Raw genomic sequence first — 144,179 nt, forward strand, 5'->3', positions numbered from 1 at the left:
CTACATCCTTCTGTCGATTTCACAGTCTCTTATTATGTATCGCCCCTGCGTTCCTTGGCGGCTACATTTAGTGCCTTTATAGCAGTGGGGTAAAAACTGTTTTTAAGTCTGTTTGTCCTTGTCCTTGTAGATCTGTACCGTCTGCCTGACGGTAACAGTTCAAACAGGGAGTGTCCGGGGTGGGAAATGTCCTTTATAATACTCTGGTTTAATGGTTCAATCGTTCAAAGGTACGTTATTTGTCACACATGTAACTCCACAGTGAAATACTTTTTGCATAGTTTACCCGTGCAGGCGCTGCCATTTTTGCCAAAGTCCATTCAAAGTCCGGTCGGTCCACGCGTCCGATGTACTGAGAGGTTCCCACGAACCGACGTCCCTCTCCTCTGGACCCGCCGACCAACAAGCCTTGGGCGGGCTCCGACAAGCCTTTGAGTGGGTTCCCGGTCCTGTCGACCGACGGAATTGACATTGACAGGTCAATATTGAATTCCCTTGTGCAAGCTATCATTCCAGGATTTGTAGACACAAGGAACTGCAGATGCTGGAATTTTGAGCGGGGAAAACAAAGTGTTGGAGGAACTCAGCGGGTCAGGCAGGCAACATCTGTGGAGGGAATGGACAGACGATGTTTCGGGTCAGGACCACTGCTTCAGATTGATTTTATTTCAAGATTTGCACTTGGTTATCTTGTGGAATGGAAAATTACGATTGACATTTAAAAAAACATTTAAAACTTGCTTGTTTTACTGCAATTACGTTTTTATTGAAGAATTTAGTCATTGCTTTAGGGAACAATGAAAGTAATTTGTCCACACTCACCCAGCAACGAGAAAGGGAACTGAAACCATTTATTTTATTGACGGAAGACACAGAAAGCTGGAGTAACTCAGCGGGTCAGGCAGCATTTCTGGAGAAAAGGAACAGGTGACTCTTCAGGTCGAGACCCTTCTTCAGACTGAGAGTCAGGGGAGGGAAGAAACGAGAGGTATGAAAGGTACACAGAAGAAATGAATGAAAGATATGCAAAAAGCAACGGTGGATCAAGGAAAGGTGGAGCCCACAATGATCCATTGTTGGCTGTGGCGAAGGTGATAACGAGTGATACAAACGGAAACTCAGCATGAGTTCGATTCAGGCATAAATACTGGTAAAGACACGGGAGGAATTGTCCTGTTCTCTGAATATTGCTTTGGGAACTTTTGCCATGAATCCATATAGCTACATTTTTATAGCAAATCTAACAGGAGGTCATGAAGAGAGAGACACGTAGGTCTTGTGCATATTTCTACTTGGAAATAAATCAATGGTACATGGGTGTGGAAAGGTTAACAACCAGAAATATTTCTCTGTATATTTGTTTATTATAGGTTTTACAGAGTAAAATGTTGACATATCTGTTGTGCTGCTGCAAGTATTTCATTGTTTTGTTTCAGGGCTTATGACAATAAAACACTCTTGACTCTCAAGCCTTTCTTACCATTTGCCTCTTTCACTAACCTGTTGAACCTAAGTACCTCTTATATGGTTGCAAGAAGATTAAAGGATATTGCACCAAAATGGAGGTGCTGTCCAAATTCAAGTTGTTTTTATTATTTAAGGACATAGTTGTCTTTACTTCAATTGGAGATTCTTTGACCCTAAAAGTACAGAAAGTGCTGGAGTAACTCTGGGGGTTAGGCAGCATCTCTGGAGGACATGGATAGCTAACCATTTGGGTCAAGACTCTTCTTCTGATTAATTGTAGTAGGGGAGAGAAAGCTGGAAGAGAGGTGGGGGCAGGACAAAGCCAGACAAGTGTCAAATTCTGTTTAATAACACTTTTATTAAGTGGATGGGATATTGCACCAAAATGGAGGTGTTGTCCAAATTCAAGTTTGATAGACAAGTGAGAGGTGGATACCGGTGAGGGGGTGTCTCATTGGCTGATGGGTGCACAAAGGTTAGAGATGAAAGGAAGACAAAAGGCTGTGAGATAAGGAGAGTAGTTGCACCAGAAGAAGGGGTATAGGTGGAAGGGGAAGAGGGTGGATTTTTGGGAGAAGCAGGTGCGCATTAAGGTGGGGCACAAGGAAGTGGGGAAGGGGAGTAGGGTTTGTAGGGAGGCGGGGAGGTTGTTGCTTGGTTAACTAAAATTGGAGAATTCAATGTTCATACTGTTGAATTATAAGCTTCAGACTTTTAAACTTTTACTGCTTTTAGAGATGCAGCGCGGAAACAGGCCCTTCGGCCTACCTGCGATTACCACGTACACTAGCACTATACTACACACAAAGGACGATTTACAATTTAACAATTTTACCAAAGCCAATTAACCTATATACCTGTATGTCTTTGGAGTGTGGGAGAAAACCGGAGCTCCCGGAGAAAATCCACGTGGTCACAGGGAGAACATACAAACTCTGTGCAGACAGCACCCGTAGACAGGATCGAACCCGGGTGCCTGGCGCTGTAAGGCAGCATCTCTACCGCTGCGCCACCGTGCCGCCACGGCCGCAGTTACCCAAGTGGAATATGAGGTGCTGTTTCTCCAGTTTGCATGTGGTCTCACTCTGGCAATGGAGGAGGACCCTGTTTCAAATGATGGTTTTAAATGTCAAAAGATGCCTTACAAAGGAATATCGTTTCCCTCTGGCTCCTGACCTGAAGAATCCATTATTAATTGGATTTGTTCAGTTTTTAAGAACTCAGCAAAAAAATGAACGTGTTCGATAATTCATTTGTTTCAATCTCTCATCCCTTGTAATTATACTTTGAAACAAAATCCACGGAGCTCCCATTCACTCAGTCCCAAGATTAATTTATTTGCTTTCCTCAACTGTGAGGGAGCTGAAATGCCATTTTCAGAACTATTGTTCCTTGATAAATGGATGTTAAATTACATTTATTGTCAGGGGCTCTGGGATTATCACAAGTGCTCAGTCATTCGTGGTTCCATCAATTCTTCCCTGCAAACTTTAAATCCCAGATAAGCTTCATATTTTGCAACTCTTCTCACATCTGCTTGTCAACACCCCTCTCACCTGTATCCACCTATCACTTGTCAGACTTTGTCCTGCTCGCACCTGTCTTCCAGCTTTCTCTTTCCACCACCCCAATCAGTCTGAAGAAAGGTCCCAACCCAAAACATCATCAATTCATGTTCTCCAGTGATGCTGAATGATCCAAAATGCTGGAGTAACTCAGCGGCAGAGGCAGCATCTATGGAGAGAAAGAATGGGTGATGTTTCCGGTTGAGACCCTTCTTCAGACTGAATTGAGTCTGAAGAAGGGTCTGGACCCGCAACATCACCCATTCTTTCTCTCCAGAGATGCTGCCTGTCCTGCTGAGTTACTCCAGTATTTTGTGTCCATCTTCGATTTAAACTAACATCTGCAGTTCTTTCCTACACATGCTGAATGATCCGCTGAGTTACTCCAGCAGTTTGTGTCTTTTTGTAAACCAGCATCTGCAGTTCCTTGTGTCACAACTTTAAAGTCCTTTTGCATGGATGGAGGGAATTCAGATCGTTGTGTTAGGGCAATTGTTTGTTTTCCATAATAATTGTCAAGAATAGCATTTGTTCCCACATCCTCGCTTGCCCTTCATTTGGTGGATAACCGAGACCATTATGTAACACATATAAGAGTTGACCACATGACTGTAAATTAGTTTTCAAATACACCTGGAAACAGGCTCTTCAACCCTCCAAGTGCATGCTGACCATTGATCATAAGATTCACACTAGTTTTATGCTATCCCACATGCATCCACTCCCTTCAAAATTAGGGGCAATATACACAGGCCAATTATCCTGCAAAAACACACGTCTTTGTGGTGTGGGATAAACCGGAGCAAATAAATGTGTAAATTCCACACATATAATACCTGAGGTCAGGATCGAACTTGGGTCGCTGACATTGAGGCAACAGTTCTACCAGTTGTGCCACTCTATAGAATTGAAGTTACATATTGGCCACTCGGCGTTGAGTCAGTAGAATCCCCTTCTGAAAATACATCAGGACATTAGGGTGGCACAGTGGTGCAGCAGTAGAGTTGCTGCCTCACAGCGACAGTGCACGGATTTGATTGTGACTACGGGTGCTGTCTGTACGGAGTTTGTATGTTCTTCGTGTGACCACGTGGCTTTTCTCTGGTTGCTCCGGTTTCCTCCCAGGTTCCAAAGGCTTTCAGGCTTCTGTAAATTGTCCCTCGTCCATCCAATAGAACTAGTGAATGGGGATCGCTGGCCAGTGCTGACTCAGTGGGCTGAAGGGCCTGTTTCCATGCTGTATCTCTAAAAATAAACAGATTTTTTCCCCAGGAGTATTTGTCAGCATTGCAGAAGTCATTTCTTTTTAAAATTCCAGAATCTGTTAATTTCCTTAATTAAATGTAATTTTCAATATCACTTCAGTTAGGTTTGAACTCCATTTACTGAATTGCTAGTCCAGCCTTTGGATTTGTGAATCTGGTAACCCAACCATGTGCCATGGAAATGCTTTAAACCAAAGTAGTCCCATTTCCCACTGGCCTTTTCTGAAAGGCTTTCAAAATTTTCTCTTTTCAAATTTTCACCCTTTACCTTTCAAACTTTCACTGAGTCAGATTATTTTTTTTTAACCAGCCAGACTGTGCTTTCTGGATCATAAATCATTCAGTGAAAAATGTCCTGATCTCTCCCCTTGCATTCTTACTTCAATATTCTAAAATATTGCCCTCTGACTACCAGTCCTGCTGCCTCCAGACACACTTCCTCATTATGCTTTGCACCAAAACTCCTCATCATTTTCAAGATTGAAGAATTAAGTACCCAAAATATGAAAACATCTAAAAATGTAATTAAAACATTAAAACTTAAAAAAGAAAATCAATGGGAATAATTCAATTCACTACTGTGGTTCCTTTGCGTCAGACTAGAACATACAGTAACTTCATTGTTATCAGCAGACCCACACAATATTTTTCCAGTATTTTGAAAGATCATCCTTGACAGTATGCAAGAAAAGAATGTTTATCTCTTTAGAAATAGCTGGACGCATGCAAATCCTGTAAATGCTGCTAATATCTAACAAACACAGAAGCAACGCATTAAATAAAAATAAAATTTGCTGGGAATACTCCGCAAATCCAGCATGATAAGTAAAAATAAACAACTTTTTAGATCAATGACCTTTCACCTGAAAGTTTATTCAAACTTTCATTGTTCAGGTGAGGGGATTGTAGGGTGCATAGGAGAAAGATAAGGTCTCGATCTTTGAATCTTACGTTGAGCTTCATTGAGATGTTGTTCAAGTCTGAGATCTGGAAGGTAGGTAAAGGTAGACACAAAATGCTGGAGTAACTCAGCGGGACAGCCCTTTTCTCCAGAGATGCTGCCTGTCCCGCTGAGTTACTCCAGCATTTTGTGTCTACCATCGATTCAAACCAGCATCTGCAGTTCTTTCCCACACAGGTAGTTCAAGGTGACCCCCAATGATCATGAAAGAATAGACTGCAGAAAGAATAGACTGAAGGTAGACACAAGAAGATGGAGTAACTCAGCGGGTCAGGCAGCATCTCTGGAGAAAAGGAATAGGTGACGTTTCTGGTCAAGACCCTTCTACAGACTCGAGTGGGATCAAGCGTGGTAGTAAACCCAGAGAGCAGGAGGGATCACAGAAGGGGTGCAGCGAGAGAGAATGTTGCAGAACTCTCGTCGGAGAGAGGAGGAGAACTTCTTCAAAGTAGGCATATCTTGAGGAGATTTCGGAGTGGAGCAGACAAAATGTGTAGGAAGGAACCGCAGAAGGAGGGGGGGGAGAGGAGAGAGGGGGGGAGAGGAGAGGGGGGGGGGGGGAGAGGAGAGAGGGGGGGAGAGGAGAGAGGGGGGGATGAGGAGAGAGGGGGGGAGAGGAGAGAGGGTGAGGAGAGGAGAGAGGGGGGGAGGAGAGGAGGGGGGAGAGGAAAGGAGGGGGGGGAGAGGAGAGGAGGGGGGGGTGAGGAGGGGGGGGAGGAGGGGGGGGGAGGAGGGGGGGGGGAGAAGAGGGGGGGAGAAGAGGGGGGGGAGAGGAGAGGGGGGAGAGGAGAGGAGGGGCGAGAGGAGAGGAGGGGAGAGGAGAGGAGGGGGGAGAGGAGAGGGGGGAGAGGAGAGGAGGGGGGGAGATGAGGGGGAGAGGAGGGGGGAGAGGACGAGGGGAAGGAGAGGGGAGGGGGGGAGAGGAGGGGGGGGAGAGGAGGGGGGGAGAGGAGGGGGGGGAGAGGAGGGGGAGAGGAGAGGGAGGAGGGGGAGAGGAGAGGAGGGGGGAGAGGAGGGGGGGGGAGAGGCTGAGGGGGGGGAGAGCAGAGGGGGGGAGAGGAGGGAGGGGGGAGAGGAGAGGAGGGGGGATGAGGAGAGAGGGGGGAGGAGAGGAGAGGGGGGGAGGAGAGGAGCGGGGAGTGGAGGGAGAGGAGAGGGGGGGGAGAGGAGAGGGGGTGGAGAGAGAGGAGAGGGGGGAGAGGAGAGGGGGGGGAGGAGAGGGGGGGGGAGAAGAGGGGGGGGGAGAAGAGAGGGGGGGAGGAGAGGGGGGGGAGGAGAGGGGGGGAGAGGAGAGGGGGGGAAGAGGAGAGGGGGGAGAGGAGAGGGGGGGAAGAGGAGAGGGGGGAGAGGAGGAGGGGGGGAGAGGAGAGGGGGAGAGGAGAGGGGGGAGAGGAGAGAGGAGGGGGGGAGAGGAGAGAGGAGGGGGGGAGAGGAGAGTGGGGGAGGAGGGGGGGGGAGAGAGGAGAGGAGAGGAGAGGAGAGGAGAGGAGAGGAGAGGAGAGGGAGGGGGGGGGGAGAGGAGAGGGAGGGGGGGAGAGGAGAGGGAGGGGGGGAGAGGAGAGGGAGGGGGGGGGGGGAGAGGAGAGGGAGGGGGGGGGGGGGGGGGGGGGGGAGGAGAGGGAGGGGGGGGGGGGAGAGGGAGTGCCTTTTTACTTCAACCCAAACCCAAACAACCATTTGCAGGCAGTGCTTTTTTACCTCTAACCATATTTTCATTTTCAAACCAAATTAAGGGTACTCACAGTGCTGTAGACATTTGTCAATGTCATTCAGAGCTCTGATTGAGGCACACCACTTGCAGAGACTGATTGAGGCACACCACTTCCTGGTTTTATAGTCCATCGGGGGCAGCAGAGAGAATGGGGAATTTTGTAAAATCATTAATATCTCTGTCATTTTTCACCAACTGGAAAAATCCTCGGCACACATGCGGCGGAGGGGGGCTCTGAGTGAGGTGGCCAAAAATGACGGCCGTAGGTGGCGGCGTACTCTCGGAAACCGCAGCACAGAAAGCCAAAACCGGTCAAGAACAGACTTTTAGTAATAGAAGATATATATATACACACATACTGTATATACACATACATCTACATATACACATTAAAAAAACTTTACAATATGGTGTCATGGGTTGTATAGTTATATATGTGTGTATATATATATATATATATATATATATACATACACATATACACATATATAACTATACACCCATGACACCATATTGTAAAGTATATATATAACTATATGTTATAACTGTATATGTTATTAAATAGTTACGTATATAAAACTATATATGTGTGTGTATATGTGTACACACATATATATTCAATTCAATTCAATTCAATTCAATTCAACTTTAATGTCATTGCACAAATACTGAGTATGGGTACAACGAAATGCAGTTTTGCGTCAGTCCGTAGTAGTGCAATATAGAAATTTAAAAAAAAGAGGATACAGAACAATAAAAAATGCAGAATAATTAAACAATGGGGACGGAGGGACCGGAGGAATCTATCGGCGGGACTCCGAGTTCAGCAATGCGACCGTATGATTGTAGAAGCTGTTCCTCATCCTACTGGTACGAGACCTGAGGCTCCTGTACCGCCTCCCTGATGGGAGGAGGGCAAACAGTCCATGGTTGGGGTGGGAGGGGTCTTTAATGATCTTCCCAGCTCGTTTCAGACACCGTTTTTGGTAGAGGGCATCCATGGCAGGGAGCGGGGCGCCGATGATGTGCTGCGCGGTTTTCACCACCCGTTGTAGTGCCTTCCTGTCCGCAACAGTGCAGCTGCTGTACCATACCGTGAAGCAGGCGGTCAGGATGCTCTCGATGGTACACCTGTAGAAGTTGGTCAGGATCTGGGGGGACAGGTGGGCTTTCTTGAGCCTCCTCAGGAAGTAAAGGCGCTGCTGTGCCTTTTTGATCAGCTTGAGGTGTTGAGGGACCAGGACAAATCCTCCGAGATGTGTACCCCGAGGAATTTGTAGCTGGAGACACGCTCCACCTCAGTCCCGTTTATGTGGATGGGGGGTATGTCTGCCCCCTCTGACCTTCCTGAAGTCGACAATAAGTTCCTTCGTCTTCTTGGAGTTGAGGACGAGGTTATTATTGGCACACCAGGTTGTCAGGTGCTGGACCTCCTCTCGGTAGGCTGACTCATCGTTGTCACTGATCAGTCCTACCACCGTGGTGTCGTCAGCAAACTTAATGATGGCGTTGGATCCGTACTTAGGGATGCAGTCGTGGGTGAAGAGGGAGTAGAGGAGAGGGCTGAGCACACAGCCCTGTGGCAGGCCGGTGTTCAGTGTTATAGTGGTGGAGGTGAGGTTGTTGACCCTAACAGACTGTGGTCTGTTGGTGAGGAAATCCAGTGTCCAGTTGCAGAGGGAGGTGGAGATGCCAAGCCCGCTGAGTTTGGTGATCAAGCTGGCGGGGATGACAGTGTTGAAAGCGGAGCTGAAATCAATGAACAGCAACCTGATGTAGGAGTTGTTGTTGTCCAGGTGGGTCAGGGCAGAGTGTAGGGCCGCCGATATGGCGTCCTCTGTAGACCTGTTGGCCCGGTAGGCAAACTGATGGGGGTCCAGTGTGGGGGGGAGGCTGGCTTTGAGGTGAGCCAAGATCAGCCGCTCAAAGCACTTAGCAATATATATATGTGTGTGTGTGTGTGTGTGTATATATATCTATATGTTGTTATTTTGTGTATATATATAGTTATATTGTAAAGACAGGGATAAAGCAATATATCTAACTGTTGTCCTGCTGCAAGTAAGAATTACATTTGTTCAGTTTTGGGACATTTGACATTTGACAATAAAACACTCTTGATTCTTGGCAATATTATTGCACTGAGGGAGCAATGCCAGCATCTGCAGGTCCTACCGACACTTTCGAAGGAGGAGCGTGTGGACCAAAGATAGTAGAGGAGCTCCTCTGGTATCTTTGGTGTGGACTACATTGCCCAGGGGGCATAATTCCTCCTACATTTCCCAGCGGGTCATGTGGCGGTGTTGGACTACATTACCCAGGAGGCCTGGCGCAGCCTACATTTCCCAGCAGGCCGTGCCGCGTTATATTAGAGGGGAGGCTGCGCGGATCGGGACTACATTACCCATGAGGCGGCGGGCTGCGTTACCCAGGGGGCGGCGGGGGGCGGGTGTCGCCCGGGCGAGGGAGGCGGAGGGGCGGCGCCGGGCGGAGGCGAGAGTCGCTGCGGCCGGGCCCAGCCCCAGCCAAGCCCAGCGCGGCCCGATGGATGCGGCGGTGGGTGGCGGCGGCGGCGGCGGCGGCGGCGGCGGCGGAGGAGGAGGGCGCTGCCTGACTCCCTCGGCCCGGGAGTTGCTCCGCACGCTGGGCAGCTGCAGCAAACACTCCTCGCATCTCCGGCAGAACCTGCGGGAGACCAAGAAATACTTCAAGGAGCTGCGGCAGCCGCACTGCTTCAGCCCGGGGCCGCCGTGTGCCGAGCCGGCTGGACAGGACAGCGGGCCCGCCGAGGAGGCCGCCGACATCGGCATCAGCTTGCTGGAAGGTGAGGGGCCGGGGGGGGGGGGGGGGGGGGGGGGGTGGACGGTGTGGGGAGAGGGGGGGGTGGGATGTAGGGGGTGGGGGACGAAGAGGGGGCGGGGGGGGGAGGGTGGGGGAGAGAGGGGGGGTGGCGGTGGGCTGGGGGAGAGAGGGGGTGGGGGGGAGGGGGGGGGGTGCCGAGGGGAGGGGGCGGGGGTGGGGGGGGGGGGCTGAGGAGAGGGGGTGGGGGGGGGGGGGGGGAGAGGGTTGGGGAGGGGAGGGGGGGGCGGGGAGAGCTGAGGTGAGGGGGGGGGGGGCCGGGGGGAGGGGGGGGGGTGGAGAGTGGGGGGGGGGGGGGGGGGGGGGGGGGGGGGGGGGGGGGGGGGGGGGGGGGGGGGGGGGGGGGGGGGGGGGGGGGGGGGGGGGGGGGGGGGGGGGGGGGGGGGGGGGGGGGGGGGGGGGGGTGGGGGGGGGGGGGGGGGGGGGGGGGGGGGGGGGGGGGGGGGGGGGGGGGTGGGGGGGGGGGGGGGCGGGGGGGGGGGGGGGGGGGGGGGGGGGGGGGGGGTGGGGGGGGGGGGGGGGGTGGGGGGGGGGGGGGGGGAGGGGGGTGGGGGGGGGGGGGGGGGGGGGGGGGGGGGGGGGGGGGGGTGGGGGGAGAGGGGGGGTGGTGTGGTGTGGGGAGAGGGGGTGGGTGGTGTGGGGAGAGGGGGGGGGGGTGGTGTGGGGAGAGGGGGGTGGGTGGTTGGTGGGGGGAGAGGGGGTGGGTGGTGGGGGGAGAGAGGGGGGGTGGGTTGTGTGGGGAGAGAGGGGGGGGTGGGGTGGTGTGGGGAGAGGTGGGGTGGGTGGTGTGGGGAAAGAGGGGGGAGAGGGGGGGTGGGGGTGGGTGGGGAGAGGTGGGGTGTGGGTGGGGAGAGGTGGGGTGTGGGTGGGTGGGGAGAAAGAAATGAGGTGGGGTGATGGTGGTGAGGTGGGTGGACTGAGGTGGCAGGGTGGGTTGGGGAAATTGGGGATTGAGGTGAGGGAGGAGGTTGTAGACCATTGGAGTGGGTAGGATGTGGGGAGGGGAGATGAGGCATGTAGTTTGGAGATGGCAGGCAGTGGGACTTGGGTTGGGGAGTAGGGGTTGGTTGTAGGGGTGGTATCCGATGGGTATGTTGGGGTGGAAGTTGGTGGGGTTGGGTGGTACGTCTCGCTGTGTGATGAGAGGAGATTTGGGGGGTGGTTAGAGTATATGGTTGTGAGGATATGGGATGTGGGGGTCGATGGTGGGCTGAGTTGTGGAGGTGGGATGTGGGTCGGCGGTGGACTGGGGAAGGTTGGTTGAGGTTGTGGGCGTGGAAGCTGGTGGGGTTGGATTGGATGTGGGGCTTGGGATGAGGAGTGTGTTAGGCGGGGTGGGATGGGGTGGTTGGTTGAATGAGTGGTAGTGAGAGTTGGGAACTCTGGCTGGGGGATATGGGGATAGGTGGTTGAATGGGAGTAGATGGTTGAGTTGAGCGTGTGTGGGATGTGGGGCTTGGTGTGTGTAAGTGTGGGGGAGGATGGGTGGGATGGAAGGGGGATGTTGGGTGGAGGGTGTAGTGGGATGAGGTGAAGGGGTGAGAGGTATTAAGGTCCTCAGTGTTGGGGCTTCACCCTGGCATCACCACCACCAGCTATCTCTCCTTTGGGTACCACAGCCTGCCTCACCTGGCTTTGACTTTTGCAGATAAAGGTGGGCATGAATTCGAGTCACTGTCCGAGATATGCCCAGGTTTGACAGTGCTGGGCCTGTACTCACTGGAGTTTAGAAAAATGAGCGGGGTCCTCATTGAAATGTACAGAATAATGAAAGATTTGGATATAGTGACTATGGAGAGGATGTTTCCATGAGCGGAAGAGTCTAGGACCAGAGGTCATAGCCTCAGAATTAAAGGGCGTTCTTTTAGGAAGGAGATGAGGAGCAATTTCTTTGTCAGATGGTGGTGAATCTGTGGAATTCTTTGCCACTGAAGGCTATGGAGTCCAAGTCAGTGGATATATTTAAGACAGCAATAGATAGATTCTTGCTTAGTAAACACTGTACATTTCATTTAGCTTTGACAAGGAGGAAATAGTTAAAAATACTGCATAAAATCTTATGTAAGAAGCTGGGTCTTGTTTTGCACGAGTCTATTAAATCTGTTTTTTATTTTAATTTATTAAAAAAAAATTAACTTCTAGACCTTGTTTGCATGACATCAGGTAGAGGCTTTTGCAAAGGTAGGCTAGTATTAGTTAACCATGATGTGGGGTTTAAGAGACATGCTCGGGCAACAGAGAATTATGCATTTGTTTACTACAAAAAGTGTTGAGATTGGTTAGAGGACGGTGCATCACACTGTGTAAGAAGGAACTGCAGATGCTGGTTTAAACCGAAGATAGACACAAAAAGCTCAAGTACTCCGAATGTAAAGTCTCCCAGTATATGTGTAGTTTGTTTCTGTTGCACAAGTAGTGTAGGGAAACCACTAGCCAGCAATTCCTAAAGTGCTGGAGGAACTGTGGAAGGAAATGGACAGATAACAATTTGTGTTGGGACCCTTCAGGCGATCTTCAGGCTGCCTCCATGGTCGTCCTCATCTCTCTTGTCAGTGATTTACCATTTGCTTTCTTCAAAACCAGTCCATTCTACACTTCAGGGTAGCACAGCGGTGGAGTTCCTGCCTTACAGAGCAAGAGACCCGGGTTCAATCCTGTTTGTGGCTGCTGTCTGTACAGAGTTTATACGTTTTCCCCTTGACCTCATAGGTTTTTCTCTGGGTGCTCCTGTTTCCTCCTGCAACTCTAATTTGTAGGTCAATTGGTTTTGGTAAAAACAGTAAGTTGTCCTTAGAGTATAGGAGAGTGCTCGTGTATGGGGATCGCTAGTCTGCGTGGACTCTGGGCTGATGGGCCGGTTTCTGCGCTCTATCTCTAAAGTTAAATTCTCCAGTGTTGGGTCCAATGCCTTTTACATACATTTGATGGTGCTGGCAGTTTGTCATTGGGGATGGTAGTCATATCTTTTGCATTTGGACAAAGATATCTGAAAGTATTGGACAGGAATGATTGCAACTGCTGGAAGTTAAATATTAATGAGCTTGTTCTGATAGTAAATGATAAGCAATTCAATGGCTAGTCTTGAAAATTGATAAATAATTGCACAGAGTGTTAGGAAAGATTTGACCTCTGTAAATCAGGAATAAGTGAGTCGGATACCTTCTATATTTCAAATGAGTCAGTCGAACTGTGGCAATAGAGGCTGCCATTGAAATATTACCATATCGGGAGGGGGGGACTTCATTGAATCATGCCGAATAGTGAAAGGCCTGGGTAGAGTGAATGTGGAGAGGATGTTTCTGCTAGAGGATGAGTCCAGGACCAGAGACCACAGCCTCAGAATAAAAGGACGTACCTTTAGAAAGGAGATGAGGAGGAATTTCTTTAGTCAGAGGGTGGTGAATCTGGAATTCATTGCCACAGACGGCTGTCGAGGCCAAGTCAATTGGATATTTTTAAGGTGAAGTTTGACAGATTTTTGATCAATCAGGGGGTCGGGGGTTATGGGGAGAACGCAGGATAATCGGGGTTGAGAGGGAACGATAGATCAGCCATGATGGGATGGCGGAGTAGGCTTGTTGGGCCGAATGGCCTAATTCTGCTCTTAGAACTTGCTAACTTTTGTCTACCTTGCCAGTCCCATCTCCAATGAGCACTGAAGAACTTTCGAGAAATGATTTCCCTTCACAAAACCTTGCTAACTGTCTAATCACTTTGTGCTTTCATCTACGTGAATTCTCTCCACGATGTGCAGGCATGTAAACACCCGTATGTCGCGGAGAACAGTGAAATTTCACATTTAAATAAAGACACCAGCCTCATCTTTCAATGTGGTCTTGTAACATTGCTAAGTCGTCCACTCGCCAAAGCATAAAATTCGGTGTCAAATTATTATTTTTGCCACTTTAAGCAAAAACTGTTGGCCTATTTATCGCCAATGAAGCAGGGAATGCGCCCTGACTTTAGCAGCAGGTTGCTCTTTCTTCACTTGGAAGATCTGTCTGCTTTGTCAGCACTGCATGTTTGTTTTGCATTTGCTTTCTTATTTTTTTAAAAAGTAGCTAATAATCAAGCTTTTTTGTTATTCGACTCGTGAAAGGACAACTAAACAATTATTGTGCATGCTCAGTCTTGTCGGCCTAGGATATTTGGACAAGAAGTCTTCCAGGAACGGTAGTAGCTGAGGTTAAGATTGGTGGGTCAAGTTGATGGTTCCGGAACAGCATTTACATTGCTAAATGCTAGTGTATTCTTAGACACACCAAGTCTTGCCAAATCATGCTTCAATATTTTTGTTGTTGAATACTTAGTTAAAATGCAGCGCAGCGCCAAAAGTGCACTCGGAAAAGCTGAAAGCCGTAATGTGCTACAGTAACTCAGTGGACGGACTACGCAGCATCCCCGGAGAACATGGATAGGTGATGCTTCGGGTTGTGACCCCCATACTGATTGCAGGAGACATGGGGAAGAAAGCTGGAAAAAGGGATGAGCAGAACAAAGCATGGCTGACAATAGGTGAACACAGTTTGTTCAGGGGGTTTGTTGACAAGCAGATTGTTTGGCACAATTGTTAGGAAAAGCTAACCTTGGAGAACTGGAGTGGTGAAATAAAGCATGTAAGAAAGAACTGCAGATGCTGGTTTAAATCGAAGGTAGACACAAAATGCTGGAGTAACTCGGCGGGTGAGACAGCATCTCTAGAGAGAAGGAGTGGGCGACGTTTCGGGTCGAGACCCTTCAGACAAATAAACCAACCTTGTGTTGAGATAATATCCAATGCATTCTAACATTATGAGAGATTTCGAAGCCAAGTATATCTCAAAATTTGGCATGCTTTTAGTTGAATTTATTTTATGTTTTATTAACCCAACTTGTATTTAGCATCTTGCATTATTCTGATTTCATTTCTTTATGTGATTCATTTTAAGAGATGCAAATTGGTCACTTCATAAAATGGGATGGCTAGTTTTGCTGAAATCCGTTTGTTTTTTTGTCATGCGTATCTTGCTTGGTTCTGGGTGGGTTCCTAGGATCGGGAGTGAGAATGGAACCAGTGCTGAAAGTGGACTTTTTAACAATTAAGGCAAAGATTGGTTTCTGCCAGCAATGCAAAGAATCTTTGAGAACTCAGGAACTTGCTGTTTTTGGCTAATGTAGTGGGTAAAATGATCAAATCAGTGTGCTTCTGGGCCCAGTAGTACATTGTCTCGGACTGGTGTTGGGTGAACTGGGGAGAAGAGTATAGCCACCAAATGGTGATGTGCGGCAGAAGTGCACCCTTGCTGGCACATTAAAGGTGCAGCATCATTAGGATCTATAAGTAGTAGTTCCATGAGTTTGTCGAGTTTGGACAACTATGTCCCTCAAATATGTGCCTACATAACATCTCCGATTATAGATTTGAAAAATTCTCTTTTAAGGGGCCTTCTCTTCTATTTCTACTTTCCACTTTTTCTTTTTTCTTTTCTTTTTTTTAATATTTATATACACACTTCACGTTTTTCTACTCTCTACCATCTATTTTTCCACTTTCCCCCCCTTTCTATTGTTTTCTTTTTCTTGTCTTGCTTACTTCCTTCTCATAACATAAAACTAGAGGTTGTACGTGGAATGGATTACGGTATGACATAGTTGGCACCTAAAATTAGGTGCCACTGTATTGTTTTGTACTGTATTAATTTCTAATAAAATAAACATAAAAAATAAAAAATAAATAAATATGTGCCTACATAGGATAGAAGCTGGTATCAACCTGCTACAGCCTTCCCAGTCTAAAGACTTGTCTTTGATAATGAAGTCAATGGTGCTTGCTGGCCATTGAGCTTAATGCCATAGGGGGAAAAATGTGCCGCTAAGAGTTGTGTAGGAAACGAATAGAACAACTTTGGTTCTCCAAAAGAGTGGTCTGCTGGATCTCATTCATGATGGGGACAATTAAAGAAAATCTGCTTTTGTTTTGTTCCCCTTGAGCACTTGTGGGAACCTGTGATTTGAGAGCCATTTTGATATTGGTTTATTATTGTCGTCGCCACTGGAAGTGTGAAAAATGTTTTGCATGATATCCAGGCAAATCGCACTAGATGTGGATACATCAGGTAGTGCAAAATAATGCTTAGTGTAGCATCAGCTCACACAGTGCCCTCCATAATGTTTGGGACAAAGACCCATCATTTATTTATTTGCCTCTGTACTCCACAATTTGAGATTTGTAATAGAAAAAAAATCACATGTGGTTAAACTGCACATTGTCAGATTTTATTAAAGGCCATTGTTATACGTTTTTCACTATGTAGAAATTACAGATGTGTTAAAACATAGTTCTCCCCCCCACCCCCACTTAGTCTTTCCATCACCTTTGGAAACTTTTATGCTGTTTATCAACATGGGGATAAAAGTTGTGCCAATGAAAGTCAAAGAAGCCATTATGAGACTGAGAAACAAGAATAAACTGTTAGAGACATCAACCAAACCTTAGGCTTACCAAAATCAACTGTTTGGAACATCATTAAGAAGAATGAGCACTAGTGAGCTTACTAATCGCAAAGGGACTGGCAGGCAGGCCAAGGAAGACCTCCACAGCTGATGACAGAGGAATTCTCTCATTAATAAAGAAAAATCCCGTATAGTAGAAACACAGCTGTAATTTCTTCATGGTGAAACCAAAATGTATAAAAATGGCCTTTATTAAAATCTGACATTGTGCACTATAACCACATGTGATTTTATTTTTTTCCTATTACAAATCTCAAATTGTGGAGTACAGAGGCAAAAAATAAATGATGGTTCTTTGTCCCAAACATTATGGAGGGCACTGTACATCTCTCGCAGCTTGTAGACCCAGAGGAGATAGATCTTGATTTAAAATTAACAACAACAAAAAATCTTGAGCACTTCAAATCATTCTTCAGGGAATGATTTGAAAGACAGTGTTACTTAAAACATTTGAGTAATTAATAGCTGATCTTTAGCTTCTGCACCAATTTCCTGCACTGACACTGAGAGCAATAGATTTTTGGATGTTAAGTGAAACAATCCTGATAATATTGAGCCAATAACCTTCCAATACCCTCAGTAAAGAGTAGGAAAGATTTTTGCCTTTTATGCAAGAAGAAATTAATTTGCATCTCGGTCTTGAATGACACTGGAAATTTATGGGAGTAAGAAGTTGAGGTGTCTCCAGAACCTTGATGACTTTATCCTCGGGGTTTGAAAGAAGTGGCTCTGCAGATATTGGGTGCATGGGCTGCCATCTTCCAAAACTGCCAGTGTTCAATAGTTCTGACAGATTATGAAGCCACATTTGCCACCCCTGTGCTTTGAGGGGGAGAGGCAAATTGAAACTAAAAGCTAATTCATGCGCTATTTGTAGTGGGAAAACTTACTGGGGAATTGGTGAAGTGGAGTTCAGCATTGGGTAGAGTTAATACAGATTTATGAATGGAGAAATCATGTTTGACTAATCTTAAGTTTTGAGAATGTATCGAGCAGAATAGGTGTTGGAAGGAGCTGCAGATGCTGGTTTTCACCGAAGATAGACACAATGTTGGAGTAACTCAGCGGGACAGGCAGCATCTCTGGATAGATGGAATTGGTAACATTTTGGGTTGAGGTCATTCTTCAGACCTTTGGAATATGGATGAGGCCTTGGAGATGAGCCTTGACATGAAGTTGTTTAACTAAATATTAAAACACCAATGTTGGCGAGAAATAAACTGGCAGGGATTGAAGATTGGTTAGTTTATTTTATTATTGTCACGTACAGAGGTACAGTGAAAAGCTTTTTCATGCTATCCGGTCTGAGAAAAGGCCACGTATGAATCCAATCTAGTCATCCACAATGTACAAATCAAGAATAAAGGGAACAACATTCAGTGCAATGATTTAACGTGATGTCTCCCCTGAAGAGGTGCAGAAATTTGAAAACTCGTACCTCCACCTGCACACAAATTTCCAGTCGAGGCCTCGGCTCGATGTAATTGTAGTTGGATTGTTTTATTGCAGGAGTGTTTGAATACATTGTGAAAGCTGCCATAACATTAGCATAATATCTTGCTTTCACTGCACTTCACTTTCAGGTGAGGTGCATCCGAGGACACCTTGACCCCAGTGGAGCGCAGACTCCATTCAGCCTCTCACCACATAAAGAGAATCTCATGCTGACTCATAAAAGGAATAACATGTTAACACATTTATTCTGTCCATTCCCAGTTCAATTTTCATGAAACTTGTGTCCCCCTCATAACTCGCATCAGTCACCCAGCTGACAGTCGTTGAGAAACATGGAGATGAGGCTTAATCCCTCAACCAAATGACTGATCATTTTTTAATAGCTGAGGCCCATCCAAATGAGTGGTTGCACAGTCTCTGTGGGGCCCATGGATCTATTTTCATGCTGCCTCCATCATTACCACCAATTCCAACAATACCCCAAATAATCCATTAGTTATTTCTATCAATTAACCAAAGTTATTATTATTATTTGTTTATTATTGTTACGTGTACCAAGGTACAGTGAAAAGCTTCTTGATTGCATGCTATGCGGTCAGTGAAAAGACAATACATGATTACAATCAAGCCGCCCACAGTGTGTAGATACAGGAAAAGGGCATTTATAAACTTGAGAGATGTAAACAGGGCAGATGAAGTTGTTCCCCCCCCCCCCCCGATCCCATGGAAGAAATATCAAACATTGTTTAATGAATTATCACCCCTTTTATTGAAACTGCATTGCTCGGCAAAACAGCATCTACCCTGCTCAGAACCAATTATTTTCATTTCTCAATCATACCACCTAATTTCACCAAAACATTAGTTATTACAGACCACGCTACTTTCTTTCCTCAACAAATAAAAACGATTCTAGGAATCCGTTTGATAGGCATTCCATGACCACAATTAATATTCTTCCCTTATTTGTCATTTGATATTGATATGATGATCTCCATCTTATCAGGTTGCACATGTTACAATCCAACCAGTTAGAGAGCTTTTCTGCATCTGGAGGTGCTACTTGCCTCTATAGAAATAATGTTTTTACGAAAATATAGATTATTTATTATGGGTTAGTTATTTTGAGTGCTCATGTTTCAAGTTAAAGAAATTAATATGCAAAATTGCATATTGAGGTAGTTTCCTCAATTTAATTTATCTTTTCCACACATGCCTCACGACAGTAATTACTTCCATCTTATTGTATTATCCAAAGTATGAGAGATATTTTATGACTAGCCAGATCGCTTTTATTAATTTAAAGTATATTTCAAGGTCTCACATGGAACCAACCTATTACGCTTGACATTGCAGCCTTCTAAAAGAATAGCTTTGTTTACTGGTGCTGCGTTATTCTGAATACGAGTGTCTAACTTGAGGAAGCACGTGTATGGTGTCGGGCAAACTCTGGTTCCACCATCGGGCAGGTCATTCCGTCTCCACTGTTTTCTGTGGAGGCAGTTTGCTCAACAGCTTTCGTCGTTCATCCCCCCCACTCCCCACATCCCCTGGTGCTTCGCAAATACAGGAGATGCAACAATTATTCCCATGCCTCCCTCTCTTCCATTCAGGGAACCCAGCAGCTCCTTCCAGATGAGACATAGGTTGAAATGCGCTTCTCTCCACCTCACCTGCAGCATTTCATGCTCCTGATGTTACCTTCCTACCTTGCTGAGACCAAGCATAGACTAGGCGACTGTTTTATCAACCACTTGTGCTCTGTTTACCAAGGCCGACTGCAGATCCTGGTTGCTAGACTTTTCAAATTCCTTTCACACTCCCATGCTGTCGGTTCTCTCCTCAACCTCATCCATTGCCAAAATAAGGCCGCAAGGGGGAAGGAAGAACAACTTGTATTCCTCAAAGCTCGCGTCCCAGTGGTATGAACATTTGAATCCTCCAATTTCAACTAATATCCCTCCCTCCACCCCAACTTTTTCCCTGCAGTTCTCTCCTAATTGAAGATGACATTCCAATCCTAATTGAAGATAACACTTTTTAAAATTAAATAAATAAAATTAATGTGGTTTGGGGGAGGATAGAGATGCTGTGCATAATTGCTCTGGGGCGATATTTAACTTTGGTTGCACACAACTGGTTATGCTCCCATATACTTGGTTGTGTTGGAGAGCCCATACTTCCATCTCAATTTACCACCATCTGGGCCTGGGTAATATATCTGAGTGCCACTGGCTCCCAGTTCATGGACATTAGTTCACAGAACAGGTTAGTGAATTTAAGGGTAATTTGCAAGTAATATCTGTTTAATTTCTCTTTTGATTTTCTAGGTCCTTTATGCTGCATTTCATTCCCATGTCATGAAGAGGACTACCTCCAAGCAACAGTGGGCTGCTATCCCTGCATAATGATCCTAGGTCAGAATTGCTGGGCCAAGTGTCATGTACTGAACAGTCTTTTGGGCGAAAGGCTCTTACCCGTTGTCAAGGGCAGCAATGATAGTAAGTGTAAAAGGCGACGGCTGAAATTCATCCACGGTAAAAGGACAAGTGTCAGTTTGGCTTTGCCTGGACATTATGTATTGGTCCACCATCTTGCGGCACACCAGGGAAAATGGGACACCATTCCGGAGGAGGACCTAGAAATCCAAGATAGTGAAGATCCTGCACATCGTGCGGCACATCTGGAAGTAACGTTACACCATCCGTTATTGCAGGTAATATGATGATCATTAATGTGGAATTTTATCTTAAGTTAGTTTGTGGGGAAGCAAGGATAAGGAATTTTGTCTACTTTTGTTATTTAAAGAATTGAGATTCATTTTCCAATTTAAATGATAAAATCTAAATGTCAGGGGTTTTAGGGAGAAGGCAGGAGAATGGGGTTGAGAGAAGGATAGATCGGCCATGATTGAATGGCCAAATGGCCTAATTCTGCTCCTATCATTTATGAACGTAGTGATTTTCATTTTCGATAGCGCATATTACTATATTGTGTTCTTAATGTCTGCACTGCTAATTATGTTGTAGTTATGGATTAACACAGATTCTGACTGCTGCATGTTTGTCAGTTGTATTACCAATATGACTGTCAGTTATTGTATAATCAATGACCAGACATGATATAACAGCAGGCTTTCCTGTAAAGATGTTATTTGGGATTAGGATAGATGTAATATAACAAAAGTCATCATCTAAGACGATGAACAATGAAGGATGTTAAACCTTTAATATTATGTATATATTTTTAATCAATCATTATGGGTTCTAAGGAGGCAATGTATCTAATAACGTTTATATATTAAGTTAAATTGATTAAATAAAAACTCTAACTAGTTTCTATACGTTGTGCGTTCAGTTAAGGAAAAGCTCAGCTTGAGTATAATTGGCACGTTTCAGTAACCGGAAAACTCTGTTTGCAATTTTGCTATTAATTTCTTTTAAAGTTTAAGCTGTAAATCTGTGCACTGGCATTGAGAAATATGAAGGTCTAATTCATGATTAGATCATCATGAAGAAAATGATATCCCAAGAAGATACCAGTGCATTGGACAGGTGGCAAATGAAAAATAAACAAGATGAGAGGTGATAAAGACAGATTGTAAATTTTGGTAAGAAAGACATGCTGGAATTGTAGTGTAGATAACTTAGATCAAGGCCTTGAGGTTAATCGCATTAGGAAGGGCAACAGTGTACAAGAGTAAACAATGGCATTGTTGCTGGATGAGCTGGATTTATTGGTTAGAATTTTCTTTTGAAACAACATTGGGAGGGTGCATGGGGTGGAAGAAACTGGCCTTTAGCTTAGATCACCAGCTGTGGGACAAAGTAGTTAGGAGAAAGATATAAATATTTTTTCATGAGGATGGTGGGGATTTGGAACTAGCTGTGTGAAAGGTTGGCTGAAGTGGAAACGTGCATGAAATAGGGAAATTAATAATAGAAGTTTTGTAACTTATAAAACTATGAACCAAATCTGGAAAGTTGGATTTGGCTGGAGACTTTGGCTTGCACAGACATGAGCTTGAATAGTGTTCTTCTGTAATTCTAAAGTTTTACTTTTGAAACATGATGGTAATTGATCAAAGTTTTAAATGTGGGTTCACAAATTTCACATGGGACTGCCACAAAGAGAAAGTCATTTGAGGCTTGTTTTTTTTTGTATGTTTTCATCTTTTTTTAATTGAGCCCAAGGTTAGATACCAGGGCTTAACACTGCACAATTACATTTGTCACATGAAAAAATGCATTCATATGTGGCAGTGTAAAATGCAAGCTTGTTTGCTGAATCGGTACTGCTTTACGTGTGTGTGTGTGTGTGTGTGTGTGTGTGTGTGTGTGTACATTTCTTCTGAGGTTTTCAGCAAATGCAGAATATCTTTTTCAGTGATATACATTTGCAAAGTTGGAAAAATTCCAGTATGTTTCTTGAATGAGTGTATTATGAAAGAGTGCCAACTATACTTTGTTGCCAGATTTTAAATTTACAATCTCCTGGATAAATGATTCTATGCTATAGCTGAAGATAGACACAATGCTGGAGTAACTCAGCATGTCAGACAGCATCTCTGGAGAAGGCCCATTCTTAGTCACATGTGTGACCAAAAATATGAAAAATTGTGGAGTACATCTCTTCTAATTATGAAAGCATTGCTGGTATATTGTTTTGTATTGTATATATGATTCTTTTTTTCGGTTTATCAAGTGACATTTTTTAATGTTACTAGTCTGTCATACGGGAGGTCTGGTCCCCCAACGCAATATCCCATCACTTTCCATGTTTGTTTAATGTCAGAGGTCAAATATGACTGGTCATGTGTGTGACATCACATGGAAGAAGTTTACAAACTGTATGAATTAAAAAAAAGAAGAAAAAAAAGCTAGAGTTGGAATAGGTGACATTTCTGGTTGACACCCTCCTTAAGTTGTCTGCTCCAAAGCTATAGCTTCTGTGTCATTCGGTTTGTGATGGGTAGCCATGTTGTTGATGTAAAAGTAAATGTGCCCCGGTTGCCATTCAAGGCTTGAGGGAAGAATTGGTGAGGAGGCTGAGTGATTTGTCTGCAATATTCCATTTGCAACACGGCAACCTGGGTTGGCAGTGTCTTCATTTCATCTTCATAAACAGGAGGTACATTTCTTAATGCTTAAGAAATGAGCTGTGCTGTGGTGCTGAGCATTTTGGCCTCGAATGCATGTTTTTTTTAAACAATTAAACAATAAACTATTCTCAAGCCCTGTCTCATAATAGTGCTCTGAAGCAAGTACCAGTATCGTGGAATTAAAATGAATGAAGCCCTCTGATTATACCCTGGCTTGAATGTTGTATTTGTATATGATATAGTGCAACAGAACCAGAGCATAGAAACTTTGGGATTTTGTTAATGTGTTGCTCAATTATGAAGATTGGTGGGTGTGGGGGGAGGGGGTGGAGGGGGTGGGGGTGGAGGGGTGGGGGGGGGGGGAGGGGGAGGGGGAGGGGGGGGGAGGGGGGGGAGGTGGTGGAGAGGTGGTGGAGAGGTGGTGGAGAGGTGGTGGAGAGGTGGTGGAGAGGTGGTGGAGAGGTGGTGGAGAGGTGGTGGAGAGGTGGTGGAGAGGTGGTGGAGAGGTGGTGGAGAGGTGGTGGAGAGGGGGTGGAGAGGGGGTGGAGTGCTAGTACAGAATAGAGCTAGAATTAGTCATTTTGTTTTGAGGGGGTTTAAAGGGGGAAAAATACACTTTTAAATAATGCTTAAAGTCAACCTTTTACCATTTCAATACATTTAAACACTGGCTAATCTGTCTTTGTGGTATTGAACCAGTGTAAAAAGATGCAGCATTGTCTTCCCAGGCAGTTCTGACTGGAGTTGCATGCTCTCAAGTTTAATTTCACTGGTGTTTCTTTCATTCCCATTTTTCTCACATATTAAAAAGCTGCCAAAACGAGTTAATCCATGTTAATGTCATCCTGATTGTTTAATTTAGTTTTAATCAAATTTAAAATGTGCTAAAATGTCCAGATGACATCAGTTGCTTTTATTGGAATAACTAGCCATTCATTTTCAATTCCTGCTTTGGAGCTAAATATTTGGCATGTTGTAATAGCTACTGGATTGATGTGGACCCCAGCCATGGCGCACTGAACATTATTAATTGATCTATGAGTACGATGGTGTTGACATGCAGGTGGTTTTAGAGTACTGGTCAGATCGTGGCCGTGTGGCCCTTTTGGATTAATTGCGACGTCAATTCAAGGAGAGAAGTTTTTAATCTTCTGGGACAGACTCGGCTTCTCCTGAAGTCTTTAAATTCCCCATGTGCATGTCCTGAGAGAATCTGCTTCCACTGCTATTCCACATTGTAAACTGCAATGCTATGGTATGGAATGCAAGTAATGAAATTATACCATAAGCTTGAGTACCATCCACACTTTTAGTCTCTCCATTTAAGGGAAATCAGCTTGTTTTAATTATCTGCATGCTACCTTTGTATGTAGTCGGAATCCCAAATTTTCATTGCAATTTTTTGTTGTCTGACTCCATTTCAATCTCCTTCATTGGTGTTCCAGTGTAAGTAATCTTGCCTTTTCCTATATTGCACTCACTCTGCAAATGTCTTGATCGTTCACTAATCTCTTTCCTTACAGGCTTTTTTTACATCATATACATATGCTAACATCCGGCACTCCAATACACCTGGACGATTTCCGACACTTCCCTACCATTCCTTGACCTCACCATCTCCATCGCAGGGGACAGACTCCTGACCGACATACATTACAAACCCACTGACTCACATGGCTATCTGGACTACACGTCTTCCCACCCTGCCCCCTGTAAAGACTCCATCCCCTACTCCCAATTCCTCCGCCTACGCCGCATCTGTTCCCAGGATGAGACATTTCATACCAGGGCATCGGAAATGTCCTCGTTCTTCAGGGAACGGGGATTCCCCTGCACCACCATAGATGAGGCTCACACCAGGGTCTCATCCATACTCCGTAACACTGCTCTCTCTCCCCATCCCCGCACACGCAACAAGGGCAGAGTCCCTCTGGTCCTCACCTTTCACCCCACCAGCCGGCAAATACAACACATAATCCTCCGCCATTTCCGCCACCTCCAACGTGACCCCACCACTCGCCACATCTTCCCATCTCCCCCCATGTCTGCCTTCCGCAAAGACCGCTCCTTCCGCAACTCCCTCGTCAATTCTTCCCTTCCCTCCCGCACCACCCCCTCCCCGGGCACTTTCCGTTGCAACCGCAAGAAATGCAACACCTGTCCCTTCACCTCCCCCCTCGACTCCATTCAAGGTCCCAAGCAGTCGTTCCCGGTGCGACAAAGGTTCACCTGTATCTCCTCCAACCTCATCTACTGCATCCGCTGCTCTAGATGTCAGCTGATTTACATCGGTGAGACCAAGCGTAGGTTGGGCGATCGTTTCGCCGAACACCTCCGCTCAGTCCGCAATAACCTACCTGACCTCCCGGTGGCTCAGCACTTCAACTCCCCCTCCCATTCCCAATCCGACCTCTCTGTCCTGGGTCTCCTCCATTGCCAGAGTGAGCAACAGCGGAAATTGGAGGAACAGCACCTCATATTCCGTCTGGGGTCCTTGCGTCCTTATGGCATTAACATTGAATTCTCCCAATTTGGCTAGCCCGTGCTGTCTCCTCCCCTTCCTTAACCCTCTAGCTGTCTCCTCCCACCCTCCCATCCGCCCGCCCTCGGGCTCCTCCTCCTCCTCCCCTTTTCCTTCTTTCTTTCCCCACCCCCCATCAGTCTGAAGAAGGGTTTCGGCCCGAAACGTCGCCTATTTCCTTCGCTCCATAGATGCTGCTGCACCCGCTGAGTTTCCCCAGCAATTGTGTGTACCTTGTAATTCAATGACTGATTTGCCATTGAGCCAAACGGATGATATACGTGTTTAAGAAGGAACTGCAGATGCTGGAAAATCGATGATTTACTTGATGGAGGGGGGGGGGGGGTTGATAAAATAATGGATTAACACATTGTCCATGCTGACCAGATTGACACACTTGGCTAGTCACATATGCATGCATTTAGTCCATAGCCCTCTAAATCCTAACTATATCTGTCCAACTGTCTTTAAAGTTATAATTGTTACAGGTTCTAAAGCTTTCTCTGACAGCTCATTCCATGCTGCTTTGTGCTGCTTACATTGGAACATAACTTCAAATTGTGGGCTAACAATTTCTTTATTTTTCTACCTTTCCTTCATTGCTCCCTTCAGCTGAAAAAAAAACTAGACTGCACTCTTGTTCCCAGGATAGGGGATTCTAAAGTAGGATGGCATAAGATAAGAGGGGAGTAGGCTGTTCAAGCCAGCACTGCCATTCAATATGATCATGGTTGATCATCTAAAATCAGTACCCTGTTCCTACTTTTTTTTTTTTTTCCCCATACCCTTAATTCCTTTAGCCCTAAGAGCTAATTCTAACTCTCTCTTGAACAACTCCAGTGAATTGTTCTCCGCTACCTTCTGTGGCAGAGAATTCCACAGATTCACAACTCTCTGGGTGAAAACCACAGATTCACAACTCTCTGGGTGAAGAGATTTAAGAGGAGCCTCGGAGGCAACATTTTCACTCGGCACTCAGTAGTCAATATCTGGAATGAGCTGCCAGAGGAAGGTACAGAAGTTGTTAGAATTTTCGAAGACAGTTGGACAAATATATAAATAGGGTTTGGAGGGCTATTGGCCAAATGCAAGCAAATGGAACAAGCCCAGTGTGTCAACTTTGTCAGCATAGACAAGTTAGACAGAATGGCCCGTTTCCATGCTGTGCAGCTGTGACTATGAATAGACCTTAATTATTAATTTTTGGTTTATAATGTTGCAGTCAGACATTCTATCCGTTATACAGTAAAACCCCATCGTGTGTTATATGAAGGACATGGTGTTAGGTGACTACTGACATGAAGTAAATGTTGAATCTATTTAAGTGATGATTTGATAAGCTACTTGTGAGCATGCACTAAACCTAGGAAGGCATCAATCGTTACAACACGATCTTGAATGCTTGCACTCCATAATAATTTGTTATGATACTGTACAGATGTACCACATTCCTCTTATAAAAGCTGAGTCATTTGGAAACTGAAATGCTGCTGTTCTGGTTATTTCCGTTCCTGTCGTCTCTCTCATTGCAACACATCTGGGTCTGTTTTGCAAAGCAACCGAGTAATAAAACCCAAGCGTTGGTTGGAAAATTTCAAAAGTAAAGGAAACCTGTGGTGCTTGCAGCTTGGCATGCGCTTAAAGCAGTCTTCATGGCCTGATTTACTCCGTCTCAGCTTGAAAGATATGTATCTGAACAGCTGTAAAATTAGACCGGTCCCACCTCAGTTTATTCACAAATGATTTTTGTTTTGGCCTTATTTTCACAAATATAAATGTTCAGCTCAGAGTTACATGGAGACATGATTTCAATTCATTTTGTCTTGATGCAAAGTGTCACTGACTTATTTACTTAAACTTCGTTCCTCCCACGCTGTTGAGTGCATTGGGCAGCAAGCTTTCACCATTCTGTTCGTTCATGTGCGATGTCTTCCACCCTTGATAGGCTTGCTGGAATGTTCGCCTCCATGCGAGTTTTGGTCGGCCTCTTTTCCTTCTTCCGTCAGGTTGCCGTGTCATTGCTATCTTGGGTGCACGTTCTGGTGACATTCTGAGTACATGTCCTGCAAATTTCATGCTGCGTCCCTCTATGTCCTTGGCTGAGAGGCTTTGTTTTATCTGTTTTCTATATTTGAGGTCTAGAAGGTGCTGTGAGTTCCTAATTGAAACCTAGCAAGAGGTGCAAACTGAAAAGGTACACTGGATGGCTCGATTGTAATCATGTATTGTCTTTCCACTGACTGGTTCGCACGCAACAAAAGCCTTTCACTGTACCTCAGTACACGTGACAATAAACTGAACTCTACTCAACCATAACTCGCATCAATGCCCACTAGCAGTTAAATACACTCCGTGTAATAAATAGGATCTGCAGTAGCTGGTTTATATCAGAGCCCTTCATAAAATTAATGAAGGGCTCCGACTGGAAACATCAGTTTTCTCCAGAGATGTTTAGCATAATTTAGTTTGTCATGTGTGCTGAGGTATCTCTTGCCTGATGGGAGAGGGGAGTGACCAAGGTAAGACTGTTCCTTGATTGTGCTGGTGGTCTTACCAAGATCATGTAAGGTGTAGATGGAGTCAATGGAAGGAAGGTTGGTTTGTGTGGTGGTCTGGACCATGTCCAAAACTCTACTGTTTCTTGCGGTCTTGCTGTTCCCAAACCATGCTGTGATTGAAACCGATAAAATGCATTTGAAGTAGTTGGAGAGAGTTGTTGGGGGCATGCTCAGCTTCCTAAGCCTTTTCAGGAAATAGAGGTGTTGGTTTGCGCCTTTGTCCATTGCTTCGATGGTAGCTAGTCCAGGTGAAGTTGCTGGACTATTTACTCATAAGAATTTGAAGCTTTCAACCATCTCCACTTTGGCGCTGTTGATGAACACCAGTCTGTGCTTTCCACTTTGCTTTCATGATCTCCTTTGTCTGGCTGACGTTGAGAGAATGTTAGGGGGTGCTGCTTGACTCTGGTTATTCCAGCATTTTGTCTATCTTAAGATACAACCTTGAATCTGGCTCCTATTTGCTGAGCCGACTGCTAAAGTTAAGCTCTGAAGCCACAAGCTATTTGTTGCTATTTGAGACGCCACCTCAGGCTTGATCGCTTTCTAAACTGTCCAAGTCTTTAATGTTGCTGATGTGAACAAATATTGACCTGTTCATATGAATCTGAGGTAAACAAAATTAAAAGTGTTAGTTAGTGAAACTAGTGTAATCACCTAGAAATGAGAAATATTCTTAATCTAGTCCAGGTGCTATCCCTCTGACCTTGAACAGGAGCAACAATATCTTGGGACGTTGCTCACCATTAAGAATAAATGAACTTTGGGTTCCCCAAGGTGACTCTGACTTTATTTAAGGGCCTATGTATTGTGGTGCATATTTATCCTTGAGACCAAATAATTTCTGGAATTGTTTTATTATGTTTCTTGTTGAATGTTTAACTTAGACCATTAACTTAAGGATGGTGAGACATCCTTGTGTGTTATTTTTGGATATGCCCAATGGAGTATTATAACATGAGGATGTTCACTCTAAGCCCATTTTTGTGGTAGGTTATAACATATTTATTGGGAGGATGGGCAGTCATAAATGCTCCAGCTGCCAGTTCTGTGTGGAAAAATATTGGTTAAGTCTGAGCTATTTTTGGTAACCCACAAAATTCCTCAGCAAGCTTCTAACTGTTTGAAAGCCGACTGCAAAGGAATCGTGGAATACCGCAAAGAAACTTGGTTGAGACTGAATTAATTTGAGTTTGATCTCTGCGCTTCATTAATCTTGAGTGTTTCTGTGCAGAGCCGACTGGTAATTGATGGCTGTTTTGGAGTTCAGCTTGAAGTTTTCCATCTCAATTTCCCGACCTCTAGAACACTAGGCAATTGGAGTTTCCTCAAGGGAGCTAGAGGAGAATTTTGCTTCCTTTGCACTGTAGCTACCGTCCTTGAAGAAACCTTTTTAATTGCACCAGTGTTGAAGGTTTGACAATGTAGCAAAATTACTTCGCAGCTGTCCTATAGGAAATGCTTCTTTTGTTGTGTGCTCCTCCCCGTGGTGCTATGAATGTTAGTATTCTTTTTCTCTACTATTTTCACAAATAGCTTAAATATCATGATTCAGGGAGGATCATGTTGTTCAACTGATCTTTGCTGGCTCAATAACCTTTTTGTTCAGGGGAAAAGTTAAGTGGAAGTCGTTCAAGGAAAATGAGAGCTGAATTGAGATTAATTAGAAATGCTGAGAAAGAAAAGGGCAAAGCAGTAAGTTAATAAATGTTCATAAGTTATAGCAACAATATTAGGCTATTTGGCCTATTTATACTCCGCCACTCAATCATGACTCATCCATCAACCCCAATCTCCCGCCTCCCCATAACCCCTGACACCCATATTAATCAAGAATCTCTCAACCCCCACCTTAAAAATATCTTTAGACTTGGCCACCACAGCCTTCTGTGGCAATGAATTTGAGTTTCACCACCCTCTGACTAAATAAATCTTTCCTCATCTCATTTCTAAAGGTACGTCCTTTTATTCTGAGGCTATGGCCTCTGGTCCTAGACTCTTCCACTTGTGGAAACATAGAAACATAGAAAAAAGGTGCAGGAGTAGGCCATTCGGCCCTTCGAGCCTGCACCGCCATTCAATATGATCATGGCTGATCATCCAACACAGTATCCTGTACCTGCTTTCTCTCCATTCCCCCTGATCCCTTTAGCCACAAGGGCCACATCTAACTCCCTCTTAAATATAGCCAATGAACTGGCCTCAACTACATTCTGTGGCAGAGAATTTTTTATTTTATTTTTGTTTTTTTGATGGAAAATTGAGGAGATTCAGTATGTCAATGAATACTCTTTAACCTGTACAGTCATGCAGCAGAGAGCATATTGACTGCATCACAGCCTGGTTCGGCAACTCGAGCAACCAGGAACAAAGAAGATTGCAAAAAGTGGTGAACACTGCCCAGTCCATCACAGATACTGACCTCCCCACGTCAACGGGATCTACAAGTCGCTACCTCAAAGGCAGCCAGCATCATCGGGAAGCCGCAGCGCCCTGGCCACGCATAGGTTTAAGGTGAAGGGCGAAAGATATTACAGGAATTTAAGGGGTTACTTTTTCATGCATAGGATGGTGGTTGTTTGGAACGAGGCGAGGATAATTGCAATGTTTAAGAGGCAATTAGACAGGTGCATGGATACGACAGGTTTAGAGGCAAGCGGGACTAACGTGGATGGTGCATATTTGTCGGTGTGGGTCAGTTGGGCCGAAGGGCCTGTTTCTGCCCTGTGTGACTATGACCCCAAGAGAGCAGCACCAAGGACAGTTTTAATGCTGCTCCAGATAACACTGATTCATCAACTTGCATCTGGGAGAATGAAGCTGCTACTCGGCTGGTTTATCGGGCGCAGTCATTTTTTCAGCTTTAATTAAAACACTGCATTCCAGTTCATCAGCCTGGGATTACTCCAGCTTTGAACAACTTTAATTGTTTGTGAACTGTACTTTCCATTTCTGCATCTTTGTTGTGTGGTCTCACGGAGATGCCTGTGGCTGCCTCCATTGTGGCAGCAGGTTGGACACATCATTCATTCCTCAGTTTCTGGTGGTCTAATATTAAAAAAATATACGATTATTTGATTAAATTCTGATTAAAGTCACATCCTTTGCAGCGTGATTTTGATTTCAATTGGTTAGAGGGTGGTGAGCGGATGGTATGAAGGGACGAATAAGCACTTAAGTCTTAAATCAAATATCTAAACAATTGCTCTTTTGATTTTAATGCAGATAAATTTTACATTCTGTCGACATGGCATTCCCAAATGTGCACTGAGCTTTCTTGACAAACTCTGCAAATCTATCCATCCCTGTGCTACCTCTTTTAAGAACCAACTCTTAAGCTCTATGCATTTTGTTTAATTATTGTGTACATTTTTTGTACATGGAAGCGTGTTTGCATTTAACCTTCAATCAAATCTTAAGCTGATTCACATAAATTTATCAATTTAATTTGGTCACATTTCATGAACGATCGTTTTCCTTGAATTGGAAAAAATCTTCCCAGTAATTCTGTTTGGTTTTAAATATTGAAAAATGGCAAAAAGTCAAGCCTTTGAGCAACTTAGTATACCATCCTGAGCTTCTAGTTGCCTGCCATTTTACTTCTCCACAATCTATAGCCCTTTAGCTCCACTTATTCCATTCCAGTCTCTGACACTACCTCTCCTACCCATCCCCAACTGCCTGGCCCCATCATCCCCCTCCTCACCTGGTTCCACCTATTTCTGCCTCACCTCTTCCTTTCACCACTATATACTGGCCATCCCTCACTCCTCTCTCAATCCCAATGCAGGGTTTTGATCCAAAACATCGCGGCACGATGGTGCAGCGGTAGAGTTGCTGCCTTACAGTGCCCGAGACCTGGGTTCAAACCTGACTAAGGATGCTGTCTGTACGGAGTTTGTATGTTCTCCCGTGACATCATGGGGTTTTTTCCGGGTGCTCTTGTTTCTTCCCATACTCCAAAAGCATACATGTTTGTAGGTTAATTTGGTTCTGTAAATTGTGCTTGTGTAAAATGATCGCTGGTCGACGTGGAGTCGGTGGGCCAAAGGGCCTACTCCGCTGAATCTCTAAACTAAACTAATCAGCCACCCCCCTCCCCCTCTGCATCCACAGATGCTGCTTCATCCACTGGGTTCCTCCAGCAGTTTCTTTAACAATTAACATGTAGAGGATCAAGCAATTTAAAAGGCAAATGAGTTGACCTTCATTTGCAATGCAACTGGACAATAAGTCTGATATAATTCCGAGCAGTTTGGAATGTCTTGGAGGTGAAGATTCCAAGTTTGGTGCAAAACACAAGTTGCATATTAGTTTGAGATGAAGCTAGATGATGAAATCATGAAGTAATACATTTGGACCATGTTTACTGATGCTTTTTGGGGTGGAAAGATTGTCGGTAACAGGGACAATGGTTATTATCCGTGGATTAGAAGATGGATAGTGCACTGAAAAGGTTTTCCATGGTACATGTGGTTGTGGGTTAAAGCTTAAAACAACATGAAGCATAATACCATTCAGTGAAAACGATGAGGCAGAATTTGGTTATGAGACAGCACTGGGATTGTGTCAGTTAAAATGGCAGCATCGTCCCATGACTGCAGCTCGGGAGGGGCAATTAACTGTCTGTGTATATATATGTGTGTGTGTGTGTGTGTGTGTATAGGTGTGTATGTGGTTGGTAGACACAATGCTGGAGTAACTCAGCAGGACAGGCAGCATCTCTGGAGAGGAGGAATGGGTGACGTTTCATATGCGTGCATATTCGTACATGCGTGTACACTCATTAACAAAGAAATTGCACAAACCTCTGCCAACTACAGTACTGGGAAACAAATATGCATCTACCAAGTGAAGTTTTGCCATTTGCGACGCCTTTTGCCAGGTGAGAATCAAAATTTGAGAACAATTATGAAATTGGAGTGGTGATTTCTAAACAACAGCAAGCGCAAACAACCGCTGAGCTTGTGTGCATGTGGTTCCTCCTTTAATTTCTCACGCATTCAAAAAAAGCTTGCTTTATTTCCTCTTGTGGTGGCACAGATTGGAAATGCATTGCTAAAAACAACTGGTGTGGAGTGTCCACTTCCTCTTCCGTCACACTTCAAATAAGTTTGCCAAGGCACTTGTATTTAATCTCTGTGTTGCATTAATAGGATACAGGTACAGTTCTTCTACTTCACTCCCCTCATTAATTTTACACCCTTTTTTATTGGGATCGGGTTGCATGACATTTGTCTGGATTCTGTAGGTCAAGAGTGGCAGTGGAGTCTAATTAGAAGCAGAATGGGCTGGTTCCTCAATTCCTGCTGCAGATTAGGTTTGAGAGACGAAAGCTCTTTAGTCTTTGAATTTGGCGAATGGTCAAATGGTCACACCAGTGGACAGTGTTGGTGGAAACACAAGGCCCAGCAGGTCATGTTAAATTACCTGTCATGTCACTGAAGAAGGGTCTCGACCCAAAATGTTGAGTTACTCCATTTGTGTTTATTTCGATGTAAACCGGCATCTGAAGTTTGTTCAAACACAGCTCGTGTTAAATGCCAGGTACTCATAGAAGTATTCAAGAAAACCTACAATTTAAGTAGACACAAAGTGCTGGAGTAATTCGGGATCCCTGGAGAAGATGGACAGACCTAGTGGTCTGAGGAAGGGTTCCAACCTGAAACATCGCCTATCCATGTTCTCTAGGGGTGCTGCCTGATCTGCTGTTACTCCAGCACTCTGTGCCTATCTTTGGTATCAACCAGCATCTGCAGTTCCTTACAGTTGTCACAATTTAAGTACATTTGAGAACCAGATTAAAACAATGTAACAATGAAATCTTTCTAAGATTTTGCATGTTAGTAATCCTGTGTATCTGAAGTTTAAGACAGGCATAATGTCTCAGCACATCTTGTCCGCAGGAATATATTTGGTTTCAAGCTTTGGTTAAGATTTTGTGGAATAATGTAATTGGTTGTGTGAAATCCTACAGACAAGATGTGCTGAGACATTACGGTGGTCTTAAACTTCAGAGACACAGGATAACTATCGTGCAAATTGGCTGTATTTTGGGGGGCAATGTAAAAGCAGATTATTGTTTTTGGTAAAGGAAATTTCCACGTATCTGGAATAGAATTGGGTGCGTTCTTGGGATGAATTTTATTTCTGCAGCACTCGAGGATCCAAAATCCTCTGTTTTAACTAATTGTAAATGCAACTACTGTTCGTGCAAGAGCGGTAATTGCAAACATTACCAAAAGTGCTTAATTTAACAATCAGCTCAGTAAATTTGTGGTTTAATCTTTTTCTAACTCAAAGTGGGCCCATTTGTCATATTCAATGGACTAACAGGGTTGTGCCCAATATGTGGTATAGTGAGATCCTCCGGCTGTAATACTGTGGACATTGACAAAGTTCAAAGCCAAAGTGGGTTTCCATTATTCTCAGCTACCAAAACTTCCAAGAACTTTTATGTACATGATTCAGAGATGAGTTTTTTCTGGATACATGCTTCAATATGGAAAAAACCGTTACAATACCACCAGCCTTGTCTTTATCTCTAACTCTCAAGTATTGCATCCCTCGCCAGTATCATCTGTACCTCAATTCATTCCTTGCCTTGGCGTATTGCAGGTATCAGCACTTCATTGCAGTACAGGTCTTTGACTTCATCAATGCATTCTTCTGGTTTAAAAATTCATGTTTGGAAAGCTAAAGCTGTCGTTGGACGTCTCAAACGATTTAGTTTTAGTTTATTATCGTCACATGTACTGAGGTGCAATGAAAAGGTTTTGTTTGCGCACTATCCAATCAAAGACTATACACGATTGCAATCGAGCTGTCCACAGTATACAGATAAAGAGTACAAAATTTAGTGCAAGATCAAGTCCAATTACAGACCGTTCAAATGTTTTGCGTGAGGCAGATTGGAGGTCAGGGCTGCACTCCAGCTGATGAGAGGATGATTCAGTTGCCTGATAACAGCTGGGAAGTAACTGTCACTGTCCCTGAATCTGGGTGTGTGTGTGTGTTTTCGTACTTCTGTACCTCTTGTTTGAGGGGAGAAGAGTAGCCGGGGTGAGACTGCTCCTTGATTTTGCTGGTGGCCTTGCTGAGGCAGTGTGTAGTGTAGATGGAGTCAATGGAAGTGCGGCTGGTTTACATGATGGCTGGGCTACGTCCACAACTCTGCAATTTCCTGCGGTCTTGGATGAAGCTGATCCGAAGCCAGGCTGTTTTGTTATCCTGACTCTGCATTGGGCCATGAACTCTTGTCTCCTTGAGTATGCTTCTGAATAAAATAATTGTGTTTTATATCATGTTTCTAACTTTGAGTTTTCTTTCTAGGAAATGGATATTCTAGTTCTTCCATGTCATGAAACCCAGGCGGAAGGTGGCACATTAGAAGACTGTTTGAGACACTCCATGCCAATAATTGTCTACGCCATCAGCGAGGATCGTTTGACAGACTGTGAAGAAGCTGAGCTGGAGGACCTGAAGAGGAAACATGCCCTACCCATTTTTTTCATCAAAGTGCCGAAACAATTGACCGGTCACAACCCAGAGCCACACTCCGGACCAGACAAGGAGCACCAAGTGAAAGGTTCGAAGTCTGAAAAAGAGAAGAGTCCCCTTTACCGTCAGCTGGCGAAGCTGGAATACCTAAGCCCGACGGGGGGTGTAATATCCCATGCCAACAAAGCCTCAAGCACGTTGGTGGAACACTTCGACAAACTAAAACAGCTGGGCCTCTTTGCGAAGCAGGTGGTGCAAATGCACCTCATTGATGCAGCGACTGTGCTGAACGGTGTCCACTGTCGCTGCTTGGACATCTTCATCGACCAGGCCTTTGATATGCAGCGGAACCTGCAGATTACTCCCAAGAGGCTGGAATACACCCGGGACAAGGAGAATGAGTTGTACCAGTCCCTGATGAGCATCGCAAACAGGAAGCAGGAGGAAATGAGAGACATGATTGTCGAGACTCTGAGCGGCATGAAGGAGGAACTTTTAGAGGAGGCAGCAAATGTACAATTCAAAGGTGAGATTTACCTGTTAAAAGCATTTTGATTAATGACCACCACTGATGTGAGTCTATCTTATATTTTTGCTTAAATGCTAAATACTGATGAGATTTCTCTTGCTGTTGATAATTGTGATCTGATGTAATGGGTGACATTGGAGGTTGGGCAGTGACTGGGTCAGCACAGACATTTGTAATGTTTCAACAGAAGACAGGATTCCTTTAACTTCTCTTTGTCACAATTTTGTATTAATATGTAGAGAGCATTCTCCATACGATGTCCTAAAAATATGTTTAGAAACATAGAAAATAGGTGCAGGAGTAGGCCATTCGGCCCTTCGAGCCTGCACCACCGCCATTCAATATGATCATGGCTGATCATCCAACTCAGTATCCCGTACCAGCCTTCTCTCCATACCCCCTGATCACCTTTAGCCACAAGGGCCACATCTAACTCCCTCTTAAATATAGCCAATGAACTGGCCTCAACTACCTTCTGTGGCAGAGAGTTCCAGAGATTCACCACTCTCTGTGTGAAAAAAGTTTTCTCATCTCGGTCCTAAAGGATTTCCCCCCTTATCCTTAAACTGTGACCCCTTGTTCTGGACTTCCCCAACATCGGGAACAATCTTCCTGCATCTAGCCTGTCCAACCCCTTAAGAAGTTTGGCAAGCATTGGATGAGATGAGGCACACAAGAAGTCATAGACGCCAGACCTGCTGTTCCTCCAGTGTTTGGTGTTCTTCGTAGCATGTACTTATTTTTTGTTCCACATTTCTCATAAACGGGTTACTTTTTAATAATTATTAATGTTACAAGTTTCCTTCACACCCTTCCCCAATACAAAGCCTCTTGCATATCTGGTTGTTGAAATGAATTAAACAGCAGCTTCTTAAAAGCATTATTATTATTTTGTGATTTGCCTTGTTGATATACGGTGCAATTGTGTTCAATCAATCTCTGTCATACTGCCTAAGGGGGGGGGGGGGGGGGTTGTCTATTGATGTTATCAGTTTTCATGTTTACTTACTTGACTAACTGGTGTTCATCCATGTGTCCCGCAATCTCCAGCCCAATTCCTGCACGCCCAGTTACCCGGCTCTCTTCCCCACCTTTGTGCTCTCGTCTCCTATCTCTGAGTTCCTAATTTCCCTACTATCGCCGCCTCCCCATACATCTCCCACCTGTCCCCTTCCACCACCATTCCTCCCTCTGGCTAATTTTGTGCCTCTTGTTATCTGATGCACTTTTTGTCTCCTTCTCACCGTCAGCTATTGTCGCTTATTCAACTTGTCTGCAATCAAAGCCCTCCCCCCTCCTTCTAACCACTCCTCTCTCTCTCTCTCTCTCTCTCTCTCCCTCCCCAATTTAAGGTACTTCATATCATCATGAATTGTCTGACAGTGAAATTTTCCTTCTGAATACTCAGCCTGCTGGGTTTTACCAGCATTTTCTTCATTTCAAATACTAAATTTGGTGCAAGTGGTCATGGTGGCACAGCCGTAGAGTTGCTGCCTTACAGCGAATGCAACGCCGGAGACCCGGGTTCGATCCCGAGTACGGGTGCGGTCTGTACAGGAGTTAGTACGTTCACCCCGTGACCTGCGTGGGTTTTCTCCGAGATCTTCGGTTTCTTCACACACTCCAAAGACGTACAGGTTTGTAGGTTAAATGGCTTGGTAAATATAATTGTCCCTAGTGGGTGTAGGATAGTGTTAATGTGCGGGGATCGCTGGTCGGCGAAGCCCTGGTAGGCCGAAGGGCCTGTTTCTGCACTGTATCACTAAAAAAAATAAAAGATTTATACAGCTAATAAGTGCTGAATTACTAGCACAGCTGTGCACAATACAACCCATGCCCTAGTTCAACCCACAAGCTGTCTAAGTGCCTGATTTGGTGGGCGCCCTTCACACTGCAGTCTTCAGGGTTCCAACCTGAAACACCACCTATCCATGTTCTTCAGAGATGCTGCTTGACTTGCTGAGTTACTGCAGCACTTGTATCTTTTTTTTAAACCAGCATCTGCCTGTTTGGTTTATTTTGTGAGGGTAATTTACTTTTAAATTTAAGGGTATCCCAGTCTCCACTAGCCTCTCATTATTGCCACAGCACCTGCACTGACTCCACTATCCACTCCCACCGTGATGTTGTATACCATTACTTTGCTGCTTCCCATTTAGCTTGTTGACGCATTCCCTCTAGTGGCGGCATTCAGTTTGACACAGACACTAAACGAGGGAGAAAGAGTCTGAAGAAGGGTTTCGGCCCGAAACGTCGCCTATTTCCTTCGCTCCATAGATGCTGCTGCACCCGCTGAGTTTCCCCAGCAATGTTGTGTACCTGAGAAAGAGACAATGCTGGGGTAAGTCAGCAGGTCGGGCAGCATCTCTGGAGAAAACAAAAGGGTGACGATTCGAGTCAACGCCCTTCTTCAGACTGAGTCAGGAAAAGGAAACTGAAAATATGAAGAGGTACAAATAAGTTATACGTGAAAAATATGCTGAAGGACAAATCAAAGCCAGCACGATAATCAAGGAACGGTGGAGCCCACAATGGTCCATTGTTGGCTTCACCTTTCTTTGATTTGTCCTTTTCCATACCTTTCGTTCATTTGTACTTTGTACCTCTTATCTTTAGTTTCCCTGTCCCCAGTCTGAAGAAGGTTTCCGGCCCATAAAGTCACCTGTTCCTTTTCTCCATAGATGCTGCCTGACCCGCTGAGTTACTCCAGCATTTTGGGTCTATCTTTGGTGTAAAGCTGCATCTGAAGTTCCTTCTTATACACTGGATGAGAAACTGATCTGAGATTCAAAGGGTGTGTCTGTAGCCTCAAAACAACATATTTGAGTAGGTATGTTGCAAAGCCTACCTGAAGCGTCGCTGAAAATCTGTCGCTGCGGGTGTGCGCGATTTTGGCGCCGTTTAGAGGGGGGCGGGTTTAAAACGCGATTTTCTCTAGGCTGTTCAAATCGAAGATGTTCAGCCTAGTTAATTATTAACGAAAAATCTCTGAAAGACCCCGTCGCAAAAGCTATTATTAGTTTTAAAGGCCTCGTATAATAGTTATAGTAGTTTAAAAATCAATCTCTAAACCCGCGACCACCAGCAACCGCAGGGTCTCATAAAGCAAATAAATGAAGGTAGGCTGCATATTTTTACATTAAAAAGGGCTTCTAAAGATCCCTTTATACAAAGTTTAATATTGCGAGTAGCTCATTTTGGGCCCATTATATCCCGCAGTATTTTTCTCGGCATTTGGGGCACAAATCTACCGCAATGTGAACGTTCTAAACCAGCGCGTTCCACAGGGACCCACTGGAAAGCTGATTTAAATGGGCATTTATTTACAGCAATTGAACACTGAATTCCTTCCATTTGGCCTATAAATTAATGTAAATGAGATTTAAAAATCATGTTTTATTGTGAATTATTTGTGAATATTATTTGGACATTTAGGCTATTTAAAAATGTTAATCATTTATTAAGAAATGGATAGATGTTTAGATCTAGTAATTGAAGTCTGAAATTAGCTACAATTAGGTAACTAACTAATTATATGCTTTAATTTCAGGTCATCCAAGTAAGATTATTTTATATTTATTTCAGAATGCTTCAATCTATGATAACTGAAAATTTCATTCAGTTCTCTTAATTTTTAAGAAAGTTATGGGCTTTTGACTGTTCACGATCACAGCTTTTTTGTTATGTCCATAGAAAATCAATAGGGAACAAGATGCTCATTTCCCAGTATGAAAATGGCCATAACTTTTTAAATACTTGAGATATGAAAGTGAATTAGGTGTCAAATTAAACTTATTTTTATGCTTTATCTGATGGGATAAATTACAGACTTGATTTTTAAAATCTCAAAGTTTTGTAACATTGCTAATTTGAGGGGAACTTGGAGAGCTTGTTACAAGTAATCTGTGCAATATAATTGGTGCAAGGTTTGAGTTTCATCTATTCTGGGTTGAATTTTATTGTAATTCTGGGAATTCCTGAACTGGAGAGATGCGCAGTAATAAACAATTCTATTTGTCTCCAGTTTCTTATTTAAGCTAAACTGCTGTGCCTGCAATTCCTTTCTTGATTTTTCTTCAAAGATGCATTGCAGCTTCATTTTCACAAGTCTGTTAAATGGGGAAACTCCATTAAGAGCATTAAATATTGCTGAAACAAATGATTTATGACTAGTTTTCGTTGGTGCCGGGGTAAGCTCTCCTTCACAAGGCAATTATTAGACTCTCCTCATTACCTGAAAGGGACGTCAGTGCAGAACATGCATCTGTCTGCAGTACTGCAGTGTAAAATCCACCTCTGAAGTTGACCTTGATTTTGCAGCTTGCCCACTCAGACCAGGGTGTCGCCACAGAGAATCTGGTTTGCCAGATGTGCTGGAGTAACTCAGCGGGTCAGGCAGCACCTCTGGAGAAGGTGGATGGTTATAGTTTCAGGACTACAGTCGGACATTTCAGATCAGGACCCATCTTCAGCCAGCTGAGGAAACGCACTTCAGTGTGAAGCAGGGTTGCAACCCGCAACATAACCTACCCACCCAGAGTTACAGTCGCACTTTGTCTGCGCGAGTATGGCTCCTCTGGTTTCATCATGCTAATACTGTTGGATTCACCGGCAGATTTGTGAAACCATGTTTGAAGTTGCACAGACTTCATTGATTTGCACCAAGGCCTTGTTTTGCGTTCGTCATGAATGGAGTGAGTTTGCTCCTATATAGACAGAGTGTTTCTCTGGTTTGAATAGGGAAGTGGGCATTGGTTAACACAGGTTGACAAACCAAACGTGGGAATTAGAAATGAGTAAACTCAAGGTTATTGAAATTGTGCATGGAATCCATTTAGTTCTGAAGAATAAATGTTTTAAAATAATTTATTACTTCAAATGGAATAGGAAAGACCCAATGTGTTAGACATCTTTTCTAAGATAAGATGATAATAGATTGGAGTAGATTTTGAGTCAACTTGCGGCTTCATCCTGTCACAGTTCCAACTATGCCAACGATATGATACCCAAAATGAATTAACATGGAAATTGGTTTATGAAAAATTGATGAGATTGCTTTGCCAGATGATATTTTGATTTGCCTTTATTAGTTCCTGAGGCTGGTGGTGCATTTCAGACATTCACTGCCAGCAACATGTATGATCAGAGAGCAGCAGCACCTTTCACTGCATGCTCTACGGTCGAATTTAGAGTATTATAAAACATATTAAAAACATCCAGGCTTGACTTTGTATGAAGAGTAATTTCAAATTTACTTGATTTGAAATGCAATGTATGGGTATTTCTAAGCCAAGATTAGTGGCCCATCAGTCCTCGAGGATAATGCAATTGACACAGCAACACTACAAGCCCACTGAGAAAATACCAGCCTTTTTTTTTTTTGAAGAAGAAGAAGAAGAACCAACGTCTCCACAAATAGTGCTGATACAGACTTCAACATTCACCGTTAGGGCGTCATGGAAGCGCAGCGGCAGAGTTGATGTCTTGCTGTGCCGGAGACCCGAGTTCAATCCCGACCGCGGGTGTTGTCTTACTTTCACCCTGTGACACATGTGGGTTTTCTCCGGGTGATCTGGTTTCCTCCCACACTCCACAGACATGTAGGTCTGTAGGTAAATTGGCTTCAGCAAAATTGGAAAATGTCACCAGTTTGTAGGATAGTGTTGTGCCCAGGATGAACGCTGGTCGGTGCGGACTCGGAGGGCCGAAGGGCCTTTTTCTGTACTGTATCTGTAAACTAAATTCACGTGTAATCCTCAGGATGACGGACGGTTTCTCGTCTGGCACTTCCAGCAACAGTACTCACTTGCAGCATTTTAGAATGTCAACCTTGGTTATTAATTTGAATGACATTTTGCCTGAAATATCCTTGTGCCGCATAGCGCATCCCTGGAAATTAAGCTTGTTAAACGGCATCAACTCGAAGATTGTTTTACATCAGAAACAGCATGAACCCTCATCGAGTGAAATTGTAGCCATGGATGCGGTTACTGAAAATTCAATGTAAACTAATGTCAGTGTTTCTCATTACCTGGGAGAGGTAATTGGATCACTGAACATGTAGTAGAGTATTATAGCCAAGTGATGTGTTATTTCTTTACAAATCTAATCCTGTGCTTAGGATTTGCTGGTGTATCTTGTGCATTCAGCAGCAAGAGTTGTGAGCCATGCCCCTTTCACAGCTGCTTTCAGGAGCATTAAATCAGCAAAGCTTTTCTGGAAACATCTGACTTTAGAATTGTTGGATTGCTTCCTGTGCCATCTCTGGTTCCTTTCATGTTTTTTTAACAGGTTATGAGGGCCTTTGAAAGGCAGAGCAGAAGGATTTCATCCCAAGCAAAAAAATGATGATGTACACTTGCTAAGCCAATACTGGTCAGGAATAATATCGAGCCGACATTAAAATGCTGAACTCGTCAAGTGGTGGTGCACTGTTGAATAATATGCTGTTTTTTTCACTGATCCAAATAGCAATGCTTCTGCTTGGACAAGATACAAGATACATTTATTTGTCACATGTACCAATTGGTACAGTGAAATGTGTGGTCACCATACAGCCATAGGAATGGACAAGAAGAGAGCATACATTTTAACCATTCAAACAATTAGTTTAGTTTCAAGATCCAGTGGGGAATCGGGCTTTTTTTTGTCATTAGCCATAAGCCACCCAGACAAGCAGAAGTTAACAAGAATTGGGAAGGGAACAGGCAGGAAAAGCCAAGTTGTGTGGGAAGGAACTGCAGATGCTGGTTTAAACCGAAGATAGACACAAAATGCTGGAGTATCTCAGCGGGACAGGCAGCATCTCTGGAGAGAAGAAAATGGGTGATGTTTCGGGTCAAGACCCTTCTTCAGACTCGGACTGAAGAAGAGTCTCAACCCGAAACGTCACCCATCCCTTCTCTTCCGAGATGCTGCCTGACCTGCTGAGTTACTCCAGCATTTAGGAAAAGCAAGTTGTTGAGCAGCAGACTCCACAAGGAGAAAATGCTGTGCAAAAGTGCACCCCAAGCAGTGTAGCAGAAACTAACCACCCCACAATTTGGAATTAGTTGCAGGGGCCACTTTTGTGTGAGGAACAAGAAAATTTGACAGATTAAATGTCACCTGGAGAAGTTGGTTCTGTACTGTAAACTTGGGTGAACAGCAGCACCACCTAGTGTTCAAAGGCACAGGGTGCAATGACAATATTAAATGTATTTAAAAAAGAAGACAAGGCTGGAGTAGCTCAGCAGATCAGGGACTGTACGTGCAATCCAAATTTGGGAATGGAAGTGTATATCAAGAAGCTGCTCCAATGATGAACTTGAAGTATCCTGCATCTATCCCACTGAACAGGATTGGATAGCTTTGCCATATTGTGTTTCATTCTTCAATGCTCTGATGACTTTATTTGGATCGTTTACAGAATTTCACCACTCAGTTCTCTGTCCTACAACCAGAATCACTAGTTTTAACTGATCAATTTATGTCACTAATTTTATAGATTAAATGGGTTTCCTCGTCTTTTTCATTAAGCGATAGTATTGTTAAAATGAACTGAAACCTCCAATCACATTTAGATAATGTACTTTCTGGAACTCTTCTAATACTTTGCTGATTAATGTTTCATCTTATGCCTTTTCTCTACTCCTTCACCCCCAGATATAATCATCTCTGAGAATGGTGAGACTGTCGGCAATAAGGACATTAAGTGCTGCATCAAACAGATTCAGGAGTTGATTATTTCCCGCTTAAACCAGGCGGTTGCCAATAAACTCATCAGCTCGGTCGACTACCTTCGGGAGAGTTTTGTGGGGACCCTGGAGCGCTGCTTGAAGAGCCTGGAGAAATCCAACCAGGACCCGGCCGTGAACAGTGTCGCCAGCAATCACCTGAAGCAGGTGTGTCAAAAGTGGGTAAAAAGATCAGAAGAGCTGATGGTGATGCGAGTATTTTCAACGCTGCAGCAGTCATTGTGATACTTGGTGGCTTCTTGTTTCTGGACTGGGAGTTTTGGGGATCAGATAGCTTGCGTAACCGAGAAGAGTAGGTCGAATGATACAGCACAGGAACAAGCCCTATGGCTTGCAATGTCTGTGCTGAGCATGATGCCAGGTTAAATTCATTTAACTGCCTGCATGTTATCGACACCCCTCCATTTCCTGCAGATTCAAATGCCTATCTGAGAAGCTAAAATCGCCACAATCGTATCTGCTTCCACCTCCATTCCTGGTTGACATTACTGAATCTGAGGGAAAGTGGAGAAAATATTGCACAGAATTATTCATTCAGAATACGCCATTTTGAAGGGTGGTGGAGGCATATTCATTGGTGTGCCCCCCCCCCCCCCCGAATAGGGTCTGGCAGCACGAGTTACACCTCCAATCACGAGTTACACCAGCCCGAAGAAGGGTCCCGACTGCAAGCGTCACGTATACATGCTCTACAAAAATGGTGCCTGACTCACTGAGATACTTTGTTTAAGAAAGAACTGCAGATGCTGGAAAAATCCAAGGTAGACAAAAAAGCTGGAGAAACTCAGCGGGTGAGGCAGCATCTGTGGAGCGAAGGAATAGATGACGTTTCGGGTCGAGATCCTTCTTCCTCATGTAAGAATCATGTAAGAAGGGTCTCGACCCGAAACGTCGCCTATTCCTTCGCTCCATGGATGCTGCCTCACTCGCTGAATTTCTCCAGCTTTTTTGTCTACCACTGAGAGACTTCAGTACTTTGTCTTTTTTTTTTAAACCAAGAGGTTCACTTGTTCTTCCTAGGCTTATTCTTGAAACATTCCATGTCTCGGTATACTTTCTGATCCGTGAGCTAGGGAATGAAACGCAACATTTTAACTCTTCAATATTGTGTTAAATGGTGTGTCTATTTTTACAGATTTTAAATGCTGCATATCATGTTGAGGTGACATTCCACTCTGGATCAACCGTATCCCGGCTACTTTGGGAACAGATCAAACAGGTAAACAATCCTTCTGCTGATGGTGGTATTATGATAGAATAGAGGAGTTGGAAGATATTCAGATGTCCCTTTTCTCTATAATATCTTGATTAAGCCCCTGTCCCACTGTACGAGGTAATTCACGAGTTCTCCCGAGTTTTCCCCTGATTCGAACTCAGAGAATGTCCGTAGCGGGTCCGAAGGAGTTCGTGGATGACTCGTAGCGGCTCGTAATGTTAACAGTAGGTACTCGGGACAATCCGGTAAACTCGTGACGTTCTTTCATCCCTGTAAAAAATGTCCACGTGTAAAAAATAAATAAATACTCGTGATGGGAAAAAAAAGGTTACTTTTTACTCGTAGTTGGCCATTACGAGCCGCTACGAGACATCCACGAACTCCTACAGACTCGCTACAGACTTTCTCCGAGGGGAAAACTCGGGAGAACTCGTAAATTGCCTCGTACAGTGGGACAGGGGCTTAACCTTTTAAAATTACCTTTTACCTTACAAAAATATTGTTCCCTTTATCATTTCTCTTAAGAATTGAAAAACCCTTACTTTGGGATCACCAGTCACCAAATGCCTCACGTACTGTCGGAAGGGAGAGTGGACGCTGGCGCGCTTTAGCTGCCGCTGCTCTCTCTTCACATTGTGTTTTTTGATTTTGTGTCTTTGGAGCGATTTCTATCTTTAATTTGTATATTGATGATGTCCTTATTATTTATTTTTCTCCGACTGTTTTTTTCTCTTCTGTTAATCTTTGTAAGGTGTCCTTGAGATTTGAAAGGCGCCCGAAAATAAAATTTATTATTATTATGATTATTACTGCCAGATGAATATTTAGATTGGTGTATATTTTAATTTCAAATCAGTACATTCGTTAAGCAAGCAGTGTTGTCTATTTTAAACGTTTTTTTGCATTGGTTTATACAATTAGATATACTTGCAAATTCTACAAGGGCAGCTGCAGCATTTCTATTTGAGTAATTACATGTATGGGAAGGAACTACACATGCTGGTTTATGCCAAAGATAGACGCAAAATGCTGGAGTAACTCAGCGGGACAAGCAGCATCTCTAGAGAAAGAATGGGTGGCGTTTCTGGTTGAGGCCCTTCAGACAAAGTCATGGGAGAGGAAAACTACAAATGGAAGGGTACAAATCATGTAAGACATGAAAAGGACAGATCAAAGCAGACCTTGATCAAGGAAATGTACAATGGTTCATTGTAGACTGAGGGGGAAGGTGTTAACGAGATATACTAACAGTAAAATTCATCAAGAAGACAGTGAAACGAGTAGGAGAACTAGAGTGGGGGAGTTCCCTCTCTTAACCGGGAGATCACATAGCCCCAGGCAGACTGAGCGACGGTGTTCAGCAAAACGATTGCCCAGTTTATGTGCAGTTCAACTGACCTCTGTGATGGTGATCATGAAGCTTGAGAATTGTGATTGAAAACCCATGTAATGGCATCAGAGAAAGAAAACCTGTTGACCATACCTGATCTGGCTTGTGTCTCCAGACCCACGACATTGTGCTTGACTTTACCCTGTTCTCTAAAGGCATAGCATGTGTTTCAGACAATAGCTGCTGGCTGTATCAGTCACATTTGCATTGAGTTTAGTTTAAAGATACAGCGCAGAAACAGGCCCTTCTGCCCACCGAGTCCACGCCAACCAGCGATGCCCACTGTCTACGCTGTCCTACACAAAACTGGGGACAATTTACAATTTTGCCAAGCCAATTATTCAGATTCAGATTCAAATTTATTGTCATTGTGCAGTGTACAGTACAGAGACAACGAAATGCAATTATGTTACATCATTATATGTGATGTTATATTGGGTGCCCAAGATGTTGTTATACAATTATACAATTACAATACAATTCAATTTATTGTCATTTGGACCCCTTGAGGTCCAAACGAAATGCCGTTTCTGCAGCCATACATTACAAACAAATAGACCCAAGACACAACATAATTTACATAAACATCCATCACATCGCTGTGATGGAAGGCCAAAAAAACTTTTCTCTCCACTGCACTCCCCCCCCCCCCCCCGATGTCAAAGTCAAAGCCCCCGGCGGGCGATGGCGAATTGTCCCGCGGCCATTAAAGCCACGCCGGGTGATGCAAGGTCGCACACCGGGTCTTGGTGTTAGAGCCCCCGGCGCGCGCTCGCAGTCCCGCGACCATTCCAAGCCGCGCGGGGCGATGGTGTAAGGCCCCGCTCCAGGTGCTCTTCAACCCCGCAACTCGGGCGGGAGAAGTCGCCGTTGCGGGAGCCCGGAAAAGCGGTCTCCCTCCAGGGACCCGCGGGCTCCCGGTGTCACTGTCCGCCAAACCCGCAGTTGCAGCCACCGAATCTCCGGGGGTCGGGCCGCAGCAGCGTCCACCACAGCTCCACCCGCTCTGGACTCGGCCAGCTCCGCGACGGTGAGGTGAGTAGTCGGCACCACAGCCCCCGGTCTTCCTGTTGGAGGCCGCTCCTCGTTGCAGCCCCAACGACAACGGAGACCCGACAAAGAAAAGGTCGGGTCTCCCGTGCAGGGAGAGATTTAAAAGTTACCCCCTCCCCCCCCACACCACCCCCACACACATACCCCAACAAAAAATAACAAAAACTACATAAAAACATAGACATAAAATAATAAAAACGCAGATGGACTGCAGAGGCCGCTGCTGACGAGAGTCGCGCCGCCTATCGCTTTGTTTTGGTCCCAGTCCCAATTAACACTCTTGTCGGCAAGGTCTTTCAGTTGCGGGCATGGTGGTCTTGTATGAGGACACAGAAAGATGGTTCAAGAGTTGTTGCTGTTTTTGTGCATCGTGAGATTCTTACTGATTTGGTCCCGGTCCCAATTAACACTCTTGACTCTCATTGGCTTGTATTCATTCCATTTGTTGGGTATTCATCTACTCTGAGTAACTTCCAACTTCTGAGTAATTTACCATGTGGAAGTCTTGACAAATCATGGCAGCTAAGTTTCTTTGTGGAAAGTCTCAAAAGCTTTTTTTCCCTCCTTTTCCCTATTTGTAGATTATACACAGGATGCCTTGGGTCCATCCTCCAGCTATTACCATCGAGTGGAAAAGAAAAATTGCCCAGGATGCCATCGAGAGCCTTTGTGCGTCTAAACTTGCGAAGAGCATTTGTAGTCAATTCCGCACCCGTCTCAACGGTTCACACGAAGCGTTTGCTGCCTCTTTACGACAGGTTTGTTCATAGAAACATAGAAAATAGGCGCATTTGCTTTCTTCACTGCCTGCTGCACCTGCATGCCTACTTTCAATGACTGGTGTTCATGTTGAGTGTTTGTATTATGGTGGTATTTAGCTCTTCTATCGGGCTTGCTTTAGGAGGATTTTTCAGTTACTGTACCAATAGAGGTCTGGAATATTCATCCACTTCCATTTTAATTACCTCAGTGTCGCTGAACTTCAAGTTGTATCTGAAGTCAAACGTTGTCTTAAGTAATAATCATCATGGAATTTATTGCATTATGAAAGCAAACTAATCCAGTAATGTTTTTCACTGAAGACTGTCGATCAAACAGTATTGCTGATTTGATCAATGTCTGGTTTTGCTGCTGATGGTCTGATCCATAATCCATGTCAGGTTTTCCACACCACCACCTGGTGGCATGCGGGCAGCCATGTTTTTAGTTTTAACTTGCGATTCGGAGCCTACAGTACTCATCTCAATGGTCTCTGTATGTATACAAATTAAAGTACTTGTTATGATATATAATGACTCTGTATCATAAGTACTTTGCATAGAGACCATCTGCGATGCTTGTCTGATCTGCTCTGACCAAAGTTCCGCTAATGTGGTTGACTTAAACTGTTTGTTGAAAAATCCAAGCACAAGACACTGCCAATTGAGGATGTACACCATAGTATGTCAACCGCGTACTATGAGCAATCTAACACATTTCTGGGGGCAGAAACATGCTCAAGTCATTGTTGATTGCTTGATTTATCATTATTTTTTCACTGTATCAATGTGGCACGTTTCTTTGGCTCACTTTGGTCCCATTGCAGAATGTTGACCTTTTAATACTGCTGTGGAACTTGAGGGCTGCTGTGTCGGTCTTTTCACAAGACATATGTTACAGGTTCATTGGGGGAAAAGGTGATATCTTCATGGGTCACCTTGCTTGCCTGTGTATTGCAAGCACTTGTCAGTAAAGAATTGAAAGTCAGTTGCAGCTTCTTCTGACTTTCTACTCTTGCAGCTCCATCATGGTTCAGACATGTTGAGGTAAAGGACTGAATGCACTTTGCATAAAGTCCCTCAACATTGTACATGTGGTACCAAGCATTTGTGTTGTCACCCCATTTATTGAAAATGGCCCCTGACACTGACCTTGATTGGGGGGGGGTGAAGAAATCAAGCAATTTGTTTTATTTTATGTGACTGACTCCCTGGTGTAAGCAGATTTTCATGCAGTATTTATAGATTAATGTCACGTGTACCGAGGTACAGTGAAAAGCTTTTTGTTGCATTCTATCCGGTCAGTGGAAAGACTATACATGAATACATTTGAGCCGTCCACTGTGTACAGATACAGGATAAAGGGAATAACATCTAATGGAAACCAGTGGAAATATGCAGCGTACTAAGCAATGTTTATGCATAGTTAACATTTCTGTAATGAAATCTTATTTTCTGGAACACAGATTCAGAACACTTTCTTTCCTCACAGATACTGCCTAAACAGAGTGTTGATCATTTTGTATTTTTGGGTTCTGACATTCTTTTTTTTTTTCCTTTTACTGCGACACGAATAAACCTGTTTCTTTGAACATTTCTGTTCCAACCATACTCCAATTCTGCGAATAGAAGTAATTAAGCATATTAAAGTACAAATGAACCTTTTTGCCAGTTGACACTATACTGGTGTTCATGGTCTATTCAAGAATCAGTCTTGCCTCCCCACATATGCCCTGCATCTTTCAGTATAACCTATCCATGTCCTGCATGTAAGGACACAAAGTCCTGCAGTCACTCAGCACGTCAGGCAGCATCTCTGGATTTGTGGTCTCCACAAATGTTGCCTCACCTGCTGAGTTACTCCAGCACTTTGTGTCGTTTTTGTGTATTTAGCCAGCATCTGCCCTTCTTTGTTTCTACATATCCTGCATGTGCTTTAATTAAATGTGCCTCGAAATGCATCTTCCCCATAAAATTATTTTAATGGTTTGTCATTCTCTGCTGTTGCACCGCAGCTTGAAACGGGGCTGTCAGGGAAACTTGAAAGGACAGAAGATCTCTGGCTAAAGGTACGGAAAGACCATGCCCCACGACTAGCGCGTCTTTCATTGGAAAGCCGTTCACTCCGGGACTTGCTGCTGCATGGTAAGCTTGCAACTTTGTCAGCGCCAAAGCGTGGGACACTTGTGCACTGCCTGGGGTGAGGCCTGCGGTATGATTCCACTAGGTTGTATGCAAAACCAAGCATTTGCCTGTGACAAAGTATCATTGAATTGAATCATTGTTCTTTCAGTCTTGACCATGTGTTTTGACTTTTGGAGGTGCTGATTATTACCTGGAGTGGAAATGTTTTCTTTGTGTTCTCATGATTTTCATCCACATTATGTCAAGTTGCTAATGGAGAGTATGTGCACAGTAATTTACCAATAGCAATGCTAAAATGCCACAATTGTGCTTCTAAGAAACCTCGCAATATCGAAAATTGTCCTTAAAAGCAGTTTCGTCAATGGGGGGAGGGGAGGGGTGGGAGGGAGGAGAAGAGATGGTTGGGGTTTGAGGGTTTTTGATTACAGTAATGGATTTTGTAAATTTACCTGCACAATTTTCAAAAATAAAGTTCTGTTCAATAGCTATAATTTTAATTTTTGCTACTCTAAGTTAAAATTATTAAAGCTGTATTTTTATTTAAGTGGGTGTCATTGCACGTAGTAACTGAAGTCATTGTCAATTTCAATGACTACCGATGGTGAAACAGAGATACTTAAGAGACAAGGGTCTTGATTACTTTGTGGAGGTTCCTTGGGAATATATTTTTTAATCTACATAGACAGCTTTACTGATTGTCAACTTTCAGAGTAACTTTTAAGTGGCTCTCTAGAACAGCACTAGAAATTACATTACAACCAGTTCATCCTGGTTAATACCAAATGTTCCCTAATTCCCCAAACGTGTTACATTCAATTTGCCTTATGAAAACCCATTATAACGGAATTGCCTCTAGTTTAAAACATCTATAATATCAGGCACATTGTTACAGGAGCAGAGTTTCAGCCTCTTAAGCCATCTCCATCTCCAACTTCAAGTTAGGTGAGGGTCCACTGCTTTTTAACTCTGCTCAAAAGAATGAGGCCAATTCTTGTCTCTTCAAGACCTCAACAAAAAGGCATCAATCCACGTTCTTAATGTTCAGTTCACTTCTGACTTCACAATTTGTATGGGGATGGGAGTTGGCTGGCCAGTTTCAGATTTCGACCATCCTTTTCTGTGAAGTGCTTCAAGCTGGTTCATTGTTCACTTGGATATCAGATGGTTTTTAATTGTTCTGGTAAACGTGATAATTTATCCTTTCTGAAGCAAGAAAAATGTAACTCGGAGGGTCAGGCAGCATCCCTGCAGTACTTGGATAGGCAGTGTTTTAGGTCGGGCACTTTTTTCAGTCTGTAACGCCACCTATCCATGTTCTCCAGAGATACTGCCTGACCCTTGTGTTACTCCAGCACTTTGTTGCAAAGCAGCATCTGCAGTTCCATGTTTCCAGACTAGTCTAACGCTCGTTGCTTCCGTTACACAGGTAAACCTAAACTGGGACGCGAGCTGGGCCGTGGCCAGTATGGAGTGGTTTATATCTGTGACAACTGGGCCGGTCACTCTCCCTGTGCTCTCAAATCTGTTGTGCCTCCAGATGACAAGCATTGGAACGACCTTGCACTAGAATTCCACTACACAAGGTACAAGCTCCACAGAAGGGTGGCGCAGTGGTAGAGTTGCTGCCTTAAAACGCCAGAGATCCGTGTTCAAACCTCACTACGGGTGCTGTTTGTACGTGGTTTGCACCATGCGGCCATGTTGGTTTTCTCCGGGTGGTCCGGTTTCCTCCCACATTCCCAATAAATGCAGGTTTGTCAGTTTATTAGCTTCTGTAAATTGTCCCTAGTGTGTAGGATAGCCTGAGTAAACATCGGTGTTGACGTTGTGGGCCAAAGGGCTTGTTTCCATGCTGTATGTCTAAACAAAATTAAAGTTGCCATTGAAATAATTTCACCAGGCAGTTACAATATTTATCCAGAGCCTGAACGTGTTTCAAGTTTGATCTTTTACCGTTCATTAAAAAAAAAGGGAGTTTAATTCCTTGTCTGGTGTTTGTAGCTGTTCTGCCAATGTAGTGTTTCCCTTTCGTCATTACTTTGCCAGATTTATGATTATCATAGAGCTTTCCAGAATAGAAGCCGATCAGAAGCTTGAAGGGCCGAATGGCCTACTCCGGCACCTATTTTCTATGTTTCTTTGCTCCAACTCATCCATGCCAACCCAGATCCCCCATCTAAGCTCATCCCGTTTGGCCCATAGCTCTCCCAATGTATCCTATCCATGTACCTATCCAAATATCTTTTAAATCAAGCCTGGGTCTCTGGTGCTGTCAGGCAGCAGCTCTACCGCCCCATATACTTAATATGGGAAGACTGCAGAAATGTAAAAACTTGAGTTGATACTTGACTATTATTTTCATAGATGTAAAAATCTTTTTGTCAGTTATTCTGGTCAATTACTGCTGGAGTGCTTTATGCGGGTCACTGCAATCCAGATGTTAAGGGTCAAAGGGGTCAATATTCTGGGGGGGGGGAGGAGAGTAGGAATGGGAAACTGAATATGGATGATCAGCCAAAATCACAGTGAAAAGGCTTGAATGGTTAACCTAAGTTTGGGATGGGTGTGGGTGCACAGGGTGGATGAAAGGGTCCTCTTATTGAGATTTAGAACCAAGTGTGGAAATTATATTGAGATCTGAGATACTTGAATTTGGCAATCACTTTTATTTGAATGTTGCAGATGAATAGGTTTGTGCTGCTATTTCCAAACTCTTTCTGTACAAATGAAGGGAAGAAGGGTATATTGATTATTAAACTTTGCGTTGGTAATATTCGCCCGCTGCAGTTGAATCTTCATAATTTTAATATTTTTTTCCCTCTTGTAGATCTTTACCCAAGCACGAGCGGCTAGTTGACCTTCACGGGTCTGTTATAGACTACAGTTATGGAGGTGGCTCCAGCATTGCGGTCCTGTTAATCATGGAGAGATTGCACAGAGATCTATATGCTGGGCTGAAGGTAAACGTGACTTACTCCTCTTGAAGTATAGGAAGGACCTGCAGATGTTTAAAACTAAGATAGACACACAAAGCTCGAGTAATTCAGCAGGTCAGGCGGCATTTCTGGAGAAAAGGAATAGGTGACATTTCGTGTCGAGACCCTCCTCGTTTCATCCTGAAATGTCACCTATTCCTTTCCTCCAGACATACTGCCTCACCTGCTGATTTCCTCCAGCTTTTTGTGTATCTTACTCTTAAAGGTTTTGTTTGCCTTTGTCAAATTCAGCATTTTGCATTTCCTCTGCCATTCAGTTAAATCCTGAATGATCAACCTCAGTTAATTATCTTTCCACTTTTGATATCTTGTGCAACAAATATCCAATAATACGTTCCAATTCTTCCAATTAAATCAGATCAGTGGAAGAGTTTCAATTTAGTTTGATCTCTGTAAAGTAAGATGTTTCTTGATTTCACTTACGAAATGTTGAGATTGTTTACTAGGCTCCTCTCCCCAGCTTTGTTTATTAATCTTCCCCAAGGAAAAACGTTTCCGTGATTCAATACCATTTCAAATCTGATCCACCAATGTCGGCAGTAATGTATGAGTGTTTTTCCGGAGGCTAACAGTTTATTGGGAAGTTTGATGGGAAACTGGCAACCCAGTTGATTGTTTTGTTCTATTTATTAAGCTGCTGTTTACCTGTAACATTTTGCGGCACAATTGATAAACTCTGAGATGTCAAAAAAATCTAAACTTGTTTTCTGCCCCCGAATTCTAGTCTGGCCTGAAGCTTGAAGTACGTTTACAGATTGCTCTTGAAGTTGTGGAAGGTATACGGTTTCTCCACCGGCAAGGACTTGTTCATCGAGACGTCAAATTGAAAAATGTTTTGGTAAGGTGAACTTTCTTGCTTCAATTTCACTGCTCTTTGATTTGTTATTGGGTGACGATTGCTTCTATATTGGGACGTGTGCTGTCTAAAATCTAACTTTCTTTGCCTTTATGCATTTGTGATCTCCTGAAGAAAAAGGTGAAGAATTGCAGCATAATTACGTACAACACTTTAGTTTTGTTTAGAGATACAGCACAGAAACAGGCCCTGTGGCCCACTGAGACCGTGCTGACCAGCGATGCACTGGCACTATCCTACACATTAGAGACAATTTACATTTTTTACCGAGCCAAATTAGCCAACAAACCGGTACATCTTCGGAATCTGGGTGGAAACCAGAACTCCTGAAGAAAACACTTGGTCACGAGGAGAATGTACAAACTCTGTACAGACAACACCCTTAGTCACGTTTGAACCTGTGTCTCTGCTGCTGTGGGGCAGCAACTCTACCGCTGAGCCACCCCACTTATTTCCCTCTAGTGAAAGTCACCGTATAGAAAAGGACTAATCAGTTCTTCATGGATTGATTGCCATTCCGTTTATAAGTGGTCATCGGGCATAGAAGATGCAGATCAGTATAATGTGGATAAATGTGAGGTTAACCACTTTGGTGGCAAGAACAAGAAGGCATATTATTATCTGAATGGTGTCAGATTAGGAAAAGGGGAGGTGCAACGAGTCCTGGGTGTCCTTGTGCATCAGTCACTGAAAGTAAGCATGCAGGTACAGCAGGCAGTGAAGAAAGCAAATGTCATGTTGGCCTTTGATTTGATAGCGAGATGATTTGAGTATAGAAAAAATATGTCCTAATTTGAGGAAGGACATTCTTGCTATTGAGATGGTGCAGCGTAGTTTCACCAGGTTAATTCCTGGGATGGCGGGACTGACCTGATGAAAGAATGGGTCGACTGGGCTTGTATTCACTGGAATTTAGAAGGATGAGATGGGATCTTATAGAAACATAAAATTCTTAAGGGATTGGACAGGCTAGATGCAGGAAAAATGTTTGTGATGTTGGAGTCCAGAACCAGAGGTCACAGTTTAAGAATATGGGGTAGGCCATTTAGGACTGAGATGCGGAAAAATGTTTTCTCCCAAAGAGTTGTGAATCTGTGGGGTTCTCTGCCACAGAAGGCAATGGAGGCTGTTTTCAAGAGGGAGTTAGATATAGCTCTTGGGGCTAACAGAATCGGGGATATGAGCGGGGGGAAAGTGGGAACGGGGGACTGACTGTGGATGATCAGCCATGATCATATTGAATGGCGGTGCAGGTTCGAAGGGCCGAATGGCCTACTCCAGCATCTATTTTCTATGCCGAAGGAATAATTCTTCCTCCTGTGTTTCTTTGTTTTGGACCAGCTATTTCAAATCCTTCACCACTGATCTATTACTCAGGATAGTTTCTCCTAGATTTATTCAAACCCCTTTTTGATCAAATATCCCGTTTTAAGAGAACAATCATGCTTCATTCTTTGTGTTTGCACGGTGTTTGTAATTTGAAATACTCCAGTTCCTCTGCTTCAATATTTCACTAAATAGATTCACAATACTGACGTCTGAAGAAGGGCTCCGATTCAAACTTCGTAACTTCCGTTGAGTTGCTCCAACACTCTGCGTCTATCTTCGGTGTAAACCAGCATCTGCAGTTCCTTCCTGTGCATTGATTAGTTGCCTAGCTGTTTATTTGTATGTTACGAGGTGATATATAAATTTAAAAACTCTTCCTACCTTCACAATTTCTGCTTTATGCTACATTCTTATTCAAAAGATAGCATTTGGTCCCTGTCACATTATGAAATGTATAATTTGTAAATGGGGTTACAGCTTATTCTGGTTTTATGATGAGAGAATGGGGTGTGGGGATAGAGAGGAGATAAACGTCTTATTCCAGTTTCAGCTGTGTTGATTCGCGTCCGTATTTCAGCATTTTATTTGGTGTTTAGACAAGGTTTCTCTGCAAGTAGATTGAGTGTTTAGTTTAGAGACACAGCATGGAAACGGGCCCTTCAGCTCACCGGGTCCGTGCTGACTAGCAGTCCCCACATATGCTAGGGACAATTTACAATTTTACCAAGTCAATTAGCCTACAAACCTGTATGTCGTTGGGGTGTGGGAGGAAACCGGAGAAAACCCACACGGTCATGGGAGAGCGTATAAACTCCGTACGGACAGCACCCGTAGTCGGGATCGAACCCAGGTCGCCGACGCTGTGAGGCAGCAACTCTACTGCTGTGCCACCATGCCACCCCAAATATGCTTTCTGTTACTTCAAGAAAGCGATATTAGATGGACTGGCATAATTTTAATCTGTATGTTAGATGTAGACCCACAGCACATCATTGGTAACACCGCATCCATGGCTGGTGTGAAATTTGACAATTTGATATCTGTTCTATGAAAGCACAAGGATCTTTGAGCCCGTATAATACAAAATTATGTAATTTCATAATGTGATGGGATCCAAATACCATTTTTTTGGGTATAATTGCAAAATAGTTTCTTCAAGGTTTGGTAACCAAATTAAAAGAAGGGTCTCGACACGAAACGTGGCCCATTCCTTCTCTCCAGAGATGCTGCCTGTACCCACTGAGTTACTCCAGCATTTTGTGTCCATCTTTAATTAAGTGGGAAACGGTCTGGCAGTTGATTCCAGTTACTTTTTAAATTCAAAATTAAGGTTCAAATGTTAACTCGTTTGAGTCATTGTTTGCACAGCCTGGAAGAATTATTGCCAATTTAATTTGGCATTTGTCAGGGTGATCATTCTGTTTCTATTTAATTTTTATATTGTTATTGATTCCTGGTGTATTTTTCTTTATCTAGCATTATAAATTATATAGGAAGATGCAATAAAGGAAGCAGTGAGGTTGAAAGGGGAATGACGCAAATGCATCTGACCGAAGTACAAATCTTAATTTGTTCTTGCGTATGGATATGATCAAGCTATTTGTTTTAAATATATATAACATTAGTTTTTTCATTTGCAGTGCAGACGTGATTCTCTCTCAAAAATGTGTAATCTAAGTCCCAACAATGGATTTATGAGCCAGCAGACAAAAGCAACTTGGTTTTACTACAGTATCCGTTGTCCAAGATGTGGACTCTTATACATCGGTCAGACCAAGCGTAGACTGGGTGATCTTTTCGCCCTTCATGTTTGGTGACATAGAAAGTAACAGCACAGCGTCAGACCATTGGCCTGAGGCTTGCTGTTTGATCTGTGGGTACACCCACTGCCTTGTGTGTAGTAAACTTGGTGCTATGATTGGGAAGTCGGATTATGTTTTTGGTTGAAGGAAAATGACTCGCTGGAACATTGGGGAAAATTCCTTCCTTTCCAAATACATTTGATGCGCTATTTTCATAGTGTACAGGAAACGGTGAACTTGCGTACACTGGATCCTAAACCTTGTGAATTGCTTTGGATTGTGAATAAATAATGGTTTATAAGTCAACCATGAAATAATGCTAGTGACGCCTGTAGTGTTAGAAAGTGCGAGAAATCTTCTTATGAAGACTGAAATAAATATGATATGGGCAGCACTCATCTATTTTTAACTATCTATAGTAAAGACATCAATGAATCACAGCCACAAATATCTGGGTCGACATGTTGTTAAGAAAGCAGTACTTGAGTGGTGAACTTGTCCAGACCACCAATATAAACTTTACAATACTGTCAAGTTTGCTTTTGTCATTAACAAAAGAGGTTTAATTTAGAGTTGCATTGTGGAAACAGGCCCTTCGGCTCACCGTGTCCACGCCGACCAGCGGTCCTTGCACACTAACATTATCCCGCACGCTGAGGACAACTAGCAATTCTACGAAGCCAATTAACCAACAAACCTGTACACTTTTGGAATGTGGGAGGAAACTGGAGAACCGGAGAAAATCTGCGCGGTCACGGGGAGAACGTACAAGCTCCGTATAGTCAACACCCTCAGGATTGAACCCAGATCTCTGGCGCTCTAAGGCAGCAACTTTACTACTGCGCCACTCTACTGCTATGCCACTGCCCTGCCCTGCCCTGTTTGAATATTTTACACAAACGACATGATTCAAATCCTCCAACCTAAAACAATAAGGCTGTGCAAGCCAAGTCAATGAATATTTTTAAGGCAGAGATAGATATATCCTTGATTAGTATGGGTTTTGTGAGTTATGGGAAGAAGGCAGGAGTGTGGGGTTAGGAGGGAGAGATAGATCAGCCATGATTGAATGGAGGTGTAGACTTGATGGGCTGAATGGCCTAATTCTGCTCCTGTCACTTATGAACTTATGAATATCACATTCTAAAGTTAAACTGTCACCAACAACACTAGCTTTGACAAAGAAATCAACACAACACAAGAGTTATTGACAAGATGGTGTAGTATGAGTGGGTAATGGGAGAGGATATCAAAATGCTGTTAAAATGCACAGGATACTCGGTTGAACTGATGTTATTGTTGGCACCAACTAGCCTGCACCACTTCATTTTCTACATTAATAAGTAGCAGGGCATGTTAACTTAAGGACACAAAGTGCTGGAGTAACTTGGCAGGCCAGGCAGCGTGTCTGGAGAAAATAGGTGATGATTTGGGGTGGAATCCCCTCCCCCCCCCCCCCCCCCCCCCCCCCCCCTCCTTCTCTGGAGGAAAAGGATGGGTGACATTTTGAGTCGGAACCTTTGGAGAAAAAGGATGGGGGAAGTTTCGGGTTGGATTCCTTGTTGTCTTGCCTATACCTTTACCTGTGCAGACTGATTTCCATTATCAGTTGTAATTCATTCTCAGGTGGGTACTATTCGGTTGTATTGTCTGGCACTGAGCAGTGTGGCAGCCTCACATGACGACTATATCACTCTTTCTTGCCCCCCGGGCTGTGCAAGATGCTTTCAACATGATGTGCTTTGTTTCCCTTTTTTAATCCCAAAGTTGGATAAGCAAAATCGAGCCAAAATCACAGACCTGGGATTCTGCAAGCCCGAGGCAATGATGTCTGGGAGCATCGTGGGAACCCCTATACACATGGCGCCCGAGCTGTTCTCAGGTCTGTTGCTTCAACAGTGGATTGTCAATCCTAGAATGACACAGCGCAGAAACAGGCCCTTTGGCCCAACTTGCCCACACCGACCAGCATGCCCCATCTACACTCGTCCCAGCTGCCTGCGTTGGGCCGATATCCCTCTAAACCTATCCTATCTGTGTACCAGTCTAAATGTTTCTCAAAAGTTGTGATAGTACCTGCCTCAACTATCTCCTCTGGCAGCTCGTTCCATACCACCACGACCGTTTGTGTGCACTCTTCGAGTTCCTGTTATAAGGGTCCTCTGCTTGATCATTTACTTGACAGCTTTTGTAGGAAAGGCCTGGTTAACAGAACAGTACAGGCTATTCAGCCCTTCATGTGCATTCACATAATCTGGTCATTGAGAGTGAGCACAGGAACTGGCCCTTCACCCCACTGGATTCATACTAACCCATCAAACACCTCATGTACACTCATCCTATTTTTTTTTTTTTAATTGCCCAACGTTTCCCTAGCTCGCTGCAGATAACGCACCTCGCCTGCATACTAGGGGTCATTTACACTGACCTATTAACCCACCAACCTGCATGCTTTTGGGATGTGGGAGGAAGCCAGAGCACTTCTGGTTTAGTGAAATTCCAACAGTCACAGGAAGAGCGTATAGACTCCACACAGACAGCAGCCGAGATCAGGATTGAGCTCTGGTTCATGCGTTGAGGTAGCGGCTCTCAACCTACTGTGCTATTGTGGCACCTATATCGGTGTTATGTGCTGTCATGCCTTAAGATTATGATGCTTATTTTTCTTCCTTTCCCGCCCCTCTTCAGGGAAGTACGATAATTCCGTGGATGTGTATGCATTTGGAATCCTTTTCTGGTATCTCTGCACGGGTACAATTAAACTGCCGGAAGCTTTTGAGAAATGTTCAAGCAAAGATCAGCTGTGGACCAATGTAAAGAAAGGTAATTATTTAACGTTCCTCTAACTTTGCACGTTACGATTAAATCAATTGGCGTTTCACTCATGCACTTGCATTAGTAGGCGAGTGTGCAAGATAGCAGAATGTTATTTGGGTCAGAGTAGAAGTTTGTGGCATTTTTATAAATGAGAGATGGGCAGATTTAGACAAGGAATTTCTGAGCCTGCATCTTGCTGCAGAAATTGGATATGGATAACATGTTAATGTAGCCTGTGTTTCGTTTAGAGCTACAGCACGAAAGCAGGCCCTTCGGCCCACTGAGTCGGTGCCGACCAGCCATCCCTGCACACTAACACTATCCTACACACGCGAGGGACATATTACAATTTTACCAAGCCAATTAGCTTACTAACCTCTTTGGAATGTGGGTGGAAACCGAACCCACGCAGGTCACAGGGAGAACGTGCAAACCCTGTTCAGACAGCACCCGTAGTCTGGATCAAAACCGGGTCTCTGGCGCTGTAGGCAGCAACACTACCCGATGTGTCACAGTGCCGAAACGCCTTTGATTCTTCCACGTTTGCGCACTCTCGATAAACAAAATGGCAGCCTTGTGTTTGATTGTGATCCTAGGTGCAAGACCGGAACGGCTCCCTGCATTTGACGAGGAATGCTGGCAACTAATGGAAGCTTGTTGGAGCGGTGACCCCACTCAGAGACCCTTACTTGGAATTGTTCAACCCATCCTTCAAAGCATCACGGACAGACTCTGTAAAAGCAGTTCTGGGCAGCAGCGCAGAGACGGCTCGACATGAAGTGCTCCAGGCACTGGATCTGCAGCAAATGTCTAACGTTGGTGGGGTTTGGGGTGATGGGATGGGTCAAGAATAACCCAATTCTTTGACACCAGCATCAGTATTAACACTAGTCCAGCATAACTGTTTACTATCTGCTATGCAGTAAAACTTGATATTTTTATTCTTTTGACGGTGATGAAATAATAGAACTGTTTGAGACTTGATGCATGGATTTCTTTGCTCTCTCCCTCCCCCCCCCCCCGCAGTGTGTTTGAGCAAATCTTGTTTAGGGTTATGGGTTGTCACGGAATGCCTTAAGTAGAAGATGCAGAGGAACATAGCTCACCATTCAAACTACTGCATGTATTCGAGTGATTGGGAACTGCAGCTGTTGTATGCGGAGGGAGAAGAGGAAAAGCAACTTTAAATGTTCAGCTCTTGTTTTTTTTTTATTTGTGTTTCATTCTAATCTTTTTTTTTGTATTCTGGCACTTATTTTTGTTCCACAAATAGTGTCATTTTGCACTAATTTTATATGTTAGTTTCTATGTTTGACACGTTGGGAAATTCAGAGCTGCACTGTTAGTTTTGTCTGCATTTCGATGTGTGGGGACTGGCAGTGGTGCTCTTGAGCTTAACAATGTGTCAATGGTAGTATCTGGAAGGTGGTCTTTTTAAAAAAGACCATCTGCTTTTCTACCCTTAAGCTTGCTTGGAATTTTTACTTGTGGATCAGGATCCTGTTGAAGACTTTCATGAACACTATCACTTTGCACATTATCACTGTTTAGTTCAAGCTAAAAAAAAAAAAATGTGTTGATCAAAAGAAGAAAATGCACAGAATTGAAGTATAAAACGGGATCCGATTGTGCCTTCAAGTCTCTGTCCTTTCAGTGCTCTTATTTACTAATATTCTCTATGTTTGCCTTGTTGTGAATTCTTCGGCATTGGATCTGAACACAGTCGTCTCAAGATGGAGGTGGAAAATGAGGTTACTCTGGCCCTGCTCTTCTCTCAAAAGGGCCTCTGAGAAATTTGACCATGGGACCCCTCCTGATTTGAGTGCCCTACGAATTGCCTAGTATTAAACACTACATTTTCTGCCGTTGCACATTGCTCCATTTTAGCTATTAGAAGAACCAAGTTGATGATCACCTGTTTTGTTTACTTGCTTCTGTAACCTGTCTGTCCGCATGTCAGTTTGTAGCTGCTGAGAAAATGGTACGTTGGTCGGCCATAAACAAACTGGAGATCAACATTTTTCCAAGTGTCTGGTCATTGAGCTTTTCAATGGGATAAGGTCATCTCTTACACTCCATTCTATTCTGGCAAAGTGCAAATTGGGTGATTGAATCTTTCATTTTTGTACAACCGCTGAATTTTATTTTCTCTTTCCCCCCTCCCCCCCCAAATCAGCCCCAGGATATGTCTCCTCGTGGTCTTTTATACATGTATTACTTTTAAAGTATTGTGCACTTTCATCATGACACGTAACTTTCAGTGAGAGTATTTGCCCTCCTGAGATTGTTGTCCTTCACAGTATGATATCTAGCCAATGCAAGTCTACACAAACTGCTCAATTTTGGCCCTTCACTGTGTAATTTCATACCACACTAGACTTTCAATTTTGTCACACAAGCAAGATGTATAATGTGATTAGCATGTTAATTTTTTAAAAAAAGATTGGGACGGGTGAGTAAGTCTTGTTGGAATGATGAAAACAGTTGTTAGATGGACTCTGATAATGAGCAGCATGTGCTCTCAAACCCATTATAGCACTTCACCATTTGAATGTTCTTTTGCCATTCTGAACTGAGGACAGTATTGATCACTCCACTTTTCACAAATCTGATGATGGAGATAACACTAATTGTTTCTTATATGTATGAACTACATGCTAATAGCCGGAATGATTTTGCAGTTTGGTATTTCGACAAGTATAGATTAATCAGTCCAGGTAAAATGGAGGTCCTCAATTGTTTTGCTGTCCAGTCTAACTCTGCCTTGGACAGTTGTTAGCATGGCTGAGAGAAAGATGAGATGAAGGTAGGGTTGTTGGACAAATAAACAACAAATATTTTGGAAGTGGACAACTCTGGCATTGGACTCGTAACTATTTTAATGCAAGGGAGAAACTGGCTGTAAACGTCTCAAACCTGATCTATGAATGCTGCATCTTTATTCCCTCAAGTCTGTAGCATGTAATCAATGTAGGATCGATAGTTGTGCTGAATATTGAGTTAGTGCTACAGTGACTTGAGTGGCCATACATGCGTTGAGGGCTTGACTGTGTTGCAAGGACTACACCATCTTGAATACATGTTGAAGCTATCTTTTTTAATCTCTTGGTTTTGTCCACTAGTATTGTGTTTGAAACGGGATTGCTTCAGTTACCGACCAAAGTGTCTTGTAAATCATGTGCTGTAAAAACTGATCTGGATGAGATGAAGTATCGGATGGCTAGTATGTACCTCCCTTTTACACTGGCATTTCAAACTTTGGTGTCCCATTTCCAATTCTGCTAAATGTTGGTTACTTGAGAGGGATGGAACTTGGGCGCCACCACATCATAAAATCACTACACAGCAAAATATAGTTGGTGTGCCTCACTGTTGCACTGGGTCAGTGGGTAAAAGGGGATTGTATGTACACCCGGTTCTGATATCATTTCAATGAGATTGAGCTTCTGTGCAGTTCAGTAACGCCAACTATGAAAAAGAGCTCTACCTTTTACTTATCTGCAGAAACTACTTTAAACCCTTCAGACAATGAATGGAAGGGCTCAACAGTGTTTGTAAGGTGAGCAATTTGTCCACACTGTTCTCTTTTTAAATAAAAAAAAACAAAAAAAACCCAAACACTACCTTAAGAACACTCATAATTGTCTTTGCACTTGCTAGACTTTACTATTGTTCAGGGATCCAGATCATTGGCCCTAACATATGTGTGGCTAGGCTGTGAGGTTATGATGTGGCAGAAGGTATTACTGTTAATTATGTCAGTCATTTTCATTCAGTAGGATCCTTGTGTTACATTTTGCAGATTTTTTTTTTTTTCTCTGAACTTGCTAAAATTGTTTTCCTTGACCCATGTGAGAATGTTTACAATTGAACCACCAACATTGGATGGAGGACAAAGCTTGTGCCTCTGATAGCAAACATTTTTTGTTTTATACTTTGTGCATATGAATCCAGGCTGAAACTGGTTATTTCTTTCAGCCAGCACTTGAGATTTTATTCCTTGAGTGAAGGCTGGCCTCAGCTATGTCCCTCGTACTTGTGAGCTCAAAGCATAAAACTCTTTGGAAATCATGGCCAAATTGGCGCACAAAGATTCAAAGCCAGGCAGGAATATGATTGCAGTCTTTGTGCAGAGAAAGGGTGTTTATTCTCCATCTGGCCTGAGCTGTAGATGAACCTACAAGTTGCTTCTGAAGTCTCTTAAGGAAAAAGATATATATCATTGTTCCTCATTGAACATGAAAGGAAAGGATCTTTGCAAGTAGGGAGTTGTAAGAGAAACAGCACTTCAATAAATATTTATTAGTATGCAATTTTAAAAGCCTTTTGTAAAAACCAAAGATAATTGGAATTACTGATTGAATATGATTCACAACAAGCAACTGAGGGAATGTGAGGAAAATCATGAAGCAAGTCTATTTTTGAACAAATGATGTTGGAAGTATTCTTGAGTCTAGTTATCCAGAGTTGCAGTCTTCAGCTTGATTTATTGCTATTTGTATTTTCAAACGGCATCATATTTATGTCCAGGGAGTAATGTGCCTTCAGCATTGTCTTTTGTTGAGGAGTACAATGATCTGAACCTTAATCACAATTTGTTAAAGAATCATCCCGACATGAGCTTTATAGCCATGTTCAATTTGGAGTTCTCAACCTTCAAGCACTTATTTTTTGGGGGGGGGGGGTGAAGATATGGTGCAGGTTCATTGGAGCTTGTGAGGTACAAAGCAGATTGGTACAATGCTCCGTTTTGTGACCCCCTCCCTCACTGTTTAGGTTGAGAAGCACATGAAGACAAACTAGGAGTGTAATTATTTGCTGTACAGTCAGCTGCATAATCACACAAGTCTGAAGCTGCCGGAATTTTATTTTTTAAGTCATGGATGAAATGAGACTTCATTCAATCAAATATCACAGATCAGAAATACTTTTTCTCCTTTAGATGCTGGGCAATGCACAGAGATTGAGGATCACAAATAACAAGTGTGCAAGACAGAATGCACCAATTAGAGAAACGTGAACTAAGACAGATTATGCCAAACCTTGCAACAATTCCAAACACGTGAGAGTGCACTTATTCTAACATAAAATGAAGTATTTCTCTCCTTATTCCCAAGAGTCGACCAGTTCCAAGTAGTTATATGACATATTGATGTCATGTCCAAGCATTTAAAGTCACTGACAAAAATGAACATCTTTTGCGGAAATGTGTGTGGTTGTGGACTGTTCTCACGTGTATTTTGTGTCCCTGCTTAGCTCTGTATATGTATGTGTGAGGCAGCAAGACCCATTGCACTTGTCAGGTTTTGTTACACTCCTCATGGGTGAAAAAAAGCACTTCATTGCTCAAAACTATAGTTTACAGGGATACTACAACTGTTTATCGTCTTCTCTTGGTCAGCTACCTCTAGCTGGTTTGCACCAGTTGTTTGTGTATTTTATTACGGCTCCATTTCCACAGGTCAAGTATTAAAAGAAAACTCCCGAGATGCTAACTCATGGCATGTTTATGTGGTTGTGTCGCACTCGCCTCTGCCCTCTTTACTCGGGCTAGGTTTTATCCATCTTTCCCCCCACTAAATCCAGGAAAGTGTTTAAAATATCTGTGTGCCATAGAACGTAACTGGAAATTGTGACTGTCTAACATATCATTGTGTTGCTTGATTCCCTGTTAATCAACTGAGGTCCAGGTTTGTACATCTTTTCCACAGGACCTCTACATTCCATGTTTACCAACCAGATTCATGCTACTAATGGAATGTGGTTTATTAATTTGGGCCTCCTATCATATGAAACCATTTGTGTTCAGTTTTGGCTGGAAGTATATTTATGAAACTATGTACTTGTGAATGTGGTGCATGGGAAAGGATAATTAAACCTGTCTTTGTTTAATTAAGAATGTGTCTGAAAAGCTTGTAGAGGACAATTGACAAAATGATTAAGTTGTAAGTAACCTGTAAGGTCCCATGACATGAAGTTTAATTGCAACTTTTCACAATCCTCTGCAAATGTCTCATTATTTGTTGGATCAATGGTGCATTTGTTTGGGGGCATAAGTAAGCTGACATTTCAGATCATCCCATCAAGTATTGTTGAGAGCTTGGTCAGTGGGTAACTAGCTTGTTCCCCCAAGCTTCTTGTGGAAATTAACATGAAATTCAAGAGACATCTCATGCTATCACAGTTGCAGAAGCTCCCTCTAATCATTGCCAGTAACTAGCCCATCAGCACCACAGCATCACTTGATGATACCAAGGAAAGACCTATGAAGGCTGTCACCCATGAGCTGAGACTAGGACAAGAATTTAGCAGAACAATTTGTGTGTTCAGTCAGCAGAGGGGGTGGGATGTTTTCTGGTGAAGTCTCCCAAATCCTATTTAATTCTTTAATTCTTTAAACTCCTTTCGCACTACCCAATTTACTCTCAATTCACCCGAAACAAATTAAAATCTCCATCCTCCTTGGGCGAAGCCCTGTTAACGTGGATGGGATTGTGCATCCAAGATAGCCATTTTATATCGAGCTGCACCCAAATGATTCCCCATCACTTCATCCCTTTTAGCGAGGGCAGAGAGGAAGTCCTTGAAGCCGCACCACAGCCCATCCATATTTTGAGGGAGCCTTCAGTCAGTGGAGCTTGTTGGCTAGCCACACCAATCGTTAGCACAATCTTGTATAGAACAATTGTTTTTAATTGTCTTCCTATTTGGTACGTTCTGACACTCTTTTGTTTTAATGTAAATGGTGACATGACTTGGCAACGTAACGGTGATCTTTTAAATGCTAAAAATGCTCGGACTCTAGTGCAATGAAAAACAATAACTAGTTTGGTGCATTATTAATATTTTACCATTGTGTATTCCTTATCTTCAATTTAGCCATTGGGTAAAGTTTAAAGATCAAGTAATTATTTTAAAAGTTCTACTGTTAAAATGGCAATGCTCTCAAATCCTTGTTTTATATAAAAAAAACTGGAAAAATGCACAAAATACAAGGTGCTTATATAATAAAGATGAACATTAACCTATTTCATGTGCCTTTTTAATATCTGACCTGCTATTGTTTAGCGATAATACCATTTGTCCTTCATATCGGAGGTCCTGTGGGAATAACAATTCAAATTAATTTGTCAAACGCTTCTGATAAAGAAAATCTTTCTTGCTTCAGCTTTAAAGACGCAGCAGATGCAACAACACTCTAAACATTAGAGATACAGCTTAGCCAACAGAGTCTGTGTTGACTACCCCGTACACTAGCACTATTCGCTTTAACATGTATATGTACACTTGGACGGCTTGATTGTAATCGTGTATTGTCTTTCCGCTGACTGGTTAGCCCGCAACAAAAGCTTTTCACTGTACCTCGGTACACGTGACAATAAACTAAAGTCAAACTACCTTGCACACCAGGGACAATTTACAATTTTACCAAAGTCAATTAACCTACAAACCTGTATGTCTTTGGATTGGGAGGAAAGCAGAGTAGCCGGAGAAAACCTATGCGGTTCCAGGGAGAACGTACAAACTCCGTACAGACAGCACCCGCAGTCAGGATTTAACACTGGTCTATGCCATTGTAAGGCAGCAACTCTACCGCTGCACTACTGTGTTACCCGATAAATAACTCCTCCCCCCCCCCCCCCCCCCCACCCACTGTGAACAATTAATTATCAGTAATTCTAAGTAAACTAGACCAATTTGCAAAGATCAGTGTGTGCAGAGCAACCATAGCAGTGTAAAGACTGTTGTAGTTCAGTAGGTTTGGCGAGGGCAAAACCCACAAACACAACTGCACTGGTGGACCTATTGTTTCTGCCTGCTCCTGTCCTGTGGAAATGATTTCCATGTACCTCGACTCCATCTTATCTCTCCTGACCTATGTCCGAGATAGCTCGCATGCCCTTCGTCTCTTCAATGACTTCTGCTTTGAGCCCCCCCCAATCCCTCATCTTTACTGTGGACATTCAGTCACTGTACACCTCCATCCCCCACCAGGAAGGCCTTGAAGTTCTCCGTTTCTTCCTCGACCGCAGAATTTATCCAATTTCCTTCTAGTCTGCCTAGCGGACGGAGCTGGTCCTCACCGTCAATAACTTCTCCTTTGACTTCCTCCCACTTCCTCCATGTCCAAGGCGTAGCTATGGGCCCCAGCTATACCTGCCTCTTTGTCGGGTACGTTGAACAATCCCTGTTCCAGGCATACACTGGCCCTATCACAGAACTCCATCTTACATTGATGACTGCATCGGTGCTACCACCTGCACCCATGCAGAACTCATGGACTTCATCAACTTCACCACCAATTTTCATCCTCCACTCAAATTTACTTGGACCATCTGCGACACCTCCCTCGCCTTTCTTGATCTTACAGTCTCCATCACGGGAAATAGACTATTGACTGGCGTCTATTACTAACCCACTGACTCTCACAACTATCTTGACTACACTTCTTCCCACCCTGCTTCCTGCAAAGACTCTATTCCCTACTCCCAATTCCTCTGTCTATGCCGCAGCTGTGCCCAAGATGAGGTGTTCCATACTAGAACATCTGAGATGCCCTCATTCTTTAGGGAACGGGGGTTCCCCTCTCCCATCATAGATGAGGCCCTTACTCGTTTCTCCTCGGTACCCCGCAGCTCCGCCCTTGCTCCCCCTCGCCCTAGTCCTTGCCATCCACCCTATCAGGCGTCACATACAACACGTAATCCTCCAAAACTTCCGCCACCTCCAACAGGATCCCATCACTAACCACATTTTCCCATCTCCACTCCTGTCCGGCTTCCGCAGAGACCCTTTCCTCCGCAACTCCTTGGTAACTCAACAGTCCTTCCAGGTTGGGCAGAGGTTCACTTGCATCTCCTCCAACCTCATCTACTGTATCCATTGTTCAAGATGTTAACTCGTTCATTGGCGAGACCAAACGCAGACTGGGCGATCGTTTCGCGGAACACCATCGCTCAACCCGCCTGAACTTATCTGATCTCCCGGTTGCTGGACACTTTAATTGTCCTTCCGATTCCTACACAGGCGTAGTGCAGCAGCAGTGCCTTAACCATGGCCCTGTTGGTCGGCAGCCCAGCCAGCTGTCTGACCTTCGGACCTTTGCTTACTGCTGACACCACCACCCTTCCTCATGGCCGTTCATGAGTTGGATGGGATGCCGGACTTTGCACGCGACCTGATGAGCGCCTGGGCCAAAACTCCTCAGCTGGCCCGCCGGCTGGGCTTTGTGTGCAGTCCAGCATCTGGGCCAACTCATTCACCCAGCCACGGCCGAGTCGGTCAACGAATTGCCGTTGCGAATTTGTCCCTTATTTTTATATTTGGGAGTGAGAACGTTGGCAACCCTATTCACGGTCCTCTCAGACCTTCCCAATGGTAGAATCGAGAGGAGTGTGTGGCAAGAATGGTGTGGCTCTTTGATTTTCACTGCTGCCTTGAGGCAGTGTTTCCAGTGGAACTTTGATGATGGAGAAGTTGGTGATGGACTGGATGATGTCCATACTTTCTGCAGCCACTTTGTTCTTGAGAAGATGAATTTCTGAACCAACCCGCCAGATGAGGCCTACAGGAGCGGGGATGCAGACGCCTACAGGCAGGCCAAGTACAAGCTGCCAAAGAAAGGTACTCTGAGAAGTTGAGGAGCACGTTCTCAGCATGTGACTCTTCAGTCTGGAAGGGCTTGCAAGAAATTACCAGCTACAAGAGGAAAGCCCACCGCTCTTTGGACAATCGTCAGCTGACCAACGGCCTGAATGAATTTTACTGCAGGTTTGAAAATCAGAAACGTAACCGTGGTACCCCCTCCCCAACCAACACAACCAGACCCCAGTCTACAAAGAATGGAACCTGCACCCTGTCTTTCCCATTCACCACTTCACACCTTAAGGCAAGACTAGTATGAAGTTTCTTCAGTGTAGTGATTAGATTTTTAATCTTAGTGGTCTATATGTGTTTTAAGGCGATATAAGGAACCACAGATGCTAGTATATAAAAGCATTTTTTATTTTTTTAAACGAAAAAAAATCCGAAGTTCTCGGAGAAAATCACGGGCGGGGGCGGGGGGGGGGGGACGGGGACGTACAAACTCCGTACAGACAGCACCTGTAGTCGGGATCGAACCCAGGTCTCCGGCGCTTAAGGGGTTGGACAGGCTAGATGCAGGAAGATTGCTCCCGATGTTGGGGAAGTCCAGGACAAGGGGTCACAGCTTAAGGATAAGGGGGAAATCCTTTAAAACCGAGATGAGAAGAACTTTTTTCACACAGAGAGTGGTGAATCTGTGGAACTCTCTGCCACAGAGGGTAGTCGAGGCCAGTTCATTGGCTATATTTAAGAGGGAGTTAGATGTGGCCCTTGTGGCTAAGGGGATCAGAGGGTATGGAGAGAAGGCAGGTACGGGATACTGAGTTGGATGATCAGCCATGATCATAATGAATGGCGGTGCAGGCTCGAAGGGCCGAATGGCCTACTCCTGCACCTAATTTCTATGTTTCTATGCATGGCAGCAACTCTACCGCTGCGCCACTGTGTCGTCAGTTTGCAGGATAGTGCTAGTGCATGGGATGATCGGTGGTCAGCACTGACTCGGTAGGCCGAAGGGCCTGTTTCCGCATTGTATCTCTTAAAAAAAAATGTTTTTAAAAAAAGCAAATGTGTGGGAAGAAGACCTCCCCAGTTACTAGGGCTAAATAATGATATCAGAAATAAAGCAAAACTCCATTTGTTAATTGATTCCTGTGCTTATCCTACAAATTCATCGACATTACTCTGTGAGAAAATAAACTCTTAGACCTTAAAGTTTAAAACCATTGGGTAAGTTTATTTAACAAATGATGTAACAAATGATTTAACACAATGTATAATGGAATTGGAGGGAAAAGTTAATTTGGTTCAAAGAATATCTATTCTTTCCTTCAATGGTCTAATTTTGACCAGCAAATTGAACAGAGAGGAGAATTTAATTAATGATTAGGGTTTCTTTTGACAGTTGCTATTGAAATGGTTATGAAAGATTATTGGGCTCCATTCAATCTTTGACCTCGATAAGTTGTCCATTCATGATGTAGTCGAATACCTGGCCTTTCTGGTGGATGCTTTGATTCTGCAATTGGCCACAATGGACTAGTTGCTATTCTTCTGCAAGAATACATCTTTGTGACACTCGGGATGTAGATGTAGCCGATTTTACAAAAAAAAAGTTTGAGTTTTTTTTTAGTTTAGTGTCATTGTGGAAATTGGCCCACTGAGTCCAGGCCAACTAATGATCATCCACACACTATGGATGATCCGACCTCTCTGTCCTGGGCCTCCTCCATGGCCAGAGTGAGCAACACCGGAAATTGGAGGAACAGCACCTCATATTCCGCTTGGGGAGTCTGCATCCTGGTGGCATGAACATTGAATTCTCACAATTCTGTTAGCCCTTGCTGTCTCCTCTCCTTCCTAGCTTGCCCTCAGCCCTCGGGCTCCTCCTCCTCCTTTTTCCTTTCTTCTCCCCCCCCCCCCCCATCAGTCTGAAGGGTTTCGGCCAGAAACGTTGCCTATTTCCTTTGCTCCATAGATGCTGCTGTACCCGCTGAGATTCTCCAGCGTTTTTGTCTACCTTCGATTTTCCAGCATCTGCAGTTCCTTCTTAAACAAAAATCCATACACTAGTTCTGTGTTATTCTACTTTTGCATTCTAAAGGCGATTTTACCAAAGACAATTAACATTCAAATCTGCATGAGTTGAGTTTAGTTTATTGTCACATGTAATATGGGAGGAAACTGGAGCACCCGGAGAAAACCTACACGGTCGCAGGGAGAACGTAGAAACTCCACACAGACAGCACCTGTCATCAGAATCGAACCGGGCTCTCCGTCTTTGCCCTTTTCAACAGGTCAGACCTGGTTTCTGTAATTCAGAGCACGTAAGAGCTTGCGGTGACATCCAAGAGGGACGTAGCTCCAAGGCGGGGAAATAGACTCTTCAGCCCAACTTGTTCATGCTGACCAAGATGCCCCATCCCTGCATTTGGCCACAATGTGTAAGAAAGAACTGCAGATGCTGGTTTGAAGAAGGGCCTCGACCCAAAAAGTCACCCAATCCTTCTCTCCAGAGATGCTGCCTGAGTTACTCCAGCATTTTGTGTCTACCAGTGTTTGGCCTCTCCCTCTAAAAGATCTTCGCTATCCATGCACCTGTCTAATTGTCTCCAAAACAAGGCTGGCGCAGTGGCAAAATATTTAGCACTGTTGCCTTTGAGCTGCACTGACCTCGGTTTGGTTCTGACCTCCATAATGGTCTGCAGGAATACATGAACATGAATTGCACACTGTATCACTCTATGACTATATTATACCTCTACCATGCATGAATGCTTCAAAATCAAGTGGTTGAGTTTTATTGCCATATATACTCAAGCATAGAAACATAGAAAGTAGGTGCGGGAATAGGCCAATCGGCCCTTCGAGCCAGCACTGCCTTTCTCCTGAGAACCACATGGGCTCCCCTCGGAGCTCCACTTTCCTCCCATGTCCCAATGATAAGAAGCTAGATTAAATAGTCACTGGAAATTGCCCTCAAGTGGGTTTAATATAATATGGAAAATTCAGGTGAACATTGTTGTACTATTGGAGATGCACGGAACTGCAGATTTACCAAATTTACAGGCTGGTGAGTATCACTTTTTTTGTTTAGTTTAGAGATACAGCGCGGAAACAGGCTCTTCGGCTCACCGAGTCCGGGCCGACCAGCAATCCACGCACACAAACGCTATCCTACGCACACTAAGAATAATTTATAATTATACCAAGTCAATTAACATACAAAACTGTACGACTTTGTGATCTGGGAGGAAACCGGAGAAAACCCACATGGCCACAGAGGTCTGTTTCCACACTGTATGACTAATGATTGAGGGGGTAAATGTGCTGCTGTTGGGGTAAGTGGTGGAAGATTAAGGGTCATAGAGTGATACTGTGTGGAAACAGGCCCTTCAGCCCAACGCCCACACCGGCCAACATGTCCCAGCGACACTAGTCCCACCTGCCTGTGTTTGGAACAGATCCCCTTAAACCTGTCCTATCCATGGATCTGTCTACCTGTTTCTTAAATGTTGGGATAGACCTATCCTCAACTGCCTCCTCTGGCAGCTCGTTCCATACACCCACCACCCTTTGTGTGAAAAGGTTACCCCTTGGATTCCTATTAAAGCTTTTCCCCTTCACCTTATACCTATGTCCTCTGGTCCTCGATTCACCTACTCTGGGTAAAAGACTGCGTGTATCTGCCCCATCTATAGTATTCCTCTCATGATTTTATACACCTCAATAAGATCACCACTCATCCTCCTGCACTCAAAGGAATGTGCTGCTGGGGGTGTGAATGTTGGGGTGAATGTGTGGAAGATTGAGGGGGTAAATGTGCTGCTGTGAAAATGAGGAGTGGAAGATTGAGGGGGTAAATGTGGTGGAGTTGAACTGTGGTGAATGTTGGTGAGAGGTGGAAGATTGAGGGGGTTATTGTGCTGCTGTGGGGATGAGTGGTGGTGCCGGGGTGAGTGGTGAATGTGCGTCTGTGTGAGTGCTGGAGTTGAGTTGTAGTGTTGCTGTGTGTGTGAGTTTTGGGGTTATTGTGTTGCTGTGTGAGTGTTGGAGTTGGGGAGAGGGGTGGAGTTGGGGTTGTTGTGCTGCTGTGTGTGAGTTTTTGGGGTGAGTGTTGGGGCTATTGTGTTACTGGGTGTGTGACTGGGGTTAGTGGGAGTGTTGGGGTTGTTGTGCTGTGTGTGTGTGTGTGTTGGGGCTATTGTGTTACTGTATGTGTGTGTTGGGGCTATTGTGTTGCTGTGTGTGTGTGAGTGTTGGGGCTATTGTATTACTGTGTGTGTGTGTGTTGGGGCTATTGTGTTGCTGTGTGTGTGAGTGTTGGGGTTATTGTGTTACTGTGTGTGAGTGTTGGGGCTATTGTGTTACTGTGTGTGTGAGTGTTGGGGCTATTGTGTTACTGTGTGTGTGTTGGGGGCTGTTGTGTTACTGTGTGTGTGAGTGTTGGGGCTATTGTGTTGCTGTGTGTGTGTGTGTGTGTGTTGGTGCTATTGTGTTGCTGTGTGTGTGTGTGTGTGTGTGTTGGGGCTATTGTGTTGCTGTGTGTGTGTGTGTGTGTGTGTTGGGGCTATTGTATTACTGTGTGTGTGTGTGTTGGGGCTATTGTGTTGCTGTGTGTGTGAGTGTTGGGGTTATTGTATTACTGTGTGTGTGTGTTTGTGTGTTGGGGCTATTGTGTTGCTGTGTGTGTGTGAGTGTTGGGGTTATTGTATTACTGTGTGTGTGTGTGTTGGGGCTATTGTGTTGCTGTGTGTGTGTGAGACTGTTGGGGCTATTGTGTTGCTGTGTGTGTGTGAGACTGTTGGGGTTATTGTGTTACTGTGTGTGTGTGTGTTGGGGTTATTGTGCAGTGTGTGTATTAGTGTTGGGGTTATTGTATTACTGTGTGTATATGTGTTGGGGTCAGTGTGAGTGTTGGGGTCGTTGTGCTGCTGACTGGGGATGAGCAGCAGCTTGTGCCCGGAACCTTGTTTGCGGGGCTGGTGTTGTCGGCGCGGAGGGGAGGGAGCGCTGGGCAGGTGGCGCCGGGCCTAGTAGCGGGGGGCAGGCGCCGCTCTCTCCGCCGCCGCCGCTCGTCCGTCCGTCCGTCCACTCACCCGCCGAGGCTGACAGCAGCGGGAAGCCGGGGCCGGGGCCGGGCCGCACGGGGGGGGGAGGCGGTGCAGTGAGGGCGGCACGTGGTGCGGAGAGCCCGGCGCGGCGGCGCGTTGAGGGAGAGCGGGGGAGGCGGGCAGGATGAACCTGGAGCTACTGGGTGAGTGGAGGGAGGGAGAGGGAGGGAGGGGGTGTTGGGGGCTGTGGGGGAGACGGGGGGTGGAAGGGAGGGGATAGGAGGGGGTGAAGGGGCTGTGAGGGGGGGTTGGGGTACAGAAGGCGGGAGAGGAGGGTAGAGAGGCCGCTGGAAAGGGATGGTGGGTGAGGGTGTTGTGGAGGAGGGAGGGGAGGAGGGAGGGTAGAGAAGAGGGCGCTGGGGAGGGATTGAGGGGATAGGGGGTCGTGTTGACTGCGGGTGGGGCGTGAAGAGTCGGCTAGTGGGGGTGAAGGGGCTGGGGAGGGTGGGAGGGTTGAGGAGGGGGGCATTGGGGAAGGATGAGTGTCTGGGGGTGGGAACAGAGGGGAGAGGGCTCCGGGGTATGAAGCAGGTGGTGGGGGGCTGAGGCTGCTGGTGAGGACACAGAGTGAACTTGGGGGAGAATGGGGAAGGGAGGGGAGCTGGGGGGGGGGGGGGGGGGGTTGCTGAGGGTGATGGAGCAGGAGGCAATGGGACCGGGGAGGATGGTGCTGGAGGAATGATGGTAGGAGGCTGTTGGGCTGACAAGAGGGTGCTGAGGGATTAGGGAAGGGGACTGGGAACTGAGGGGGAGGGAGCTGTAGTCAGTGGGGGGGGGGGGGGGAGAAGTGGGGCTGTCGATTGAGGAGGAGGGGACAGGCAGGGGAGTGGTCTGAGGGAGGAGAGGGGCTGCGTGCTGAGGAGACGGGGCTATAGACAGGTGGGGAGGGCTGTGGACTGGGGGATAATGGGGGCTGTGGACTGAAGGGGGATTGGGGATGGGGGGAATGGGCGTAAGGCGCGGGAGGGCAATGGGGGACGAAACAAGGAATGATGGGGGTGGGGTGGGAGAGCAGAGGAGCAGAGTTAGAAGCCAAATTCGAGGGGACAGCGAAGGGTCATACTGCACGGACACAGGCCTTTCAGCCCAACCTGTCTATGCTACCAAGATGCACCTAAGAGACCCATTTGGCCCATATCCCTCTGAAGCTTTCCTGTCCGTGTACCTGCCAAAATGTATTTTAAATGTTGTCATGGTACCTACAGTACCCTCCATAATGTTTGGGACAAAGACCCATCATTTATTTATTTGCCTCTGTACTCCACAATTTGAGATTTGTAATAGAAAAAAAATCACGTGGTGAAAGTGCACATTGTCAAATTTTATTAAAGGGTATTTTTATACATTTAGGTTTCACCATGTAGAAATTACAACTGTGTTTATACATAGTCCCCCTCAATTTCAGGGCACCATAATGTTTGGGACACATGGCTTCACAGGTGTTTGTAACTGCTCAGTTGTGTTTAAATGCCTCCTTAAGAGAGCTCTCAGCACCTTGTCTTTCCTCCCAGTCTTTCCATCACTTTTGGAAACTTTTATTGCGGTTTATCAACATGAGGACCAAAGTTGTGCCCATAAAAGTCAAAGAACCCATTATGAGATTGAGAAACAAGAATAAAAGTGTTTGCCATCAGCCAAGCCTTAGGCTTACCAAAAATCACCTGTTTGGAACATCATTAAGAAGAAAAAGATCACTGGTGAGCTTACTAATCGCAATGGGACTGACAGGCCAAGAAGACCTACTCAGTTGATGACAGAAGAATTCTCTCTATAATAAAGAAAAATCACCAAACACCTGGTGGGTTTTCTCAGGGTGCTCTGGTTTCCTCCCACATTCCAAAGACGAGCTGGTTTGTAGGTTAATTGGCAAAATTTAAGATCCCCAAGGATAAAAGAACCGTGAATGCTTTTCAGTGTCTTAATATTATTGCTTTCTCTTTTTTTAAACAGAGTCCTTTGGACAGAATTATCCAGAGGTAGGTTATTTTGAAGATGCCATATTTTTCTTGTATCCGCGAGATCAGTAGCAATCTAACCATGAAAACACTGTTTATAATTTATGATTTTTGGTTATCTTTACGTTTGGTTTTGGAGACATGGATTCAAATTATTAAGGCCCCGTACCTGTTTAGGGAAAAGAGGAAGGAGAACCCTTGCACCGAGGACGGCTCTGTGGCGCAGAGGTAGAGTTGCTGCCTCACAGCGTCAGAAACCTGGGTTTGATCCTGATTACTGGTGCTGTCTGCACAGAGTTTGCATGCTCCCCCGGTTTCCTCCCCCTTCCCTAACACCCAGCTGGTTTGTAGATTAATTGGTTTCTGAAATTGTCCCTAGTGTACAGGATAGAACTAGTGCAGGGGTCCACGCTGTATCTCTAAAAATTAAAATGAGGGTAGATCCTTGAAATGGCCTTTGGCCAGGGCATGCATAAATTAGACAATTAGGGCCACTGTTCATATTAAAATCATATTTAATCTCAGAATCTATGCCCAAAACTGGGTTGCATTCTGGGATAAAATTGCTGCACTTCAAGAAGTGCAGCATATTTTTCACCATCCTCCGGATATCCATAAAGGATTCACACAGTCCTTGATTCAAACATAAACTCTTTGAGCAGATCACTAAATCCATGCTGTAGGAAGGAACTGCAGATGCTGGTTTAAACTGAAAATTGAGTCAAAAATCTGGAGTAAATGAGCGGGTCAGGCAGCATTACTGGAGAAAGGAATAGGTGACGTTTTCGGTCTGGAAACATTAAGGGAAAGGGAAACGAGAGATATAAACGGGGATATAGAGAGATGTAGAACAAATGAGTGAAAGATACCCACAAAGTAATGATGGCCATGGAAAGGTGGAGGACACAATGGTCCATTGTTGGCTGTGGACTCGGTGTTAACAAGTTATAAAAACGGAACAACAGGACTACAGTGAAACAAGTATGATGACCAGGGTGGGGGGAGGGATGGAGAGAGTGGGGATACAAGGTTACTTGAAGTTAGAGAAATCACTATTCATATTGCTGGGTTGTCAGCTAAATCCATGTTGTCTGGATGGTGTCAGATACTCTACTAGACTTTGGAACCTGGGCATTTTGGTCGATCTTCCAATATCATATTTTTCCACATCACCAAAATCATCTACTCGGTCCCCTTCCTATTTCAGCTCATTTACAGTTGAAAGCCTCGTTAATACTTTTGCCACTTGAAATTAGACTATTTCTATAGTCTCATGAACGTTTCCAATGTTGCATCCTTCTTAAACTTGAGATCCAGAATTCTCTCAGTACCTTCTTTAGCACTAGCTTCTGTTGACTTGTTATTTGTGTGCTCATTGGCTTGCATTGATACCTTGACATCAGGAATTCACATTTTCATGGTCGTTTTCAAATCCCTCCAAGCCATAGATATTCCCTAATTCACTAATTACACCCCAGCGGTATGAACATTGACTTCTCTAACTTCAGATAGCCCTTGCTTTCTCTCTCCATCCCCCTTCCCAGTTCTCCCACTAGTCTTACTGCCTCTGACTACATTCTATCTTTATCCCGCCCCCTCCCTTGAAGAAGGTTCTCGCCCCGAAACGTCGCCCATTCCTTCTCCGCAGAGATGCTGCCTCACCCGCTGAGTTACTCCAGCATTTTGTGTCTACCCTAATTCAGTGACCTCTGCTAGCCTTCCAGCCTCTAAGAACTCTGTTCTTCTAGTTCTGGTCCTTTGTTGTCTTCCCCCCCCCCACATCCCATTTCTCTGGCCCTTTTGCTTTTGTCAATGGAAGAAATGCTTGAATTCCTTCCATTGAGACACTACATCTTGAAAATATTATTTATCTTGGCAGAAAAACCAGATCCTTTTTCCACGACATGGACACCCTTCACCGAATTCTTACAAGGATAGTATGGCGCAACACAACTTTGGATTTAAATCCAACTATGGGTTGGGTGAGGTGGGTGGGGAGGGACGAGAGGCAGGTATATCACCACTTTTATCTCTCTTTTTCTTTTTGTTCTTTTTCTTTTCTTTCTTTTACTCACTCTTTGGCTGCACTACTTTGGTAGTCTAGGGGGTCCTATCTTTGCACCTCTCACTTTTTCTCTCTCTTGGTCTTTCTTTTTTCTTTTCCTCTATGTTAAAGTTAAACGGTTAAAATTGAAGCTGTACATTTACTGTGTAATTTTATATGCCGATTGCTCTACTCCTGTATATTTGCTTCTAATAAATAAAAAAATAAAAAAAATAAAAAAATAATTCCTGCCGTTGCTAGAACATGGAGCAATCTAGCAGGTCCTTCAGCCCACATTGTCTGTGTGGTACATGCTCCCAAGGTAAATAATCCATTCTTCCAGCACACGATCAATATTACCATGAAAAAGCCTCTTAAATGTCACCGTCATTTCTGCCTCCATCACCACCCCTGGCAGCACATTCCAGGCGTCCATCACTCCGTGTAAAAGAAAAAAAACAAATTTGCCCTGCACATGTCCTTTAAACTTTGCCCTTCTCACCTTAAGTGATGCCCTCTCGTCTTGGACATTTCCACCCGAGGAGAAATGTCTGCCCTATCGATGCCTCTCTGAGTCTAATTTAATACACTTCTATCAGCTCTCCACTCAACCTTCAGCGTTCCAGAGTAAACAATCCAGATGTCCACCTTCTTCAAATTTAGATACTTCTTTGATCAGTGCTTACCTTGTTTAATATCTACAAGTGACTCGATTGAATGTTGTCTGGTTCTTCTCCTTTGAAGCTGCTTGGGACATTTTAAATCTTAATTATGGTTACTAAGAAAATGTAAGTTGCTATAGACGCAAGGCTGCTTCTCACTTTGATATGACTGGGTGTCATTCTTTTTGCCTGTAGGAGGCAGATGGAACACTGGACTGTATTAGCATGGCCCTCACCTGCACCTTCAACAGGTGGGGCACCTTGCTGGCTGTCGGATGCAATGATGGCCGCATTGTCATTTGGGACTTCTTGACAAGGGGCATTGCCAAGATCATTAGCGCCCACATACATCCCGTCTGCTCACTGTGGTAAGTGACGTTTGTGTGTAGTTGCGTACACGCATGTTCTAAACCCCATGGATGGTGCGCTTGTCCTATGATTGCCTTACACTGTACAGTTTAGAAGAATGAAATGTCATAGTCATACAATGTGGAAACAGGCCCTTCAACCCAACTTGCCCGCGTCGACTAACCTGTCCCCTCTACTCTCTTCCAGCCTGCCTTTGACCTCTATACCTCTAATTTGTCCTACCCACGTACATGTCTAAATGCTTCTTAAACATTGCGATAGTACCTGCCTGAACTACTTCCTCTGCCAGCTCGTTCCATACACCCACCACCCTTTGTGTGAAAAAGTTACCCCTCGGGTTCCTATTACATTTTTTCCCCACCTTAAACCTATGTCCCTCTGGTTCTCGACTCCCCTACTCTGGGCAAGAGACTCTGTTTGTCTGCCTGATCTATTCCTCTCCTGTTTTTGTACACCTCTAAGATCATCCTCATTCTCCTGTGCTCCAAGGAATAGAGTCCTAGCGTGCTTAACCTCTCCCTAAAGCTCAAGCCCTCGAGTCCTGGCAACATCCTTGTAAATCTAAGGTGGACCCAAAATGCTGGAGTAACTCAGCAGGACAGGCAGCATCTCTGGAGCGAAGGAACGGGTGACATTTTGGGTTGATACCCTTCTCGTAAATCTTCGCTGCACCCTTTCCTGCTTGACACCATCTTTCCTATAACATGGCAACCAAAACTGATGTGAACGCATTGAGACGTGAGATTATGGAAGCGTCACCTTCAGAGGGTTGTGACTCCTGCCTCATTCCTTCAGAATAAGTGGCTGACCATTTAAGAATGAGATAAGCAGAAATGTATGTATGAAGAGGACTATAAATCTTTGGAATTACCTATTCTCAGAGGCCTTCATCAGTCAGAGTATTGAGTATAGAAGGTACACAAAAAAAAGCTGGAGAAACTCAGCAGGTGCAGCAGCATCTATGGAGCGAAGGTTAGATAGGCAACGTTTCGGGCCGAAACCCTTCTTCAGACTGATGGGGGGTGGGGGGGCGGGGAGAAGAGGATAGAAGTTGGGAGGTCATGTTGCAGTTGTATAAGACGTTGGTGAGACCGCATTTAGAATATTGTGTTCAGTTCTGGGCACCATGTTATAAGAAAGATATTATCAAGCTTGAAAGGGTTCAGAAAAGATTTACGAGGATGTTTCCAGGACTAGAGGGTGTGAGCTATAGGGAGAGGTTTAGTACGCTGGGTCTCTATTCAATGGGGCGTAGGAAGATGAGGGGTGATCTTGCAGAGGTATACAAAATCATGAGAGGAATAGATTGGGTAGATGCACAGAGTCTTTTACCCAGAGTAGAGGAATCGAGGACCAGAGGACATAGGTTCAAAGTGAAGGGGAAAAGATTTAATAGGAATCCTAGGAGTAACCTTTGCTCACACAGGGTGGTAGGTGTATGGAACAAGCTGCCAGAGGAGGTAGTTGAGGCTGGGACTATCCCAACATTTAAGAAACTGTTGGACAGGTACATGGACAGGACAGGTTTGGAGGGTTATGGACCAAGAGCAGGCAAGTGGGGCTGGGTTAGATGGGACATTGTTGCCCGATGTGGGCGAGTTGGGCCTGTTTCCACACTGTATCACTCTATGACTCTATGACTGCAGATGCTCCGTTTAAGATTACAGTATTCAAAGCTGAGGTCGATAGATTTTTCTTTTTGGAATTTCTTCTTGGAATCGGGGAACATGGGGAAAGGGCAACAAAGTGGATAACACTTGGGATCACTCAGTATAATCACATTTTGTTATCACCACTTTTAGCACAGAATTCTCTTAAGTCAACTGCTTAGGTTTTGGCCTTTATTGCATTGAATCTTTTTGGGGTTTGAGGATTAAATTGGTGGAGGCCCTTGTATCTTTTACAGCAAAAATGTTTCCTTTACCAGGGAAGTAGTTATATTTGATAATATTTGAGTATTTTAATATTACATATTGTGACAGCAGTTAAAATCAGAATTATAAATAAAAGAGCAAGTACCTAAGCCAATCAAAAATTGAGCTCCTATCTCGGCGGCAGGGTGGCACAGCTGTGGAGTTGCTGCCTTACAGCATCAGAGACCTGGGTTCGATCCTGACAACGGGTGCTTGCCTGCACAGATTTTGTACGTTCTCCATGTGACCTGCGTCGGTTTTCTTTGGGATCTCCAGTTTCCTCCCACGCTCCAAAGACATACAGGTTTGTAGGTTAATTGGCTTGCTATAATTGTAAATTGTCCCTAGTGTGTGATGGATAGTGCAAGACTCAGTGGGCTGAAGGGCCTGTTTCCATGCTGTCTCTAACTAAGTTTCCATGCTGTATCTCGAGACTAATCTACGTGGGTTTTCTCCGAGATCTTAGGTTTCCTTCCACATTCCGAAGACGTACAGGTTTGTCGGTTAATTGGCTTGGTAAATGTAAAATTTGTCCCTAGTGGGCGTAGGTGGCCGTTGGATGATCAGCCATGATCCTATTGAATGACGGTGCAGGCTCGAAGGGCCGAATGGCCTCCTGCACCTATTTTCTTTGTTTCTATGTTTCTAATGTGCGGGGATCGCTGGTCGGCTCGGACCTGGTGGGCCGAAGGGCTTGTTTCCGTGCTGTATCTCTAAACTAAACGAAACAAAACTAAATCTCCTTGCTAACTAATAATAATAATAATAATAATAATAAATACTTTATTGATCCCCTCAGGGAAATTCAGATGTCCAGAAGCTCCCAACCAACAAACCCACAGATTCAAAACGAACGCAGACAGAAAATACATAGAATACAATGTGGACACTACCTGAGAGCAATAAATACTTAAAAAGACCAATAATTAACAGTTAAAAATTAATAATTGCAAAATGCATCCCCCTACAGCCTAGCGGTCCGAATTATAAAATCTAATGGCTGCAGGGGTGAAGGATCTCCTGAACCGCTCCGTTCTACAGGGCAGGGAGAGGAGCCGGTTGTTGTTCCGAGTGCTCTTTTGACTCTCCAGAATTATATGGAGGGGATGCCCGGGGTTTTTCAGGATGACCGGCACCTTGTGCCTCATACGCCTCTCAAGCACCTCCATCCCAGAGTCTACTCTCCCCTCCAGCACTGAGCTAGCTCGTTTAACCAGTTTGACCAGCTTCCTATTGTTTTTTGCACTAATGCTGTTGCCCCAGCAGACAACAGCGTAGAAAATAACGCTTGCAACCACTGTGTTGTAAAACATGTGCAGCATATCCTTACACACATTGAAGGATTTGAGCCTTCTGAGGAAAAAGAGTCTGCTCTGGCCTTTTTTGTAGAGGGAGTCAGAGTTGACAGACCAGTCCAGTTTGTTGTCAAGGTGCACTCCAAGGTATTTATATGTCTGCACCACCTCAATGTCAGCCCCTGCAGCGTTGACCGGCTGAAGGGGGAGCTTGGACCTGCCAAAGTTAACCACCATCTCTTTAGTCTTTGTTGTGTTCAGGGTGAGACAGTTCTCTTCACTCCAGGCACAAAAGGCACTGGTCAAGTTCCTGTATTCCTCCTCCTGCCCGTTCCTTACACATGCCACAATCGCTGTATCATCTGAATATTTCTGTACGTGGCATGTGTCAGACTTATGGTTAAAGTCTGCTGTGTACAGGGTGAAGAGGAACGGGGCCACAACCGTTCCCTGTGGGGCTCCAACATTGCACACCACTGTGCCAGACACACTGTACCCCAGCTTGACAAACTGTGGTCGACCCCAAACTATGGTATTTATATGTTTGTTATGTCTTGCAGTTGGAGCCGAGATGGGCATAAATTAGTCAGCGCTTCCACTGACAACATCGTGTCACTTTGGGATGTTCTGTCCGGAGATTGTGACCAAAGGTTCCGTTTTCCTTCACCGGTTCTCAAAGTACAATTCCATCCCAGGGATCAGTAAGTATTCCACGTGTTGGGATAGACTTTCAGTCATAGACAAGCTGCCAGCAAAGTAAAAATAATTACCACACAGCAAAGTAAAAAATAAATAAATCTCACCGCCTTGGGCTGCAAAACATCCCTAGTACTGTGGAAGTAAGACTTGTGAAGCACTTTCCAAATATTTCTTGAGTTCCTTGCCAATTGCCAGAAGAATCAAAAATGTTAAATTATCACTTTTGCTGTACACGATTCAATCATTTCTTGATGGTTTTGGGGCTGATCTGGCATGAACGGGTAATAGATTGATAGTTGTTTGGGACACAGCATTGCCAGTGGGGAATAATTAGATTTATTGTTTGGCGATTATTCCTCTATCGTGCAGACTCTAGTAGGTTTTTCTCTTCCACCTGCTTGATGTTGACATTGGACGAGACTGCGGGTGATAAGTGGAGAAGACAAAGGGGTTCCCTCCACAGATGTTGGCTGACCCACTGAACTCTTCCAGTGGTTTGCTTTTTGCATCCATATGTTTGTTTGGATCGAGCTGTGTGCATATTATTTACTGCGTTTTCCACATTAAAACACTGATCACTCTTCAAAAGTATTTCCGTGGCCTAAAAATGTCTAGATCCAATTCCTTTCTTGAATCTTTTTCTCTTTTTAGAACTGTGAGATTGACTGTTTAAGGCGAGCCCACAAGTAGAACAGGGACAGGGAATTAAAATGTATAAAGGATTGGATAATTATTGGCAATGGCGATGTGTTGGGGCAAGTTTAAAAAAGCAATGAATAGAACACCAAATAGCAGAGCACAGGAATAGGCCCTTTGGCCCACAATGTCTGTGCCGACACGATGAAAAGCTAAACTGATCTTATCTCCCTGTACATGATCCATATCCGTATATTCCTCGTACTTGGGTAGGGAAGAACTGCAGATGTTGGTTTAAATCGAAGGTAGACACAAACTGCTGGAGTAACTCAGCGGGGCAGCCAGCATCTCTGGAGAGAAGGAATGGGTGACTTTTTGGGTTGAGACGTTTCGGGTCTGAAGAGCGATTTTGATATAAACGGGATTGTGGGTCCCTATCCTACCCCTTCCAAAGTACACAATCAGTTCCTTGGTTTTGCTGGTGTTGCGAGCCAGGTTATTGTGCTGGCACCATTTGGTCAATCGGTCGATCTCACTTCTATACTCTGCCAGCCATGATCGAATGATGGAGTAGTCTTGGTGGGCCGATTGGCATAACTATGCTCCTACAACTTATGAACTTATACCTGTGCCCGCTAGTATTGGACATTTCCACCCTGGGGAAAAAGCTTCTGACTGTCTACCCTGTTTATGTTACTGCTTGTATAAGAACAAACATAATGTTGAACCATTCCCAACATCAGTCCTTCTATAAAATGAGAACAAATGCTGTGAACTGAGGTAGATGGGTGATTGGAGTGCTCCAAGTCTAAGATAACCCTTGACACCAATTATCTGAATGTATGTGGCATTGCCGGCAATTCCTTTGGGTTTCAGAGTACTGGATCTCTATTGGCTTCTGAGAGCCATTTATGTGTTATTAATATATGATATGGAAAGGATTGTGTCTGATTTATACTTTCACCAACAGGAACAGAGTGCTGGTCTGCCCAATGAAGTGTGCACCGGTTCTGCTGACTCTCTCGGATTCCAAGCACGTAGTTCTACCTGTAGATGACGACTCAGATCTTAACGTTGTGGCATCTTTTGACCGGCGAGGAGATTATATTTACACAGGGAATGCCAAGGGAAAGGTGAGTATCAACATGGAAGCTTGATCTGATTTTCTGGATTATCCTGGGGGAAAATTAACTTCATTGATTGTGAATGTGGAAGCAATGCGTCTGAAGAAGAGTCTCGAGCTGAAACGTCGCTTATTATGTCTGAAGAAGGGTCTCAACCTGCAACGTCACCTAGCCATGTTCTCCAGAAATGCTGCCTGACCTGCTGAATTACTCCAGCACTTAGTGTCCTTGATTATGAATGTACTTGGGTTAAAATTAATTTTCCTCAGCATTAATGTTCCAAAATTAACCATTTATTCAATTAGTTTATCTCTGCAATCCATCTGATCAACCGTATAAGAATAATATTCCAAATGTTGCAAGCTCTGTCTCTTCTTTAAGGATAAGGTGGAAATCTTTTAGGACTGAGATGAGAAAAACATTTTTCACACAGAGAGTGGTGAATCTCTGGAATTCTCTGCCACAGAAGGTAGTTGAGGCCAGTTCATTGGCTATATTTAAGAGGGAGTTAGATGTGGCCCTTGTGGCTAAGGGGATCAGGGGGTATGGAGAGAAGGCAGGTACAGGATACTGAGTTGGATGATCAGCCATGATCATATTGAATGGCAGTGCAAGCTCGAAGGGCCGAATGGCTTATACCTGCACCTATTTTCTATGTTTCTATGTTTCACAGATTCAGAAGTTCACAAGTTACAGGCCGTTCAACTCATCAAGTCTACTCTGCCTTTCAATCATGGTTGATCTATCTTTCCCACTCAACCCCATTCTCTAAAGTCTAAATTGGAACTTCCTACTGCACAAGTTTCTTGTTGCTATTACTATTCCACTTGAATGGGTTAGTTTAATCGGTATAGATTAACAATCAAGCCCTAAATATTTTTAGCCTATGAATGTTAACCTGATGAGTATTTGCCAAGGAAGAAAAGCTGTTAATTTAATTTTTAAGTTTTAGTTTTTGAAACACAACATAAAACAGGCGTTCGGCCCCACTGAGTCCACACCGGATATTGAACACCTGTTCATGCTAGTTCTATATTATCGCGCTTTTGCATTCACCCCATACACACGAGGGGTTTTACAGAAGGCCAATTGACCTGTAAACCAACACGTCTTCGCGATGTGGGAGAAAACTCACGTGGCCACAGGGAGAACGTGCAAACTCCGCATCAACAGCACCAGTAGTCAGGATCGAACCCGGGTCTCTGGCGCTGTGAGGTTGCGACTCTGCCAGCTACGCCACAGTATCAGCTGATAAAGCCTACAGTGGCCTATGATGGACACAAAGTGCTGGAGTAACTCAACAAGTCAGCCAGCATCTCTGGAGAAAAAGAATGGATGTTGTTTTACATCGGAACTGAAGGGCACCCAGAGACGCTGCCTGACCTGCTGACTTACTCCAGCACTTTGGGTCTATCTTCAGTATAAACCAGCATCTGCAGTTCTTTTCTGCACCCACAGTGGCCTATGTTTTGTGTATGAGCCTGATTGTGGGGACAGATTGGACCTTGGCTTTCCTTACAGTCGTGTATTTTATCATTGCAAATTTACCAGTGGTGAACAATGGCAATGCCAGATATGCGAGTCTATCTTCATGTCAATTCCTGTATTCTTACTCGTCTTCAGATTTTGGTGTTAAAGACTGATACACAAGAGTTGGTGGCTTCATTCCGCGTCACAACAGGTACCAGCAATACCACGGCTATCAAATCTATCGAATTTGCAAGGAAAGGCAGGTGAGATATTGGCCGCTTCTCAGATGTCACTGCTGGTTCAGAAAGGACTTTATTTTCGATCAATTCAATGATCCTTTACATGTAGCGTGATATATTTACAGTGAAATGCTTTGTTTTGCAAAAAAAAAGGTAAAATCATACAGCAGACCTCGTCTAAGAGTCGTCACGTTTCTGGCATTGACAAAGTTACAAAATAATTCATCGAACAGTTACAACGGTGTAAATTGGTAAATCGGTGACAAACCTTGGGTTATTTTTCGATTAGCCAGTGAGAGAATTAAGTTCCAGAATGAACAACCTACTGTAATGCAACTTGCATTATATTACATTTCCATTATTTGTTTTTTGGGTTTGTTTTTAATAGTAGTTCTCTCTCCTCATCTCTTTCATGAATGAATTCCTCACTTGAAAGCACTGACTGATGGCATCGCATGCAAGAGGCTGCAGTTTCTGAGCCTGAATAATTTAGGTTTAGATTTATTATTGTCATGTGTAGTGAAATACGTGGTTTTCCATGCTATCCGTTCAGATTAGATAATGCTATACATGCTCGACATTAAATGCAATCAAGACAAACTGCACTACAACAGATAGAGCAAAGGGGAAGGTCCAGAGTGACTAACGCATCATTTCCATAGAAAGAGTCCAGTGTCCGCAAAAAGGTGGAGGTCTATCGCACGGTACTCTGGCATACAAAGGACCATTCAGAAGCCTGATACAGAGGGGGAGAAGCTGTTCCTGAGTTTGGTTATGTGTGCTCTGATGGATTAGTAAACTGGTCGCAACAAGCCCAGCAGCCTGGCACCTGGTGTCTGCATTCAGATTCCTTATAGGATTTGCTGGATAATAATTGGGACTCGGAAGCCACAGCTTCGACATCTTGCCGCTCGTTTATATTCATAGAGAATCAGTCTATTTTCTATTGAGAAGCAAATTCACTGGGAATGAGGTGATATGTTAGGTTACCACACAACCTGTCAACTCTGGAGCATTATTGGTTTTAGCATGCAGACGGATAGAATTAAATCTAATTTTCATTCCAAACTGCAACATATAATTATTTGTTCATGATGCAGTGGTGTGGGAGACCACAACACTAATGCGGTCTGATCTTTTGAACAGAGCTGGAGTAATATTGACATAGTGTCTGTCCCCTTCAAAAAATCTGATTTGTAAGGTTTTAAATTCTTCTTTTCTTTCCCTTGAAATATAGCCTTGTGACTTTACTTACAGCATGTAAACAGGCCCTTCGACCTGACTTGCCCATGCTGACCAAGATGCTCCATCTATACTACTCCCACCTGCCTGTGTTTTGTCCATATCCCTTTAGTCTCTCCATCCAGTCCATGTACTTGTGCATATGTCTTTTAAATGGTATCTGCCTCAACACCAGGCCTCCAGGCCTCTCACTATTAAATCTTTTCCCTTTCACCTTCGACCAGTGTCGTTATCTTAATACATTATGGTTTGCATTTAAGTGTTTTGTGCATGTAAGCAATCTTGAAGTGAATTTCACTGCATTTTCCCACTGCGAACTCTGGCCACAAACTCTTTGAATCACTTCCCTCTAGAGGGCGACTCTGAACTGTCAAAGCCGCCACAGCCAGACATAAAAACATTTTTTTTCCACAAGCAGTAGCTCTACTCAACAGCCAAAAGTCTGTAGCCTCCTTTTGCTCTGGTATTTTATTTCATTCTTCACGTGTTTAAATAATAATGTTTTATTGTTAATTGTCTACTGTATATCGTGTTGTTACTTGCGCGCAAAGCACCAAGGCAAATTCCTTATATGTACACAAACTTGGCTAATAGAATTTATTCAATTCAATTCAATATTCCCTCTTGGCAGCTGTTTCTTAATAAACACGGCAGACAGAATCATTCGAGTGTATGATGGCAGGGAGATCTTAACTTGTGGGCGGGACGGTGAGCCTGAACCGATGCAGAAGCTGCAGGACCTGGTGAACAGGTAAGGAGATTCACAATTGAGATTCATTTTCTCAGCTACTGGTTCTGCTGCAGAGTAATTATGTTTGCTGCAAACACAGATGTGAGGTTAGCTGTTTATCAGCTGCATGTTCTTCCCGTCCCAAAGATGTGTGTATTACTCAAGTCTGAAATTAATTTGAACATCTGCCACTGACAAGCATTCAGTTTTATTCATTATTGTTCAAAAACAAAATTATCTGTGAGAATGGACAGATTTTATATTTCTGTATCAACTCGCCACACATCTTCCCCACAACTTCCCGTGCCATATGTTTCACTAATACGTGCTTAATTATGGAAAAAATAAACACTCTCATGGCACAAGATATGTCGATGCTGAAATCTTGGGCAGAACACAAAGTGCTGGGAAGCTCTGGGTCAGGCTGCATCTGGGGAGGGAATCAGGCGACCTTTCCAGAGAGCAAGGTGGCGCAGCTACTGCCTTACATTGCCAGAGACCCGGGTTCAATCCTAACTGCAGCTGCTGTCCTTACGGAGTTTGTACGTTCTCACCGTGACCGCGTGGGTTTTCTCCTGGTGCTCCGGTTTCTTCCACCACTCCAAAGCCACAGGTTTGTAGGTTAATTGGCTTTGGTAAAATTGTCAATTGTCCCTAGAGTATAGGATAGTGTGCCGGGTGATTGCTGGCCAGCGCAGACTCGGTGGGCTGGTTCTGCACTGTATCTCCAAAGTCCAAAGACTTTGAAGGAGGGTCCTGACCCGAAATGTTGCCTGTCCATTCCCTTCCCAGATGCTGCGCAGCCCGCTGAGATCCTCCAGAGATTCTTGTGCTTTACTTAAAGCAATTGAATCATCTAGATGTCGGGAATGGGCAACAGGGGCAATGCCTAAACACCCGTTTCCCGCAGGGTTTTGTCTTTGAAGCAAAGACTGTTTGCACGTGAATTATGTGAAAAGAGGCTCAATGTTTGTGATGATGTTTCTGTAATTTATGTGATCTGGTGGGTTATTTCAATCGCAGAACACCTTGGAAGAAGTGTTGTTTCTCTGGGGACGGAGAGTACATCTGTGCTGGATCGGCACGGCAACATGCTCTCTACATCTGGGAGAAGAGCATTGGAAACCTGGTGAAGATTCTGCACGGCACACGGGGCGAGCTGCTACTGGATGTAGCGGTGAGTGACTATTGTGAACGGTCCCTGTTGTCATTGTTTTAGTTCCGTTTAGAGATACAGCGTGGATACAGGCGCTTCGGCCCACCGAGTCTGCTCCGACCAGTGACCCCCGCACACTTGCATTAACCTACACAACAGGGGCAATTGACAATTTTTACCGAAGCCAAATTACCCTACAACCCCGCACATCTTTGGAGTGTGGAGGGAAACCAGAGCACCCGGGGAAAACCCATGCGGTCACGGGGAGAATGTACAAACTCCGCACAGACGGCACTCAGGATCGAACCTGGGTCTCTGGCGCTGTAAGGCAGCAACTCTGTGCCACCGTGCCCCCCCTAATTGCAATAGGGTTCAACGTACAGAGCTGCTGCCTGAATTCTAATCTTAATACCAGTTAAGATTACTTAATCAGTGGCATTGAAGGCAGATAGGATAGTGAAGAAGGCTTTTGGCACGCTGGTCTTCATTAGTCGGGACGTTGAGTTTAGAAGTTGGGACATTATGTTGCAATTGATGAGGCTGTGCTTGGAGTATTGTGCTCATTTTTCATCAGCCTGTTATAGGAAATGTGCAATTAAGCTGGAAAGAGTGCAGAAAAGAATTTGAGGATGTTGTCAGGCTTGAGGGCCTGAGCTACAGGGAGAGGTTGGGCTGGCTCGGACTTTATTGCTTGGACTCAGGAAATCAGGGCAATCTTACAGAGTTGTTTATAAACATGAGGGAAATAGATGGGGTGAATGCACGGAGTGTTTTTCCCTCAGTCGGGAATCTAGCACTAGAGGGCACAGCTTTATGCGAAGAGGGGAACGATTTAATGGGAATCTGATGGGCAACATTTTACAGGGGAGGTGGTGGATATAAAGAAATACATGCCAGAGGAAGTGGTTGAGGCTGGTACAAATACAGCATTTAAAAGGGATTTGGTCAAGTACATAGATAGTAAAGGTTAAGAAGGAGATGGGTCATGTAGGAACAAGTGGAACTAGCTGGATGGAGCATCATGGTTGATCTGGATGTTTGGTGTAGTGTAGAGATACAGCGTGGCAACAGGCCCTTCGGCCCACTGGGTCCGCGCCGACCAGTGATCCCCGCACATTAACACATTAACACACTACACACACCAGGATCAATTTTTACATTTACCAAGCCAATTTACCTACATACCTGTACGCCCTTGGAGTGTGGGAGGAAACCGAAAATCCCGGAGAAAACCCACAAGGAGAACGTACAAACTCCGTACAGACAGCACCCATCGGGATCAACCCTGGGTCTCCGGTGCTGCAAGCACTGCAAATGCAGCAACTCTACCGCTGTGCCACCGTGCCGCCCTTTGGGATGTGTTGGGCCGAAGGGCCTACTTCTCTGCTGTGTGACTCTATGAACAGATGACTAACCCTATCGAATCTTCCACAACTAAAAACACGAAAGGCAATAATTTTGAGCCTTTTCTGAACCCTGCTGTGCATTACAATAGCACAGGTGTGATTTATAAATCTCCAGCTATCCTACAGCATCTAAAATATTGAACAAATTTCATTTTGAGAATATTAAAAAATATTCCATTTAGAAATCCTGTTGTGCCTACGGATGCAAGGCATCAAGTTCATCAACATTGTAAATTATTTTTATTTAATCTTTTTAAATGTTTTTTTTCCAGTGGCACCCTGTCAGACCGATCATTGCTTCTATATCCAGTGGGGTTGTATCCATTTGGGCTCAGAATCAAGTGGTAAGTGCACCGGCCTCACTTCAATTTCTTTGATCCTGGACCCGTACAACGTCTCATTCAGATCTTCCCCTCCCCCCTCCCCCCTCCCCCCTCACCCCTCACCCCTCACCCCTCACCCCCCACCCCTCCCCCCTCACCCCCCCCCCCCCCCCCCTGACTTCACCCAGTCCCCACCTTCTGGGCAAATCTGTCCTTTATCTCCAGTTGGATCTATAATGGCATCATATCCCAAGAGGGATTTTTTTTTAATGTTGCCTAATCTGACTGTATCTTCACAGGAAAACTGGAGTGCTTTTGCTCCAGACTTTAAAGAGTTGGACGAGAATGTTGAATATGAAGAGAGAGAATCTGAGTTTGACATTGAGGATGAAGATAAGAGTGAGCCGGAACAGACTGGTAAGAATGCCTGTCCTTTTAAAATTTTGTTGAGTTGCTATTAATGAGCGTACCGACCTTCCTACTGAAACGTTGGTGTTACGTGTGCTGTGATCAAGGCAGCACATTTAGCACCAAAGACGCACGTGACTTGCCTTTTGCAAGAACATACCTCTAATTAGATGAAAATGTTACAGGCAGCCATATGGTTCATTGTGCTATTAACCAAATGTATTTGAAAGAAACACAATGGTTTACCGCAAGAGGCCAGTATTACAGTGCCAGCCACAACTTGAAATGGTTCTTATTTTAATGCGTGCTGGAAGATATTTTGACTGTCCTTGTATATATGTGAAGTGGCAGAGCTTTACCATGGAATCCCTCCAGTAGAGTAAACCCTTGTTATTACGGACCTCAGTATAATGGATTTTGGTTATAGCGGATGGACCTACTGAGCTTCACTTGCAGGCTATTGGAGGTTTATTTTAATATTCTGCCAAACTGAAATGTGTGAATTGTGGCAGCCTGTTTATTCATTTATATAATTGTCCTATGGCATTGTTGAACTGCTTCATCCCATAAAGAACATTTCTGACTTTCCTTTAATGTCAATCTTTTGCCCTATTTCTGTATCAAATACTTTTAGGTGGAGATGCGGCAGAAGATGAAGAAGTTGATGTGACGTCTGTGGATCCAATCGCTGCTTTTTGTAGCAGGTAGCTAACTAGCCCGATGTCAGCTGTTCAGTGGTGTGGCAAATCATACTTTCATTCTAAGCTGGGGAAATTCCCGTGTTGATTGCTGACGATCTTTGTTCCAACATCACATTTCCTCTTCCACCCTTCTGGTGTGTTTTAAAATATTTATTCCTGAAACATAGCGAAGCTGCCAGGACACGAGGGCCTGAACTGTAGAAAAAGCTAGCACTTTATTTATTAGGGCGCAGGAAGAGGGGGGGGTGATCTTATAGAGGTGTACAAAACCAGGCACGGAAAACACTATAAAGAATGTTGTATGTCTTTGTTCATTAGAGTGGTGGCTCAGGAGAGCCAAGTGTCTGTTGCATACTTGACTCTGTATCCCTGACACTATCGCTGGCTGATGATCAGTAAAGCTTGAGCTGGTTTCCCTAACCCATTATGAGTTGTCTGTTCTTCAGTAAGTGAACCTTAACAAGAGTAGTACTTACTTACTTACTGCCTATTATGCCTTTTTGGCATGTATGGCAGTAACGGAGGTCCTTGTTGATTCCTTCAGTTGCTGTTTCCGTAACATATTTGTTTTACGAGACAGGGTTGTTAGCCCTGTGCTCAACCTCCAACCTGGAGGACCAGTGGATCGCTCATCGTCTCACCTCTACCCTTCCACCTGTCCAGCATGGGAGACCCTAACAGGAGACGAATCTCCCACTGGCATAGCTCTTGGGGTCACTGAGACACACAAGCTCCCCGACCACGACAAGGTTGCAATCCAACTAGAGTAGGGGAATCGAGGTTGTAACTAGGTTGTAACTAGAGTAGGGGAATCGAGAACCAGTGGACAGAGGTTTATGATGAGGAAGCAACTCTACCACTGCGCTGGAGACGGGTGCTTCATCCTTGTTTTCATATTGCTAAATAAAGGAGCTTTTCACGTTGACAGTTTCTGTAATATTGTTCATTGTTTGTTATTATTGCAGTGATGAGGAATTTGAAGATTGCAAAGCCTTGCTTTACCTTCCAATATCACCAGAAGTGGAAGATCCTGAGGAGAACCCTTACGGACCTCCCCCAGAGCCTGTGCAGGTGAGACTGGTGCCTTAGCTCGAGGGTATAGGCAGGTGGGGGAAATGGAATAGTTACTTCATTGAATTCCGTCTCCTTGCATAAAAGTCTCTTGATGGGAGGGAGCGGGTCATAGAAACCTGATTTGCAGCGTTGAATTTGAGAGGTTTATAATGTAAGTCAATGTCAAAGACTGGTTGTATTAAAATTGCCTTGCCACATTTCAGTCCTAGCTGAGCTTCTGAACATCTCTGTAGTATCTTTGCACCCATCTTTCTATCTCCATTACACTCTCCTCTTTAGCTGCCCTGGTCATTATGTTACCATTGGAATTTCATATTCCAAAATACCTTTAGCCAGAAGGACATTCTTGCTATTGAGGGAGTGCAGCGTAGTTTCACAAGGTTAATGCCCGGGATGGCGGGACTGTCATATGCTGAGAGAATGGAGCGGCTGGGCTTGTACACTCTGGAGTTTAGAAGGATGAGAGGGCATCTCATTGAAACATATAAGATTGTTAAGGGTTTGGACACGCTAGAGGCAGGAAACGTGTTCCTGATGTTGGGGGAGTCCAGAACCACAGGCCACAGTTTAAGAATAAGGGGTAAGCCATTTAGAATGGAGATGAGGAAACACTTTTTCCACACAGAGAGTCGTGAGTCTGTGGAATTCTCTGCTTCAGAGGGCGGTGGAGTCCGGTTCTCTGGATACTTTCAAGAGAGAGCTAAATAGGGCTCTTAAAGATATGGGGAGAAGCCAGGAACGGGGTACTGATTGGGGATGATCACATTGAATGGCGGTGATGGCTCGAAGGGCCAGATGGCCTGCTCCTGCACCTATTGTCTATTGTCCTCACCACTAGTTGAAGAATCTTTGAAAAATTATGAAATTCAAGGAAGTCATTTGGTCCATCATATGTGTGCCATTCTAAAATGAGATATCCAGTCGTATGCCATCTTCCAACATCTGATCCATAGTCCTGATGATCACAGCTCTTCCAGGCATAGACTGTTCTCTAAATTTGGAGAGGGTTCAGAAATCGGAAATGCTGGTGCAGGATTCCCAAAAGGTTAATTTGCAAGTTGAAACGGTAATAAGGCAGGCAAATGCAACGTTATCATTTATTTCGAGAAGACTAGAATATAAAATCAGGGATGTAATGCTGATGCTTTATAAGGCACTGGTCAGACTGCATATGGAATATTGTGAGCAGTTTTGGGCCCCATATCTGAGGAGGGTTGCGCTGGAAAAGGTCCAGAGGAGGTTTACGAGAATGATCCCAGGGAGGATTGGGTTAACATTTGATGAGCATTTGACTGCACTGGTCCTGTACTCGCTGGAGTTTATAAGGTTGAGGGAGACCTCATTGAAACTTACCGAATATTGAAAGGCCTGGATAGAGGGGATGCAGAGAGGATGTTTCCACTGGTGGGAGAGTACAGGACCAGAGGGAACATCCTCAAAATAAAACGACGTACCTTTAAAAAGGAGACGAGGAGGAATTTCTTCAGTCAGAGGGTATCAATGGAATTCATTGCCACTGACAGCTATGGAGATCAAGCCTTTGGCTGCTTTTAAAGCGGAGATTGACAGATTCTCGAGGGTGTCAAAGGTTATGGGAAGAAGGCAGGAGAATGGGGTTGAGAGGATTGAACCAGGGTCTCTGGCGTAAGACAGCAACGACCGCTGTTCCACCGTGTCGCCCGACCATCCATGGTAATCGCTAATCCTGCCCTGGGTTACATTTGCCCGTTTTGTGATCGCAATAATTCAAGCACACACAAGATAAAGTAGTGGAATGGTTGTTGAATCTCGCTTCATAACTAAAGGCTTTCGATTCACTGGTGTCTCTGCAGAACCCTGGAACCGATGAGCTGACCAACCCAGAGAAAAAGAGACCGGCATCAACTGATGGATCCCAGCCACCCAAGAAGAAACCCAAAATGACTAACATTGAACTACAAGGAGTACCATCTGATGGTAATTAACTGCTTGTTCTCTGATAGACCCAGTCACCAGCATTGTGCTCCTTATATTGCCATCTCCGTAGTTCCTGTAGTTCCGCTGCTATGTTCAAATGCTGAATGTCAATGAAGGAGGCGTCATTGCAGATTTGGCTCTGAGACTCCTTGGGCTATTGAGTGGATGTACGATACACTACGAGTGCATGAATGTGCCCAACACTTCATCAAATATCTTAATACACGCCTATAAAAAAAAATGCACCTGAACCCTAACAGTGACGTTCTTGCTAGGTCCCAAGTCCCGTCAAATAATTGAAGACTGACACAAAATGCTGGAGTAACTCAGCGGGACAGGCAACGTCTTCGGATAGAAGGAATGGGTGATGTTTCAGGTGGAGACCCTTTTTTTTGCAGACCTAAAACATCACCCATTCCTTCGATCCAGAGAAGCTGCCTGTCCCGCTGAGTTACTCCAGCATTTTGTGTCTGTCTTCTGTAAACCAGCATCTGCAGTTCCATCCTACACCCTTCAACTCATTGGTTGCTAATCACAATTGGGAATACTGACAGTATCATTGCTCCACTCCTAGTCGAGTTATTGGAGATATTGATTCGTATTGTGGTTTTCCAGCTGTAGAAGTAATTTACCTGAAACCAGGAATTGATTCATATAATCCATTGCCTCCTTGAGCATTATATTAGCTGGCTCAGGTTTTAAGCAGAGTTCTTTGCTCTTGATTAATTTGAATTTACACTGCTCAGTACGATGGTGGAAGCAGATTCAATCATTTATTTGAGAATTGCTGGTCTCTGGAAAGACTGCAGTGAGATAAATTGTTCAAAGTGCAGACACAATAGCAGTTTGCATTGTAGAATTATATTTACTTGGGTGCATGTGACAAATTGCCTCCAGTTCTCCTGCATTTCAACTGTGACGTTTTCCACAATCTTGTTAGCTACAAACTTTGGGACATAGACTTTAGACTTTACAGATACAGCGTGGAAACAGGCCCTTTGGCCCATCGAGTCCATGCAGACCAGCGATCCCCGTACACTAATACTATCCTACACATGAGGGACAACATACAATTTTTACCAAACCCAATGAACCTACAAATCTGTGGGAGGAACCCGGAGCATCAGGGAAAACCCATTTACCTGCGTTTGGCCCATATCCCTCTAAACCTTTCCTATCAAATTACCTGTCCAAGTGCCTTTTAAATGCTGTTATAATACCTGGCTCAACCAACACTTGGGTAACCAGCGCTTTGTGTTTTGCTCAAAGTTTAACGCATCTAGTCGTGGCATCTAAAGCCAGTCGAAGTAACTGCCACCTCTGTTTTTTTCTTCTTTCCTTTTGCAGAAGTTCACCCGCTGCTGGGCGTGAAGGGCGACGGCAAGTCGAAGAAAAAGCAAGCGGGCCGGCCAAAAGGAACGAAAGGTAAAGAGAAAGATTTCATTAAGTCGAAAGCATTCAAAGGGGACAGAGGTCAACCTTTGGAAGGAGCAGTGAAGGGCAAGGAGCTGGCGGAAGTGGTCGAGCCACCCGCAGGTAAGGACTGGTGGTGGGACGTCCTGCCACCTGCCTGGGACCTGTGCTCTTCCCTCACCCCTTCATTTCCTCTGGTCCCTGGGCCTGCTTCTGCATGGGGGAGGGAGAAGCAAGCTAGCTGTCTAACTGCATGGATTGACATCGCATTCACAGCACACAAGCAGTGTGTACAGCTAATGTACATGCTCCATACAATGCTCCTCCCATGTCCCTTCAGTCTACCCAACCACCTCTTGTCTTCATCCATCTTCCTTCTTAAACATATCCTGTCTGTTCACCTCTATTCTGTTCACCTCTATTCAGATTCAGATTCAGATTCAATTTTAATTGTCATTGTCATTGTCAGTGTACAATGCAGAGACAACAAAATGCATTTAGCATCTCCCTGGAAGAGCGACATAGCAAATGATTTGAATAAATAATAATAAGTGTCCGGGGGGGGGGGGGGGGGGGGTGTTTGGCAGTCACCGAGGTACGTTGTTGAGTAGAGTGACAGCCGCCGGGAAGAAGCTGTTCCTGGACCTGCTGGTTCGGCAACGGAGAGACCTGTAGCGCCTCCCGGATGGTAGGAGAGTAAACAGTCCATGGTTGGGGTGAGAGCAGTCCTTGGCGATGCTGAGCGCCCTCCGCAGACAACGCTTGCTTTGGACAGACTCAATGGAGGGGAGCGAGGAACCGGTGATGCGGTGGGCAATTTTCACCACCCTCTGCAATGCCTTCCGGGCGGAGACAGCAGTTGCCATACCATACTGTGATACAGTTGGCAAGGATGCTCTCGATGGTGCAGCGGTAGAAGTTCACCTATTTGGGGCGGCACAGTGGCGCAGCAGTAGAGTTGCGCCAGAGACCCGAGTTTGATTCTGACTCCGGGTGCTGTCTGTTCGGAGTTTATACGCTCTCCCCGTGGTTTTTTCCAGGCGCTCCGGTTTCCTCCCACACTGTAAAGACGTACAGGATTGTAGGTTAATTGGCTTCGGTAAAAATGGTAAATAGTCCCTAGCGTGTAGGATAGTGTTAGTGTACGCTGGTCGGCGCAGACCCAATGGGCAAGAAGGGCCTGATTCCGCTCTGAATCTGTTAAACTAAAACTAAAAACTCAGCTGGTTCATGATAAACCACGGTCGGCCTTTAGATGGAGTATTTGCAAGATAATTGCCCTGGTCTGCTTCCATAGCACTCTGAACATTTTCTCCAAGTATTTATCAAATTCCCTTTGGAAAGCTGCTGTTAAATTTGTTTCAGAAAAGTCTTTCAGACGCAGTGCACTTAAAATCACGGTGGCTCTGCAGCATGAAACAAAATAGAATACACACATTGCCTCTGAATCGTTTTACCAACCTTGTTAAATCTTTGTCTTCTGGTGTTAACGTACTTACGACAGGAAACAGGTATTCAATTGTGCTCTATTATTGCTGCCCTCACTCATTTTGTGATGCATTCTTATTTTTCTCATCTTATTTCACTCAAATTTCACTACACTAATTGGTGTATGTGACAATAAATGTCCTTTGTCCTTTATTTTTCCCCATCGTCCTATTTACTTTATTTTTCTCCCGGTGCCCTTCCAAAGGATGCACCTTTAGAAAGGAGAAGAGTTGAAATTTCTTTAGTCAGAGGGTGGTGAATCTGTGGAATTGATTGCCACAGAAGGCTGTGGAGGCCGTTTGTGGATACTTTTGTGGAGATTCATAGATCCTTGATCAGTACGGGTGTCGGGGATGATGGGAATAAGGACGGAGATTGGGGATGAGAGGGGAAGATAGATCAGCCATGATTGAATGTCGGAGTAGACTCGATTGGCCGAATGGTCTAATTCTGCCCCGACAACCTGTGAACCTTCGGCCCACCGCGTCCGTGCCATCCAGCAATCACCCCGTACACTAGCACTATCCCACACACTGGGAACAATTTACAATTTGTAGGAGACAATTAACTTATAAACCTGTACGTCTTTGGAGTGTGGGTGGAAACCAGAGCACCTGCAGAAAACCCACGCGGTCAAGTTCAAGTGAGTTTATTGTCATGTGTCCCTGTATAGGACAATGAAATTCTTGCTTTGCTTAAGCACACAGAAAATAGTAGGCATTTACTACAAAACAGATACATGTGTCCATATACCATGATATAAATATATACACACATGAATAAATAAACTGGTAAAGTGCAAATAACAGAAAGTGGTTTTTAATAATCAGAGTTTTGTCCGAGCCAGGTTTAATAGCCTGATGGCTGTGGGGAAGTAGCTATTCCTGAACCTGGTTGTTGCAGTCTTCAGGCTCCTGTACCTTCTACCTGAAGGTAGCAGGGAGATGAGTGTGTGGCCAGGATGGTGTGGGTCTTTGATGATACTGCCAGCCTTTTTGAGGCAGCGACTGCGATAAATCCCCTCGATGGAAGGAAGGTCAGAGCCGATGATGGACTGGGCAGTGTTTACTACTTTTTGTAGTCTTTTCCTCTCCAGGGCGCTCAAGTTGCCGAACCAAGCCACGATGCAACCGGTCAGTATGCTCTCGACTGTGCACCTGTAGAAGTTAGAGAGAGTCTTCCTTGACAAACCGACTCTCCGTAATCTTCTCAGGAAGTATAGGCGCTGATGAGCTTTTTTGATAATTGCGTTAGTGTTCTCAGACCAGGAAAGATCTTCAGAGATGTGCACGCCCAGGAATTTGAAGTTCTTGACCCTTTCAACCATCGACCCGTTGATATAAATGGGGCTGTGGGTCCCCCTCCTACTCCTTCAGTTCCTTGGTTTTGCTGGTGTTGAGGGCCAGGTTATTGCGCTGGCACCATATGGACAGTTGCTCGATCTCTCTTCTGTATTCTGACTCATCCCCATCAGTGATACGCCCCACAATAGTGGTGTCGTCAGCGAACTTGATGATGGAGTTCGCACTGTGGTTCGCTACGCAGTCATGGGTATAGAGTGAGTACAGCAGGGGGCTGAGCACGCAGCCTTGAGGTGCTCCCGTGCTGATTGTTATCGAGGCTGACACATTTCCACCAATACGAACAGACTGTGGTCTGTGGATGAGGAAGTCGAGGATCCAGTTGCAGAGGGATACGCAGAGACCCAGTTCTGCGTGTTTGGTAACCAGTTTGGAGGAGATGATTGTGTCACAGGGCATATGTACAAACTCTGTCGTGACAGCACCCGTGGTTGGGATCAAACCTGGGTCTCCGGTGTTGTAAGGCAGCAACTCTACCGCTGCGCCACTCTCATTAACCCATCATAGAGGAATCACTTTCATATTTGTGGGAAATATTCTCTCAATATTGATGTGCTGTGGTCTAAAATGTATTTATTAAACACCATAAATCACAGTGGATTTGAAATGAAAATATTTTCAACTGGGAGGAATTGAAATCAATAAAGCATACAGATTGCTGAATCGCAGAACAGAATACAAGGCAGTGGAGATGCTGATAAAACTGTGCACTTTAAATATGGTTTCCTGCTTGCCAAAAGATTTTTAGACTTTAGGGATACAGTGTGGAAACAAGCCCTTCGGCCCTCTGAGACTGCGCCCGTGATCCTACACATCCTACACACTATGGACAATTTACAGAAGCCAATTAACGTACAAACCTGTATGTCTTCGGAGTGTGGGAGGAAGCCGGAGCATTCGGAGAAAACCGACACAGGTCTTGGGGAGAACGTACAAACTCCGTACAGAGAGCACCCGTAGACAGGATCGATCTCTGGCCTCTGGCGCTGTTAAGGCGGCGGCTCTAACACTGCTCCACCGTGCCGCCCGAAAGACATTTAAGTTGTTCAAGTGTAGGAGGCAATGCAAGAAAAGCCCCTTGTCTGATCTGAAGGAGTCACTTACATGAGACGGGGAAATGTTGCTTTCCTTGGAATAGGGGTATCTGAGAAATGACGAGAGTCTAAGTTCGAAATTAAGCATTTGTGGAAAGCAATGTTCAAAGTGTAAAATGGAGGTACATGTTCAACAAATAAATCGTACGTAAAAAAAACATAATAGAAGGAGTATGTCACTTGGTTCCTCGTGCCCACGTCACCATTCAGTGATGTTGCAGCTGAACTTTTGCATTGCTACCATTCTCTCTTTTTTTCTAATTTCTCTCTGTTTTCTCTGATTCCTATAATATCCAAAAATAGATTGATGAATCTATTGTGCATATACTCGGAGACTGAGATTCCACAGCCCTCCCTGGGTAGAAAATTCCAAAGGTTTTTTAATCTCTGGTAGAAGGATTTTTTCCCCCAGCTCAGTTCTGAATGACTGACCTTTTATTGTTCGAGATTATGAGAGACGCCAGCTCGGGGATCCATTACCCCCCCCCCCCCCTCAAGTTTATCCTGTTTAACGATGGCTGTTCCCATGATGTTTCAGTGAATTCCTTCTAAAGCCAGATAATATAGGCCTAGTGTAGAAAGAAATAACTGCAGATGCTGGTTTATACCAAAGACAGACACAAAGTGCTGGAGTAACTCAGCGGGTCAGGCAGCATCTCTGGAGCAAAAAAAGAATCATGACCCGCTGAATTATTCCAGCATTTTGTGTCTATCTTTAATATAGACCATGTGATCTTTTATCCACTGGTAAACTGCAGCATGTATAAGCATCAAGTTGTGCAGAGTTCCAAGTGGAGCAGTGAAGACAATTTCTTGATTAGTAAGGGTGTCGGGAGAAAACAGGAGAATGGGGTTGAGAGGGGAAGATAGATCAGCCATGATGTAATGGGAGAGTAGACTTGATGGGCCGAATGGCCTAATTCTGCTCCTGAAACTTATGGTATTATGGTAAGACCAAGGAATGAATGCCCCAGTGGTAGAACTCAGATTTTTGGGGGGTATTTTGGATGGATAATCAAAGAAGTGAAAATTAAAACCTTGTTTAACTTTAACTATTTTGAAATGAAATTAGTTTTGCAGTCTGATGCTCACCATTAACTCCACAAGAATGTTAAAATGATGTGTTTTCCAGTTAAAGGATCTTCCACGTCATTATTGCAGTGTCTTGGAGAACGGATGGCATAAGCAGAGTACGGGTTTGGTGATAGGCAGTGAGTTTGTGGCAAAATAAATGTCAACCTTCCGACGAGAACTCTTATCGTATTGATCTTCCGATTCCTTTTGCTTAAAGCAGAACCATCAAAATGTTTGTTTCAGGCACAAAATATTCAAAGTTGTGGAAAAACACTGCAGTGATCAAAATCTTGTACGTTTGCAACCAAAGTTCAGCGTTCATGCGAGTGAAAATTGATTTAGAGTTTGATAGCAATCCCTTATCTTTTTAATGTGTTTTATTGCAATATGCCTTCTGAGTATCAAATAACTATTTTTTATTTGCTGTATTTTAATTTTAACAGTACAGCACAAGAACAATCCCTTTGGCCCGCAATGTCTATGCTGAATATGATGCCAAGACCTCTTATTTACCTCCACACAACCCATATCCCACCATTCCCCTAATTTGAGGAAGGACATTCTTGCTATTGAGTGAGTGCAGCGTAGGTTTGCACGGTTAATTCCCGGGATGGCGGGACTGTCATATGCTGAGAGAATGGAGCAGCTGGACTTGTACACTCTGGAGTTTAGAAGGATGAGAGGGCATCTCATTGAAACATATAAGATTATTAAGGGTTTGGATACGCTAGAGGTGGGAAACATGTTCCCGATGTTGGGGGAGTCCAGAACCAGGGGCCACAGTTTAAGAATAAGGAGCAAGCCATTTAGAACAGAGACGAGGAAGCACTTTTTCTCACAGGGAGTGGTGAGTCTGTGGAATTCTCTGCCTCAGAGGATGGTGGAGGCAGTTTCTCTGGATGCTTTCAAGAGAGAGCTAGATAGGGCTCTTAAAAATAGCGGAGTCAGCGGATATGGGGAGAAGGCAGGAACCGGGTACTGATTGGGGATGATCAGCCATGATCACATTGAATGGCGGTGCTGGCTCGAAGGGCAGAATGGCCTACTCCTGCACCTATTGTCTATTGTCTATTCCCTGCATATCCACATGCTTAAATGCCGCTATCATATCTGCCTCAACCGCCAACCCTGGCAGCGCTAACCAGACATTATAAAAAAAACATTGCACTGCATTAAACTTTGACCCTCTCCCTAAAGCCATCCTCTCTAGTATTTGATTTTTTCACCCTGGGGAACAGGTTCTCATTGCCTACACTATCCATGCCTCTCATAATTATATACACCGTTATCAGCTCTCCCCGCAACCTTCAGCGTTCCAAAGAAAACAATCCAAGTCTGTCCAACCACTCCCTGCAACTAATGCCCCCCCCCACCCCCCTATTCCAGGCAATATTCCTGTAAACTACCTCTGCACCCTTTCCAACGCTTCCACATCCTTCCTGTAATATGTGCCATGGAGCTTTGATTGACTAAATATTCAAAGAGGTTTGATGTTAAAATTTGATCAAAATAAGCAACCGTGTTGAATTTCAAACATTGTGCATCATTATCCGAACCTGCTGCATTTCTTCTGACTTGGGTCGCCTTAGGTCTAGGTCTTCTTTTGAGACCTAGTCCTTGTTCATTAATACAGATTCAAATGCACAAGAGGAATGCTTTTGGTCGCTGGCTTGTTCCCACTCCACGGGGTCCTACTCTTATGCTTTCCACTGGGCATGGTATTGCACATAATGGTTTTGAAACTCCTCCGTTTAGTAACGTTAGGCTAGGTAACTGCGCGAGTTATGTTGAAGCGATTAGGGGAAAAAAATAATAATTTGGTGCCTTCTTACTGTCAGATGCCTCACTTCTCATTGCGTGTTTGTTTTGGAATTTCAGGAGGAGCCGTCATTTCAGACCTGCTGTAAAGTTGTAAGAAGATGCTTCTTCATCCTTGCAATTATCGTGCTGCCTTCGTACTTTAGTAGGTATGATGGTGCAATGTCCAGAAAGAGTATGGCTGTTGGTCAAGTCGAGCACCCAACCCAAAGGGACCTTTCGTGAACCACGAGAGGCTTTCCCTTCCATCCTTCTGAAGTCCGTGGGCCTTGGAAAGCCGATTGATCCACTTCACGTCCTGAGCAATGCTGTGGAGATGCCAAGCTGAAGTACATTTTTATCTTCAAATGTCATGGAGATATGTAGAGTTGCATTTCACATTGTACCGTAACAGAGGGCACACATCAGAAACGTGTGCAAGGTTCAGCAGAGTGCCCGAAACTTTATTTAGTCTTTGGATTCTTTTAACCTCATGCAGTTTTGCATTTGAAGAGTTTTCTATGATTAATTATTTTAGACTCTGGAAGGTTATCTGCTTTGAACACTGATTACTCTGGTGCTCCGTGACGACTCGTGTAGACCAATTTCTACGGCTCCATCTCTAACATCCTTCACGTTTTTTCATAAAACAGATTTGTAGTAATTTCTCAATGCCTTGGTGTTTATGTTTCTAATCTTTTGTAATGTTGATCTGTTGACCAGCTGACTATGAATGGCTAAATGTCATAGATTTTGTTCTTTGTGCAGGGGCTGGGCTGGTAATATTGTTTTTGGACTGCAGCCAATATTTTTTATTGACCTACAATGTAGATGGATACCGTCATTTCTGAGTTTCTGTTGTCCTCTTGAAGCCTGATGCATCCACTTTGCAGCTGTGCGTGGTGTCCTCTTGCTACTTGCTACGGACTCGGTCCTAATCCGAATATGGGCAGACCAAGCCTGACTGTACTCTGCCCAAAAACCTTACTGGTTGAGGATATTCAGAGCCTGAAATGTTTCTGTTGGTTGAGCAACTCTTGGTAGTAGGCGAGGTGATTTGCAAATGGCGATGACTGCTTACCTTTGGTCTCCTGCCTCTCTACTAGGAGAAGGAGTGATTTTCTGGTGAAGCCAACAAGTTGTGTTTATCATAGGGCATGCACTGATCTCGTCTTTGGGAGTCCAAGACCGTTGAGTTGGAAATTGGCTCCATGATCATGAGAGGACCAAGAGCTCCTTGCCTCTCACGACCCACAGATGCCAGAGATTATGCACCAGAGATGTGTGCAAGTTGTGTAGCCGTCCCACTGCCCCTGTTGGGTTCATTATTAGAAGGCACCTTCAAGGTTCTTACCTGGGTGTCCAAATAGAAATGTGTTCCAACAAGGAAAACTCACCATAAAAGTAGATACATGAAATCTTCATATGAATGGATAGCCTGTCTAAACTGTAATTTAGTTTTGAAATTTGTGTCTTTAAAAAAAATGGTTGATTCGTCTAATTGATTTTCCTAAATTAGACCTCACAATGATTCTCAATTGTTCAAAGTAGTGGAATGGGCAACTGAGAATTGTTGATTTTAATTGTAAAATCCCGTGAGCAACTATGAACTCGAGCAGCTTCTCAGAGCCACGCATGGCTTATGGATAACTTTCACGTGTGTCCCATCTGTGGTATTCCTCCTCTCTCCATCACATGCACGCCAATATCAAGATCCGGTGCTCATCAGCTCATCATTCCTATTCACGTTCCCTCGCATGTTGTCTTTCCTTTCTGCTGGCCATTTAATAATTCTTCCGTTTTTCTTGACCCTCAGTGCAAAAGAGAACACGCACAGCTGAGGGTTTAAAATGCCTTCTGCCTTCGAAATGCACCTTCAGAATCCCTTGGTGTCAAAAACCTGAGTGAAAAATCCACGATTTTTCTTGAGACTTAGCATCTGCATTGTTCTGTTGGCTATCACAAGGCAGCCAGGAGTTGAACTGTGTCTCTTGAGTCCACTCCTGAAATGGGCTGATTCTGAGACACTGTTTCAAAATGGCTATTGTCCCCTTCTCTGAGTGATCTATTGAAGCAATTGTGTTCCTTTCTGGCGCCTCCTGTCACGGATATCACCACCCGAGGAAATAAAAAAATCAATTTTCAACTGAGATTAAACACACACCATTTTATTTTAAAACTGGTCTATGATCATGTATTTCATGCACCACATTTCTCCTTCCATCCTTTTTCATCTAACCCCCCCATCTCCATTTCCTTCAGTGCCTTTATTACTTGTCTTTGTCGAACTTTCCCTTAAATATAACTTTGTTAATCTCCTCGGCTTCTCCCTGCAGTGTCAAATCACACCTCTCTGTCTCTCCTCGACTTGTTCTAATTTATTACGGCCCCCACATTTGCAAGCCTTGGCCCAGAGCAAAACAACAGAATGGTTTTGGATTGAGTAGGAAGACACTGCAGGTGCTGGTTTAAACCGAAAATGGACACGAAATGCTGGAGTAACGCAGCAGGACAGGCAGCATCTCTGGAGAGAAGGAATGGGTGACGTTCAGTCTGAAGAAGGGTCTCGATCCGAAACATCACCCATTCCTTCTCTCCGGAGATGCTGCCTGTCTCGCTGAGTTACTCCAGCATTTTATGTCCATCTTCGGCTTGGGATTCAGACTGTGTTTAGTTTTCCTGCTGCATAACAGTACGGATGTTCAAAGGCATCTTATCTCACTGTAGCAGTCCAGTTGCTTTACTTTTGTAACTTCTATTTCCTTTTGCAAAAAAAAGAAAGGAGTTCTTGGAAGACTCCTACAGACTTGCCCTAAAAACTTGTGGATTTTTCCTTGATCTTGTTGAACAGTCAGATGGTATCGTTGGAAAAAACAAAAATCCTTGCAGCTCATAACAGTAGCATGATCCAGAATAGTGGGTACTTTTAGCTGAAAAAAAGATTCTCATGAGTTTTTTGATAAACTCTTCAGAGAAGGGGTGGCTGTTCTAGATTTTTCGTCTGTCACCACCACATAATGGCTGGACCGCTTTTCCTTCCGATGTTCAGTATCCTCACGCTGCTGTGATCTCTCTCTCTCTGTGTGCAGGTAAGAGCTATTTCTACATTTAAACCCCACAGGCACTGGTTATGTCAGACACAGTTGTTGTACTTGTACTCTTCCATTTGGGTCGGGTTGTTTTATAATTATCCTTTTTTCAGTGTTGATGGAATAATACCTGCTCAATCCTTCACGGCATTCAATTCGAACAGATCGATAGCATATTTTTTGAGGAACTTCACGGAGGATTTGAGTGATTCAGACAACGTGGTATTTAGTAACCAACACCGCTGTACAGAACACCTAGAAGAATGGTTTGAGCAAATGTGCATACGTTTTTTTAAATTCCTGTAAATAATAAACAGTAATCTGGTTTTAAATGCGTCTGGTCTGTTAAACAACATTTTTCTTCAACAATTTAAGGGCGGCACGGTGGCGCGGCAGTGGGGTTGCTGCCGAACAGCGCCAGAGAGCCAGGTTCGATCCTGACCACGGGTGCTGACTGTATGGAGTTTGCACGTTCTCCCTGTGACCTGCATGGGTTTTCTCCAGGAGCTCCGGTTTCCTCCCACGCTCCAAAGACGTACAGATTTGTAGGTTAATTGGCTTGGTAACATTGTAAATTGTCCCTCGCGTGTATAGGATAGTGTTAATGTGCGGAAATCACTGGTTGGCGCAGAATCGGTGGGCTGTATCTCTAAACTAAACTTATTGACAGGAAACTGAGGTTACACAAAGGATACAATTTCTTTAGGTTCTTGATTGGTAAAGGTGTCAAAGGCAGGAGAATGGGGTTGGGAGGGAAAATAAATCAGCCAAGATCAAATGGTGGAGCAGCCTCGATGGGGCGAGTGGCCTGGTTCTGCTCCTGTCTTATGGTCTCAGGTTCCTCTTAAATCATTGCCCCCCTCTCACCTTAAACCTATGTCTTTATCTTAATACATTTTGGTCTGGTTTATAGTGGGAGAGTCTAGGACCTGAGGGCACAGCCTCAGAATAAAAGGATGTACGTTTCGAATGGAGATGAAGAGGAATTTCTTTAGACAGAGGGTGGTGAATCTGTGGAATTGATTTTAAAGTAGAGGTTGATAGGTTCTTGATTAGTAAGAGCGTCAAAGGTTACGGAGAGGAGGCAGGAGAATGGGGATGATAGGGAAAAATAGATAAGCCATGATTAAATGGCGGAGTAGACTCAAAGGGCAGAATGGCCCAACACTGCTCCTATCTTTAATGATATGGAGAAGGCATAGAAAACTCCATGTCCTCCAGAGATGCAACCTTGTTCTGCATAGGGGGCCAGGACGCATGTCTGAGCGGATGGCGGGCCACATCTATCACGTGTACACATGGATCCTGCCCCGGATGACAGGCATCAAATCACATGCTCACAGAAGGTAGACGAAAATGCTGGAGAAACTCAGCGAGTGAGGCAGCCTCATCATGCAATCCTTGCCCGTCTCACCCGCTGAGTTTCTCCAGCATTTGTGTCTACCTTCGATTTTTCAAAGCAGTTCTGCAGTTCTTTCCTAAACGCGTTCGCAGAAGGTGCGTGGCCGTGCCGGCGGCTTTGCGCAGGATGCGGTACAGCCAGAGTTTGGCGCTCGGCGGGCTGGATAATTACGGGGATAAAAATCCGCCCGGTTACGGGCCGCATTCGGCCCAGGGGCCGTAGTTTGCCGACCCCTGCTCCAGTACGTTATAATTGTATTGGATGCTGCAGTGAGTTCAGTTTGCTTCTTGAACTATCACATCTCCACGCTGGTTAAACGCCTTCAATAGTGAGGCAGATTGGAAGGTTCCTTTTGTTCAAAAGGGAACTGCAGATGCTGGAATATCGAAGGTACACACAATTGCTGGGGAAACTCAGCGGGTGCAGCAGCATCTATGGAGCGAAGGAAATAGGCGACGTTTCGGACCGAAACCCTTCTTCAGGCCCGAAACGTCGCCTATTTCCTTCGCTCCATAGATGCTGCTGCACCCGCTGAGTTTCCCCAGCAATTGTGTGTACCTTGGAAGGTTCCTTTTGCCTGATACAAGTTTGAACAGTGCACTTGGACACAAACGTCTCAATATTCACTGATCTACTCCTTGTCTGCAGTTTGTAGACGATTTCAACATAATTGTAAGTAGCATTGTCTTCCTAGTTATTTTGGCATCAAGCTCTGGACCATTGTCTGTCTGAAACCTTGCTATCATTGCTGTAATGTAACCTCAACCCTTTGTTTCTCCTTGTGCTCCATTGTGCTGGTGTTTGATGTAATAAAGCCTTATTAAAATTGGGTAATCTGCAGCACTGAATCCCCCCCCCACCCCCCCTTCCCTCCACCCCACCCCACTACAGAAATGCCAGACGCTCCTGTCCCTCTCTGCCTTATCCTCATCTCTTTTGCTTTCCTGATTCATCATCTGGCCAACAGCCAACAGGCACCCATTGGCACCTTGTCACCTGAGTTTGAGAACATCACGGTGACTGGTCTGTTGTTGGTCAGCATGAACCCATGCAGCAAAACCTGTGGCCTGGGGTGGAGGTCCGAGTATTACTGTGGCATCAGCCAAACTGGAAAGCGTAATAACTGCGTCCTGAAAAACGCCCTGTGTCTCGTCAGCCAGGAATGTGGCCTGATCGCCAAAACGGCCGCCATTGGTTCCTCCATGAACCTCAGCTGCTTGGATGAGACGATTGAAACGCTAGGCTCATCTGACTTTGTCTTTGTCTGGAAACTTGCAAAAGGACTCGTGACCACCGATCGATACTTATTCAGAATGTACCTACGACGGTCGAGAAAAACACCCTGGATGATGGTTCTCAAGGTACTCCTTTGCCTTATCGATAAAACATTTGCGAAATAGTTGATGCAACTCAAATTGAGGCGGCTGGCCATCTGCAAAAGAAGGAAGATAGAACAAAGGGCTGGAGCAGCTCTGGGTCAGGCAGCATCTCTGGAGAAAAAGGATGGGTGACATTTAAGGTCAGGACCCATCCATCCTATTTTCTCCAGAGATGCTGCCTGACCCGCTGAGTTACTCCGGCACTTTGAGTCTCTCTTTGGTATATACTGTACCAGCATCTGCCGTTCTTTGTTTCTACATTTTGGAAAGTAAGCATCGGAGATGTACAAGCGAGTATAGCACAAGTCCCATCTGCACTAATCCCATTTGCCTGCATTTGGTCCATATCCATCTAAACCTGTCCAATATACGTACCTGTTTAAATGTTTCTTAAATGTTGCGATAGTCCCTACCTCAACTACTTCCTCTGGCAGCTTGTTCCATACACCTACCACCCTTTCTGTGAAAATGTCACCCCTCAGGTTCCTACTATAAATCTTTCCCCCTCGCCTTAAACCCATGATCTCTGCTTCGCGATTCCCCAACTCTGGGCAAGAGACTCTGACCCGATCTATTCCTCTCATAATTTATAACAAGATGCTTTTGCTTTAATTAATTTTGTGCTACAGTTGGGGATGGATTGCTGATATTGACCCAAGCTGATCTATCACCGGCACTGTGTAGGTTTTGGCCATTTGTATTGGATTTGTGCGAATACCATGATCGAGTTTTCATGTAAGTCTTCAACCTGACCGTAAACCTGGCCCTGCCTAGAATATTTGCTTTCATTATTGGTTGGGTCTAATCTGAGAATCAAGATCCTCACTACGTGTGCTGTCTGTACGGAGTTTGTACGTTCTCCCAGTGACCTGCATGGTTTTTCTCCGGGTTCTCCGGATTCCACCCACACTCCAGAGACGTACAGGTTTTCAGTAACTTTATAGCCTTCCATCACAGTGAGGAATGTGGAATCCACTGTGATGGATGTTTATGTTAATTTTTATGTGGTTGTGTGTCTTGTTGCTTTTCACTTAGCAGAATTCAAATTTCACTGTACCTTAATTGGTACATGTGACAATAAACTGATCTTGAGACCTTGAAACCTTGTACACTGCAAGGGCCTAGAAGCAAGCGGCAAGATCATCTCGGACCCCTCTCACCCTGGCCACAAACTCTTTGAATCACTTCCCTCTGGAAGGCGACTCCGGACTGTCAAAGCTGCCACAGCCAGACATAAAACCAGTTTTTATCCACGAGTAGTTGCTCTACTCAACAGCCAAAAATCTGTAGCCTCCCTTTTATCTGGTTATTGGGTGAAGGCAGGAGAATGGGGTTGAGAGGGAAAGATAGATCAGCTCGATTGAATGGCGGAGTAGACTTGATGGGCCGAATGGCTTAATTCTGCTCCTATTACCTATGAACCCGAAATGGAGCCTGTCTATTCCCTCCTCAGATGCTGCCTGACCCACTAAGAAGTAAAATCCTCACAAACATTTTTTTATGGACTTTTATGTTGTCAAAACCAGCAAAGTTACCATTAATATCAAAGCTAGAGTGTAATTATCAGTTCAAAAGCTTTCTGGTTAAATCCAACAGTTTCAGCCATTTGGAAAGTACAATTGTGAAGGGTTTGTGTGATCAATCAGTAGACATGGGGTTTTATGTAGACAGATTCCAGATTTTTCATTATTCAGGACAAAACTGTTAACCTTTTGCAATCCAATCACTCCGCCATCTGCACTCTGCACTCTGCACAGCACACGTGTGGAAATGCTCTGTAATAAGGAATCATAAGATCTTCATGGGGTTATGGGGAGAAGGCAGGAGAATGGAGTTAGGGGAGAGAGATGGATCAGTCATGATTGAATGGCGGAGTAGACATGATGGGCCGAATGGCCTAATTCTGCTCCTGTCACTTATGACCTTAAAATGATACAGCACAGTATCTGATAAATGGTGGCTAACTCATCGAAGAGTTCACAACGATGATACATAATGGGCATTGTTCTTACAGGAAAGATAGAAACATAGAAAATAGGTGCAGGAGTAGGCAATTCGGTACAAACCGGACCACCCGCCAGCAGAGAAGATCCTACACAAACACACAGACGTTCGCAGAGGTCCGGAACGGCAAGGTGATTTACCAACGTAGCACCTCCCTATCCAACCCCAGCCCACCCACTGCACAAGTCTCCCCCCGCCCCCCCCACTCCTCCCCAGCGCAGCATAGATATACAACTGAAGATAGACACAAAATGCTGGAATAACTCAGCGGGCCAGGCAGCATCTCTGGAGAGAAGGAATGAATGAATGAATAAGTTTATTGGCCAAGTATTCACATACAAGGAATTTGCCTTGGTGCTCTGCCCGCAAGTGACAACATGACATACAGTGACAATTAGGAATGACATATAAAATATTAAACATTAATAATAGATATATAGAAAATGGGTGCAGGAGTAGGCCATTCGGCCCTTCAAGCCTGCACCGCCATTCAATATGATCATGGCTGATCATCCAACTCAGTATCCTGTACCTGCCTTCTCTCCATACCCCCTGATCCCTTTAGCCACAAGGGCCACATTTAACTCCATCTTAAATATAGCCAACGAACTGGCCTCAATTACCACAAACTGGCCACAAAGATGTGGAATCTTTGCAGAAGCTGTTTACTAGAATGCTGCCTAGGTTACAGGGTATTAGCTGTAAGTCTTGGAGGGATTTACCCCTTGGGAATGGTTGGACTAACATGGGATTGTTTTCTCTGGAACATCGGAGGCTGAGGGAAGACCTGATGGAAACATGTAAACTTGGACCAGCCCAATTTCTAAGAACTATTGCATTTTAAGTAAATTAACCTGGAGATTATTGTCCCATGTATTTGACATTACCGTGGCTCAAAAGGGTCGCTGTATAGAAATATTTCATAAACCACATCATACTCACATTCTCACCAAATAATAATTTGCCTCAAGTTCCCGTTGCACCATTCTCACTTCAACTCTAACGATAAATGCACACGTCAATGATCATGTCAGAACATTCTATCACTATGGTTTCAATAATTGTGTATCTTTGTTTCTTCAGTGATGTCATATGTTTTTCTTATTAATGGTCAATGAGGACAAAAGCTAAAATGCAATTCATAATTTCCTTGTATTGTAATCACTCCAGAGTAATTTTCACTCTATCCAGGGGGAAAATTCACCTTCCCACAGAAGTGGGCTTCCCGCTTCACCTCAGTGTGTTGAAATAAGCACAAACTTTAATTGAAAAGCAATATACGGCAGATAATGGATATCTGAAATGAGACAGTTATCCAGTACTCCTTTACTAATCAACAATCTATCTATCTCTGCCTTAAATATATCCACTGACTTGGTCTCCACAGCCGTCTGTGGCCAAGAATTCCACAGATTCACCACCCAGTGACTAAAGACATTTCTCCTCGTCTCCTTCCTAAAAGAACATCCTTTAACTCTGAGGCTGTGACCTCTAGTCCTAGACTCTCCCACTAGTGGAAACATCCTGAGGGGGGTGATGCAATGGGAACCTCAATCCGCTATAACCGAGATCCGTTATATCGAGGTCCGTTATTGCCTGGGTTTGCTGTAACATTTTTTTTTAACTTTATTGAACTTTGTTTGGTGTGCTGTCTATGAGCACAGTGTTTGCAGACCTGTTATAGGATCATAGGTGTGTGAGAAGGAACTGCAGATCCTGCTTTAAACCGAAGATAGACACAAAAAGCTGGAGTAACTCAGCGGGACAGGCAGCATCTCTGGTGGGAAGGAATAGATAATGTTTTGTGTCGAGACCCTTCACCCAGAGATGCTGCCTGTCCCGCTGAGTTACTCCAGCTTTTTGTGACTATCTATAAGATCATAAGTGATACGAGCGGAATTAGCCCATTCGACCCAACCAGTCTACTCCGCCAACAAGTCAATCATGGCTGATCTATCTCTCCCTCCTAACCCCATTCTCCTGCCTTCTCTCCATAACCCCTGACATCTGTACTAATCAACAATCTATCTATCTCTGATGGACATTATATAGATGTTAGACACAAAAAGCTGGAGTAACTCCGCGGGCCAGGCAGCATCTCTGGGCGAAGAAGGGTCTCGACCTGAAACGTCACCCATTCCTTTTCTCCAGAGATGCTGCCTGTCCCGCTGAGTTAGTTACTCCAGCAATTCTGTGTCTATCTTCGGTTTAAACCAGCATCCTTCCGAAACATTATATAGATGTTACTGCTGCAAGTAAGAATTCCAATGTTCCGTTTACTGTACACATGACAATTTAAACTCTGATTCTTGACCTGGAAGTTGTCTGTTCTCTCTCCCCCCCCCCCCCCCCCCCCCCCCCCCCCCCCCCACACACACTTTAAGGATGTAAAGGAGAAGAACGCTGGCACCTACATGTGTCAGGTGCAGAACGCCAAGACGATGCAGGTCGTCAAGCGAGTGCTGATCGCAGTCCGAGTGATCCCCGACAACCTGGTGCAGCTGAATTACATGAAAGTGCTGTCGCCTGCCCAGAAGGAAGAGTTGCTGGTACTGCAGGGCAAACCAGTGGAGAAGATTCGGCTATCATTCTGGAAAAATGTAAAGGACCTCTTTAAAAGTGCCAGCATGACAGCTCGGGCCATTTTCAGCGGCGTGGCCATCGGGGGAGCGTTCGGTATCGCTTTTGGAATCTTATTTTTATGCGTGTCAAAAAAAAGATAAAAATTAGTGAGTTTATATATATATATTTTTTTTTAATTGAGTTGTTTTGGGAGCGCTGGAGCACTGGTGTGTGTGTGTGTGTGTGGAGGCGTGGGGAAGTTCTGCATTGATCCATCTAGATTTGACAGAATTTTTAGCAGGGAGGAAAAAACACCTTCTTGTTGGTCAGGAACAAAATCAGCTGAGCTCGCGTTCCAGGTCTCATCCCTTGTTCTGCAGAAGATCCATTTATTTTTTTTTGGATTAGATGGACTATATCAATGCTGAAAACTCAATAAAAAGCAAAACTTTCCGTTTATCTGGCATGGTTAATTCATCAATGATACTTTAATTTTCTCCCCCCCCCCCCCCCCCCCCCCCCCCCCCCCCCCCCCCCCCCCCCCCCCCCCCCCCCCCCCCCCCCCCCCCCCCCCCCCCCACTTTCATATAATTGAGTTTATTATTCTCAATGTACCCAGGGCCAGTGTAAAGCGTTTTTGTTGAATGCTATCCATTCAGCGAAAAGACAGGGGAAAGTCTGAAGAAGGGTCTCGACCCGAAACGTCACCCATTCCTGTTCTCCAGAGATGCTGCCTGTCCCGCTGAGTTAATCCAGCATTTTGTGTCTACCAGCGAAAAGACAAAACATGATTTCAATCGAGCCATCCGCGGTATACAGATACAGCATCAAGGGAATAATGTTTAGTGCAAGGTAAAGTCCGATTAAAGATAATCCGAGGGTCTCCAATAAGGTAGATGGGAATGAGGACCGCTCTCTAGTTAGTGATAGGATGGTTCAGTTTCCTGATAACAGCTGGGAAGAAACAGTCCCTGAATCTGGAGGTGTGTGTTTTCACACTTCTGTACCTCTTGCCTGATGGGAGGGGAGAAGAGGGAGTGTCCTTCAAAGACCTCAGAGGTCAATATCCTTAATTTAATGAGTACGGAGGTTTCATGGGGGAGAGAAATTTCTAGCCAATACATTGAAAACGATACAGTTACAACCACCAATTAATTACTTGACACCACGATTAATAAGGTGAAACAGTTTCTATGTTTTCTTATTTTATCTGAAATTCCCCATATTTTCGACATGCAGAAATTACATTTACCTGTACAAGCGTTCTATTAAAGATGGACTAAATATATTATCACTACGTGTGTAACATAATGGTTAACAGAATATGAATGTTTGTTAGTGGGCGGCACGGTGGCGCAGCGGTAGAGTTGCTGCCTCACAGCGCCAGTGACCCGGGTTCAATCCTGACTACGGGTGCTGTCTGTGCCGAGTTTGCACGTTTTCCCATTCGTGGGTTTTCTCCGGGTGCTCCGGTTTCCTCCCACACTCCAAATACGTACAGGTTTCTAGGTTAATTGGCTTCGGAAATTTTTTTAAATTGTCCCTCGTGTGTGTAAGTAAGTTTTATTTATATAGCACATTTACCAAAGTGCTTTACATAAAATAAATAATAAAAGAAATAATAAAGTTTCCGTACATCCATAGAAAAATCAAAAATAAGAACAAATGACAAAACACATTATAGAATTCAACAAGAACATCCCCCCACAACAGAATCAAAATTTGGATTTTGTGTGTAGGATAGTGTTAGGGTGCAGGGATTGCTGGCTGGCGTGAACCCAGTGCCTGTTTCCGCGCTGTATCTCGAGACTAAACTAAAGTGATGAAGTGAATATTTTCTGCATTGGACTGTTCTTGGCAAATCTAATTATTTTGCTATTATTCTGAATGTCATGAGCATTTTGACGAGTCTGACAGAGAGACACTTATCAAGTTAAAAGGACTTGGGGCTAATGAATTCTTTAAACGGTTTACAAATAATCCTCGGGATAACATTTGCCAAGCCTATTACCCAGGAGGATTCCTCTCTTGTTAATGAAAAGCCTCGATGGAGAGAGGGGACAATTTATCTAAGCCCCACTACGGATAATTTGTAAAACATTGGAAATTATAATACATTTAATTTATGCAGTGGTCTCTCATGCAATAAAACATTCTATGATCTATCATAAATTATTTTTGGGAACATTGAAACGGACCCACAAGCTTGATTTAGTTTAGTTTATTAATGTCACGTGTACCGAGGTACAGTGAAAAGCTTTTGTTTGCGTGCTATCCAGTCAAAGAAAAGACTATACATGGTCTGGAGAAGGGTCTCGGCCCGAAACGTCGCCCATTCCTTCTCTCCAGAGATGCTGCCTGTCCCGCTGAGTTACTCCAGCATTTTGTGTCTACGTAACTACAACCAAGCTGTCCACAGTGCAGAGATAAAGGATAAAGGGGACAACATTCAGTGCAGGATGAAACGAGAACATAGAGAGACCAACATGACTCTGGTGAGTACTTTGCAAGCTTGTCGATAGACAATAGACAATAGGTGCAGGAGTAGGCCATTCGGCCCTTCGAGCCAGCACCGCCATTCACTGTGATCATGGCTGATCATCCCCAATCAGTACCCCGTTCCTGCCTTCTCCCCATATCCCCTGACTCCGCTATCTTTAAGAGCTCTATCTAGCTCTCTCTTGAAAGCATCCAGGGAATTGGCCTCCACCGCCCTCTGAGGCAGAGAATTCCACAGATTCACAACTCTCTGTGTTAAAAAAAGTATTTCCTCATCTCTGTTCTAAATAGCTTATCCCTTATTCTTGAACTGTGGCCCCTGGTTCTGGACTCCCCCAACATCGGGAACATGTTTTCTGCTTCTAGCGTGTCCAATCCCTTAATAATCTTATATGTTTCTATATGTCGGCACCAGAAACAGTGGTGACTCTGGTGTATTTTGTGTATTAGATGCAAAAACACAGAATTTCACTGTACCTAGGGACAATTGGCAATCAAGCATCATCTGAAGAAGGGTTTCAGCCCGAAACGTTGTCTATTTCCTTCGCTCCATAGATGCTGCTGCACCCGCTGAGTTTCTCCAGCATTTTTGTCTACATTGAATCATTGAATTGAGTCATGGATTTCCGCAGGTTTTCTCCCATATTCCAAAGAGGTAGAAGGTTATTTTCCCACTAAATTTCCCCAAGAGTGTGGATGAGTGGGAGTACCTGGAGAGGTTGACTGGAATGTGGACAATCAAAGAAGGGCTAGTGTCAGTAAACGCAAAATGCTGGAGTAACTCAGCGGATGAGACAGCATCTCTGGAGGGAAGGAATGGGCGACGTTTCAGGTCGAGACCCTTCAGACTACAGTATTTTGTGTCTACCTTCGATTTAAACCAGCATCTGCAGTTCTTTCTTGCACATTTTGTCCACTACACTGCAAAATCGGGTTAGTGTTGGATTCGTGAAAAGGGTTGGCATGGGCTCGATGGGCCTGCTTTATATGCTCATAGGTTCATAAGGTGTAGGAGCAGAGTTAGGCCATTCGGACCATCAATTTACTTTACCAGTCCATCGTGGCTGATCTATCTCTCCCTCCAAACCCCATTCTCCTGCCTTCTCCCCATAACCTCTGACTCCCGTGCTAATCAAGAATCTGTCAATCTCCGCCTTTAAAATATCCATTGACTTGGCCTCCACAGCCATGTGTGGCAATGAATTCCACAGATTCACCACCCCTGGCTAAAGAAATTCCTCCCCATCTCCATTTTATTCTGAATGAGGCTGCATCAGTAAACAGAATTGGAGAAGGGAAAATTGTTAAAAGAATCAAAATGGTTCAAATGGCATCTTTATTGTCATGTGTACAGAGATCCAGTGAAATGCTTGTTCTTCAAGCTAACCATCAATTCATACCCTATATCAAATCATACCAACCAGCGGCACAGTGGCACAATTGGCAGAGCTGTTGTCACAGCGCTAGAGACCCAGGTTCGATCCTGACCATGGATGCTGTCTGTGTGGAGTTTGCACGTTCTCCCTGTGACCGCGTGGGTTTTCTCCAGGTGCTCCGCTTTCCTCCCACATTCCAAGGACGTGCAGGTCTTTCGGTTAATTAGCTTCTGTAAATTGCCCCGAGTGTGTGGGATGTGGAACAGGGATAATGATAAATATGTTTACAGCAGAGATAGATAGATTCTTGCTTAGTACGGGTGTCAGGGTGGAGAAGGCAGGAGAATGGGGTTGAGAGGGAGAGATAGATCAGCCATGATTGAATGGCGGAGTAGACTTGATGGGCCGAATGGTCTAATTCTGCACCTATCACTTATGATAGGTGCAGAATTATGACCTTATAACATTGAACAAGTGTACGGGTGAAGGTTGGCCAGCGTGGGCTAGGTGGGCCAAAGGGCCTGTTTCCATGATGTGTATATCTAATCAAATCCAAACTAAACTAAACTTATATAAGCTACAATAAACTAAAGTAAACTAATGTCGCCAACTTCTCTCCATAGATGCTGTCTCACCCGCTGCGTTAAGGGCCTGTCCCACTTACGTGAACCTTTACAGGCGATTGCCGGCACCCGTCATAGGTCGCCAACATTTTCAACGTGTTGAAAATTAAACGGCCACGACTCTTTGGAGACCTCTCACGACCATACAGGCGCCCCCCCCCTGGCGACATGTTGCGGGTGACCCCTCACGACCATAATAATAATAATAATGGATGGGATTTTATATAGCGCCTTTCTAATACTCAAGGCGCTTTACATCGCATTATTCATTCACTCCTCAGTCACACTCGGTGGTGGTAAGCTACTTCTGTAGCCACAGCTGCCCTGGGGCAGACTGACGGAAGCGTGGCTGCCAATCTGCGCCTACGGCCCCTCCGACCACCACCAATCACTCACACACATTCACCTCATATGACCTCTCACGACCATACAGCATATGGTCGTGAGAGGTCTCCCAAAGAGTCGTAGCGTCTTCCTGGTCGCCGCTGAATTTTCAACGTTGAAAATTTCGGCCACCTATGACGTGTGCGAGCAGTCGCCTGTAAAGGTCGCGTAAGTGGGACAGGCACTTAACTCCAGCATTTTGTGTCTACCTTCGACTTTACCAGCATCTGCAGTCCTTTCTTATACTACAGCAAACTGAACTATGCATTCCCCCTCCGCGGATGCTGCCTGACCCGTTGAGTTCCTCCAGCTCTTTGTGTTGTGTTCAGGATTCCAGTTGTGTGTCTGTCTACACCGTGGTGACGGAGAGCAGGGGACTGTAGGCCATTGTCCCATCTGCAGCTTGAGATCCGTGTGCCAACAGTTCTTGGATGGTCACCCAGTTGTCGAAAACCTTCTTGTTTCTTCGCCGACTGGCCAAGCCCTGACTCAGCTCAATGATGCTCTGGCCAGCTCTGGCCTCTCCACCTGCCGCCTCCGCCGCCTGTGCTCGTTCACTCACCACCGCCGCCACCTCCTCCTCCTTCCCCTGCCTCTTGTCCCTGGCTTGTGCCCACTGCCTCTGCCTGTCCCCTCTGCTCCAGTGCCTTCCCATCTTCACCCCGCTCAAGGCGTCGTTGTCCCCGCTGCTCACGCCGCCCCGCTGCTCCCCGATCCTCGCCGCCCGCTGTCTGAGGAGCCGCTGCCTGGTCTGCTTCTTGGCGGCGAGGCTGCCCCCGATGGCCACCGACCCGTCTGACCTATCTGACGGGTCTGGGCTGCACTCGACCGCGACCCTCTCCTGCACCAGCTGCATGTAGCTCCTGTAGTGCCGTGCGCGTCGTGGGATGTACAGCGACCCTCGCCCGGCTGAATCAGACCCTTGCTCCTGTCCACTGTCCGGCCATGAATCCTGCCCACACTTCTGCTCCTCGCTTCCAGCTCCTTCACGGGCACCATCACCGCTTGTGGCGGCGCCCCAGGCTGGATCAGGTAAAGGTGGCTCAACAATGCTTGGGTCACATTGAACTGGGCCAACTGCACGGGTTTGACGGCAACTCTTGGACGAGATCCTGCAGCGCCTTTCGTTGCTGGTTGGACAAGTTTGGAGATCTCTCTGATGCCCCATAAGCAGTGTCCTTCCTAGTGACCAGTGACTAGTGTCCTGCCCTTGACCAGAGGCTTCCCCAGACTTGTGCTTCCTCAGCCCACCAGATTTCCTCTGTTCTACCTTCTTTGCCAATTTGTTTCCAGTCTCCGCTTCTGCCGGCGCCTCCCTGCCCAGCTCATCATGCTTGCTGGCGCTGCCGCTGTACAATTGCCATTTCTCCTCCAGCACCTTCTGAAACCGTTCGCACTCCCCGTGGCTGATCCCGTTCATGCCCGAGTCGCTCCATTCATCATCAGAGGTGACGGTGTTGCTCCTGAAACGCGGCTGGTCTCTGGTCCGTAAGTCGCCGCTGCCGCCCAGACCCCGGCACCTCTCACCGCCCTCTCCTTCCCCCCCGGCCTCATGTTCCCACTCCTCCTCATTCTGCCCGCCGCCCACCATGTATCCCAGCCCACTGTCCTGGTCCTGAGCGTTTGGAGCCTCGCGGAGGGGGTTTGTTTTTGCCTTGCTCTCGTCCCCAGCCTGAAATACAAGAACCAAAGATCAGACAAGGCTCCAGCAAAGTTACTATGGAAGCAAGATAGACCACTCCTGCGAAATACAATGGATTGACGTGTAGCTCCTCTATAATCTTTGGGCTCCAGTATCTTTGCTTTCAGCTGTGCCCGAGGGAATGTCCAAAGTCAGTCGTTCAGCTCTGAGCGTGAAAGCTGGTAAGTTCAAGCTCCAGCAAGTTCACCGTCTTACTCATCGTGAAACAGTGGCCATAACTAATCACTAGTCCATAACTAGTGTCCATTCCTTAGAGTCATAGAGTGATACAGTGTGGAAACAGGCCCTTCAGCCCAACTTGCCCATGCCAGCCAACATGTCCCAGCTACACTAGTCCCAGCTGCCTGCACTTGGTCCATATCCCTCCAAACCTGTCCTATCCACGTACCTGTCTAACTGTTTCTTAAATGTTGGGATAGTCCCAGCCTCAACTACCTCCTCTGGCAGCTCGTTCCATACACCCGCCACCTTTTGTGTGAAAAAATTACCCCTCAGATTCCTATTAAATCTTTTCCCCTTCACCTTGAACCCATGTCCTCTGGTCCTCGATTCCCCTACTCTGGGCAAGAGATTGTGCATCTACCCGATCTATTCCTCTCATGATCTTATACATCTCTATAAGATCATCCCTTATCCTCCTGCGCTCCAAGGAATAGAGACCCAGGTCACACACTCCCAAACTCTCCCTATAACTCGGACCCTCTAGTCTTGGCTATATACTTGTATACAGTGCATTGAGAAAGTATTCAGACCCCTTTACCTTTTCCACATTTTGGTACATTACAGCCTTATTCTAAAATCGCTTACAGTCATTTTTTTAAATCATCAAACTACACACAATACCTCATAATATAAAAGCGAAAACAGGTGTTTAGAAATTTTTGCAAAGTAATTAAAAAGAAATAACTGAAATATCACATTTACATAAGTATTCAGACCCTTTGCTGCGACTCAAAATTGAGCTTCGGTGCATCCTGTTTCCATTGAATATCCTTGAGATGTTTCTACAACTTGATTGGAGTCCACAATTAGTAAATTAAATTGATTGTACATGATTTGGAAATGTTGAGACACAGATCTGGGGAAGGGTATAAAACATGTTTTGCAGCATTGCAGGTCCCGAAGAGCACAGTGGCCTCCGCCATTCTTAAATAGAAGAACTTTGAAACCATCAGGACTCTTCATAGAGCTGGCCACCTGGCCAAACTGAGCAATCAGGGGAGAAGGGCCTTGGTCAGGGAGGTGACCAAGAACCCGATGGTCACTCTGACAGAGCTCCAGAGTTCCTCTGTGGAGATGGGAGAAACTTTCAGAAGGACAACTATATCTGCAGCACTCCACCAATCAGGCCTTTATTGTAGAGTGGCCAGACAGAAGCCACTCCTCAGTTAAAGGCACATGACAGCCCGCTTGGAGTTTGCCAAAAGGCACCTAAACAAGATTCCCTGGCCTGATGAAACCAAGATTGAACTCTTTGGCCTGAATGCCAAGTGTCACGTCTGGAGGAAAACAGGCACCGCTCATCACCTGGCCAATACCATATCTACGGTGAAGCATGGTGGTGGCAGCATCATGCTGTGGGGATGTTTTTCAGCGGCAGGAACTGGGAGACTAGTCAGGATCGAGGGAAAGATGAACGGAGCAAAGTACAGAAAGATCCTTGATGAAAATCTGCTTCAGAGCGTTCAGGACCTCAGACTGGGGCAGAGGTTCACCTTCCAACAGGACAACGACCCATAGCTCACAGCCAAGACAATGCAGGAGTGGCTTTGTGACAAGTCTGTGAATGTCCTTAAGTGGCCCGGCCAGAGCCCGGACTTGAACCCGATCGAATATCTCTGGAGGGACCTGAAAATAGCTGTGCACCAACACTCCCCATCCAACCTGACAGAGCTTGAGAAGATCTGCAGAGAAGAATGGGAGAAATTATACAAACACAGGTGTGCCAAGCTTGTAGCGTGATACCCAAGAAGACTTGAGGCTGTAATCACTGCCAAAGGTGCCTCAATAAAGTACTGAGTAAAGGGTCTGAATACTTATGTAAATGTGATATCACAGTTATTTATTTTTAATTATTTTGCAAAAATTTCTAAACACCTGTTTTCACTTCTTTATTGTGGGCTATTGTGTGTAGATTGCTGATTAAAAAAATGAATTTAATCCATTTTAGAATAAGGCTGTAACGTAACTAAATGTGGAAAAAGTGAAGGGGTCTGAATACTTTCTCAATGTACTGTATCTTCGCTGAACCCTTTCAAGCTTGACAATATCTTTCTTAACACGGTGCCAGAACTGAATCCAACTGGATCCCACTACTGGCCACATCTTCCAATCTCCACCCCTTTCTGCTTTCTGCAGAGACCGTTCCCTCTGCAACTCCCTGGTCAACTCATCCCTTCCCACCCAAACCACTCCCTCCCCAGGTACTTTCCCCAGCAACCGCAGGAGATGCAACACCTGTCCCTTTATCTCCCCCCTCAACTCTATCCAAGGACCCAGGCAGTCTTTTCATGTGAGGCAGAGGTTCACTTGCACCTCCTCCAACCTCATCTACTGTATCCGCTGTTCCAGGTGTCAACTTCTGTACATCGGCGAGACCAAGTGCAGGTTAGGTGATCATTTCGCTGAACACCTCCGCTCAGTCCACCTTAACCTACCTGATCTCCCGGTTGCTCAGCACTTTCACTCCCCCTCCAATTCCCAATGTGACCTTTCTGTCCTGGGCCTCCTCCACTGTCAGAGTGAGGCTCAGCACAAATTGGAGGAACAGCACCTTATATTTTGCTTGGGCAGTTTACACCCCAGCGGTGTGAACATTGACTTCTCTAACTTCAAATAGCCCTTGCTTTCTCTCTTTCTCCATCCCCTCCCCCTTCCCAGTTCTCCCACCAGTCTTACTGTCTCCGACTACATTCTATCTCTGTCCCGCCCGCTCCCCTGACATCAGTTTGAAGAAGGGTCTCGACCCGAAACGTCACCCATTCCTTCTCTCCAGAGATGCTGACTGTCCCGCTGAGTCACTCCAGCATTTTGTGTCCAGCCCAGAACTGAACACAATACTCCAAATGCGGTCTCACCAACGTCTTATACAACTGCAAGATGACCTCCCAACTTCCACACTCACTTAACCAGAGGCGTCCCCTGGCTTGCACTTCGTTAGCCCATCATCTCCCTGAGGTTTCACTGCAGGCACCGTGGCACTCCAGTGTGGGAGGAAGCCAGAGCACCTGGAGGAAACCCACGCGGTCACAGGGAAAACATACAAACTCCGTACAGACAAGCACCCGTGGTCAGGATCGAACCCGAGTCTCGGGCGCTGTGAGGCAGCAACTCTACCGCTGCGCCAGATCACTTGAGCTTCGGGTCTTGCTCAAGATTCCAACATCTGCAATTTCTTCGATCTCCGTGGAATAGCTGGTTTCCAAATAAGTTTAACTGAAGAAACCTCCAAATCTCAGGTTTGCCATTCTTCACACAAATTACCCTTGGATGTAATGCCACCCCTAACTTATTTAGTCAGTCGTGAACGGATCCGTCTTCTTGTGGAGTTTGTGTTTCCCATTCATTGTGAATTTTTAAATATCTCTCTAAATATGTACCACTGTCCATTGATCAAAGTATCTTTCTGATTCGCCACTAATCCAATTCCCAATGCATTTTAGCGAGCCTGTCACTCATCCTTTTGCAAATGACTTCATTTGAGTTATTCAATTCTTCTGATGTAAGAATGTCGCTGTCAAATTCAACCGCAAATTCTTTCACATTATGATCACTCTTCCCCAGGGGATTCTTCATATGAAATTATTTATTACCCCTGTCTCTCTACAACATATAAAACCCCATTCCCCGGTCGGTTCCGCTACTTTCTGTAATAGGAAATTGTCTCAAATGCATTCTATAAATTAGCCCACTAGACTGTCTTTGTCAAATCGATTTGTTCAGTCCATTGAACATTTTAAATTCCCCATAATTATTGCATTACCGCTGTTGCTAGCTTTTAAAAAATATTATTCCGTCCTTGCTGTAGCTTCCAAGAGATGCCACTAGATAATGGGAAAGCTATAAACTAATCCCATTAGTGTTAACATGCATTTATTAATTATCCCTAACCTTACTGTCTCTACATCCCGATTATTTGATCTTGGATCATTTCCTATTATGGCTCTTGTTGTCTGGAATATACTTCCCCATTCCACATATTTTTACAAAGCTCATACCCTGGAGTATTCATGTCCCTCACGACCCTATTGCTTATTAAATCAAATCCATTTACCTCCGGAGATGTGTGTCATGAATTCACCTGTCATACAATGGTTCTTGTATTGAGATCAAGTGCTCTCCATTTTGACCTGCTACCACTTCATAGCATGCACTTGCTTTGTTTTGCTGATGGACTGATTTCATTAAACTCTTCTGCCTCCTTCAGAACGCAATCTGCTTCAGCTCAGTTCAGTTTATTTCATAGAAACATAGAAACATAGAAAATAGGTGCAGGAGTAGGCCATTCGGCCCTTCGGGCCTGCACCGCCATTCAATATGATCATGGCTGATCATCCAACTCAGTATCCTGTACCTGCCTTCTCTCCATACCCCCTGATCCCTTTAGCCACAAGGGCCACATCTAACTCCCTCTTAAATATAGCCAATGAACTGGCCTCAACTACCTTCTGTGGCAGAGAATTCCAGAGATTCACCACTCTCTGTGTGAAAAATGTTTTCCTCATCTCGGTCCTAAAAGACTTCCCCCTTATCCTTAAACTGTGACCCCTTGTTCTGGACTTCCCCAACATCGGGAACAATCTTCCTGCATCTAGCCTGTCCAACCCCTTAAGAATTTTGTAAGTTTCTATAAGATCCCCCCTCAATCTTTTCAAAGGTAGAGCATGGAACCAGGCCCTTTGGTCCACCGGGTCCACGCCGACCATCGATCACCCGTTCACACGAGTTCTATGTTATCCCACTTTTGCATCCTGCACACTAGGGGCGATTAACCTGCAAGATATCGAGGCCAATTAACTGACAAGCCCGCATGTCTTCGCGATGTGGGAGGAGACCCACGTGATCACTTTACGGGGGCCAATTAACCTACAAACCCGCATATCTTTGGGGTGTGGGAGTAAACCAGCATCATCAAGGACCAGTCTCACCCCGGTCACTCCCTCTTCTCCCCTCTCACATCAGGCAAGAGGTACAGAAGTGTGAAAACGCACACCTCCAGATTCAGGGGCAGTTTCTTCCCAGCTGTTATCAGGCAACTGAACCATCCTATCACCAATTGAGAGCAGTACTGGCCTACCATCTACCTGATTGGAGACCCTTAAACTATCTTGAATCGGAGTTTACTGGACTTTATCTTGCACTAAACGTTATTCCCTTTATCTTATATTTGTACACTGTGGACGGCTTAGAAAGCTGGGACATAGAAACATAGAAAATAGGTGCAGGAGTAGGCCATTCGGCCCTTCGAGCCTGCACTGCCATTCAATATGATCATGGCTGATCATCCAACTCAGTATCCTGTACCTGCCTTCTCTCCATACCCCCTGATCCCTTTAGCCACAAGGGCCACATCTAACTCCCTCTAAAATATAACTTGATTGTGATCATGTACAGTCTTTCCGCTGACTGGTTTAGTTTAGTTTACTGTAGTTTAGTTTGTTGTCACATGTATCGAGGTACAGTGAAAAGCTTTTGTTGCGTTCTACCCAGTCCGTGGAAAGACAATACATGATTACAATCGAGCCATCCACAGCATACAGAGACATGATCAATGAATAACGTTTAGTGCGAGTTACGAGAATGTTCCAGGGGATGATTGGGTTAATGAATGGTGAGCGTTTGATACAACTTTTCACTGGATCTCAGTTTGAAGAGGGATACCCACCCAAAACATCATCCATTTTCCAATATACTCTAACAACAGTACGTAGCAAAATAGGTTTACGATGTGCCTTGGTAAATGTGCAACTAAACTAAACTAAACCCACATCTACTCTGTAGAATCATTGCATAAAAACATTCCTTGGTTCCCTGTTTGGTTCCTTTGTCTACAGGGTTTAGGAAGTGAAGGAACTTATGTGTAATGTTAGAGTAACTCAGCGGGACAGTCAGCATCTGCGGAGAAAGGAATAGGTGACATTTTGGGTCAAGACCCTTCTTCAGCTCTGCAGGCAAAAGAAGTGTCTCAACCTAAAACGCCAGCTATTCCTTTTGTCCACAGATGCTGGCTGAACTGCTGAGTTACTCCAGCACTTTGTGTCTGTAAACCAGCATCTGCAGTTCCTTCCCACCCAACGTGCAATGTTACTTTAGTTGACTCTGCTCGCTGGTCTCTCTATCATATCCAAGAAGGCGATCACTCTGCAAGTCTCTGGCTGGCAGAGTGGTTCTCAGTTACCTGAAGGTTGCATTCACATTCCACTCGAGGGGAGGTGTTGGGATGGTGCCTGTAATAGTCGAGGTCAGCTGTAGATCCATGCAGGAAGTAATTTCTGTGTCCAAAGAAAAATATATGGGAATCAGCAATCATTCCTTCTTATTATCATTCTTAGGGGTTCATATTGTACATTGGGCAATGGATATTGGGAATGTGTTGGCATGAATAGGGTGGCACAGTGGCACAGTGGTAGAATTGCTGCCTCACAGCGCCAGAGACCCGGGTTTGATCCTGACTACGGGTGCTGTCTGTACTGAGTTTGTACGTTCTCCCCGTGACCTGCGTGGGTTTTCTCCGAGATCTTCGGTTTCCTCCCACACTCCAAAGACGTACAGGTTTGTCAGTTAATTGGCTTGGTATAATTGTAAGTTGTCCCATGTGTGTGTGTGTGTAGGACAGTGTTGGTGTGCGGGGATCGCTGGTCGGCTCGGACTCAAGGGCCTGTTTCCGCACTGTATCTTTAAACTAACCTAAACTAAAAGGCTCTTTGCCAGCAAGTCTATGCCTGCTATCAAGCTAATCCTACGCTCATTCCATTTCATCCTCCACAAACTCTAGTTGTCCAGGACCACAGGGCACAGCCTCAGATCAAATAGACGCACCTTCAAAAAGGAGATGACGAGGAATTGCTTTAGTCAGAGGGCGGTGAATCTGAATCTGATTCATTGCCATAGACGTCTGTCTAAGCCAAGTCATTGGGTATTTCTAAGGTGGGGATGGACAGATTCTTGATTAGTACGGGTGTCAGGGGTTAGGGGAGAAGTCGGGAGAATGGGGTTGAGAGGGAAAGAGAGATCAGCCCGAGATCAGGATTGAAGCCGGATCTCTGAACAGGTGATCGCTGGTTGGTGTGGACTCATTGGGCCGAAGGGCCTGTTTCAGTGCTGTATCTCTAAACTAAGCTAAACCTGCTATTGTTGTGAGTGTAGATAGCTGGTTATTCCAGTTTTGTGTCTGTTCAATCGTGACCCCCTTGGCCTTCCTCAATACCTCCTCCCCAACTATTTCACATCACATTTTTTATTAAAATTCCGCCTTATAAATTCCAGGTTTTCTTTGCTGGTTCAATTTTTCAAGCTTCTCTAATGGTATATGAGGGGCCACCAAGTTGTACACCCTCCCCACATGATGTCTCCTTGAAACCTCTCTTCTGTTAAGGGATGCAGTGCAGGACCCAGCGTGGGGGGGGGGGGGGATCGCAACATGGGGGGTTGGTGTGAGGGGGGGGGGACGACAATGAAGGGCCTGTCGTGGCGGGGGGGGGGGGGGGGCACCCGGGAGGAGGAGGAAGGGAGGTCCTGGTGCGGGATACATTGTAACTTTGTCAACGACCTTTATGTGGCGACTCTTTGCATACCTTGGGTAGTACGCAAAACAAAGAATATCACTGTGACTTGTCAGTGAGGGGTTTCGGCCCGAAATGTTGCCTATCTCCTTCCCTCCATAGATGCTGCTGCACCCGCTGAGTTTCTCCAGCATTTTTGTGTACCTTCGATTTTTCAACATCTGCAGTTCCTTCTTAAACATTGTGACTTATCACACGTGACAATAGGGCATTCATTCATTCATTCATTCATTCATTCATTCATTCATTCATTCATTCATTCATTCATTCACTCATTCACTCATTCATTCATTCATTCATTCATTCATTCATTCATTCATTCATTCATTCATTCATTCATTCATTCATCCCGACATGTAGCTTCATTTAAGCTGCAACCCTCTCATAGTCATGGAGTCATAGAGTGATACAGCGTGGAAACGAGTGCTTCGGCGCAGCTTGCCCACGCTCGCCACCGTGTCCCAGCTACACTAGTCCCACTTGCCGGCGTTTGGTCCACATACCTCCAAAACCTGTCCTATCCATGTACCTGTCTAACTGTTTCTTAAACATTGGGATGGTCCCAGCCTCGACTACCGCTTCTAGCAGTGTGTTCCATACGCCCACCACCCTTTGTGTGGAAAAAGTTACCCCTCAGATTCCTATGAAGCTCCTTGCAGCTGGATCAGAGGTGAGTGGGAACGCAGCGGCGGTGGAAAGCATCTTGTCCGGGAACATTACCATCTGGTTTGGGAATTGCTCTGTCAAGGACAAGAAGGCTCTGCAGAGAGTAGTGCGTTCGGCCGAACGCACTATGGGAACTTCACTTGCCCCCCTGCAGGAACTATACATCAGGAGGTGCAAGTCCAGAGCCAACAATATCATGGGAGACCCCTTCCACCCCTGCAACGGACTGTTCCAGCTGCTACGGTCAGGCAAACGCCTCCGTTGCCATGTGGTGAGAACGGAGAGGTTGAGAAGGAGTTTCTTTCCAGAGGCCATTCGGACTGTAAACGCCTATCTCACCAGGGACTAACTCTACTGAACGTTTTTCCTTCCATTATTTATTATGTAAAAGAATATGTGTGTTATGATTGTGTTTATAGTTTGTTTGGTTGTTTGTCTTTTGCATAAAAGTCCGCGAGCATTGCCACTTTCATTTCACTGCACATCTCGTATGTGTATGTGACAAATAAACTTGACTTGACTTGACTTGACTTGAGTCACACTGTGGGGAGATTACACACCTGTCTGAGAGTGGAGGGGAGGGTAAGGTGGGGTGTGTTACACCCGTGCAGCCAGTGGGCGGATCGGTCTGCGTTGCCACGTCAATACTGCGGTGGTGCCTTCCCGTCGCATGTTTCCACCGCACGTCGACGACCAAGTGCCCTCCGTCACCCTGCGACATTTCAATGACCTCCTGCGCACCTGCAGGAACATCCTTGCCATTCACCTGTTGGATTCATAAGCAGATTTGAAACGTTACCGGGTCTCTTTGCTTTAGGACCTCGCCTGCCTCAGCGGGCAAATGCACAAACTGAGACCCTCACCCTGGTTGAATCTTCAGTTGGCTGAGTGAGGCATTTTCCAAAATGACAGCAGACCCTCTGACCAACCAACAATCCCCTGTGACTGAAGATGGACACAAAATGCTGGAGCAACTCAGCGGAACAGTAAGCCTCTCTGGAGAGAGAAGGAATGGGTGACGTTTCGGGTCGAGACCCTTCTTCAGTCTGATGAAGGCTCTCGACCCGAAACTTCACCCATTCCTTCTCTCTCCAGAGATGCTGCCTGTCACGCTGAGTTACTCCAGCATTTTTGTGTACCTTCGATTTTCGAGCATCTGCAGTTCCTTCTTAAACTAGAGATTACTTAGCCAATATTTATCCGTCATCTATCAGTCTGAAGAAGGATCCCAACATGGGACAACATCCATCCACGTTCTCCATAGATGCTGCCTGACCCGCTGAGTTACTCCAGCACTTTGTGTCCTATTTTTTCCCCCAAATCTTTTATCAGTCGCTGTTTTGGGAACTTGGTCATGAAGCCACGTTGACTTCGAAACTCAATCCCAGGTCTTTGTGAACTGAGGCCGTCATAGGTGCGGTAGAAATAAATGTAATTTAAAAAACAAATCTCTTGGAGCGGGTTTAAAATGATGACGAGCCGCAATTAAACGCCGGTCGCAACCTTCCAACTGAGTCCAAGAGTCACCTCCGGTGAACTGGCGCAGGGGAGTAGAGGGTAATTGTGTTTGTGGACCGATGGGAATACACAGGGGATCCGGCTGATTTTGTTACCCACGGACTCGGCTGATGCAAAGTGCAGATGCAACGGTGTAAGGAATGAAATGTAACGCTGTAACTAAGTTGAGGGAGTCTGTAATGTAATTACGCCAGCCATTTATTTGTCTCCTGTAACTGAATGAAATTTACCGTCTTTTAAATGGATTGGAAGCGCAGTGAGGTAATGCTGCAGGTACTGAGCACGTGGGAGTGTGGGTCAGTGGGTGCTGGGGAGACGAGTGTGGTCACATCTTAAACTGTGACCTTCAGAAGCTACAACCCTCTCACAGAGTGATACAGTGTGGAAACAGGCCCCTCGGCACAACTTGCCCACATCGGCCAACATGTCTTTTAGGACCGAGATGTGAAAAACATTTTTCACACTGAGAGTGGTGAATCTCTGGAATTCTCTGCCACAGAAGGTTGTTGAGGCCAGTTCATTGGCTATATTTAAGAGGGAGTTAGATGTGGCCATTGTGGCTAAGGGGATCAGGGGGTATGGAGAGAAGGCAGGTACGGGATACTGAGTTGGATGATCAGCCATGATCATATTGAATGGCGGTGCAGGCTCGAAGGGCCGAATGGCCTACTCCTGCACCTATTTTCTATGTTTCTATGTTTCTCTGTCCCAGCTACACTAGTCCCAGCTGCCCACGTTTGGTCCATATCCCTCCAAACCTGTCCTATCCATGTACTTGTCTAACTGTTTCTTCAACGTTGGGATATTCCCCATCTCGACTACCTCCTCGTTCCGTACACCCACCCACTTTTTGTGTGAAAAAGTTACCCCTAGGATTCCAATTCAATCGTGGGTGGAAACCGGAGCACCCGGGGAAAACCCACACAGGTCACAGGGAGAACGTACAAACTCCGTACAGACAGCACCCGTGGTCAGGATCGAACCCAGGTCTCTGGCGCTGTGAGGCAGCAACTCTGCATGAGACCCCCTTCCAGCTCCCACACACTTAAGTCCCTTCAGCTTCAGCAACAAAACCATCAATATAATTTTTGATCGACACAAAATGCTGGAGTAACTCAGCGGGTCAGGCAATTATTTTGTCCCATTCAACATTCTCCCCGTCGCTCCATTTTCGAGTAATTCCTGATCCACAAATAATTCACAAATAATGTTAAAACAAAAGGCTGGGGAAACTAGAAATTTGAAGGCAAAAATATCGGAATACTGGAAATAGCAGATCAGGAAGCATCTGTGGAAAGTGAAACATAGCTAACATGACTTTCATAAACAGGTCCTTTGGCCCAACTTGTCCACGCCGATCAAGATGCCCCATCTACACTATTCCACCTGCCTGTGTTTGGCCCACATCCCTCTAGTTCTTTCCTAACCATGTACCTGTCCAAACGTCTTTTAAATGTTGATACAGTTTCTTCCTCAACTACCATCAAAGACGAGCAGGTTTGTAGGTTAATTGGCTTCTGTAAATTGTCCTCTAGTGTGTAGGATCGAACGAGTGTCTAGGTGGTCGCTGGTTGGCGCAGTGTGGCCCTGTTTCCACGCTGTATGTTTTGAATTAAAACCAAACTAAGCTGTGTAGGAAAGAACTGCAGATGCTGGTTTAACTCGAATGTAGACACAAAATGCTGGAGCAACTCAGCGGGACAGGCAGCGTCTCTGGAGAGAAGGTAATGGGTGACGCTTCGAGTCGAGACCCTTCTTCAGACGAAGCTAAGCTTCCTGTTAACCACCGTGGCCACTAAGGGGCAGCAAAACACCAATTGTTAATAGGTCTTAGTGTTTAAGAAGGAACTGCAGATGCTGGAAAATCGAAGGTACACAAAAATGCTGGGGAAACTCAGCGGGTGCAGCAGCATCTATGGAGCGAAGGAAATAGGCAACGGTTCCTATTTCCTTCGCTCCATAGATGCTGCTGCTCCCGCTGAGTTTCTCCAGCATTTTTGTGTACCGTTAATAGGTCTTACTTTGGACGTTGAATCAATTATCATCCTGAGTAATTATCTATATTGATGGAAGGCAAAGCTGTGTTTAGTTTCTGACTTTGATACATTAAAACCACACAAGATGTTTTACTAAAACATGCTATTGAACCATATTAGGACAGTTTGGCAATGGCCTGTTTCCTTTATCATTGCATAATTTTTGCATATCTTTCATTCATTTGTTCTATATCTCTCTCTGTATCACCATCTGCGTCTCTCGTTTCCCTCTCCCCTGACTCTCAGTCTGACAAAGGGTCTCGGCCCGAAACGTCTCCTATCCCCTTTCTCCATAAATGCTGTCTGACCCGCTGAGTTATTTTGCGTCTATCTTCGAGATAAGGAGGTTTGGTTACAAAAAAAACTTAGTTCAAGTGCTATAGGTCAGGCAGCATCGCTAGGTTGAGTCTGAAGAAGGGTCTCGACCCGAACCTTTACCCCTTCTTTTTCTCCAAAGATGCTGCCTGACCCGCTGAGTTACTCCAGCATCCTGTGTCCATCTTAAGAGTAAACCAGCATCTGCAGTTCCTTCCTACGCATCTCTGGAGAAGATGGATAGCTTACGTTTCGGGTCAGGACACTTGGTAAAGTGGGAATGAACATCTCGTATCTTACGTAGGGAATTGTGGACACAGCCCAGACCATCTCGCAAACCCAACCTCCCTTCCATTGACACCATCTACACCTCACGCTGCCTCGGCAAGGCCAGCAGCATCATCGGGGATGAATCTCACCCCCTCTTTTCATATGGTCATAGGTCATAAGTGATAGGAGCAGAATTAGGCCATTCGGCCCATCAAGTCTACTCCGCCATTCAATCATGGCTGATCTATGTCTCCCTCCCAACCTCATGCTCCTGCCTTCACTCCATAACCCCTGGTACCCGCACTAATCAAAGAGTGCCCAAGGTCTCAGGACTTTGCCAGGATCGAACCCGGGTCTCTGGCACCGTGAGGCAGCACTTGTACAGTTAGCTACAACGCTGTGCCTTTCTCATCACCTGCCTATACATTAAGGGCAGGGCCGGATTTACGTATAAGCTAGACAAGCTTAAGCTTAGGGCCTCGAGATCTAGGGGGGCCTACTCACCTAGCTGCCTCACCGAACCTCGCCGCCCCACCGACCATTCTCAACGGCTTGGACTTCCGAATCGGCCACTTCCTACCAGAGACCGCGGCTCCCGAAGTCTACAGGCTGAGCTGGGTGGAGATTCACGCTGGCGGCCCTCAGCAAAGGGTTCCCAGGGCTCCGCGATATTAAAATCAGCGCGGCCCGAGGCTGGGAGCTCCGCAAACCACAGCTCCATGATGTTGAAGCACCAGGCCCAACACCCCGGAGCTTCAAACGGCGATCCAGGAAAGGCATCGCTCGCTCCGCGGTGAATCCAATATGTATTTTAAAACCAACTGTTTAATGACAACATACAGTAGGATCTAAAAGTGTCACACTGTCACTGTCGGGTAGTCATGGTCCTCTAGTCGTGGGGGTGGGGGATTGGGAGGAGGGGGCTGACAAATGAAATAGCTTAGAATAGAATAGAATGCTATTTATTGTCATTCAAACCTAGGTTTGAACGAAATATCATTTCTACAGTTTTTTACATTACAAAACAATCCAAGACCCACACTTAACACAGTTTACATAAACATCCATCACAGTGAGTCTCCAACATCTCCTCACTGTGATGGAAGGCAAAGTCTTTATCTCTTCCCTTTGTTCCTTCTCCCGTGGTCCAGCAGTCCAACTGCCGTGTCGAGGCGACTGGAGCTCCGATGTTAAAGCCCCCGGCGGGCGATGGTTAGTCCTGAGGCCGTTTAAGCCACGCCGGGCGATGTTAGGCCCCGGCTCCATGTCCTTTAAACCCGCGATTCCAGCGGGAGAAGTCGCCGTTGCGGAGCTCGGAAAAGCGGTCTCCCACCAGGGACCTGCGAGCTCCCGATGTTCCCGTCCACCGGGTCTGCGGCCGGTGCCTCCGAACTCCAAAAGTCAGGTCGCAGCCGCACGCCACCACAGCTCTTCCCGCTCCGAAGTTGGCCAGCTCCGCGATCTCCGTTCTGCAGGCTCTGCAACTGGAGCCCTCAGGTTAGTCCCGGCCGGAGGTTGCCGCCGGCTCCACGATGTTAGGCCCAACGACATCCGAGACCCGACAGGGAATAGTCGTGTCCCCGCACAGGGAAGAGATTTAAAACGGTTTCCCCCACAGCCCCCCCACCACCCCCCACATATACACAGCTAAAAAATAAATAAAAACTAACTCAAAGACATACATTTAACAAGACAAAAATAAAAATAGACAGACGACTGTAGTCGAGCCGCTGCCGCTAGGTGCCGCCACTCCCACAAGGGCCTTGGGCCTCTCTTCATCTAAATCCAGCACTGATTAAGGGGCAATTTCACAGAGGCCATTTAACCCCAACATCGGCACATTCTGTTTGGGATGTGGGAGTAAACTGGAGCGACCCGGAGGAAAGAAACATAGAAACATAGAAAATAAGTGCAGGAGTAGGCCATTCGGCCCTTCGAGCCTGCACTGCCATTCAATATGATCATGGCTGATCATTCAACTCAGTACCCTGTACCTGCCTTCTCTCCTTACCCCCTGATCCCTTTAGCCACAAGGGCCACATCTAACTCCCTCTTAAATATAGCCAATGAACTGGCCTCAACTACCTTCTGTGGCAGAGAATTCCACAGATTCACCACTCTCTGTGTAAAAAATGATTTGCTCATCTCGGCCTTAAAAGACTTCCCTCTTATCCTTAAACTGTGACCCCTGAGAAGGGAGAAGGTGAACAATCTCCACAAGGAAAACTAGAATGATCGCCTTGATAATGTCAGCACCCGAGGCCGGGATCGAACCAGGGGTCTCTGGCACTGTGAGGCAGCAGACCTGCCACAAACTGGACCCTTCCCCCCCCAATCGGAAGCTAACATAGCCACAGTGGGCAGAATGACATATTCATAGACATATTGCTGTTATGCCCCTGTCCCACTTCGGAAACCTGAACGGAAACCTCTGGAGACTTTGCGCCCCGCCCAAGGTTTCCCTGCGGTTCCAGGAGGTTTTTGTCAGTCTCCCCACCTGCTTCCACTACCTGCAACCACCTGCAAGCTCCGGGAACCGCACGGAAACCTTGGGTGGGGCGCAAAGTCTCCAGAGGTTTCCGTTCAGGTTTCCTAAGTGGGACAGGGGCATAAAGTATTTAAGAAGGAACTGCAGATGCTGGAAAATCGAAGGTAGACAAAAGTGCTGGAGAAACTCAGCGGGTGCAGCAGCATCTATGGAGCGAAGGAAATCGCTCCATAGATACTGCTGCACCCTCTGAGTTTCTCCAGCACTTTTGTCCACCTATTGCTGTAAGTAAATAAGACAACGAATGATTCAAAGTAAGGTACATAGAAATAGAAACATAGAAAATAGGTGCAGGAGTAGGCCATTCGGCCCTTCGAGCCTGCACCGCCATTCAATATGATAATGGCTGATCATCCAACTCAGTATCCTGTACCTGCCTTCCCTCCATACCCCCTGATCCCTTTAGCCACAAGGGCCACATCTAACTCCCTCTGAAATATAGCAAATGAACTGGCCTCAACTACCTTCTGTGGCAGAGAATTCCACAGATTCACCACTCTCTGTGTGAAAAATGTTTTTCTCATCTCGGTCTTAAAGGATTTCCCCCTTATCCTTAAACTGTGACCCCTTGTCCTGGACTTCCCCAACATCGGGAACAATCTTCCTGCATCTAGCCTGTCCAACCCCTTAAGAATCTTGTAAGTTTCTATAAGATCCTCCCTCATTTCCATAAGATCCCCCCTCAGGTGAAGCAGACACTGTGTTTAGGAAGGAACCGCAGGTGCTGGTGTACACCAAAGACAGACACAAAATGCTGGAGTAACTCAGCGGGACAAGCAGCATCTCTGGAGAGAAGGAATGGGCGACGTTTCCGATCGAGACCCTTCTTCAGACTTCAGACAGTACGCAGCAAAGGCTCCTCTAGTATCTTTAGTAATCAGAAGGGTCTCTGCCCTGAAACGTCACCCATTCCTCCTCCTCTCCAGGGATACTGCCTGTCTGTCCAGCTGAGTTACTGCAGCATTTTGAGTCTATCTTTGAAGCAAGCGTTCACTGATATTGTGTACAATCCAGCACAGCCGTGGGCAGCACGCCTACACAATCTCTTGCATTCAAACCGATGGAGAGGGGGGGAGAATCACAAGCTGTGAGCATTGTGAGAATAATAATCTAGCCCCTCACATGTTGCAGAGCAGGTATCATCTGCACATTGCTTTGATTTACTTGTCAAATATCAAAAACAGCAGCATCAGCATCAGCCGCAGCGCAGCGGGATTTTGTGCATGTTTTCAGAACTGGAGACGAGGGCCTCTTGCTGGCAGTCCAGGAGGTGGGAGGTTTCTACGTACATCACTTGATGGTCTTCTGTTGAGCAGGTGGATCAGAGAGCTGTCACTTCCCTCCACTACCGCACAGCAAGGGACAGGCACCCTGCTTCACATTACCTGCAGAGGCTGTAGAGCCAACACCGCTCGCCTTGTGTCTGTCCAGACACACTCTTTAGTTCAGCACAGGGCTGGGGAACCTTTTCATTGTTGGAATGCCACATTAAGTTAGCTGTAATCTAATAAGGCCACATCCAAGAAACTTCAATTAGATATACTTCAAAATGTACATTATTTTGGTTAAAATAGCACTCATGACTTACTAATGTTTTAATTGTGGCCGTCAGTCGGGGGGGATTATTTTGTTGAATCTTCTTTTACTCTTTGGTGTTTTAAATCCGTTCATTTTAAGATTAAAATAAAAATAATAAAAGACATACAAAAACATATTCATAAAAATAAAAGCATTTGTTCTACAAAATTTGGATTCATTCAAAAGGCCGCACTTAATGGCCTAGAAGGCAGCCACACATGCTGCCTTAAGGCCGCAGGTTCCCACCCCTGGTTCAGCACATACACAAAAAAAATGTGTATAGACAAAAGAGTAACTCAGCGGGACAGGTAGGATCTCTGGAGAGAAGGAATAGGTGACGTTTTGGGTCGAGACCCTTCTTCAGACTGAGAGTCAGGGGAGAGGGAAACTAGAGGTCTGGGAAGCTAGAGAACAAATCAGACCCTGCACTGATGAATGACCCAGGAAAGGTGGAGCCCACAATGGTCCATTGTGGGCTGTGGAAGAGGTGATAACGAAGGGATATGAACAGTAAAACTAGCAGGACAACCAGGGTGGGGGAGTGACGGAGAGAGAGGGAATGCAAGGGTTGCTTGAAATTGCAGAAATCAACATTCACACCACTGGGTTCTAAGCTGCCCAAGTGAAATATCAGGCGCTGTTCCTACACCTTTTTCATTTCCATTTAGTTTAGTTGAGTCTATTATTGTCACGTGTATCGAGGTACAGTATAAAAGCATGGGCGGAAATCCTGGTGGAGGGGGCAGGAGGGACCTGTTCACCCCCCTCCCCCCCCCCCGCCATGTTTTGAGATATGGGAGACAATGCCCCCCATGTTTTGTGACCTGGACGCGACAGCCAGTCCCAGATTGGCTCGCTTGCCCCAAGTCTGGCTTTAGCGCCCAGATCAGCTCACTTGCCCCGGGACTGGCTGCAGTTCCCACGTCGCGAAAACTAATTGTAAAAAAATACGCCTGCAGGCCGGATAATTTCGGGTTAGGGGCCAGATCCGTGGGTTGCCGACCCCTGTCCTAGATGTCAGGCCTCATTGTGTCCCCCCCATGTTTTATAAATGATTTCCGCCCGCGAAAAAGCTTGTTTTGTTGCGCGCTATCTAATCAGCGGAAAGTCTATACATGCTTACAGTCAAGACATCCACAGTGTACAGATACGGGATAATTGGAATACAGTTTACTGCAAAATAAAGTACAGTAAAGTCTGATGAAAGATAGTCCAAGGGTCTCTAATGCCTGAGGATTCCACCTGGTGTAAATGCAAAATAAAAAGTTCCGGAAATAAGACAAATAAAAGTTCTGGAAATATTCAGCAGGTCAGGCAGCAGCTGTGGAGAAAGAATCTGGGTTCACAAAGTGCCGAGTGAAAAGCAAACTGCTGGAGGAACTCAGCGGGTGAGGCAGCATCTGACCCAGATGCTGTCTCTTTCATGGCGGCACGGTGGCGCAGCTGATAGGATCCAAGTTCGATCCTGTCCTTGGGCGCGGTCTGTGCGGAGTTTGCACGTTCTACCTGTGACCGGGTGGGTTTCCTTCCTTCGGGTGCTCCGGTTTCCTCAAACATCCTAAAGTCATGTAGGTTTGTAGATTAATTGACCTCTGTAAATTGCCCCCCTGGTGTGTAGGGAGTGGATGTGAAAGTGAGTTACAATGAGTGGTTGAAGGGCCGACATGGGCTCAATGGGCCGAAGGGCCTGTTTCCACACTGTATCTTCGGCCCAAATTGCTTATGCCGACCAACGTGCCTCATCTACACTAGTCTCACCTGCACTTCTTTTTGTATGTGGAATCATAGAGCCAATTAGCACGGTAACAGGCCCTTCGGCCCAACTCACCCATGCTGATCAAGATGCCTGAAGAAGGGTCTCGATGGAGTTGGGCGCTGTCTGTACGGAGTTTGTACCTTTTCCCCGTGGGTTTTCTCCGAGATCTTCGGTTTCCTCCCACACTCGAAAGGCGTGCAGGGTTGTAAGTAAATTAGCTAGTTGGGCTTGGTATAAAGGTAAAATTGTCGTTTGAAGAATGGTCTCGACCCGAAACGTCACCCACTCCTTCTCTCCAGAGGTGCTGCCTGTCCCGCTGAGTTACTACAGCATTTTGTGTTTATCTGACCAAGATGTGTCTTGATCTTTTACAGACCATTTGCCCACATTTGGCCCATATCCCTCTAAACCTGTCCTAGCCATGTACCCGTCCAAATGTTTCTTGAACATTTGAGGTTCCTTGATAAACCTGGTGGGATGTAAGAACACCAGGCTCCAGACATGAGGGCGTTAATGGTGAATTCTGTCCCTTGTTGTCTATCCCATTTCCTCTTCTGAACCTGCCAGCTAATAAAGCTTAGTGCCAGCAATGCAAATTCGGATTAATCCCTTCTAATCCCCGGCACAACTTTGATTTTGTCACCTGCCTCTGAAATGCCGGTTAATAATTAGAAGTGCCTAGCAACAAATAATTACACTGGATCACTTCTTAAACATGAGATAGATATCTGTGCTGCATCTCGGATATAAATGATGGGATTAAACCTGTCTGCCTCAGTCTCTACCTCGATGCGTGTTAGCCTCGCTCATTCTCATCCATTGCAAAGAATAAGATTCATTTGGTTTAGTTTAGAGGTACAGTGCGGCAACAGGCCCTTCGGCCCATCGAGTCCGCACCGACCAGCGACCCCCACACATTAACACCACCCTACACACACTGTGGACAATTTTACATTTACACCAAGCCCGATTAGCCAATTTACTTACAAACCTGCACATAGAAACATAGAAACATAGAAACATAGAAAATAGGTGCAGGAGTAGGCCATTCGGCCCTTCGAGCCTGCACCGCCATTCAATATGATCATGGCTGATCATCCAACTCAGTATCCTGTACCTGCCTTCTCTCCATACCCCCTGATCCCTTTAGCCACAAGGGCCACATCTAACTCCCTCTTAAATATAGCCAATGAACTGACCTCAACTACCTTCTGTGGCAGAGAATTCCAGAGATTCACCACTCTCTGTGTGAAAAATGTTTTCCTCATCTCGGTCCTAAAAGATTTCCCCCTTATCCTTAAACTGTGACCCCTTGTTCTGGACTTCCCCAACATCGGAAACAATCTTCCTGCATCTAGCCTGTCCAACCCCTTAAGAATTTTGTAAGTTTCTATAAGATCCCCCCTCAATCTTCTAAATTCTAGCGAGTACAAGCCGAGTGCACGTCTTTGGAGTGTGGGGGAAAACCGAAGATCTCGGAGAAAACCCACGGGGGAAAGGTACAAACTCCGTACAGACAGCACCCGTAGCCAGGGTCAAACCCGGGTCTTTGGCGCTGTAAGGCAGTAGCTCTATCGCTATTCCACCGTGTCAGCCTCCTAATAATCTTATAATGTTTGGCCTATATTGTCAATGAATGTATTCAAACTGGGCTACCTCGTGAAGGTGATTACTGGTAATTCTTGATCAGTAAGGGCATCAAAGATTATGGGGAGAAGGCAAGAGAATGGGGTTGAGAGAGTAAGATGATCTATTTACGGGGACGTTACCAGAACTTGCGGGCCTGAGGTATAGGGAGTGGTTAAGCAGGCTGGGACTCTATTCCTTGGAGTGCAGGAGGATGAGGGGTGATCTTATAGAGGTGTACAAAATTGTGAAATGGATAGATCAAGCAAATGCACAGAGTCAATTGCCCAGAGTGGGGGAATCGAGAACCAGAGGACATAGGTTTAAGGTCAGGGGGGAAAGATTTAGTAGGAACCTAAGGGGAACCTTTTTAACACAAAGGATAGTGGATGTATGGAATGAGCTGCCGGTGAAGGTAGTTGAGGCAGTTACAATCGCAATGTTTAAGAAACATTTAGACTGGTACATGGATAGGATAGCTTTAGAGGGATATGGGCCAAATGCTGGCAGGTGGGACTAGTGTAGATAGAAACATAGAAAATAGGTGCAGGATTAGGCCATTCGAGCCTGCACTGCCATTCAATATGATCATGACTGATCATCCAACTCAGTATCTTGTATCCTATATCCATGGGGCATGTTGGCCGGCGTGGGCAAGTTGGGTGGAGGGGCCTGTTTCAACACTGAATGACTCTATGACCTAATGGCGGAACAGACTCAATGGGCCGAAAGGCCTAATTCTGCTCCAATATCTTCTGGTGTTATTAAAATCCGATTATTGCTTCTTTGATCACCTAAAACTCTGACATCACAACAACGAGAATGCTTTGTAAGTATTTTATCAGCTGCAAAGCACTTTGCGATCTTCCTTCAGTTTTTTTCGTTCGTTTTCCCATTGCCTTTCACCCCCAGCGAGGACATTATTATTGTTAACACTTTGCATAGAGCAAGGAGCCTTCTTTACGCTTCACCAGCGAGCGTCTCAGTTTAAACCCAACCGGGCATGTACCTCATCTGCGGGTAGCTCCCGGTCCCGTTGGGGATTATAGCGTAGACATGTGCACAGACAAGCCCCTGGGAGTCCGAGCTACAGAACTTAAGGGAACGCATCTGACACACTTCACAGCCTCAGGCACCCCACGGACTGACAATTCCTCACTCTAATCATTTTTCCTCCGCTCTGCCCACCGGGAGTTGAAGTCACATCTTGACTTGTAAATCCATTTACATTCTGTAATGAAAAACACTCTGTAATGAAAATACTTGGTGTCATCCTCGTTAGTTTAGTTTAGAGATACGGCTGAGAAACCGGCCCCGTGATCCCCGCACGCTAACGCTATCCTGCACACACTGGCGCCAACTTACAATTTTACCAAAGCCAATTAACCTGCAAACCTGCACGTCTTTTGTGGGAGGAAACCGGAGATCCCGGAGAAAACCCACGCGGTCGCGGGAAGAATGTAATGGGTCACGGGATGGGGGGGGTGAAAATTCCAGACAACACCCGTAGTCAGGATCGAACCCGGGTCTCTGGCGCTGTAGAGCAGCAACACTATCGCTGCTTCACCGTGCCACTCTAACAGTCCATAACTCTAATAACGTTAAGTAATAGCCGCTCTAAGATGATGCGTAATGACCTTCTTACGTTGGCACAATGCCTTGGACAGGTAGCATCAAGGAATTGGCAAGTTTATAGCCCTTTCATCTCCTGCTGGCGTCTAACTCCAATTCACATCCCACTCTCCCCCCTATCTACGCACGTTATAAATCACGAGGGCGGCACGGTGGCACAGCGGTAAAGTTGCTGCCTTGCAGCGCCAGAGTGAGCCCCAGGCCGAGGTACCTCATATTCCGCTTGGGGAGCCTGCATCCGGTGGGCATGAACATTGAATACTCCCAATTTTGTTAGCCCTTGCTGTCTCCTCCCCTTCCTTAGCCCTCGAGCTGTCTCCTCCCATCCCCCAGCCCTCGGGCTCCTCCTCCCTTTTTTCCCTTCCTTCTCCCTGCCACCCCCTATCAGTCTGAAGAAGGGTTTCGGCCCGAAACGTTACCTATTTCCTTCGCTCCATAGATGATGCTGCACCCGCTGAGTTTCTCCAGCATTTTTGTGTACCTTCGATTTTCCAGCATCTGCAGTTCCTTCTTGAACACGTATGTATAGGTTAATTGGCTTCTGTAAATTGTCACCTCGTGTGAAGGATAGAACTAATGTGCGGGGATTGCTGGTCGGCACGGACCCGTTGGGCTGAAGGGCCTGTTTCCACGCTGTATCTCTAAACTAAAGCTGCTGCCTCACATCGCCGGAGAGCCAGGTCCAATGGTCCGATCCTGACCTCGGGTGCTCTCTGTGTGGAGTTTGCACATTCTTACTGTGACCGCAACCTCCGGGCATTCTCCGGGTGCTCCAGTTTCCTCCCACATCCCAAAGATGTGCAGGTTTAAAGGACTCTATAAATTGGACTTTATAAATTGCCCCCTAGTTTGTAGAGCAATGGGATAACATAGAACTAGTGCGAATGGGTCAGTGTGGACTTAGTGGGCCGAAGGGCCTGTTTGATGCTGTAACTCTATACTTAAACTAAAATTCCATACACTGTGCATTAATGGTTAGTTATTATGGAAACCCTTGTATTACACATAGACCCTCTTTAATGT

The 144,179-nt window shown here is 45.0% G+C and overlaps 3 protein-coding genes across 4 annotated transcripts; all 3 read left to right on the forward strand.

Moving 5' to 3' along the window:
• The first annotated feature begins 9,432 nt into the window (after nt 1-9,432).
• On the forward strand, nt 9,433-67,110 carry dstyk (dual serine/threonine and tyrosine protein kinase). Its single transcript, XM_033042821.1, has 14 exons — nt 9,433-9,538; nt 9,572-9,793; nt 20,106-20,491; nt 35,288-35,981; nt 43,629-43,867; nt 44,856-44,939; nt 47,961-48,137; nt 50,153-50,282; nt 51,709-51,865; nt 53,110-53,242; nt 54,003-54,116; nt 59,033-59,147; nt 59,954-60,088; nt 60,679-67,110. The coding sequence occupies exons 1-14, from the start codon at nt 9,514-9,516 to the stop codon at nt 60,858-60,860; spliced, it is 2,793 nt and encodes a 930-aa protein (XP_032898712.1). The 5' UTR covers nt 9,433-9,513; the 3' UTR covers nt 60,861-67,110.
• A 7,783-nt stretch (nt 67,111-74,893) lies between these two features.
• Nucleotides 74,894-105,552, forward strand: rbbp5 (RB binding protein 5, histone lysine methyltransferase complex subunit). 2 transcript variants are annotated; one of them, XM_033042822.1, is made up of 15 exons: nt 74,894-74,924; nt 76,732-76,757; nt 79,638-79,810; nt 83,580-83,720; nt 85,325-85,487; nt 87,102-87,211; nt 89,061-89,180; nt 90,183-90,336; nt 91,994-92,065; nt 92,344-92,461; nt 93,087-93,156; nt 94,119-94,224; nt 96,060-96,183; nt 97,531-97,719; nt 104,492-105,552. In XM_033042822.1, exons 1-15 carry the CDS (start codon nt 74,906-74,908, stop codon nt 104,518-104,520), a joined length of 1,614 nt encoding a protein of 537 aa, XP_032898713.1. In that variant the 5' UTR covers nt 74,894-74,905; the 3' UTR covers nt 104,521-105,552. The 2 variants fall into 2 exon arrangements, with proteins under 2 accessions (XP_032898713.1, XP_032898714.1); XM_033042823.1 differs by having other exon boundaries at nt 97,531-97,608.
• A 3,439-nt stretch (nt 105,553-108,991) lies between these two features.
• tmem81 (transmembrane protein 81) lies at nt 108,992-115,007 on the forward strand. The gene is made up of 3 exons (XM_033042202.1): nt 108,992-109,246; nt 109,468-110,262; nt 114,669-115,007. The coding sequence occupies exons 2-3, from the start codon at nt 109,795-109,797 to the stop codon at nt 115,005-115,007; spliced, it is 807 nt and encodes a 268-aa protein (XP_032898093.1). The 5' UTR covers nt 108,992-109,246; nt 109,468-109,794.
• The last annotated feature ends 29,172 nt before the right edge of the window (nt 115,008-144,179 follow it).

This window comes from Amblyraja radiata, chromosome 24, assembly GCF_010909765.2.
Source record: "Amblyraja radiata isolate CabotCenter1 chromosome 24, sAmbRad1.1.pri, whole genome shotgun sequence".
In the NCBI taxonomy this organism is placed as follows: domain Eukaryota; kingdom Metazoa; phylum Chordata; class Chondrichthyes; order Rajiformes; family Rajidae; genus Amblyraja; species Amblyraja radiata.

Bases quoted from the DNA above. Each gene is read 5' to 3' on its own strand.
- dstyk (XM_033042821.1), top strand. From the start codon at position 9,514: ATGGATGCGGCGGTGGGTGGCGGCG. The intron at 51,866-53,109 runs GTACAAGCTCCA...TCCCTCTTGTAG, and splicing joins CTAGAATTCCACTACACAAG to ATCTTTACCCAAGCACGAGC. The intron at 59,148-59,953 runs GTCTGTTGCTTC...GCCCCTCTTCAG, and splicing joins GGCGCCCGAGCTGTTCTCAG to GGAAGTACGATAATTCCGTG.
- tmem81 (XM_033042202.1), top strand. From the start codon at position 109,795: ATGCCAGACGCTCCTGTCCCTCTCTGCCTTATCCTCATCTCTTTTGCT. The intron at 110,263-114,668 runs GTACTCCTTTGC...ACACACTTTAAG, and splicing joins CCTGGATGATGGTTCTCAAG to GATGTAAAGGAGAAGAACGC.
- rbbp5 (XM_033042822.1), top strand. The intron at 79,811-83,579 runs GTAAGTGACGTT...TATGTCTTGCAG, and splicing joins CATCCCGTCTGCTCACTGTG to TTGGAGCCGAGATGGGCATA. The intron at 96,184-97,530 runs GTAATTAACTGC...TTCCTTTTGCAG, and splicing joins ACAAGGAGTACCATCTGATG to AAGTTCACCCGCTGCTGGGC.